This window comes from Leopardus geoffroyi, chromosome X, assembly GCF_018350155.1.
Source record: "Leopardus geoffroyi isolate Oge1 chromosome X, O.geoffroyi_Oge1_pat1.0, whole genome shotgun sequence".
Taxonomy (NCBI): domain Eukaryota; kingdom Metazoa; phylum Chordata; class Mammalia; order Carnivora; family Felidae; genus Leopardus; species Leopardus geoffroyi.
In genome coordinates this window covers 20,226,730-20,370,908 of record NC_059343.1, presented here as the reverse complement: position 1 = coordinate 20,370,908, position 144,179 = coordinate 20,226,730, and the positions used below count along the sequence as shown (strand labels likewise).

Here is a 144,179-nt window from a genome sequence, read left to right as displayed (position 1 = left end):
AAAGGGTTAACATTAGGCAGGGAGAGATGAGGGACCTTCAGGGAGGCAGGCCGCAGCTGCAGGGGGAGGCTGAGGAAGCGGCAAGGGCAGCGGGAGTTTGGGGAAAGGAGGATGAGATCAACCTGTTCCGGACCCGCCCGGGCTGGATGCCGTGCATGGAGTCTCACGAACCCTCTGGTAATGCCCCAATAAAAAGTCAGGGACAGAATCCCTCAGCGGCTACCCCCTCAGGACCCCTCTCACTCTTGGGCACTTTGTACTTTCCCTCAAGAAACTCGCTCGCTTTGCTCACTCTCTGTTGTCCGCGAGATTCATTCTTCCACTCCGTGAGACAAGGACCAGCGTCTCCCCCACCCTCCTGTAACAAAAGGGGCAACGGAAGGCAAAGAAGTCCATAAAATACATGGTAAAACTAAATTATGATCGCTTATGAAAGTGATGGTCTTTAACACCAAACCGTAACTAAATTCAAGATACATCAGCATGGAAGTCCTAGGAGAGTGAGGAAGGGGTGGAGTTGAGGGCAGTAAAAGCTTCTAAGGGTCTAATTGTGTCCAGGTCAGTCATACAGAAGCAAAGTGGCCTTTAGCCGACTATGTCTCACACTTGGATATGTACATGAATCACCAGGGCCCTTTGTTAAAGAGCATTTTCTCTTTTTTCCTTATATGTTTGTTTGTTTGTTTTAATTTAGAAAGACGGAATCCCAGGCAGGCTCCGCACTGTCAGCGCAGAACCTGATGCGGAGCTCAAACCCATGAACCCCGAGATCATGACCTGAGCTGAAGTCGGGTCACTTAACTGACTGAGCCACCCGGGCGTCCCTAAAGAGCGTTTTCTGATTCAGCAGGGCTCAGGTAGGCCTGGGATTCTGCATTTAAAACATACTGCACAGACCACATTTTGAGCAGCAAGTCTTTAGGCTGTATTGTGGTTAAGGATTGTGCTGACTCAGGGCGAATAAATAGCTAACCTTCCCTCGTTCTGTTTCAAAAATGTAAAAATGATAAACACAGTGTTTCAGAAAGTATTCCGGGACACGATTTGTAAAAATCACAGACCAGAAGCGAAGTGGAAACCCACAGCTGTTTAAGTGTGGGCCCTTAGAGACCAGGAAGGACCTGACCCAGGCAGTAAAGTCTGGAATTTCAACTCCAGCCAAGGAATAAGGAACCGCCGCATCCTCTCCCCCCACCCACAGTAGGGGAACAGATGCACTGAGCTCATGGTCCACCAGCCCTATCTGCAGGCTTACCAAATTCCACGTGTCTGCTTCGGAGCAGAATTCGAAACAAACTGTACACATTGTGTGAGCTCCTGGTTTGGAACTGTGATACATGCCTGCAGGGCAAAAGCCCTGAGCCCCTGGTTTCTGTCCTCAAGACACTGGGCTGAAGCAATCTTAAAACCACTTTTCAGGGACACTGAGTGGGAAAGAAAACAAAACCAAAAAAAGCCTCCATAAAGATGAACGTTCACAAAAATTTTTACAGGGGCACCTGGGTGACTCAGTCAGTTAAGTGTCTGACTTCGGCTCAGGTCATGATCTTGTGGTTCATAGGTTCGACCCCCATGTCGGGCTCTGTGCTGACAGCTCAGAGCCTGGAGCCTGCTTCGGATTCTGTGTCTCCCTCTCTCTCTGCCCCTACCCTGCTCATTCTCTCTCTCTCTCTCTCTCTGTCTCTCTTCTCTCTCTCTCCCCCTCAAGATAAACATTAAATTTTTTAATTTTTTACAAAGGCCACAATGAAACCCAGCACTGCAAAAGGAGGCCACATGTAAGAAGAGTCACATAAAATAAAGTAGAAATAATAGAACAATCTGGAAAGGATTTGAAAATGTGTATTTAAAATCAACAAAAGCAGGAGGTTATGAATCAAGAACAGATGAAAATCTTGAAAATTAAAAAACAAACACTGACACCATTTTTGGATGGTAGATTAGCCGAAGTCCAGTGAGGAAAAGAAAAATCTCTCTAGATACTTCCAACAGGGGGAACTTGATACAAGGAGTGTATCACACAGGTAATAGAGGAACTGAGAAGCTGAGAGGGGACAGTGAGGCATCCCAGAGATCAAAATCAGCAAGAGGCTGCTACCACGCCTGCGGCTGAAGGGACAGCAGAGAAGGCTGTGCTGTCAGAACCCAGCATTTAGAGCCACGTGACAGGAACTAGAACCATAGCAGGAGCTGCCACAGTGGAAGGTGCAGCTTTCTGACAGAAGACGGAGGCACAGAGGAGACACAGTCCCTTCTGGAGACACTGCCCAACACCCAAACAGGAGGGAAATTCCTCTCCCCGGAGGCATCTGCCAATACCTCCCATTGGCCAAACCTGCCCAGAAGGGATCATGGGATACATAGGTCCCTGCAATATGGAACAGGACAGAGTAGGGTGGGGAATGAATCAGAGAAAAACCGACAAATGACCAACGTAATGAGATCAACAGGAATGGGCGCAAAAAGGGGATTGGTCATTCAGAAGACAGGGCTGAGGAAATCACTCAGAGGTGGCGCAGTAATAAAAAGATTTAAAATATGAAAAAGTAATTTTCATGGAGGGGGATAGATTGAGAGGCACCAAAACCTATTTAATGGAAGTTCCAGAGAGTGAAACTAGAAAGAATCAGGAAGTAGCAATATTTAAGGAGGTAATGTCTGAGAATTTTCCAGAACTGCAGAAAGACAGCCCCTAGATTGAAAAAGCTATTTCCAGGGAAGATCAGCTATATTAATGATACCATGAATCCCCATGAAAATAACTAAAGCTATGGGTAAAAATTTTTAAATCTTAACAGTGTTAAAGAAGACTAATAAAAAAGCAAGCAAATACCAGGCCAAAATTCAAGAGAAACCAGGAGCCTGTAGAAAGAAACAGAATTTCAAAGCACAGACTTACTTTTACCCCCAAGGGATTTGCTAATAAGGAACACTTGTGCTTCAATTTTAGCCGCTTAATGGGAAAATTTGGACATAAAACAACACCAGGGCCGGCCGAAGGTAGAGAAAGTAACAGGAGGCCTTTCCCATGTTAAGCTGGGACCCCATTGGCTTGGAGATATTTAAGAGCAGAGAAAAAAAAAAAACCTTCCCTGTGAGGTTGTGACCATGAACTTGCAGCTCAGGTTCACACTGCCTGAGTGGTTCTGGGAATTTAAAGCTATGTACCTGATTTAAAGCAGTTGCAGATTGGGGCTAAGCCAAGAAGAAAAAGCAAATGCAAAACTTTATTTTTTTAAGAAAAGCAACTTCATCCTAGGCTTCAGTGAATCTCCAACAAAATAATTTTTCAAGTACAATAAACCAGCATCAAGTAAAAAATAACCAAACATATAAGAGAACGAGTCACCATGAGTGGGAACCAGATAAAACAACAGAGTGCAGAATCAAACTTAGCAAAACGTCAGACAGAGATTAATTGGAAAAAAAGTCCTTACTGCATTTAAAGAAATAAAATACATGATTAAAAATATCTGCAAGAAGAAAAAAACTATAAAAAGTGATCCTTACTGGTTTCTAGTGCTATTCTCCAATAAAAGGCATCAGGGCTCCTTGGAGAAACGATTGTTTCTAGAACTGGAGCAGGAAAAATACACAGTGAGCCCAGAGCACCTTGAACTGCCAGAAAATAAGGAAGTGCTCAAGAAACGAAACGTTAAGAGTATCTCAAAGGAGCACAGGAGACAACCCGAAGGAGCCACTAACAGCCAGAGCTGGGACAATTGGGGCAAGAGAAACAAAATACAAAAAGTAGTATTGCATTATAAACTAAAGTTATATTCACAAAATAAATATCTATGAGTCCATAATGATACAAACAAAGAAAAAGTAATGGGGGAGAATAGACAAATCACAGAATTCCAAACAGTTTATGTAGATACTCCCCCTCAAGGAGGTGAAGCTTAACTTTCTACCTCCTCCTTGTGGGCTCTGCTTTGAGCCTTGCTTCCACAAAGGACAGCATCGAAAGGAAGGAAAGGAACTTAACAGTGGAGCAATCTGGCAGGTGCTACCTCAGCCAGGTGACCAAGGTCAACATGGCCAGAGAAATTGCGGAAACATATATTAACTACAAAGAAGAAACAGACAGTGGACTTTGCAACAAAAAGAACAGAGGCCAGGAGAAAATAAAGAGATAATTTCAGTGAGCTGAAAGAAAATAACAGCCAACCGAACAATCCATACTCAGTGAAAAAATATCCTTCAAGCATAAATGTGAAAGAAGAGAAGCAGAACCAGAGCAATCCGGACAATGAAGTTTTTAGAGAGAGACACAGACACAGAATCCGAAGCAGGCTCCAGGCTCTGAGCTGTCAGCACAGAGCCCGATGCAGGGCTTGAACCCACAAACCACGAGATCATGACCTGAGTCAAAGCCGGCTGCTCTACCGACTGAGCCACCCAGGTGCCTCAAAAGAGAAGATTTAAAACTCTGGCAACAAAATTCGGAAGTGTAAAGAGGGGTGCCTAGGTGGCTCAGTCAGTTAAGCGTCTGACTCTTGATTGCAGCCCAGGTGATGATCTCACGGTTTGTGGGATCGGGCCCCACATTGGACTTCGAGCTGACAGCGCAGAGCCTGCTTGGGATTCTCTCTCTCCTTCTCTCTCTGCCTCTCTCTCTTTCTCTCTAAATAAATAAATAAACTTTTAAAAAAGTGTAAATAGAATCAAATGGGAATCCAGAACAAAAAAAATACAGTAATTGAAATTAATAACTTGAGTGATGGGTTTAACAGCATTATTATACGCAGCTAAAGAGAATTGATGAACTGTAAGATAAGCCAGGAGAAAAAATATCCGTGACAAAGTAGAAGGGGAAAAAAGGAAAATATAGAAAACAGTGTAAGAGACATATAGGTTATGATGAAAAGACCTAACAAAAGGGTCGTAGAAGCCCCAGAAAGAACAAAGAGGCAAAAGGGGACAGAAACAATATTTGAAAAGACACTAGCTGGCAATTTTCCAAAACTAATGAAACATACAAGCCATACATTCACGAAGCGCTGTTAATCTGAAGAGGGATAAATACAAAGAAAACCATACATAGGCACATCATACTCAAACTGCTGAAAACAAAAGCCAAAAAAAAAAAAAATCTTAAAACACGCAAAAAAAGACAAGTACCTTCAAAGGAGCAATTATGACACTGACAAATAATTTTTAACACAACAAGCGAGAGGAAAATGAAATGATATCTTCACAGTGTTGAGGGTCATTAGCTGCCCGTCCCGAATCATGTATTCAGTGAAAATACCCTTCGAAAATGATGGTGAAAAAAATATATTTTCAGACAAGAGACTGATGGAAATCCTCACCAGTAGAATTTCCTTAAAGGAAATAGTAAAGAGTGTCATCCAAGCTGAAGCAAAATGATGCCAGATGGAAATTCGGATTTGCAGGAAGGAATGAAGTACAAGTAAAAGTGTAAATATGTGGGCAGTTCGAATATTGACTGTTCAATACGATAACAATAATTGCGGGGAGGCTTAGCATACACAACTGCAATGGCATACGGGTCAGGGGCGGGGGTATAAATGGAATGTTCGAGGTCCTTGCATGGTCCCGGAAGTAGGCAAAAATACCGTTTAACATTAGATCTTATTCAATCAAAGACACCTGTTTAATCTCTATTACAACTACCGCCCAGCAATCGTACTCCTGGGGATAGGCCCCAAAGAGATGTGTAGACACGTGCACCACAGGAGAAGGTTAAGAATGCTCACAGTAGCAGTATTTGAGACAGCCCCAGATGTTGATGGAGAAAGGATCAATAAATTGAGGTCTATTCATCCAGGGGAACAAAACAGAACGAGGGAGGGAGTTCCAGAGAGACTCTAACTGGAGGAGCTTGACAATCTTTCCCGGCATAGCCACCGGAATGAATGAATTGATTTGCTTCACTCCGTTTAGGATTAAAGGATTAAAAGTTCCAGGAGAATGAGTCAGCCTCACATACTTTACACAACACGCTGACACTTTGGCTCTACTGCAGTCATTAGAGGAAGAATCTGGCAGATGGAGCCTTCAGGGGCCTCTTTAGTTTCTGTAGCAGGAGTTCTGCCAGATCCTCAAGTTATCATTCCACCGAAGATGGTGCACACCTAGGGAATTGCCCAGAAGTAACCGTCCTTGCTGTTAGAGGAAGGGATGGATCGCTGCGGGCTGGTACCCCCTCCCCTCACAAAACAATCCATCCTTTCGGTCGCTCATTATTCATATAACCCATCTGCCCCTAGAGACGCTTCCCAAAATGCTGGGGTCTAAAATAATGTGATTTTCTCCCTTACAACATAGAACGCGCTCACTCTTCCCAAAGAGAGGCACACCGAAGTCTCCTCGGTTTCTGTATCCAGCTGCAAGAGAAAGATCTCTGGATCAAATCTGCTCCTCTTCTAATTCCACCACAGTTCTATGTTGAGAAAGGAGTGAGTCACAGATATGAGGAATTCTTTAAAATTCATAAATATACATATTTGGCAAGGAAGAAACTTTGAGGATCAGAAATGGTCTTGTTTTTGCAACTAGTTCTGTGGTTTCCCTCCTCCACCATGCAACCCTAATTCTTCCTGCCTTGCTGGCATGAGATGTCCCAAACTTGAATTTCTCAGAGTCTATGCCCCTGTCAGTCCTGCCGGGTCAGGTGTCCAGTAGTCTCGCCCAGGGGGGCCCGAGTTCCATCTGTCCCCTGCCCTACCCCCATAGCAACCTATTTTATATGAATCAGAGGCGGTGGATTAAGCCAATATCATAAGCCCCTTGTTTTGCCTTCTCACAGCAATATCGGGAAGAGGCAAGAAGTTTCTGCACCAGATAAGCCCGGAGGCTCTCTAGATTAACATCCCAGCTGAAACCAGTCGCTCTTCCTCCCCACAAGGGGAGAGGATGCGCGTGATCTCAATTTCTCACAGGCTCTCCCAGTGCTATCAGCAACGGGCAGCTGATGTTCTCAGAACTGATATGCGACCCCCCTGGGTAGCTGGCATCCAACTTCAAATCCACACCCTCCTCACCTCCCCCAACCTCCCTCCCACACAACTGTTCTCCTAGAAGCCCTGTAAAAAAAAGGGGGGGAAACCTGCCAATAAATATACAAAAGGATTTTCAACCTCGCCGATAACCAAGGGAATGCAAACTAAAACAACAAGAAGTCATTTTTCACCCATCAGAAGGGAAGATATGACATTTGGGCAAAGTTTAGGGCAAAGAGGCACTTTCATTACCGCAGCAAGTCTAACTTGGCACAGCCATTTTGTCGAGGAATATGGTGGTGTCACTAAGTCTAAACATGCACGTATTATATGATTCAGCATCTGCCCTTTTAAGTATCTGCTCTAGAAAACACACTCTGGAAGAGATAGACAGGAGATGTTCACCTTGGCATTGTGTATAAAAGTGAAAATCTGGAAACAACCTAAAGGTCATCAGTACAAGGTAAATAAAATGTGGTCTTTTCATCACATAGCTAAGAATGAACTAGATGCCCAAGTATCAACAGGGATTGCAGAACTGGCTGAGATGGTTGAGAAAAAAAAAAAAAAAAAAAGCAAGGAGGAGTGAAAAAAGTGAACGATACCGATAGGAGTGTATCATTTTTGCAAAAACAGGCACATGCGTGTTTATGCATATACTTTTTAAGTTCTGGAAAGATTCACTCCAGATTCATAATAAAGAGTGGAGAGGTGGGGAACAGAGGGACTTAGATCAGGTTGTTTTCAAAGGTGACTTAATCTTTATTTATAACATACTTATTTTCATCAGGAGAATGGGTTCATGTTTTATTCTTACAAGTGAAAATTAATAATAAAAATAACGCATGTTACTCTGGAAAGTCTACTTACCTTAAAATGCTCACTCGCTTGGTGTATGATGAAGACCCGCCTTTGGTGACATCTTTTATGCAGGACCATAGACCAAGGGGCCCTAGAAGCTTCCAGGAGTACTCCCTTGGAGATACAAGGTCTAACAGGCAAACCAGGCAGGCACAGCAGAATGTCTCCATGAGTTTTAAGCCAAATTTAAACAGGAAGCTTCTAAAGCTTTTGAAAATCCACCAAAATTAGTGAGCTAACAGTGGCCCTTAAATGACTTATCGACTGCTGCATAAGAAATTATCCCAAAACATCATGGCTCAAAACGACACTTATTACTACACAGTTTTTGTGGGTCAGGAACCAGGGACTCTCACAGTGCTGCAATCAAGGTGTTGACCGGGGCTGCAGTCTCATCTGAAGGCTCCGTGGAGGGAGGCTCCACTTCCAAACTTGTTCAGGCAGTTTGTTGGCAGGACTGTGTTCTTCACAAGCTGTTGGATTGAGAATCTTGGTTTCAGTGAAGGCCTGAGTTTCTGATTGGTTGTTGGCCAGAGACTGCCCTCAGTTCCTTGACATATGGACCTCTCCGTGGTGTCGATCACAACATGGCAGCTGGCTTCATCAGAAAAAGCAAGCAAGACACATCAGACAGAGAGAGAGAGTTGTGACCAAGACAGAGGTCATAGTCTTTTGTGGCCCAATCTTAAAAGGGACAACTCATTGCTTTTGTCATATTCTATTCATTAGAAGCAAGTGACTGGAGTGGCATACTCAAGGAGAGACAAGCATCATTAGGATCCAGATCAGAAGCTGCTACCATCACCACATGGGAATTCTGTGTTGTGTTTATGCTGTGTTATAATGGGGCCAATAAGGGGGAAGGGGGTGCCCCAAGCATGGAGGAAATATTAGTATCCAAGAGTCCTGAAAGAGAATTCCCAGTGTTCGAGAGAATATTAGTAAATCCAGTAGATGGCACCCTTCACTATGAGCTGGTACATACTCCCTTGAGAACAGCATCTTCTGACACAGCCTACCCTGGAAATAAAGAGATTTAAGCATCCAACTAAATATTCTTATTAATAGGGATTATGATATATACCTATTGATGACCAATTTTCAAAGAAAAATAATACAATTCTGCTACATTTCAAATTGATTTCTATGATTATCTTTTTAAAATTCTGTTGCAGATTTTGGCATGTATGGTGACAAATTCTATCATAATGACATGTAAATTTTTTGTGTGTAAGCCAGGATCTGACTACTACTAAGTGAGCAGTCTTTTTAAACTACAAGTACCTCAGTTCGGCATCACAACTGATAAATTCAACATCATGTGGCCGTTTGTGCCTAACAAAATATTGTACTTCAGAAAAATGGCCATACCATCAATTAACTTTTAAGCCTTTCTTCACATGGTTAAAGTCTCCGGGTAATTATAAACATTAAGGGTCATCCAGCAGTGATTTTCAATCTATAGTATGTGACTTACTAGTGCATCAGAAGGGACATTCCCATAGGGGCTGAGCAGTCTTCTCGGTGGTTAATTTGACAACTACATGTGGAGTGCTCTCTCTCTCTCTCTCTCTCTCTCTCTCTCTCTCTCTCTCTCATACCATGTTCTCCAGGAGCTCGTGCTGAGCAGCGAACAGCAACAACGTGTACTCTCTGCATAAAACTCCCCCGGTAAGCCAGCGAGCCCCAGCAGAGACGCAGGCAGCCAAGCTTCCCCCACTCTGCTCCAGCCCTATAACCCTTGAAACAAACTTCGTATCAGACCAAGCATCACAGCCACACGAGCAGGAATTCTCAAACACAAACACAAACATGCAAAACTCAGAGAACGTTTGAGGGAATCCATTGCCATGAAGGACAGGCACCAAGCTCACCCAACACAAGAAACACTAGAGTTGCCTCTCGTATTTATGGCGGGATGGTTATGTGTGTGTGTGTGTGTGCGTGCGTGTGTGTCTTCTTCCCACTCCACTTTGAGGAGTCTGAAACATCTCAAAGCTGAAATAATAGGAGGAGGCTTTTTTTAAAAATGTAATTAAAAGCTGAGAAGGAGTCACAAGCTCTTTCAGCATATTTAGGCTCAAGATATACACCGACAGGAAGTTGTCCTCCACAGAAATGTCTGATTGGTTTGTAACTATCTCTCCCGAGGGTCACCTCACCCCCATGAACTCTTCCGCTGTCCATGTCCACCCGCAGGACCTGAAACTTTCTCCTCCTCCCTCCAGGAGGGGAACTGGGTGGGGTACAGTATAACTGGCGGCCAATAATAGACTAATAAAAAGATCAAGGCATGTGGGAAGGAAGCGAAGATGTTGAAATGGTTCAAGGAAGTCGCTCTCTACTAGCGAAGAAGCGGACGCAGGCCCACAAGATGGGTGAACGGATGAGGACAAGCCACCAAGTTCTTCTTTAGACTCCATACGGCCTGGATTGTGAGGTGAAGAGTTCATTGTGTGTGTCTGGTTGGCTGAGGTGTGGGTATGCTGCATCTCTTCTCTCTCAGTCACTTACCAAGCCTTGCTTTCTCCTAAGGAAAAGACGAAGAGAGGAAAAGGTCGTGCATGGGGTCGTTATTGACCATCCCATCCCTTCCCCAACAAAGCAAAAGTCCTTAAGCCCAGACCGCATTTTGAGGCACTCTAAGCCATCTTGGTGTTTCAAGGTGTGATATTCAGCTGGACTTCAGATTAAAACTTTTGTGTTAAACAAGAAAACATTTCCACCATAAATGTCAGACTATAGAAACAATGATGTTAAAGAACGGGAGTTGCCCGGACGCAAACTGCAATAGCTCTGACATTCACCCCAGATAGCCCAAAAAGTGGGGGTGGGGGATGGAAATTGTGAGACAAAGCGGCAAATGTGGGGGAGAACAGGCTGTTGGAACTGCGTATATTAGAGAGAAATCAAACATACGCAGCATTTGGTAAGTCTACCAAATTGAGCAAGTCTGAAGCCATAAATCAGGCGGCACTTCAAACATAACCTCCACAGATGAAGAAAGAGAAGTTGTTCCTGGGTGGAGACAGAGGTCTTGTGACCAACACGGGCCCCCCCCTAAGCTCCACCAGTGCCACTAGCCCCCTGGGACGTGGGAGCCTCTGTGAGGCTGGTGATAAATGGACGCTTTAAAGCCACTGATGTAGAACACTTGCCACCAGGAACAGGAGCAATTGGTGAGGCGGATTTCTTAAGGTACCAGATCGGAAGACTTTGATCTGTGATTAGAGATGCCAATGAAATGGGACAAGAGCAGAAGCCACAAGAGCAGAGGGACTATGAAGTGATTCCCATGTTAGGGTCGTTCACGGCCTCCAGGTCACCAAACTGGGTTTTTGTTTGTTTTGGAGGGAACAGGAGAATGGACGACGGCTGCAATCCATAGGCCCAATTGATTAGCACAAGTTGGTGAGAAGGGGGACAGGCACCGCCTGCTCCTCCAGACCCCCTACAGCAGGGACCTCCTGGGAGAGAAGACAGCAAGGCTGGAAGGGCCAGAAGCACCAAGAGCAGAGCTTCTCACCCTTGGCTGCACGTTGAGTCACCTAGGGAGCTTTCAGAAAATACCAGTACCTTGACTCCTCCTCAGAGATGCACATCCTACCGGCCTGGGCTGAGTCCTGTGCCGAGAAACTTTTTCAGAGGATCCCAGGGAAGTCTAATGTGCAGCTAGAGTTGAGAACTTCGGACCCAGATTAAAAGCCTGTAATCCTAACGTATAGTCGAGATGTATTCAGCCAGCTTCAGCTTCAGCTTCATCTTCAGAATTCTCACCACGGGTGAAGCTAATCTGAGGAAGGGGAAAAGGTCATCATATCTGTTCTCCAAAAGCAAGATTAAATGACCAAGCTCCCACTGATCCAAGGGACGGAAGCGATCCAAAATACAAAAGCGGACCTGAGATCAGTAAGATCCCCAGGGTTTAGACAAAGCAGGATCCGAAGTCTGAGTAGGGCCCCCTCCCAAAAGTTCAGCTGGGAGATTCCACAGACTGATTTGACTTCAGTTGAACAGGATGAATCACGAAGGGACTGGCAGTGAGTTTTTAGCCACCCATACCCCAGCATTCGGGAAACCCAGACACAGGTAGATGAAATCTGAAGTGCCACCTCCAAACATCGGGAGGATCTACATGGCCTGGGTTTCTTTCAAGTTGTTAGGGAAGACCACCAGCAGCGAGCGGCCCGCAAACATAAAGATACCTCCTTGGAGAACGTCTTCTCGTTTTCACACAATATAGGGCAGAAACGGCGGGATGTGCTGCGCTCTGGCTCTAAAGTACGGGCGAAGAAATCACGACGAACTTGGGGTGAGGGGGTGGCTCAGTCGGTTGAGTGTCCGACTTCGGCTCATATGATTTCTCAGTCCGTGGGTTCGAGCCCCGTGTCCGGCTCTGTGCTGACAGCTCAGAGCCTGGAGCCTGCTTTGGATTCTGTGTCTCCCTCTTGCTCTCTGCCCCTCCCTAGCTTGTGCTCTCTCTCTCTCTCTCCCTCTCTCTCTCTCTTTCTCTCTCTCTCTCAGAAATAATAAACGAGGAAACTTAGAAAGAAAGAAAGAAAGAAAGAAAGAAAGAAAGAAAGAAAGAAAGAAAGAAAGAAATCATGATGAACTCAGTCAAGCTCAGCATGGCCTGGCCCCCACAAGGCCAAAAAAGGAGTTAAAGTCACGTGAGCAGCAGAAGGATGGAGACTGAACTGGAGAAGTAGTCTTTGGATGCCACTCTCAAATACTGGGATTCTCTCTGCAGAAACTTGCAAATACTTCCTCGGGAAAAGCGCTAACAGGGACAACAATTGTATAGAATAAGCACACACGGTCCTCCCTCACTGTGTTCAGTTTCTAAGGAGAAAGAGTCTTTTTCACGTTGCAGCTCTTGGGTTTTCCTTTGTTGCGGAGAATCCACAGGTAATGCACATAGAGATTTTTAAAAATATAAAGAACATAGAGATTCCAAGTTGGAAGAAGAGCAATGCGTTGGGGTGGGGGGGGGGGCGGGATAAGAAGCTTTGTGGACTAGATATTTGAGGGGATTTGAGAGGGTTGGAAGAGATTTTCAGAGATCTCTTACTAGCAGTGTAAAGTTTATTGGGGAAGCAGCAGTAGGGAGGAGGAATATTTAAGATGTTAGGTAGGCATTAAAAACGCATTTCCTCTTTGGTTTTTCTCAAGAGACCAAGTAAAGCTGTAACTTACTCATCATGAATGTTGGCTGCTGACCTAGATTTCTTTGGATAGATTCCTTGCAATAAATGGATCACATAAAGTCCTGCAAATTAAAATTATTAAGAGTAGATGTAGCACACAGAAAGTGACCTAGAATTAATTAGTAATACCAGGAGAAAGATTAGAGAGGCTATCACATTCGTAAAACAAGAATTGGCTCTTCAGAAATAAACGAGTTAAAGATTGGAAAACAAAAAATTGAATATCAAAAAACACTCTAGCTGAAGAACATGTTTTTCTGAGTGACATTCTCAGAACACAGTACAAAAGGGGGAACAAAAGAGGTAAAAATGTGAAAGAAAAGTTAAGAGAACAAGGACAAATTTAGAAGAATCAGCTCTGATCTAATGCAAATTCCAGAATAGCCAAAGGGAATAGAAGGGAGAATATAGTAAAAGAACGGAGATAAAAATCCCCCAGATGTGAAAAAGAGACATGAGCTTTCATATTTAAAAAGCCAATCAAATGCCAAGTAAGATAATTTTTAAAATATTTATCTGGGTCTACTATGATGAAATATCAGAACACCAAGAATAAAGAAAAAAATCCTTTAAATTCCCAAAGAGGAAAAACATATTGCCTTCAAAAGAATTGCAATAGCATTCTTGTCAGATTCTCATCACTGCTTCTAAATACTGTAAGAAAGGAAATGATATAGCTTCAACTACCAAGAGTGAGAACAGAATAGACATACTCAGACAGGCAAGGACTCAAAGTTTACTTTCCCAACCCCCTTTTTTAGGAATTTAGATGAAGTGTTCCAGCGCATGACTGTATAAGCCTAGAAAGAGAAAGACACAATGTTAAAGAAACAGTAAATATAATCAGGAAAACAAGTAGAAATAATTCAAGGATAGCAGCTGCACAAATAGACCTGGAGACAAATCAAGCCAATTGAAACAGGGGAAGGAGGATCCCAGAGAAAAAAATTTCCGAATAAACCCAACCTTCCAAATGCTGAATTAAAATAAAGAGCTCAAAAACGGCAGTGCAATGGTAAAATGGTGGCAGAGGAACATCAACGATAAACTGAGAATTAACACTAAACTAGAAATTATGTTTATAGAATGGAATGTGAATTTCAAACACCTTGATGAAGTACAATAAAGTAACTCATAAAACATGGAATGTACATTTTCTATTTCTGGTGATTGTAGATTAATTTTGTTGCATACAAACTCTTTCACAAAGTACAAGCAGAAACACCAGGTTAGATATTTTTCAAAATCTGTTTGAAGGTATCAGAGCCAATGCAGTGAGGACTTGAGAGCCAAGATAAAAGAGATGAGAAACATACAAAGATGAGACCAACATTCGCTGCTGACTTCTTTTCCCTTCGAGGCCTTTACTGATTCTAAAAAAGCAGCTGAAAGGCTGAGAAGCTTAGCAAAAGCAATGACTCATAGACTGAGGAACTGAGCGCTGCTTCCAATAGTCTCAAAGGGATAGGGGGGAAATTAAAGAGTTTAGGGTCCACTAAGGAAAAGGGACACTGATAAACACTCCATGTTTTCAGCTGAAATCTCTGAAGGGCCATATATTAGGAATAAGAATGAATCAGAAATGAAAAAGCCCTCAAAAAGACTTACTCCCAGCTTCAAATCAGTTTAATCCCTGATTATATTAAGGAGAATTGCCTCTCTTTCAGCTTCCAGCCTGAAGCTAAAATAAAACTATCCTGTAAGAAAATAACTCTACAGTGAATCAAATTATCCCTCTCTTTTTTTTATATACACAATGCCAAACATTCCATCAACAATTATTAGAAGGATTCTGGCCAAGATGGAGTCAGGGGATTGAATGTGCCTTCCTATCTGAAACAACCAAAAGATGGGGGGGAAAAAAAAAAAGGAAAAACTAGGTTACAAGACGCTGGACTTTAGGCAACAAATGACAGTGTTGGGGAGAACTGAGAAACAAGGTGATGGCTAGAACTGCCCCACGTTACTCCCTTGAGTTTCGAGCTCCCAGTGCAGGAAAGGAGAATTCAGGCACAGCCTGGCAACCTCCCCGCGTTGAAGAGACAGAGCTGGAAATCCAGGGAGATCCACATGGCGAGAATCTGCAGGAATGAGTTTCAGAGAGGAAACAACTGAAAACACCGAGAACTCCAGCTATCTACAGAGAGAGCCCCCTTGAGTATTCAGCAGAGTGCTAATCAGCACAAGCATGTTAGCAAGCTGCCCAAAGCCAGGGAAAAAGCTAAATGAAGAGGGACAGTACTTAAGCTTACACAAGGCCAACAACACTGCGTGTTCCCACCAACCAGACTGCGCAACCTCAAAATTCACAGGAAATTTGGCAGAGTACTCAGAAGAATCTTAGGTCAGTTGTGGAGATAATTAACCCTAGACTAAACACTGTTCTGGTCCTGTCTAACAAATCTTAAAAGCAATACCTGAGAGGATCAAATTGTTTCCAAGTGACTTAACTGTGTCACAGAATAAAACTCAAGAATGTTTATAGGAATACAGAATTACCCGGCATTCAACAAGGTAAAATTCACAATGGCTGGTGTCCAATTAAGGAATTACTAGGCATGCAAAGAGACAGGAAAATACAACCCAAAATGAGAGCGGGGGTGGGGAGGATAAATTAACCAAACCAACCCAAAATGACACAGATGTAAGAATTAGTAGACATTAAAAGACTTATAACAGTATTTCATATGATCAGAAAGTTAAGACATGGAAGATATATATTTTTTAAAAGACCCAAATCAGCCTTCAAGAGATGAAAACTACGACGTCTGAGAGGAGCTTACACTGGATAAGATTAATAACAGATTAATAATAGCCAAAAAATTTCCAAATATAATGAAAACTATAAATTCACAGATCCAAGAAGCTCAATGACTCCCAGGCACGAAAAAAAACCCATGAAGAAAACCATTACAAGGCACATCATAATCACAGTGCTCAAAACCAGTGATAAAGAGAAAATCTTAAAAGCAGCCAGATAATTAAAACACATGTCACACAGCATATTTCTCTTTGGAACAATGCAAGGAAGAAGACAGTGAAGAAACATCTTTAGTGTATTAAAAGAATAAAAGTCCACCTAGAATTCTATGCCAAGTGGAAATTTTCAAAAATTAAGGGAAATAAAGACTTTTTCAAACTTACAAAAGCTGAAAGAAGTCATCACACAGTAGGGAAAGGAGAGTCTGTCCATAAATGATGTTGGGAAAACTGAATCTCAAAGAGATACCTGCACTCCCACATTCGCTGCAGCGCTATTCACAATAGTCAAGATATGGAAACAATCTAAGTGCCTGTAATGAATTAATGGATAAAGAAATTGTGGCGCATGCACACACACACACACACACACACACACACACACACACACACTGGAACATTATTCAGCCTTAAAAAAAAAAAAAAAAAAAAAAGGAAATCCTGCCATTTGCAACAACACGGATGAACCTGGAGGACATTAAGCTAAGTGAAATAAACCAGACACAGAAAAACAAATACTGCATGATCTCACCTACATGTGCGATCTAAAAAAGTTGAACTCATAAAAGCAGAGTAGAATGGCGGTTGTCAGGGCCTGAGGTTTGGTAAAGGAAATAGGAAGATTTTGGTCATAGGATACAAAGTTTCAGTTATGCAGGATGAATAAGTTCTGAAGATTTAATGTACAACATAATGACTATAATCAATAATACTGTATTGGGGTACTGAGCCTGAGTGGCTCAGTCAGTTAAGCATCCCACTGTTGACCTCCGCTCAGGTCTTGATCTCAGGGTTGTAGTTCAAGCCCCACATTGGGCTCCACACCAAACATGGAGCCTACTTAAAAAAAAAATACTGTCATCGAACACTTGAACTTTACTAAGAGAGTAGATCCTAAGTGTTTTCACCACACGCACACACACAAAGGTAACTGTGTGAAGTGATGGATATGTTAATTAGCTTGATTGTGGTAATCATTTCACAATGTCCATGTAGACCAAAACATTACAGTTTCAACCTTAAATATGTACAATCTTTATTTGTCAGTTACACCTCAATAAAGCTGGGGGTGGGGAACAAAGGGAACAAAGAACAGATGGGACAAACAGAAAACTAGCAAAAGATACAGACTTAAACCTAAACATCTCAATATGCACATTGAATGTAAATGGTCTAAACACCCCAATGAAAAGGAAGAGATTGTCAATTGAGATTACCAACAAGACCCAACTATACGTTGCCTATAAGAAAGGGAGCTTAAGATATACCAGTCTTATAGTAATAAGAAAGCTGGAGTGGCTATATTAATTTCAAACAAAGCCTATTTCAGAACAAAGACCATTATGAAGAACAAAGAAGAGCATTTAATAATGATAAAGGGGTGAGTTAATCAAAATGGCATGCAAGTCCTAAACATTTCTGCATCTAATAACAGAACTCCATAATACATGAAGCAAAAACTAATAGAACTGCAAGGAGAAAAAGACAAATCCACAAATGTGGTCAGAGATTTCAATACCCCTCTCAATAATTTATAGAAGTAGGAAAATCAGGAAGGATATGGAAAACTTGAATAAAACTACCAACCACCTAGACCTAATTAATTGACATTTACAGAACACTCCTCCAACAACAGCAGAACACACACTCTTTTCAAATATTTGGTAATTAAATAACACACTCCTATATGACTCATGGGTCAATAAAGAAATCACTGAGGGGGGCACCACTGAGGGTGGCTCAGTTGGTTAAATGTCCAACTTCTGCTCAGGTCATGATCTCATGGCTTGTGGGTTCGGGCCCTGCATCGGGATCTGTGTTGACAGCTCCGAGCCTGGAGCCTGCTTTGAGTCCTGTGTCTCCCTCTCTCTCTGTCCCTCCCTGGCTCATGCTTTGTCTCTCTCTCAAGAATAAATAAACATTTAAAATAATAATAATAATAATAATAATAATAATAATAATAATAATAAAATCAATGGGGTGCCTGGGGACTCGGTCAACTGAGTGTTCGACTCTTGATTTCAGCTCTGGTCATGATTCCAGTGTCATGGGATCGAGCCTTACATCGAGCTGCTGGCTGAGTGTGGAGTCTGCTTAAGATTCTCCCCCTACTCTCTTCTTCTGCCCCTCTCCCCCAAGGTCTCTTTCTAAAAAATAAATAAATAAACGAGGGAATTAGAAAGTAAACTGAGCTATCTGAAAAAGGAAACACAGCATTTCAAAATTTGTAAGATGACACTAAAATAGTATTAAGAGAAGAAATGTTCAGGACTAAATGCCCAAATTAGAAAAGAAGTAGGACTCAAATAAATGACTTTATTTTCCACCTTCAGAAACTAGAAAAAGGGGGGCACCTGGCTGGCTCAGTCGGTAGAGCATACGACTCCTGATCTCAGGGTTGTAAGTTGGAGTCCCACTTCGGATGCAGAGATTACTTAAAAAAAAATTGTTTTAATATCAAAAAAAGAAACTAAAAATAGAAGAGAAAATTAAACCCAAATTAATGAGAAGAAAGATGATACACAGATCAGAGCAGAAATTAATGAAGTAGAAAAAAACCAAGAAAATAAACGAAACCAAATGCTGGTCTTCGGAGAATTTTAATAAATCTGATAAACCACTAGCCAGACTGATCAAGGGAAAGAAAAAGAAATCATCACAAGATACGGAAACCACAAGCCAACATCTGCCATGAACAGAGATACAAAAATTCTCACCATCCCTCAAACCAACTTCTCCTCCCCACGTCTCTGCCATTGTTCATGCATCACCATTCAAGTCATCCCCAAATCCCGTTTTCTACTTCTCTTTTGCTCTGCTCCCATATGCAATCAGTCAACTTGTCTTCAATTTTCCTTGCCCACTCAGTGGTTTCCAGGCTGCCCCTCTTTCCCTTCTACCATCCCTGCTGTGGCTCAGGTCCTTCCTATCTCACAGCTGGGCTCTTGCAGTAGCCCTCGAACGGCATCCGCATCCGAATCCAGTCCGTCCAGGACACCTGTACACTGCTACAAACCAGCTCGACCTTCCGCGAGCACCATTTTTGTCACCACCTTGAACTAAGTGCCTTATGTCAACAAGCACTAACCACAGTGTATTGTACATCATCAGCACTCAAACATTATTTCCTGAATGAAACGAACAACGAGTTCCTCGGGGCACGGACCGTGCTGTTGTTTACCACTGGATACTCATGATCCAGCACAGCGTACGATAGCAGCACTCAATCAGTGTTTCAGTGAGCGAATAAACCAAAGGTTGCCACTGACCTACTCAAAGCTTTTCCAGGGCTCCCTCTCCCTATGGAATCAATGCTGAAACTGCTTAGTCTGGCATTCAATACACTTTATAAAATATTTCTGTGTTAGCCAAGGCTCTTTATGTTTTGAGAGATTAAAAATACAATTCTAAAGAATTTGCGCATGAGAAAGGGAACTTACTGGGGCACCCGGGTGGTTCAGTCAGTTAAGCGTCCAACTTCGGCTCAGGTCACCATCTCCCGGTTCATGAGTTCAAGCCCCGCATCGGGCTCTCTGATGTCAGCACAGAGCCCGCTCCAGATCCTCTGTCCCCCTCTCTCTTTGCCCCTTCCCTGTTCGTGCTCGTGCGCGCGCTCTCTCTCCTGCTCTCTCAAAAATAAACATATTTTTTAAAAGTTGGTTTATTGGCTTGTGTAACTAGGAAGTCTAAATATCAAGAACAGGATCAGCGGAGCCGCTGGGTTCACAGTGGGCTATGGCATCCCAAGATGTCTGAGGCAAGATCTTGGGGGAAAGTCTGCACAAAGTTAAGTGGAGGCTGAAGAGACAGAGATGATGGGGAGCAGCGGGGGAGTGACTGATAGGTGCTTGAGGCAAATCCTGGAGTCTGCAGTCCTGGGTCATTTGTGTGAACAGAGCAGGTCCACTTAAAGCAGCTTCGGTGGGTAATCCGCTGGTGGGTGTGAAGGACGAAAGGCCAGGACTGCTCGACCTGGGGGTGCGGGTGGAGCGAGGTGCTCAATGATGCCACACGGGGGGTACAGTTAGTCAGGAACTTCTACCCGGTAAGAAAGACATTTTCACCTGAGAATACATACCCGTCTCCCCCCCAAGTGAAAATTATTTCCTTCCTGTCAAAGAAGAATATCAGGGTTGCTGATGGCCCTGGATAACTTCCACACTCATATGCCTAAAATCAGGCACCCGCACCAGAGGATTGCTCCCTGTGCCTTTCACTGCTCCGATTTCCTAGCTGTTGGCTTTTGTCAATAACGTGGGGTTCCCCAAATTTCAGAGAAGAGCTGATGGAAGTCAGTCATATATATACATATGTATATATACATATATTTGGAAATGTACATGTCCCCAGGACCCAAAGCTAGACTCTGGGATTAGAAAACCAAGGCAATGAGGTTAACTGTAAACACTCCGGGAGTTTCTTCATAAACACGACGGGGTACTGCAGTTCAAAAGAAAATTCTTTATAAATAAACATCACACCTTGTACAAAAATTAACTCAAAACGGATCATAAATCTAAATTGAAATTGTAAAACCATAAACAAAATAGGAGAAAAATCGTCTTGACCTAGGGTTAGACAGAGTTCTTAGGTATGATAGAAAAAGCATAATCTATAAAAAGAAAAAACCTTGAAATATTGGACTTTAAAAAATTTTAAACTTCTGATCTGCGAAAGATGATGTTAATACAATCAAAAGATAAGCCACAGACCAGAAGAAAATATCTGAAAGTCACATGCCCAACAAAGGCCTGATACCCAGAATACATAAAGAAACTCCACAGTAAGAAAACAACAATTCCATTAAAAGTGGACAAAATGCATTAATTGATGCTAAAAGAAAGATACATGGAGAGTAGACATATTGTAAAATTCCATTTCTTTGAAATGACCAGAAGAGCAAATCTGTAGAGACGGAAAGTAGATTAGTGGTTGCCAGAGGCTGGGGGAGGCGGGGGGTAGAGGAAGCCATGAGGATGAGATTTCTTTTGGAGAGATAAAATACTCTAAACTTACATCATGGTGATGGTTGCACAACCCTTTGATGACACCGAAAGTATTGAATTGTATACTTTTTTGAGAGAGAGAGAGCACAAGCGAGCGAGGGGCAGAGAGAGAGGGAGAGAGAGAGAGAGAGGGAAGCGGGGCTCACCCGATGTGGGGCTCAAACTCACAATCCATAAGATCATGACCTGAGCAGAAGTCAGAGGATTAACCCACTGAGTCACCCAAGTGCCCTGAATTATATACTTTAAATGGGTGGATTTTATGGTATGTGAATTATATTTCAATAAAGATGTTTTTAGAAAAATGTAGTATATTTGCAGAAAAAGACAAATGACAAGGACAGACAACAAAACAGAGAAATAGACCCGCATACGTAGGAATATCGTATTCTACATATTTGCCAGCTTTGCAAGTCAGGGAGCAGAGTATTGGTTTTTTGATGGGGTTCAACTTGTACCAGTTGGAAACAAACAAACAAACAAACAAACACCCTTAAACTGGATGCCTAACGCATACATATCCTAAAACCAACTGTGGATTAAAGGCTCGAGTAAGGAAAGTCAAACCATAGAGCTTTTAGAAGATAACATGAGAGAATATCTTCTTCATAGTAGGGAAGGGAGGTCCTTCCTAAGACATAGAAAGCACTAATCATAATGAAAATACCTGTTTTATTACTTTATTTTTTTTAAGATTTTATTTTTAAGTCATCTCTACACCTAACATTGGGGCCCTAACTCACAACCCCGAAATCAAGAGTCTCACGCCCCACCAACTGAGCCGGCCAGATGCCCCTCAATTTTACTACTTTAAAAAATCGGGGGTGCCTGGGTGACTCAGTCGGCTGAGCATCCAACTCTTGATTTCAGCTCGGATCATGGTCTCATGGTTCATTTGTTCAAGCCCCACATCAGGCTCTGCGCTGACAGTGCAGAGCCTACTCGGGATTCTCTCTCTCTCTCTCTCTCTCTCTCTCTCTCTCTCAAAATAAATAAATAAACCTAAAAAAGTGTTTTAAATGAAGAACTGTTCTTCAAAAACACAATAGAAAGAGGTGAATGGCAAGCCACAGATCAAGAGAAAATATTTGCAGGGATTGTTAAATATCAAGGACTAATACTAAGAATGTATAAAGGACGTTTGTGAATCAACAAGGAAAAGACAAACAATCTAACAGAAAATGGACAAAAAAACCTCACCCTATACAGGCACGTCACAAAAGAGGAACCACAAATAATTAATAAACATGTGAGAAGATACTCAGTATTATTCATTAGGAATATGCTAATTAAAGCCTCAATGAAATTTTTTTTTTGACACGCACAAAATTGGCAAAACTAAAGTCTGAAAGTATCATGCTTTGGTGAGAATGCATAGCAATGAGAATTCTCATATAATGCTGCACATCTTTGCCAAAACAGTGTTTTCAGATTTTGCTGGTGGGAGTGTAAATTGGTCCATTTGGAAACAAAGCTTGGCATTGCATGTTAAATTTGAATAAGGTGAGATAAGATAATTGGGGACAATGGCAATGTCTGCTCTCATAATGCTCTAATTATTTTCTTTAATTATTTTTATTTTTTTTTTTTGGAGAGAGTCTGAGTGGGTGAGAGGGGCAGAGGGAGAGAGAGAATCTTTTTTTTTAAGTTTATTTTTTATTTTTTTTTTCAACGTTTATTTATTTTTTTTGGGGGGGGACAGAGAGAGACAGAGCATGAACGGGGGAGGCGCAGAGAGAGAGGGAGACACAGAATTGGAAACAGGCTCCAGGCTCTGAGCCATCAGCCCAGAGCCTGATGCGGGGCTCGAACTCACGGACCGCGAGATCGTGACCTGGCTGAAGTCGGACGCTTAACCGACTGCGCCACCCAGGCACCCCTTTATTTATTTTTTAGAGAGAGAGAGAGAGAGTATGCAAACAGGGGAGGGACAGAGAGAGGGAGAGTGAGAATCCCAAGCAGAACCCGACGCAGGGGTTCCAACCCACGGACCATGAGATCATGACCTGAGCCAAAATCAAGAGTCAGATGCTTAAATGAATGAGCCACGCAGGCACGCTGAGAGAGATTTTTTTTTTTAATTTTATTTTTTATTTTTTAAAATTTACATCCGAATTAGTTAGCATATAGTGCAACAATGATTTCAGGAGTAGATTCCTTAATGCCCCTGACCCATTGAGCCCATCCCCCCTCCCACACCGCCTCCAGCAACCCTCAGTTTGTTATCCGTATTTATGAGTCTCTTCTGTTGTGTCCCCCTCCCTGTTTTTATATTATTTTTGTTTCCCTTCCCTTATGTTCATCTGTTTTGTCTCCTAAAGTCCTCCTATGAGTGAAGTCATATGATTTTTGTCTTTCTCTGGCTGACTCATTTCACTCAGCATAATACCCTCCAGTTCCATCCACGTAGTTGCAAATGGCAAGATTTCATTCTTTTTGATTGCTGAGTAATACTCCATTGTATACATATACCACATCTTCTTTATCCATTCATCCATCAGTGGACATCTGGGCTCTTTCCACACTTTGGCTATTGTGGATAGTGCTGCTCTAAACATGGGGGTGCATGTGTCCCTTCGAAACAGCACACCTGAATCCCGTGTATAAATGCCTAGTAGTGCCATTGCTGGGTCGTAGGGTAGTTCTATTTTTAGTTTTTGGAGGAAGCTCCATACTGTTTTCCAGAGTGGCTGCACCAGCTTGCATTCCCAGAGATTTTTTAAAAATTTTTGTTTTAAGTTTATATCTTGAGAGAGAGAGGGCAAGGGGAGCAGAGAGAGAGGGGAGAGGGAGAATCCCACTGTCAGCTCAAAGCGTGATGCAGGGCTCCAAATGACAAACCGTGAGATCATGACGTGAGCCCAAATCAAAAGCCAGACGCTTAACCGACTGAGCCCCCCAGGTGCCCCAGGAAGGACATAGAATCTTAAGCAGGCTCCATACCCAGCTCCGAGCCCAACAAGGGGCTGGATCCCATGACCCTGGGATCATGACCTGAGCCAAAATCAAGAGTCAGAGGCTCAACTGGCTGAGCCACCCAGGCGCCCCAATAATGCTCCCCTTCTTGCTAGCTTAACAAGACTTAGAGCATTCCAGGAAGGAAAGATATGGGGAACGCTTATCCAGCACTAACTATATGCTAAGCATTAAGTTAAGACCTTTTCACATGCTTCTTTGAAGTTGAGGCAAAAGGGGTGTCCAGAATGCTGTCATTCTATGACATGAAACTTCTGGCTGAAGTTCCTTCTACTAAAGAGAAATATCTCAGCAGCACTCTTACTCCATCAGGACAAGCTACACATTTACAAAGATTACCATTCTCTGGCTTCTTTCTTCAAGAGACATTGGTTTCAAACATTTCATTTTTTCAGTACAATCACGATCACACACTAGGGTATGAGAATAAAGGGATTTTTCTCGTCGGTGCCATTTTATGATGATGAGACAAATCCAGGAGATCTTATTTGTGAATCACAGGAATGCCCAAAGAAGCAAGATGCCAATCAGAGAAGTAATAAATACAAACATAAGAAAATTTCCTTCAGCTGAATAGGGACTTGAGTCATCCTGAAGACAGGGCTCAACAAATAAACTCCAGACACGGTTAGGACACATGTGCGCACGCACACGCAAACGACAGATCCCGGTGAACCTTCTGAATTCCAAAGATAAAGAAAAAAATCATATACCCTTCAGGCAACAAAGGAACAGGCAACATATAAACAACAACAACAACAACAACAACAACAACAACAACAACTACACTAGCATCAGACTTCTCCGAACACTGAAGGTGGAAAAGAGTGAAACATCTATGAACTCTCAGAGAAAAGGGACCGTGACCCAAAGTTCTAACCTCTCAACTGAGATATCATTTGTTAAGGCAAAGGAGGTATTTGGGGGTAGTCAAGGCCTCAGAAAGAATATATACCCACACAGCAGACATGAGGGAGCAAACATGAAGTATACATCAATCCAATTACAATTTATTCAGCACAGAGATGTCACATGGGGAAAGATAAAATGACTAAGAAACAGCAGTAACAATAAATCCTGTGGTGTATTGTACACTTACATCTAAGTAGATTATGAGAACATGACTGAGATTTGTAATGTAAGAGATTAAAAAAAAAAGATTGTTGACATAGAAAATACATCAGATAAAACAGAATTCAAGATCGAATATGTTAAAGAGGACACAAATGATGTTCTGTAAAAGGCACAGTCACGAAGATTACATGTATGTAACAAAAATCTATATAGACACCAAATACATAAAGCAAAACTTGAAATACAAGGAAACTGCATAAAACACCCTTATGGGGGTTGATTTTAATATTTTTTGAAACTTAAAAAATTAAGTAGTCAAAAATTACCAAGGATATAGAGGATTTGAAAATACAATCAACAAGCCCAATTTTACTTATAGATTTATACCAGATATGGAAAAGTAAACAGTATACTAATACAAAACCTATTATACCTCACCCAAAAAGAAAACTTGAAACATTCGCCCAAAATGTAGAGGTTATACACACCATAGTTTGAACCCAAACCAATAAGACTAGAGCTCAACTCTAAAGAAATTAATAAAAACTTTTGCTATTTAGAAGTTAAACACTATTGGGGCGCCTGGGTGGCTCAGTCGGTTAAGCGGCCGACTTCGGCTCAGGTCATGATCTTGCAGTCCGTGAGTTCGAGCCCCGCGTCGGGCTCTGTGCTGACAGCTCAGAGCCTGGAGCCTGTTTCAGATTCGGTGTCTCCCTCTCTCTGACCCTCCCCTATTCATGCTCTGTCTCTCCCTCTCTCAAAAATAAATAAAACGTTAAAAAAAAAAAAAGAAGAAAGAAAGAAGTTAAACACTATTGTAAAGAGGAAACCAAAACTGACGTATAGAGCTGTCTTGAAAAGTATGAAAAAGAACAATTAATATGCAATGGGACACAGCTAAAGCCATATACCAAATAAAATGCACAGCTTACAAGAAGTTCATTTAATAAGCAGTGAAAATAAGTGAAATACGAAACATGAGACATTTTAACTAGATAACAAAATAAACTGGAAGAAAACAGGAAAAGAAAACTAACAACAATGCAAGAGGAGATTAAATAGAAAACCAAAACATACAAGGAAAAAACAAAATTAAGAGCCCTTTCTTTGATAATATCTGTAAACAGCTAAAACTCTGAAAACCTGTTTATTTTTTTATTTAAAAAAAAAATTTTTTTTAACGTTTATTTATTTTTGGGACAGAGAGAGACAGAGCATGAACGGGGGAGGGGCAGAGAGAGGGGGAGACACAGAATCGGAAACAGGCTCCAGGCTCTGAGCCATCAGCCCAGAGCCTGACGCGGGGCTCGAACTCACGGACCGCAAGATTGTGACCTGGCTGAAGTCGGACGCTTAACCGACTGCGCCGCCCAGGCGCCCCTGAAAACTTGTTTAAAGAAACAGAGAGAAAGGGTGCCCGGCCGGCTGTGTCAGTGGAGCGTGTGACTCTTGGTCTCAGGGTTGTGAGTACGAGCTCCACATCGGGTATAAAGATTACTTAAAAATAAAGTCTTAAAAAAAATAGAGAAAACAAAATATACAACATTCGGGGTGCAAAAGGAGATAAAACCAGAAGTGCAAGAGAATAAAATAATTATGAGAGAATATTGTGTATGTCTTTAGGATAATAAATTGAAAATCTAGAAGACTAGTTCTCAACCTTGGCTGCACACTGTAATCGCCTGACGAGCTTAGAAAATTCCTGATGCCTGAGCCTCACTCCCAGAGATTCTAATTTAGTCGGTCTGGGGTGTGGCCTGGGCCTGGGGGAGACAAAGCTGTGCCAAGCGTTTCTGATGTTCGACCCAAATCTAGAACCACTAAGTCTTTACAGGGCTTGGGCCATGTGGTCCGTGAACCAGCAGCATCAGCACCTCCAGAGACCTTGTAAGAAATGCGGAATCCCAGCCCCCACCCCCCAGACCTACAGAATCAGGATGAGCATTTTCATGACATCTCCCAGGTAATGTATATGCACGTTAATATATGAGATGTACTGATCTAGAGAAAATGGAAAATTTCCAAGGGAAATATAGATACTAACATTTATTTAAGAAGAAAAGCTGGGGCGCCTGGGTGGCGCAGTCGGTTAAGCATCCGACTTCAGCCAGGTCACGATCTCGCGGTCCGTGAGTTCGAGCCCCGCGTCGGGCTCTGGGCTGATGGCTCAGAGCCTGGAGCCTGTTTCCGATTCTGTGTCTCCCTCTCTCTCTGCCCCTCCCCCGTTCATGCTCTGTCTCTCTCTGTCCCAAAAATAAATAAACGTTGAAAAAAAAAATGTAAAAAAGAAGAAAAGCTGATGGATTAATTAGTCAATTAACTAATGTAGAAGAGATCAGAAAAGTAAAGACCTGCCATTTATAATAAGGCATCAGACTCAAATGCTTTCACAATTGAGTTCTATCTAATCCTTAACAATCAGATAATGCCTCCCGTTTTTAAACCATTCATAACTATAGCGAAGTTTCCAAGTTCATCTCATGCAGCTAGTATTACATTCACATTCAAACCTGATGCAGTAGTACAAAACAAGAAAATTAAGAACACAATTATGAACACAGATACAAAAATTCTAAATAACATATTACCCAATTTAAGCAACACTCTATTTACAGAACAATAAAAATTGCCTAAATTTTTTGTAAAAAAATTTACAAAAAAATAAAAATAATAGGGTACTTTTATCCTAGAAATTCGAGCATGGTTTAACTTTAAAAAATCTATCAGTGTAACCCAGTATACTTTATGACATTAACAAATACAAAATGAAAATCAAGTAACTATGTCAATAGGCGGTTAAAAGGCACGTGATAGTATTAGCAGTTCCTAATAAAATCTCTAAGTAGAAGAATAATGGAAAGAAATTATCTAGCCTTGGTAAATGCTACTTTCCAAAACCGACATTATACTAAGTGGTTCAATACTCAAGTATGGCCATCCAAAGGAGCAATACAGAAATGACTGCTATACTATATATTATTCAGCATTGTTTTAGAAGTTCTAGCTATGATAAGACACAAAAAGGAAATAATTGACATCTTTTTGTGGTGACTACACGCACAGAAATTCAAGAGGCTACTAAAGTGCAATTGGAATTGGGATGATACTATGGTGGATTCGCTGGGTACATAAAAGTATATAGGGGCGCCCAGGTGGCTCAGTCAGTTGGGCATCCGACTTTGGCTCAGGTCATGATCTCACGGTTTGTGAGTTCGAGCCCCGCATTGTGCTCTGTGCTGACAGCTCAGAGCCTGGAGCCTGCTTCGGATTCTGTGTCTCCCTCTCTCTCTCTGCCCCTTCCCCACTCACACTCTGTCTCTCTCTGTTTCAAAAATAAATAAACGTTAAATTTTTTTTTTAATTTATAAAAACCAATAGTTTTTCTCTATACACTAGCAGCGTCTAGGTAGCCAAAAAATTATAATGTACTCATGACAAATATGACCTGTATGAAGAAAGCAGTAGTACTTTATTAAAGAAGGCAAAGCAGGGGCGCCTGGGTGGCGCAGTCGGTTAAGCGTCCGACTTCAGCCAGGTCACGATCTCGCGGTCCGTGAGTTCGAGCCCCGCGTCAGGCTCTGGGCTGATGGCTCAGAGCCTGGAGCCTGTTTCCGATTCTGTGTCTCCCTCTCTCTCTGCCCCTCCCCCGTTCATGCTCTGTCTCTCTCTGTCCCAAAAATAAATAAACGTTGAAAAAAAAAAAAAAAAGAAGGCAAAGCAAAACCAGAATAAATGGAGGGACATGGATGTGAAGACAGTATGATACAAACATTAGGCTCAATTTAATATTAAAAATTCATGCAATTTGGAGCAAAAAACCCCAATTCAATAGGTCTTCTAAGGGAAGCTAGGTAAAATGATCTCAGTGTTCCTTTGGAAGAATAAATGTCGACAGAACAATGAAAAAGAAAAGGACTTGCCTTTTGATATTAGAGCTCAGCATAGAGTGCTGTGAGTAAAACAACACGCCAATGGTACAAGAATAACAAATAGATGAATAAAACAGAACACACTTCATAAATAAATCCAAGGTTATACATGAACTTGGTACATACAATGTCATTTCAGTTCATCGGGGTCAAGGATGACCTACTATAATAATTCGCTCTCTAACCAAGAGAAAAGGGAAACTAGGCCCCTTACCAAATAACATATACCAAAATAACTTTAACTGTAGAGAAGTCCAAACAAAATTAAAACATCACAAGAAAATCTAGGTGTGTGTTTGTAGAACCTTGGGGTAGAAAAGAACTTTTTAAGTAGGACAAGAAACCCTAGGAATCATAAAAGGGGGAAAATAAATATATCTGATTACACAAATATTACAGAGAGCAGGATAAGCCATAGACTGAAAAATTGTGCAGCAAGTGTATCAAAAAGCTAACAGGCCCCATGTTCAAAGGACTAAGTAGGAAATGGGGCACAGCACTTGAACAGGTGATTCATAAAACTCAAAGGGCTATTAGCCATGTGAAAGTTTTAGCTCCACCAGGAAATCAGGTCAAGGCTTACTGAAACAAGGATGGCATCTAGGCAGAGAGATTATTTTTGTATCCATGATACTGGCCCAAACAGCCAGTGTTTGTGAGACTGAGGCGAGCGGCTACAGCCTGGAAAACCTGAACATCCAGCAAGGATTTCTTTAGCATTTGCTACATGCCATGTTGTTCTAGGTGAACAACAATGAACAAAACAGACAAAAGTCCCTGCACTCCTGGAATTTACATTCTAACCAAAAATAATTTGCCGATATCTAGTAACATTTTCAGGGGTGCCTGGGTGGCTCAGTCGGTTAAGCATCCGACTCTTAATTTGGGCCCAGGTCATGATCTCACGGTTCGTGAGTTCAAGCCCCAGCGTCGGGCTCTGCGCTCACAGTGCAGAGCCTGCTTGGGATTCTCTCTCTCACTCTCTCTCTCTCTCTCTCTCTCTCTCTCTCTGTGCACCTCCCCCCTCACAATAAATAAATAAACTTAAAAAAAGAGCACATACCCTCTCACTTAGTAATCACATCATGGGGGAATCCACCCTACAGATATTGAAACACAAGTATGTAAGGATTATATGTACAAGGACAATTATTCCAGCATTCTTGTAGTGGCAGAAAACTGGAAACAACCTAAATGTCCATTAAAGGGGAATGGTTGGGGCGCCTGGGTGGCGCAGTCGGTTAAGCGTCCGACTTCAGCCAGGTCACGATCTCGCGGTCCGTGAGTTCGAGCCCCGCGTCGGACTCTGGGCTGATGGCTCAGAGCCTGGAGCCTGTTTCCGATTCTGTGTCTCCCTCTCTCTCTGCCCCTCCCCCGTTCATGCTCTGTCTCTCTCTGTCCCAAAAATAAATAAACGTTGAAAAAAAAAAAAAAAAAAAGGGGAATGGTTGACCAAATTATGGTGGGTTCGATCTCTGGAGAGTTATTCAGCTATTAAAGAGAATGAGACAGAGTTCAGTCCAGTGTCCCAGAGAGATGGACATGATATGTTAAGTGACATGCAAAGATATGCAATCTGACTTTGGTCAAAGTGTGAAATCTCTGCTTCACCTGCTCTCCCAGCTTCCTTATACTCCCTTTATGTTATCCATCTTTATACGGGTTTGTATGAGCATAGAGGGAAGACACAGTCTGTTAACTATGACTACCAAAAGGAAATGGTTTGCAGAAAGCGTGAGGGTGAGCTCAAGGTTGTCTATAAAGACACATACTCATTTTGTATTGTATAACACTTGTGACAGTAACAGGTATTTTGCAACTGGAAAACCCAGTAAAATTAAAACTCAGTACAGATATTCTTTAAAAGACAGTATGTTCATCTAGATATGTCTCTTGAGGGAAGGGAAACAAAGCAAAAATAAACTGGTGGGACTTCATCAAGACTAAAAGCTTCTGCAGAGTGAAGAAAACAATCAACAAAACTAAAAGGCAACCTACTGAATGGAAGATATTTGCAAATGACCTATCTGATAAAGGGTTAGTATCCACAATATATAAAGAACTTGTAACACTCAACACCCAAAAAACAAAAAATCCAATTTAACAATGGGTAGAAGAGGGGCACCTGGGTGGCTCAGTTGGCTAAGCGTCCGACTTCAGCTCAGGTCACGATCTCACGGTTTACAATGTTCGAGCCCTGCATTGGGCTCTGTGCTAACAGTTCACAGCCTGGAGCCTGCTTCAGATTCTGTCTCCCTCTCTTTCTTCCCCTCCCCTACTCATGCTCTTTCTCTCTCAAAAGTAAATAAACATTAAAAAAAAACTTTTTGCAAAATGGGTAGAAGGCATAAACACACATTTTTTCAAAGAAGACATACAGACGGCTAACAGACACATGAAAAGATGCTCAATATCAATTATCATTAGGGAAATACAAATCGAAACTACAATAAGATATCACCTCACACCTGTCAGAATGGCTAAAATTAACAACACCAGAAACAACAGGTATTGGCGAGGATGCGGAGAAAAGGGGAACCCTCTTGCACTGTTGGTGGGAAGGCAACCTGGTGTAGCCACTCTGGAAAACAGTATGGAGGTTCCTCATAAAAGTTAAAGCTAGAACTACCCTATGATCCAGCAATTGCACTACTAAGTATTTATCCAAAGGATACAAAAAACACTAATTCAAAGGGATACATGCATCCCTATATTTATAGCAGCACTATTTTTTTTTTATTTTTTTCAATATATGAAATTTATTGTCAAATTGGTTTCCATACAACACCCAGTGCTCATCCCAAAAAGTGCCCTCCTCAATACCCATCACCCACCCTCCCCTCCCTCCCACCCCCCATCAACCCTCAGTTTGTTCTCAGCTTTTAAGAGTCTCTTATGCTTTGGCTCTCTCCCACTCTAACCTCTTTTTTTTTTTTTTTCCTTCCCCTCCTCCATGGGTTTCTGTTAAGTTTCTCAGGATCCACATAAGAGTGAAACCATATGGTATCTGTCTTTCTCTGTATGGCTTATTTCACTTAGCATCACACTCTCCAGTTCCATCCACGTTGCTACAAAGGGCCATATTTCATTCTTTCTCGTTGCCACGTAGTACTCCATTGTGTATATAAACCACGATTTCTTTATCCATTCATCAGTTGATGGACATTTAGGCTCTTTCCATAATTTGGTATAGCAGCATTATTTACAATGGCCAAGATGGAAGCAACCCAAGGGTCCATCAATTGATGAATGCATAAAGAAGATGTGATACGCACACACACACACCGGAATATTATGCAGCCATAAAAAGGATGAAATCTTGCCATTTGCAATGGCATGGACGGAGCTAGAGAGTATAACGCTAAGTGAAATAAGTCAAAGGAAGACAAATACCATATGATTTCACTCAGGTGGAATTTAAGAAACAAGACAAATACGCAAAGAGAAAAAAATAAGAGACAAATCAAGAAATAGACTATTACGGAGAACAAACTGATGGTTACTAGAGGGTGTGTGTGTGGGGGGGGATTGGTAAAGTAGGGGATGGGGATTAAGGAGGGCACTGTCATGATGAGCATCGGGAGTTGTATGGAAGCGGTGAATCACTATATCGTACACCTGAAACTAATCTAACACTGTATGTTAACTAACTGGAATTAAAATTAAAACTTTTTAAAAAGCAAAAAAGATAGTATGTTCTAGGTAATGGGATTGAAAAAGGAAGGTGTTTTACTTTCTTCTCAGTACCATACCGAATTTTCCATATTGTCTTCATAAACAATGTGCACTAAAAATTTTTTAAAGACAACCAATAGATATGGAAATAGTTGATGTTTGAAATGAAAATTCCTGAACACAGAATCGATGCTGCGGTAACGAGACAGATAAAGGATTCCCATGTACAAAGACTGGAAGAGAACAAAGATGAACCCCTTCAACAGAGCAAGTGGCATCGTGGGTGATCGTTTTTCTAAATTTTGTGACAACATGTAATAAAAATAACTTGTGAGGTTATCATCTTTGAATAAGCAAACTTGCCCTTGAAAAGTTAGTTTTCGGAGGAAAAACTAAAGCATACTGGCCTAGAAGAAACAGGAACTAAATCTTTAAGTCTGTCACAACAACCACCCGAAGAGGGGGCAAATAAAAGTTTACTGGGGAAAAACAACAAATATTTAAGGCTAAAGGCGAGAACCTCACGTTCCGCTAGTGGGCTAACGCCAGGAGGCAACCCAGAGCTGGACTAACCCTTCCTATTTTATGAAGATGACACGAGGGGACTTCTCTGCCTTCTGTGAGTCCTGGCCTAGGAGAGCTGGCAGGCGGGGAGGGGTTGCTGCAGCCATTCTGTCCCACTTGCTCCATTTCTCTGGTGGGAGACCAAGCAGTCTCAAGAGCTCCGAGTGACTTCGGGTGACTGGCTGCATCATTCGAAGCCTAAACTGAGGGGAACGAGATTTGGCCTCTGTGTCCCTGATTCGATTTTACTAGAAGTCACACATTGAACCGGTGTTATATGTCACTTCCCAATGTGGTTCGAACCCAAAGAGGAGAATGGGTGTAATCAGAGCCCCCCAAACCCCAAGACACGACTGCAACAGCTCTCCTTATCTCAAAGAAGCTCGGACAAAAGGAAATGGCTTCTGAACGTAAAGCCAAACACAACCATAAAGGAGAAGCAGAAACTCGCCTCTCTTGAGAAGCATAACAGGGGTGCAGTTAGCTATTCTGTTTTCATCAATGAGTTTAGGTACTTCTGCGGTCATTCACATGACGGGAACAATAAAGGCCACCGAAAACCCCTAAGCCGGTTTTCCGCAGCCAAGTATCATAGCGGCTTTACGGTATCAGCAGGTCACAATGCCATATCCTTCGTGTCCACCAGTATCAGCAATACAAGTAACACGAGAGACCGTGGGAATAGGAAAAAAAAAAAATAAACGAAAATAATTCCTGAGGTTGACCTCAAACTTGGTCATCAAGAAAATGATTTAAAAGTCAGGGTAGGTGCAGATGTGATAGTGGTATCTCATCGATGCTAGAAATGCTGAATGGAAGGGGTCACATCACTTGCAGTCTGAAGTGTTGGGGACTTATTAACTTTGTGATTTAAGCCTCCCCATCTGTGTGTGTGTGTGTGTGCCTTGTCTATAGCCAAGACTCCACTAGGGTAACTTAAAACAAAATAGGAATTTATTTACAACAGCAAAGATGTCAAAAATAACAGAAACGATATATAACAAATCCAAGAATTATTTTATGAAAAAGGCAAACAATATATACACGAGATAAAATAAAATTCAAAAGGGCAAACTTAATTTTGACCTCATCAAAACAGCTGCAGAATGTGGCAAAGTGGTTTTTCAGGTTTGAATTGCTTAAGTAATGTTGGGCCAATTAAACACACACACTTTTCAGCTTTTCTCTCTTACTTGCTGAGTCTTCTTCCTCTGAATCCTATGGACCTTTGAGGACTGTAACGTAGGGGAGGCCGTACAAGATTTACAAGTATAGGCTGTTTACAGGGGTACTGAAAAAGGTATGCCGTCTGGCGGGCTCACACTTTTTAAAAAAAGGTAAACCAAAGGTATAAGCGAAGTCCCATTTCACCCTCCCTACTTATTTCTGGGGTTGTGTGAGAGAGAGATCGTCTTGCCTACCACACAAAATGTTGCACCAGTAATCCTTCCAGCTCAAGTACTCTAAAATGTTTTCCCCAACTTGAACGTGCATCAGAATCACTCAGAGGGCACAGTAAGACACAGATCACTGGGTCTCGAGCTCCGTTTCCCGATTCAGTGGGTGTGGTGCGCGGCTGAGAATTTTTATCCTTAACCAAGTCCCAAGTGATTATGATGCTGTCAGTGCTGCCAGACCACACTTCAAAAACCACTGCTCTAAAATATCACCCCTTTAGGATTTTGACCAGTCACGCTTTTCCCAGAGAACAGAGCAGTACATTATGCGACCGCTTGGGATCAGACTGGTAAGATGTTGTCTACCAGGCATTCTATTACAACTAAGTTTTTCACACGCCACGGTTTTGCGTGACTTACGGATCGGGACAGTGACACCATGTTCTCTTGACCATTTATCTCAAGTTCTAATTATTTACTATTTCAACTATTAGGCAAACACTTGTACCTACAATAGTTGAAGATCTGAAGGATCTCGTCTCTAAAAAGAAAGATGGCTTGCGACGCCTGGGTGGCTGTCGGTCGGTTAAGCGTCCGACTACAGGTCAGGTCACGATCTCACGGCTCATGGGCTCTGTGCTGACAACTCGGAGCCTGCAGCCCGCTTCGGATTCTGTGTCTCCTCTCTCTGCTCCTCCCCTGCTCGTGCTCTGTCTCTCTCTCAAAAATAAACATTAAAAAAATTAAAATAAATAAAATAAAAAATAAAAATCAAAGACGGCTCAAATCCATCTGTTACTCTCTTTGAACTCCTGGTAGCTTTTACCTAACATCTGATTTTCACATGACAGTGGCCGTTCTGTAGTACCTTAGCGTCTACTAACTAAAGCACTCCAAACTTGGCACAAAGGTGTCACTCGAGAGCAGGGCTTCTCTGCTGTGGAGGTGAGGACAACACCCAGGGATTAAATGTGCTGTGGGTTGATGCTGCAATGAACTTTAAGTGCTCTCAAAAACAACTTTATGCAGGGCAAATTCACATCAGGGGAACCGGAGAATGCTAATAAAACAAATCCCTTATGAAGATAAAAGAAAAAAAAAAAAAGAACTTCAAGGACATGCTCATCAAAGGACTCACCAATCACCTCTTAAGTTCTCTGCTATATGACTTGCAAATTCGCAGGGCTCAACTAGTATGAGTATTTGCACTGAGTCACAAAATTCAAAGCAATCAAGCATTTTGCATTCCACTGTTACGTAAAAGGAATTAAGAAATGGGGAAATGAAAATAATCCACTGCTTTTGATGTTTATTAGGTTTACAAAAACTGTACATTTTTTTCCTTAAGAAAAAGCATTAACTTAGTACTGGTATCAAATAGACTAAACATCCATTAACAGGAAAATATTCTGATTTTTATTTTTGCACGTTATTCTCAAGTACACAATTACAATAATGTCACACATCCCTATATGATTTTCTTTTTATGTATTTTACTTTTTTTACAAAGTGTACAGAGGGAGGGACATACAATATTTAATAGGATATTTCTACAGAACAATAACTTATATTATGTCCTTGTAAAAATCTGTACCTCTTTAAAACATTTAACTGAAACATCCATTTTTTTTTAGCTTTGCTAATCAAAATTGTTTTAAGAATTAAAACTAGGTTGTAACTAATGTCAGTACATAACAGTGACTACAAGTTCATTTTCTCTTTATACAGACAAACACATCTTATCATATTCACTTGACCAAACCCTTAAATACCTTTTAAAGGTTTCAATATTGTGCTTTAGAAAGAAAATAGCTGTGTATGATTCCAGACTATGTAAGAGAAATATAAAGTGTGTACAGTGTTGTGTTCTTTATCTTTCAGTTTATTTAAAAAAATATAGTTAAATGACCAATTCTTTATATTTTCTGTACTAATTTTACAGCATGTTTTAAAGTTAATAACTTTCCACTTTCACTTAAGTGTTTTCTTTTACATGACTTCTGGGAAAAAGAAATTAAGGGAGATTTTAAAGGTTCTCACAAAAAAACAGACAGAGCTTTCAAGAATAGTACTGCAGGGCAATGAATCACACAATTGTAAGTTATGCTTAAAAAAAAAAAAAAAAAAAAAAAAGAATGTTTATGGGGCCAAGAGAGCACAGGAGCTCCCGCTGGGATAGGCCCATGCCTTGGCTTTAACTGGCATTCAGGCTGGAGTTCATACCAGCCTAAAGCACTTGATTTCCAAGTGGATAAAATCAATCTAGCACTTCAGAGGCTTGCCAAACACCAAATATTTAGATTTCTAACCCTATAAATAGAATTCTTGAATACAAGTATCAATGGCAAAGAGAAAGATGAAAGGTTAAACCCGAACAGCACAAAGGGGAAGGAGCACCATCATGAAGTGGCAAGGCAGCTATCAGGTGGGAAGAAAAGTCCTTACTAAATCTCCTACAACGTGCCGGATACTCACATGCTGACATCCCATCTAAAGGACCCCAAAAACTGCTCTCCATTTTCCAAGATCCATCTTCGCATGATCCAATTCTAAGTAACTGACTTCAGTGTATGCGTTTCTGAACTGATTCAGAACTGTTTAAAAAATACCAACTCTCAAAGAAAAACAAAACCGTGAAAGACTTGGGGATGTTCCAAATAAGGCCTCAGATTTTCCTCATGCACTTAAACACACCTTTATCTTCTAACCAAAGCCAATTTGAGTGTTCAGGTTTTTAAAGTTTGCTAACTGTAACTAAGACATAACAGAGCAGGCTGGACCTGCCAAGCGGAAGTCATCATTAGCACCCCATCTCTGGGACACGGAGCTGTGGCTTCCTTAATCCCCCTTCACTGGGTGACAGACACAGAGTTCCCTCAAGAGTTTCTCTGAGAGAACGGAGGGAGTTCTGCCTGGATGCTCATTAGCTTTTCAGAAAAATATAAAGGCATGGAGCTGAAGTTGTATGAAAACATTCTATCTAGAAACATCGTAACGTCTATTTTTCAATTACCAAAGATATTTAAAAGAAAATACCTTTAACTCTTTAAAAATACTAGTGTCCTTATTTTCCTTCTAATTCTTCACCTGAGTAGTCTCTCTGAAGAGCATGATTTACAAAATGCTCTCTCATGCATCCCTGCATCTTTCGTGTTATTGTAAATTTAATACTTTTCATTATAGATCTTAAACAACTACTACTGGGGTTGTGTGTATAAATATGTAAAATAAGCAATACACACAGATACATGTTCTCTATATATGTGCATATATATAATTCAGGGTACATTTACATATATAAAGTCGCAAAAGATCCTACGAGCCACGAATTACCTCAAGGAGATTCCAAAATGCAGTCCTCGATAATCTCATTTGTAACACACAACCATTCCGAGACAAAGCAGCACAGACGGAATAATCAAAATACAACATGACCAAGCAAAAGTTGTCAAGGAAGTTTTCTAGAAGTCTGCTATGCTGACAAAAGATGTAAATACACCAAAGAAAGCCCCCCCCCACCCCCCCTCCCTGCAAAAAGTACAGCTTGTCTGCTCAACGAAATGAAAAGTAAAGACGAACCCAGCCACTGTTCTTTCCTCAGCGATGCCCGGGTGGCAAAAGCTCAAATGGAAACTTTCACTGTCATGTGGTCTGAGAAGAGCAAGCAAGACAAGTCAAGGACTTCCATGTTAGGATAATTAGACCTGACTGTAAAATCTCCCGTTTATGTTAGTAGATGTCTCTGACAATTTTATTGTGAGAAATTCACGGGGAAAAAAAAAAATGAGTCAACACGAATACTTTCAGAGTTACCAATCTAAAGTTACCTTAACTTTAAGTTAAATGGTCTTAGAAGAGTACCATCAAGGTAAGCAAGGTAAATATTTAAATAAATATAAAACTTGTAAGATAGAAAAATCCAGTATAGCATCAAGGATTACTTTATTAAAAGCAACTTATTTGTTGCTGCTTTCCCCCATTTATTAAACAAACTGAATAGAATTCAGAACACACTATTAAACAAAATGTAAAAAAAAAAAACAAAACAAAAAACAAAAAACAAAAAACAACAACAAAACTCAACTAGAAGCAATAATTCTATTTGTACACAGCATAAATCAATATACAGTATTGTATGTGAACGAGACTGACTGGCTTTAAAATGAGATTTCTGCTTCAAGGCCAACATCTCCATAAATGTCTGTAGAAGGACTATCAGGGCAGGCCAACCTCCTTATGATGTCGCATTATGTGCTGGTTCTTTTCTGAAGGTCGTCGGAACCCCTTCTTGCAGTACTCACAACGGTGAGGATAGTCTTTCGTATGAATGGAGATAACGTGCCGTTTAAAGCCCGAGGCGTCTGTAGTGCTATACTCACAGTACTCACACTGGTACACTTTCCTGCCACTGTGTGTCTTCATATGCTTTTTAAGCTCGTTCTGTTGCCTAAATCCCTTTCTACATCTCTTACACCGAAACGGAAGATCTTTTGTGTGAACTGAGAGAATATGGCGACTTAGAACAAACGGATCTGCAATCTTAAAGTCACAATGTCTACACTGGTGCATTTTTTTACCCTTGTGGGCAGCCACGTGTTTCTTGAGTTCAGAAGGCCTGTGAAAGCCTTTATCACACATGTCACACTTGTGGGGGTAGTCCTTCGTATGGACTGAAATTATGTGTCGTTTCAAGTCGCTCGAGTTCGAACTCTTGTGGTCACAGTGCAAACACTGGTGTGTTTTGCTTTCTTGGTGGATAAGAGCATGTTGCTGCACCTCTTTGGTATCTGAGAAAGTCAGAAGACAGATGTCACACTTGAATGGCATCTCTTTACTATGCTTAGTTTTTACATGCGTTTTCAAGTTAGAAGAGTCTGCAGACCTATACTCGCAGTACTGGCACTGGTACGGCTTCTCCCCAGTATGGATTCGCATGTGCTTCTTGAGCTCTGACGGGTGACGAAAACCTTTACCGCACTCCACACAAATATGAGGAAAGTTCTTGCTGTGGACCGCCAAAAGGTGGCGATTCAATAAGCCTTGTTCAGCTGTCTCGTATTCACAGAATTTACACTTGTGCATTTTGTTGGCTCCTTTCTCCTTATGCACCATTTTGTGAGTAAACAAAGCCCCAGCGTGAGAGAAATGCTTCCCACACTCATCGCATTCGATGGCCTTCTCGGCCTTGCTGGTCAGCTTGTGGCTCTCTAGGTGGTTGTGTAAACTTATCTTCTTGTTGGTAGTGTAATCACAGTCAGTACAGCGGTACTTCTTCTTGGTAAGGTGTTCGGGATGGTTTTTCATGTGCCTTTTCAAAAAACCTCTGGACTTAAATTTTTTCCCGCAAATCATGCAGGGATAGACAGTCAAGGGATGTCCATCAGGGCCAATAATTATTGCTAAGAAAGGAAAAGAAAGGAACATGAGTGATCAAACCAAGTTCTGTTTTGGTTTCTTCAAGCATTCAAAGTGTGCGTTCTGAACATCATTAAGCAAGTGTTCCTACGTTAAGCTATTTGCTACTTAACATTCCTTCTGCCAGTTTTCAATGTAAGAGAGAGAGCAACCTGGTCATAAAGAGAACCCTGGTCTGAAAACTTCATTCAGGCTGACTGTACCAACCTCAGTCCCTCCAGTTTGAAAAATCAATCAATAAATATGTGACTCCTACCAACTAACGATTGAAGCTATATCACTCGGAAGAAAATTATTTTGAAAAATAAAGTGTCGTAATCACAATTCCTGCTTTGCCGATTCCAAAAAACGTAATTTTGTGTCAACTTACAGTAGAGCTTAAACCCACCTATGAGAAATTTCATATGCAAATTGCCATACACAAATAGACAGGAATAGGTCACATGAACTCGAGTACCCGTCCTCCTGCTCTATAAAGTATGCCTACTTTATGCTAACGGAATCAGATTCTTTGTAGTCATTGAGTTTTTAAAAGAGTTAATGCCTGCGACATATTTGAGGGATTTCTTCTCATTTCCACATAAAAATCACCCACGTTTTGAATTTTTTTCCCATCCGTGTTCGATCCATTCCTTGTTTCTTTTTATCCCAGGAAATCATTCATGAATATCACTGAATTCTTAAAATTATATTTTCAAATTCAGTACACAGAAGCTACAATGTGGTCTAGCAGCTAGAATGCCATCACAACACCTCCGTGGACACACGCTAGGGTTTCATCTGAGAGCTCGCAAAGCACGCTGCGCTGTGGAACTCATGTGCCCTCACCTGTTTGGTACTGCCTGGAATCAGGTCTTCTCCTTTTCTTTGGTTTTTGTTTAGCCAGTCTGCCGAGCCCAGCAGACTCATCTATGTGCAAGAGGGCACTTGCAGTGCCATTCCGGGTTTCAATTCCATCAGAATTATTACCTAACAATGCGCATTAAAAAACAAAATTATACAGTATTATAAATTATAAAAAAATTAGGGATTCTTTATTAACTATAACAATGAAAAGTAAGCCATGATACTCATGAATGACAGAGAGTCCCCATTCTAGGTAATGGGTTGTATGACCACGTTCATTATAGTGAGACGGTAGGAAATGCCTAGCTTCCAGATCTAAAAAACACAGGTCAGCATTGTGCCCCATGGACGCCCCTGTCGTCTCCCCAAATTGCAAAGTCATGGGCCAGATACAATCAAGAGGAAAAGTGTCGGCTGGAAAGCCTGTGCACTTCTTGCAGTACTCCCTTCTACGTAATAAACACATGAAGGAAATTCCTGTTAGAAATAAAGACAAAAAGTAGACTTTATAATCTTCCTCTACTTGTGTTCAAATCAAATAACCCTTACAGGGCACTGGTATTTCGTATTTCGGAACCCTAGGACAACAGGCACCGTTTCCAGGCATGGAGTCATGTTCACGAGCCAACGGCGTCCAAGGAGCTGCTGAGCGACTTACCGTAAGCTGCCGCCCACGCTATTGGCATGAAGGTCTTGATTTCGTTGTCGTCCATCTGCTGCTCGTGCACGGCGGCGGCCGCCGCGGCAGCAGCGTCCTCCTCTCCCACGATCACTTCCATATAAACTTCATCAGCGATTTCAGCAACATCTGAATAGGAAGTGATATAAACCTTTGTGACCGTGTTTACAGAGACGGCAGGGGAGACGTCTGTACTCAGATTCGGTGAAGAGGCAGGTAGAAAGGCCCAAACGTTACACACCTAGAACACAGCTTCCACACAGTCGTGAGCAGTCAACAGATACTTGCTGAATGAACCCTCCTCCACTCCTTGGCTTTCACCCTAACCCATTTTTAAAGCAACATTCGAAGCGTACGTAGAGTCGCGGATACTGCCCCTGGGATACGGCAGCATAATAATCTGTACAGTAACGCTACTCGTTTCCTTCAAATTCTGACCAGATTTAAAGAGGGCGCTACAGAAACATAAAATTTTTCTCCCACAAAAAGGGCACCTACTTACTTAAATCTTCGTCTTCTTGCTGAGAGTCGTTGACAGTCATATAAACCATCTTTTCCCTTGGCACACGAATACTGCTATTCTGATCAAGTAATTCAACTCCGTGGTCATTCTCAGGTTCACTCTCCACAATGTCTACGGTGCCACCTATCAGGGAAGACGACAGCTCCAAGAATTTATCTGAAAACTTCATTTCCATCCGGGTGACTTACTACATTTTACCGACTTTTCTCCCCCTACATGGAAATCCTTGCTTAAAAGTTATCTTCCGAATAGGTTTCAAAGGTTCTCAATCCAGACCACCCACAAGTCATCGGGTTGAAGCGGCTGATCAGGATGCAGGTTATGCTGAAACTTTCCTCTTACCTAAGTCATCCTCTCCAGGGTCGGCTTTAAAAATGTACACCTTGATGACTTCAGGGCAAGTGCCATCCACTTTACAAGGATCGATTTCCGACTCTGCATCCATGGTCATTCCAGAGGAACCATCGTGTTCTATTTTGCCAGCATCATCCACTGAAAACGCAGGGAATGCATTACAAATAACAATAGCAGATACTTAAATAAAACGTTACCGTTTTTAAAAGTCTTTTTTACGAATACAATCTCTAACATGAGTCATATGAAACTGGATAATTTTCCCTAGACAAGTAGACACGCAGGCACGGTGGGAAATGTGGCTGTCTGCTAAGCCAAAGCTGGGGTCACGGAGGGCCTTGTGCAACCAGGCAGAGGAGCTCAGAGACTTGACAGTGGTAGGCCAGAGGTTTCTCAATCGAGTCAGATGTCAGTATCTCTTAGGGAACTTAAAAACACAGGCCCCAGCCCAGCGGCACTACAGAATCAGAATCTAGGGGTGAAGCCAGGTATGTGGGCAGATTTAGAGATTCTGATCAGAGACTTTTAAGCAGAGCAGCGACAAGGGCACAGCACCATTTTTGCTACACCGCGCTGGCCTTTAGAAAAGTGGATGCAAAGGGATCAAGACAAAGCAAGGATACCACTTGTGAGTCTATAGCAATAAGGCAGGCAAAGGATGACGAGGCCTCGAATCAGGACAGAAGCAGATGGGGAAGAGGGCTGGACATGAGCCCCGTCTCAGGACTGAAACGGCGGAACTTAAGACCCAAAACTGAACATGACAGAGGAGCCAAGGATAACTATGGGGTTTCTGATTGAGGTGACTGAGTGACTGGAGGAGGAAACGTCAAGAAGGACCTCTCTTCCTGCATGATTAATTAATTTAAGGTCCGAGAGGTAACATCCCTAAAAGCTCTCAGAGCTGGTGTCTGCCCCTATCCTTTTACATTCCCAGCACCCTTTGCTTGTTTCTCGCAGAGTATGCAGTTCACTGTATTCACTATCAGGGATCTTCCCCCGTTCCTCCGACTGACAGAGCAGAACCTGCCATTTCATTATTCAGTCTTTCAGGACCGAGTCTGGCGATGGTGGATGCTCAGAATACTGATGAACCAATGATTCAGTCGACGAGATGTGTGAGGTCAGTTGCTGAATATTGGGAGTCTGAAAGGCTGAAGGCTGACACAGATTTGGAGCCACCAAGTCCGTGTCAACTAGCCCTGAGATCACACGCTGAGGACCTGCAGTGTGAGCGGAGAGGGCCAAGGATATCCTGAGGAACATCACGGTTTAAGGGAGGGACCAGAAGAGTTCACAAAGGAATCTGAGAAGGGAAAGCCGGAGAGGTTGGTGGAAGATCACCAAGGAAGTAGGGAGTTATAAATTCCAAGAAGCCTAGTGAGGCCCATGGCAATAACGCAGCGTGCGCACGACTGAAGGAGGAAGGTCTGCAGTGACCACAGCAACCTGGAAGTCACTCCTGCTCCTGGTGAAAAACAGTGTAGTGAAGGCTAGATGGGGTCAGATTAAAGTGGAAGGTGTGCATTTCTTCAAGACGTCTCATTCTAAAACGGAGAACAAAGGGGCACTAACTAGGATGGGTTGCAGGGTCAAGGACTTTTCTGTTTAATTAATAAAAATACCCGAGCATATTCAGTCTGTGGGAGCAAGTACAACAAGAAGCTGAAGCCAGAGGACATGGTAAAACTTCTGGATCAAGATCTTAGAGGAAAAAGGGAAGATGAAACTGGAGGCAAAGATGAAGAAATTTCCCTTAGACTGGGGGAGCAATGTGTTATCCTCTTGAAACTCGAGGTGGTAAACATGGATGCAAACAGTACGTTTGGGGGAAGGTACGTTAAGAGGGAAGGTTGTAGTGTCGGAAGCTGGAGGGGCTCAAGGCTGATGGCTCCACCTGTGGATTTGCAACTGCAGGCAAGGGCTGCAGTTATCAGTGAGAAGATGGCAGACTGGGCGAAGAGCTTAGTAAGTTTGAGAAAATGAGCTGATGCGGGACAAGCTTCACAATATGAAGGTTCAAAGAGATCAGCTGGTTAAGCTCTTCGTGGTTTAAAAAAATAAAGAGGGGCACCTGGGTGCCTCAGTCGGTTAAACATCTGACTCTTGATTTTGGCTCAGGTCATGATCTCACCGTCCTGTGATGGAACCCCGAGCAGGGCTCTGCACTGGGCATGGGGCCTGCTTAGGATCCTCTCTCTCTGCCCACCACTCTCTAAAAACAACAACAAAAACAAAAACAAAAAACAGCAACAAAAAAACCCCAAAACCAAAACCACAAAAACAAAGAAAGGTTCCCCGAACTCTGCACATAACTACCTAAATTCCAGTATCTTGACTATGCTTTATAAAAATGGTTTGTAGGGAGAAAGATTTGGCATTAAGTCCTTATTTCTGGCCTGATATGTATTTACCCTTTTTCAAAGCTAAATATTTTTATGACATACCCAGCTGACTGAGCCAAGGCTATTTTCTTAAAGGGAGCTTTGGAATTTCAAACTGAGGTAGCATTAGAAGGATGAAGATCTCACCAAACTCATAGGAGAGCCCTGAGTAAATCTGTTACATCTTCAGAGAAATCATCTCTGAACCCTTTGATGCTGTTAACGAAGCTTGCCCTTCGTGTGTCAAAACTGATTTTAACAGGTACTGGAAAATCAAATGTCCTTGTGTTTACAAAAAACAAGGTCAGGCTAGCTGTTTTGTACAGGTTAGCTTGTTGGTATTCACAAGATAAGATGTTTGATGACTGAGAAATCTAATCATTTTGGAACTTGCAAAATGTCATGTATTTAATTTACCTATAATCCGGAGTAAAAGACCTTTCTGTTTGCTTTCATAAATGTGTGGGAAAACACATTTGAAATATACAGGCTCACCTGAGCCAAGCAAAGCTATTCTATTATCAAACAAAAGCAGAATTCACCTTCAGATTTTCACCTTGAGAATCTATCCCACTAACTGAACTTAGGAAATTATTCTGAATATGAAATATTACAGAAGTGATTTGTTAAAAAAAAAAAAAAAAAAAAAAAGGCCCACCTCGATGGTTCTGTTAACTACTCAAACTTTCCCTGTGATTTTAGAGCTACCATTAAAAATGCATTTCTAAAACCAGACAAAGGTGCCTTTGATAAAACTGAGTCATCATACGTATGATTTCTGCCTAAGTGCCTTCTTCTAATGTGGTAATGAAGGACTAGAGCTTTGGTACTAGGCCAAAAGAGAAGAGCGTAATTTCTGGAAATTAAGACTACTTCTAATAATAACTACCATTGGCATGACATTTTGCTATTTCCTCATCATTTGTATATACTGTTATTTTGATTCTTACCTTTTCCAGATAGAGAAAAAAAGACTCGGAGATGGCACGTGACTTGCCCAAAGTCACTGAACTAATGAGTGAGCGATGAGAGAAGAGGCGCCTATCTTTAGAACCCAGACCTTCATTTTCATCTTCTGATTCTTTTAAGACATGTATGTTTACTGTATAAAATTTAGAATTACAACAAAACGAAACGCCAATAGTCCCACCAACCAGTTCCCATCACTGTGTTAGTAAATTTTCTTGGCAGTTTTTCTAGTTTTGTTAAAGCAAAATTGGCATCACAGTTTCCTCAAGCCTTACATAAGAATAATCTTTACATCTCATCCGACATTTTAAACTTCAAAACTGAGAAACATGTGACTTATCGACAATCTCATTAGTAACAACAAAACTATAGCAAAATGTAGGCAGTATTTTATACTGCCTCAAAGGAGCGTCAGTAAAATCTCTCAGAGACCGAAAATCGAGGATGTTTATGTGCAATGTTAATACATAGTATGGTGTCTAAAAACACAGTTCGTTAAGATTTCAGAAACCCAGTACTTTCTGGAAAAGAAAAATTACTGGGGTGGGCGGGGGAGTACACTACTTCAAGTCAACTGTTAAACGAATGTTCATCTAATTAAAAAAAAATCCCCCAAACTAAACTAATAAACAATCTACATAGCAAGGAAGGACGGTGGTTGTGACGGAGAACGGGAACATTTATGGACCCTGGACCTCATGGCGAGCATGATGATAAGCCCTTAAAATGTCCCATTTACTCCTCACAAAAACCTTACGAAATAGGTAATATTGCTTTGTCATTCTCACCTAAGTTTCTAGACAAATTTCACTACAATATTTGCCAAAATAGAAAAACTTGTGATACTGGATTGCAGCGGAATTGCATTTTGTACAAATGAACATAAGAAAAAAAGATCTCTTCACCATTTGATCTCTCTCTTCCTATGTTTCCTACCAAAACCCCCTAGACACAGCCCTTAGTCAGCTTCCCTAAAATGAAGATCCAGTCCCCTTACTCTCTAGCCTACAATGGTACCCCATTTCCTACCAAATAACTTACAAACTGCACAGTCTAGCCACTGACCTCTGAGCAAAGCAGAGTGCCTTCTGCCTTCAGTCTCATCTCCCCCAGGAGCCCCGAGACAACCTCAAGTGCCCTGAACTTAGACAATACGTTATTTTTCTATTTCCATTCCTTTATGCTTCTTGTTCTTTGCTATATATATAATTTCTTGTAGAAATTATACAGCTTACTATTTAAGAAAAGTATTTTTAAAATACAAAAGGAAATAGGGGCATCTAGCTGGCTCAGTTGGAAGAGCATGTGACTCTTGATCTTGGGGATCTGAGTTCAAGCCCCACGCTGGGTGTAGAGATTACTTAAAAATACAACCTTAAAAGGAAATAAAAATGTGACCAAATCCCACCACCTAGTGGGGCACCTGGGTGGATCACGTCAGTTAAGTGCCCTACTCTTGATCTCAGCTCAGGTCTTCATCTCAGGGTAGTAAGGTTGGGCTCTGAGCTGGGTGTGAGCCTACTTAAAAAAAAAAAATCCTACCACCTAGAATTATCAATTTACAGATTATTCTTTACACATTTCCCTATGCATATTTATAAATAAAAGGAAGAGCGAACGGATATTTTAATGAAAATTGGACACTGTAATATGCCCTTTTTTATTAAATTTTGGAGAGAGCGCACACACGACCAAGTGGAGGAGAGGGGCGGGGGGGGGGAGAGGGGGGGAGAGAGAGAGAGAGAGAGAGAGAGAGAGAGAGAGAATATCCCCAGCAGGCTCCATGCTCAGAGCAGACCCCCACAAGGGGCTCAATCTCACGACCCTGGGATCATGACCTCAGTCGAAATCAAGAGTCGGAGGTTCAAGGGACTGAGCCACCCAGGCGCCCTTTTAACATAGCATTTTTAAATAAAAATTATTACAATTTACTTGAAATCAACACCAAGACAAATCTAATTCCATGGTCTATCCATTCCCTTGCTCTCCCATCCCTTGCCCTACCCCTTCCTTTCATTTCATCATAGTGGCTTGGCAGAACCACAATCTAGCCTAATTGCAATTTTCCTCTACGCCTCTCCACCAGCACCTATGCAGCTAAATCTGACCGGAAACACACATGCACTCTCCCATGCATGCACGCACGCTGGTTTCACTTTAAATTCATGACCCTGAACCTGAAGCGAACCTCTCCTGCTACCTTCCCTCCTGTTTTCTAAGTCTGTCTCCTCAAATCTCTAATTTCACCTTCCCATTCTTGCTCTCAGTTGATCTTCTTATTTCTCCAATTCTTGTTATTCCATATCCTCTAAACTCACTTCAGTCGGGACCATGACTTGACCAGAAGTGTTCATCAAGGTCACCCGTTCTCTGCATTCATTTGACTCTACTTCACTTTCCTCACTTGGCTTCTAGGACACAAGCTCTCTGGTTTCCTCCTCCTTCACTTGGCCATACCTCCTCAATCCTTTTCAGGGGCTTCCTCTTGGCCTCTTAATGTCGTAAACCTCAGGACTCAGTCTTGGGTCTTGGTTTATTTACAATCACTCCTTTGGCAAGGTCACTGTTTTATAGCTTAAATTTCACCTATATGCCAACAACTCCCAATTTTGCATCTCCACTCTAGTCCGATCTCCCAAACTCAGATTTGTACGTGTCAAGTCTCTGCTCAAATGTCACCTTCTTAGCAAACCCTGGCCACATTTGCAACCCCAAATCCTCCTTATACTCTTTTCTCCTCCCAACAAGGTATCACTTATACCATATCACTTATTTATGTCAGTGTACCTCTGCTAGAATATAATCTCCAGGAGGGGAAGGCACGGACATCTGTTTCGTTCACTGATGTATCCCAAGTGCCTACAATACAGTCTGACATACAGTACAGATACAACATTCATTTCTTAAATATATGAATGCTGATCTTCGAGTAAATGTTTCGTCATTATACGAGTTCTTAACCTTCTAAAGATAATGTACTACAAAAACATTTAGAGTCATATTTTGCTTATAATACATGAATCAATTTTAAAGCCAGTATCTGCTGTCATCCTACTATGAAAGATGTGGAAATTAACACACTGACATACCTCCACTTCCCAAATATTTTATAGTTTGGTACTAAGTGAATGCCAATACTCACTACCAATCCTTTTATCAGTTTCTCCATTCTACGGTTCTAGTGACTGACCCTTCAGTTTGCTAGATTCATTACCAAATAGGGTGGGCTGTCAAGAAGGGCTAATGGATACTACAGTTCCTGAGTTCTTGAATACATGAAAATGTCAGTCCGTGGCCTTTACTTGAAGAACAAATTGGCTGGCTATAAAATTCTTAAGTTACATTTTCTCAGAACTTTGTAGAGTTGTTCCACTGTCGTCACACACTGAGTACTTCTGTGTGGATGTCATTATACTCTTTATCCTTAAAGTTCACTAAACGTCACTACTATGACTTGCTAGTTTTATCATTCTGTTAATTTCTTGAAACAAGAAAGATCTGATCTTTATTTTAGGAAAATTCGCTAAAAGATTCTAATCTTTATGTTAGGAAAATTTCTTCCATTGTAAATATTTTTGTATTTCACTGGTTGTTCCCTTCTTTCAGAATTTCACTTGTTTGGCTCCTTTACCTGTCTCCCGTATCTAGCCATCTTCTCCACATTTTTGTATCCTTTTTTTCCTTAACCATTTCATTATTGTGATTTCCTAAAGCTGGGTCCTCTGCCCATGCTTATTTACTGAGATATATTTATTCTTATAGTTGCTTCTATGGTGGCTTTTATCTTGATCATATTTTTATTTTTCTCTTTAACTTCTTTCTGATTAGTTTACTTTCTATCTGCCTCATACTGTCTTGTAATATATTCTTTGAACTTCTGCATCACTTCTTTGACTTTTAAAAAAGAGAACATGTTTTTTGCAATTTCATTCAGCCTATACAGACCAGTGCTAACCAATAAAACGTTCTGCGATGATGGAAATGTTCTACATCTATATGTGCACTAGCCACATGTGATTATTGAACACTTGAAATGTGGTTGGTGCAACTTAGGAACTGTATACTTAATTTTATTTAATTTTCACTTAATTAAACTTAATGAGCCACATGTGGCTAATGACTACCATATTGGAACACACAGGTTCAGACAGATGTTGGGATATACACTTTCTGTGTTTGAAATTTCAGAGATTCTTCTTGCAATATATTAAATAGAAGTATTTCAGAGAGCTGAAGAACATGAATCTTTAGATTCAAAGGGCTCACCAGGCATGAAAACATAATGCATGAAAAAGACCTACACCAAACTAAGCACAACTGTATGGTATTTCATACCAGTAGGGATAAAGAGAAGGTCTTTAAAGCTTTCAGAAGAAAAAGAAACACCTACAAAAGAATTAGAGTCAAAATGGCATCAGGCTCCTAAACTGTAACACTGGATGCTAGGTGACAGTGAAACATGGCATCACACGTTCTCAGGGAAAATTCTTTTTAACCTAGAAGTCTGTACCTAACCAAATGATCAATCAAGTATAAGGTAGAATAAAACTTTTTTTAGTATACAATCTATACTCCTTAAGAAGTTATTTCAATATGTGGTCTATTACAATAAGGGAGTAAGTCAAGAACAAAGGTGGCATGGGGATCCAGAAAACAGTGGATTAATCTCAGGAAATGAGAAGGACATTTTCAGAAAAATGTCTGCATGACATTAAGCCTAGAAAGCAACTACTTCAGAATGGAGCTGAACGAGAAAAAGCTTTGAGAGGAAAATCACTGGGAGAAGGAAGACTCAAAGAAAAAAAACCTAAGAGGATGGAGAAGTAGGTCAAACTTAAGGATATATTTCTTGGAAGGCACAAACAATTCAGAAGGAAATCCCATGCTAGAGGACAGAATCAGTCTCTAAGACAGTCTAATTAAGTTTGAAACCTATAAACCTATGGACCAGTACCCACAGGGAAGACAAGGATTCAGTCACAAAATCCCAGCCTTCCAGAACTAGAAGCTACCTGTAAATCTTGGAACAGGTTAATGTGAAAGAAAAATAAAGACAAATTCACTTCCTAAATAATTTACTTCAAGGGACAGACAGTCTGAATACACAAATCTTTTCCCAAGTTTTAACAGGATCCCCAGGCGTGAATGTTAGGATTAACATCAAGGAGGCAGATCGGGCCTTTTAAGAAGAGCTGCAGTCAGTATTGCTGTGGAAGAAAGAAGGAATTTGGTTCTCTGAATCAAAAGCCTGTTCTAACTTACTCTGACAAGTCCAACAGTCTTACTACTTAATCACTTCAATTGTTAAACCTCTAAACCCAAAATCCAATCAAAAGAAAAAATTACAGAATAAAAGCTTGATACTATTCAACGAGTCCTAAGACTGCCTGTGTGGGCGGGTAGCTACTTAATTGGTAAAGATATCACAGATGGGCAGTTCCTCTTAAAAGGATACTTGAGCTCATAAGCAACTGTTAGGTCCCAGACACTGTGGTGAGTGGTGTCCCTCTCTTTTATCATGAGATCAATCACAACAGCCTGATGACAGGTGTTTTGTCCACCTTACGGACGGGAAACCAGAGCCCCTAAAAAACTAAGTAACTTGCAGGAAGCATTCTGCTGAGTAAGCAAATGTTCTTGTAGGTAAATACACTTAGAAGTTCACTTTTGGACCTCCCTTTCTTAGCTTCCTCCTCAGGAACCCTTTCCGGGGTTAAAATCCCATCTTATTTTTGTTACATAGCCTATAAAAGATTTCAGAGAATTAGTTATAATCTGATCTCCTTTTTAATTCTTGAAACTTTCCTGGACAGGTTCAAAGGTTTAATGAAATTAGCCTTAATCTGTAGAAAGGGAATTAAAGGATCAGAGCCATTCAAGCGCCCGTCTTAAGTCACAGTGATCTCTAGCATGGTGTTGGAGATAGAACTAATGGAAAATATTTGCCAAAGTGCACTACTAAAATGGCACTAACTAAACCTAGTTAACCAAGAACTGGCTTCTTAATTCCATAAATTCAGGGGGAAAAGAAAGGAATGACTATTACAATCCCACCCTGTGCCTGCCTTTGCCCAGGAATTCCCTGATGAGACAACAGGAAGGTCTTAAGTAAAGCCAGTCCTGAGTGAGTCCTGCCAGCCTGGTTGATGCCACCAACGGGAGAGACTCTGTGTGGACGACAATGACCAGAGTTACTGACAGGCAGGCTCCATGCTGGGTGCCTGGTACATGGGATCTCTGATCAGCCCACAGGTCAGGTAGTAGGACTGCCATCTTACAAATAAAAAAAACCAAGGCCAAAGAGAAGTCCGTAATTTGCTCAAATTCCTACAGCTAGCGAGCAGCAGCAGGGCTGGCGTCCGTATGGAAGGATGGCTGGCTCTAAGCTGCAGGCACTGATTCCACTGCTTCTGAAGCACTGAAGAGCTTCTCGAAGAGCCTCAAACGAAAGGCACGTTCTCTCTCTCCCTCTCTCCGCCTCTCTCTCTTCCCTTCCCAACCCCCATCATCCCACAAAGTAACCACAGATCTGTTCAAAGGGCAAGCTATTGGACAATTTTGTCTAGGCTGCAAGCAGATAAACAATAAAAAGGAGTCAGGAGGCCAATCTGAAGCTCCAATTGCTTCTAAGGCTTTCAAGATACAGACTTTTCACCCAATGTGATTTTTGGTGGGGAGAGGGGAAGACAATATATTTGCCTTACTTGAGGGCTTTACAACTGATACAAATCTAACTGACATCCAGACTGAACAATGAACTGAAAACTCTCTAATTCCTTAATCTTGGTGATTTCTAAGTTTCAGAGTACCCACAGTAAAGACTATAGTTTTAGATGGATTAATAGCAATCTTTTTTTAATTTTATCAAAACAAGCTTAAAGCTTATTCAATATGTCTTTTTTTTTTAAGAAACATTTTTTTTTAATTTTTTTTTTTAACGTTTATTTATTTTTGAGACAGAGAGAGACAGAGCATGAATGGGGGAGGGTCAGAGAGAGGGAGACACAGAATCTGAAACAGGCTCCAGGCTCTGAGCTGTCAGCACAGAGCCCGACGCGGGGCTCGAACTCACGGACCGTGAGATCACGACCTGAGCCGAAGTCGGCCGCTTAACCGACTGAGCCACCCAGGCACCCCTCAATATGTCTTCTTTAAATAAAACTTTTCTCACATTTCAGAAACATTCCCAGGAGGGTATGTATTTTTAAAATTCTAAAATTTTATTCTGTGGCTTACCAAATGGTTTGAGAAACAAAAAAATGACAGAGTGCATATATAAAAATAATGGTAAGATACATAAACATCCAACCATCAGCCCACAGAACAAAGGAATAAACGACTATTTTACCGTCTCCTATGCTAATAGCCCTGAGAATCAGTAAATAAACCATAGATTGCACTAATTCTCAGAGTTTGTGCCTTACGGAAGTTTGGATTTATTTCTTCATTCATCCCCGTAATTACTTTTTACTGGAAGTCTACCACGACCAAAAGTTGTACTTAAGTAGGAGCTAACATCAGACCAACTGGTCAAAACACCTAAACTAGGAGGCCAGGGGCACCAAGGGGACATCGATATGTAGCAGCTGGACAGATCTCCAACATGTCCACACATGCTCCTCCTCTGGTAATTGTTTTGCAATCTGCCTAGCTGCACAAGCCAGAAACCAGAGAGGGAGCTTCGAACACTCCCTCTTCCTCAGGCCTAAATTTAATCCAAATTCTACTCCCTAAATATGTCATGAACCAGTTTCTGCCAAAATCTACTGAGAGAACCTTATTTCAAAGTATTGTCACTGGTTTCTTACCTGAACTACTATAATCTCCCGTGGTGCAGTTTTTGTTTCTGATTTTACTCCTGTCTGCTTGCTCTCAACAATGCCAAGAGGATGATCTTTCTAAACAATCCACCTAACCACGTTGTTATTAATCTGCTTACAACCTTTTAACAGCTCCCCACATCAAAAAGGTAAAGTAGGCTTCTTAGTGCATTCAAAGGCCTTTATTTTGGGCCCTGCCTATTTTGCCAATCTTATTTCTCACCATTTCCTACACTCTCTTTGCCAAAGTTGTCATTTGCACTCCAAAGAGTCTCTGAACACTCCAAGATCTTTCACATCTCCTTGCCTTTAAATATGCCCTCCTCCCTCCTCTGTGACATCCCTCCCTCCTTGGTCACCCGTTCATCCTTCAAACTGAGTTCACCTCAAATTATTTTTTAAAGATGTGATCATGACATTGTTTCATTTGCTTAAAAAACCCTTGTCTTTCACATACATATACTGAAATACCTATGAATGGAATGGCGTGTGGAATTTGCTTCAGAACAAGATGGGAGGGAAGGAAATGCATAGGATTGGAGATGAAATATGTTGACTTATGTCTTCAACCAAGCTTTCACAGAACTTTGGTTATACACCATTATTATGGTTTATTATTATAAATAATGCTTTCATAGGGATGCCTGGGTGGCTCAGTCGGTTGAGCGGCTGACTTCAGCTCAGGTCATGATCTCGTGGTTCATGGGTTCGAGCCCCACGTCAGGCTCTGTGCTGACAGCTCAGGGCCTGGAGCCTGCTTCGAATTCTGTGTCTTCCTCTCTCTCTGCCACCACCCGCCCCCCCCGCCCCTGCCCCTAGCACTCTAACATGAATAAACGTTTAAAAAAATAAACAATGCTTTCATAGCATGTAGCTCACTCATCTACCAAAAATTCCCCCACTATCTTCTTCCCTTAGTGCTTCCAAAATATTTTGTACCTTCAGTTGTGCATCTTTTCACAATCAACAGTAATGATCTGTTTCTGTTTGTCTTCCCTCCAGGACTGGACTCTAAATAGCCAGAGGCTTTCACTGCTTATCTCTAACAGCTACCAAGGTTCCTAGCTTATCGTGGCTGGTCAATAAATGTTTTTGAATGAATGAAGGCACGAGGAAAGTAAACATGGACAAAAGTAAAAATAATAGCTTATGTATTATGTATGATTCCTTTTCCTCATTTAAACAAAGTTGAAAGAAAAATAACATTTAGGTAGAAAACCAATGGAAGAGGGTTTGGAGGCTGTCTGCATGGTTTCTGCCATGAGTTAACTAAGAAACTGAGCCCCCTTGGGGCTCCTGAGTGGCTCAGTTGGTTGAGCGTCCAACTTCAGCTCAGGTCATGATCTCGCGGTTTGTGGGTTCGAGCCTCACGTTGGGCTCTGTGCTGACGGCTCAGAGCCTGGAGCTTGCTTCAGATTCTGTGTCTCCCTCCCTCCCTGCCCCTGTCCCCCACTCACACTCTGTCTCTCTCTCCTTCAAAAATAAATAAACATTTAAAAACAATTTTTAATATAAAAAAAAGAAACTGAGCCTCCTAAATTATTGCTGAAATTGGGTATTCAATAATAAATTTTAACAATCACTGAATTCTGTTTGCCTCTTCCATCCACCAGTAAGCACTATTTAAGCCAAACGCTACTGCTCTGTAGTAATAGCTTTATATACAGACATATATAAATACACACACATACAAACATGAAGGAAGGCAGTATGAGAGTGAAGGGCAGATAGACACTTTGAATAAAACACACTTGATTTCAAATCCTCCACCTAATGCCAGCTGGATGTGTAACTTTGGTCAAGTTACTGGAACTGTTCCTATTACCCAATCTGTAAAAAACAGTGATAACACCAACATTACAAGGCTGTGTAAAGAAAATAATATATACTAAGTACTGACACACAAATACTACCTATTGAAGGTTTACTATCACCTATTTTTATTGTTACCAACTTGTTAACAAATCTCCAACTAAATAATCTCTCTTGAACTAAAAAAGCTTAAATTAAAAAATATTTTTTTAAGTTGTCCAAATTGGCTTCATAACAATCAAACCACAAATACAGTCATAAATATTTTCCCCCTGAAAAGTGAGCTTTATTAACAACAAACCTCACCAAATGAACTTAATTCCATCTTGTGACAGAAATGCAAATTGACTCCAGGGTCATTAGAAAATAGGTGTGATGGGCTTGAAAGCATTTTGCACATATTAGCACCTGAGCTCTTTCCTTGCAATACTAATCCAAATGCACATCATTACACATATGCCACCAGACCAAAAGAGTTTAATAAGCATTAGTTAAGAACTAACCAATCTAATGACGTATTAACATTCAGCGTTTATACAAGCAGTTGCATATTGTAGAAAATAGTATTCTGAATACAACTTTATCTTAGTGAAAACATCTTTGGCCTTGAGAACATAAAAACAACTAAACTGGAGAGAACACAGCTTTATATATTACTACTCCACACTCATTGTCATAAAATACTTTTATTAAAGTTATGGTCTGCATAAGGTAAAATTTCCAATTTTATAATCAACATGTTAAAAACGATGACATACTTTCATGTAACCAAACTAGTTTAAAGGGTTCTAGGCTTAAATTATTTGCTCGAGTTTTCTTAGTTTAGCTATTTTTAAACTGCTTAAAATAACTGAAAGCATGCATTTTATTAAAATGTATACGAGAAAAGAAGCATCATATAGGTTTACGTTAGAAAATAAACTCTCCGGCCAACCGTCCGGTTTTTGGCAGGAAGGATCCCATGCTCCAGAGGCGTATTAGTTGTTTCCTTTGAAGTTACTATAAAAGACAGACAGACCCAAGTACCCTTGTTTTCCAAAGGAACACATAATGTCGCCATCACTTATTAATTTTGTTACACCTTTTATGACCGAATTAAGCATTTCTGCCTGAGCTTTAAAATTTAGACTTTAATATTTAGGGTAGTAAATTGTGCAAATTCACTACCCACTCTGACAACATGGAACTAACATAAGGGTAAACATACAGATCAGGGAAACAGAGTTAAGAGTCCAAAAATTAATCCCTCACATTTACAATTATTTTTCAATAAGAGGGCCGGAAACATTCCATGGGGAAAGAACGGTCTTTTCAGCAAATGGTGCTGGGACAACTGAATATCCATATGCCAAAGAATGAAGTTAGCTCCTTATCTACCTCACACCATCAACCAAAATAAACTCAAAATGGACCTAAGGCCTAAAGATAAGAACCAAAGCTATAAAACTTTCTTAAAAGGAGACACAGGTGTAAATCTTCATAACCTTGGATTAGGCAACAGTTTCTTAAATATGACACCAAAAGCTTAAGCAACAAATAATATATATAATCAGACTTCATCAAAATTTAAGACTTTTGTTCATCCAAGGACACTATCGAGAAAGTGGAAGCTATTGGCAGAATGGGAGAAAACATTTGTAAATGACAGATCTTACAAGAGATTTGTATCTAGAATATATAAGAATTCTTTCAACTCAATAGTAAAAAGGCAACTCAATTTAAAAATGGGCAAGGCATCAGGGCACCTGGGTGGCTCCGTTAAGTGTCTGACTTCGGCTCAGGTCATGATCTCACGGTTCCTGAGTTCGGGCTCCGCGTCAGGCTCTGTGCTGACAGCTCGGGGCCTGGAGCCTGCTTCAGATTCTGTGTCTCCATCTCTCTGCCCCTCCCTGGCTCATGCTCTCTCTCTCTCAAAAATAAATAAACATTAAAAAACATTTTTTTTTAAATGGGCAAGGTAGACATTTCTCCAAAGAACACGTACAAATGGCTAATAAGACCATGAAAAACCGCTCGACATCATTAGCCATCAGGGAAATGTAAATCAAAACTACAACAGGATACTGCTTCACATCCACAATGATGGCTATGATTTTTAAAAAAAAAAAAAAAGACACTATTAACAAGTGCTACAAAGGGTATGGAGACACTGGAACCCTCATACACTGCTGGTGGAAAAAAAAAGTGCAGCCACTTTGGAAAACAGTCTGGCAGTTCCCTAAAAGGTTAAACATAAGAGTTACCATATGATCCAGGAATTCCACTCATACACACACACACACACACACACACACACACACACACACCCAAGAGAAATGAAAACATATGTCCACAAAAGTTTGCATGCAAATGTTAATATTACAGATAAAACAGCAGAAAAAGTAGAAACTTACAAATGGACTAAAACTTACACCCAGACAATGGAGTATTCTTCAGTTATAAGAAGGAATGAAGCACTGACACGTGCCACAACATGAACGTTGGAAACATTATGCTAAGTGAAAGAAACCAGTCTCAAAGACGATGCATTATAGGATTCCATTTACATGAAATATCCATAATATGCAAAGCTATCCAGGCAGAAAGGAGATGAGGGGTTGCATAGATTTGGGAGAGACAGGGAGAAAGGGTTGGTGGGAATGATAGCTAAAGGGTATGGAGTTTCTCCTTGGGTAACAAAAATTTTTTTAAATTAGATGATGGCTGCACAAGTTAGTGAATACACTAACAACCACTGAAGTGCACTTTAAATGGGTGAAACTGTATGACATGTGTTACATGATGTTATATGTGTTAAAGCTGTTACCAAAGTTTATTTTAACACATATGTTGAATCCAGGATTAGAAAAGAATACCTAGCTCCTGGTCATCTTCTACCTAACTGTTCTAATTAAAAGACATGGGATATGTCAACAAGACCTAAAGAATGACTTCTTGTTGATCACGTTAATGTAAGAGGCACCCAGAGAATATTTTGCTTCCTGCAGCTGTTGTAAGACAGTGCCTGACTCATGATCACCAGATCTTCTCCAACTTTCCCTATTGTACAAACTGATGTTTAACAAAATAGCATCTTGACTATGCAGCTGCAAAGTGAAACTCTGGGAGGCTGAAGACCACTGCAAAGAAATAAGGGATGTCTGGCAGCTGTCTTGGATTAAAGGAGAACTGAAAACCAATTTGGTTAACAAGTCGATGACTCAACATTCCATCTCTCAGAGACCCAGAAAACTCAGTACCACTATATCTAACCTAACCAGAACCAAGTAAGAACCACTAGCTTTCAGGAGGGAAGAAATATTATTAACACCTTAGATATGGCATGGTACCCACAGACCTTCAGCTATAGTCTTTATATATTCAACAAATATTTATTTCATACCTATCTGCGTTGGGTTTAATGGAGAAGATACATAAATGGCCAAGATGCAGTGGATAGTTATTGTACTCAGGAAACAGATCATAAAATTTAAAAGCCATCTTAACATCTAGACTGCAAAGACGAGATAAAGAGGTCATCCTGGCCTCAAAGGCAGCTCTACTGTGACAAAGCACATTTATGTCTATATACGCTATTATGACAATGTAAATAATGAGAATTGCTACTTCATCATCATTTTATTTTTTATTTATTTGTTTTATTTATTTTGAGACAGAGAACGAGCACACAAGCAGGGGAGGGGCAGAGAGAGAGACAGAGAGAGAGAGAGAGAGAGAGAGAGAGAATCCCAAGCAGGCCCCACACTGTCATTGCAGAGCCTGACGCGAGGCTCAATTCCACGAACAATGAGATCATGACTTTAGCTGAAATCAACAGACGCTTAACCGACTGAGCCACCCAGGTGTCCCCATCATCATTTTAAATGAGACCTTCAGAGCCAAGAAATCTGCCAAGATGGAAACTAAAGACTTTATAAAGCTGTTTATTAAGCTCTTAGATCCAATGACTTACTGGAATTTTTGAAGAGTATTTAGTTTCTGGTCATGTTCTCTGACCCATAAAGTGATGAATAAATATCACAGCAATTCATAGATACTACCATCTCTCACCATGTTATGAAAAGCATTAAAGTGGACTGCTAAAAATGGCATCTGTGCATTCTCTATCATGGAGAAAATCAGGCCATAGTTCCTCTATACGCTTACCACAAAGCTCTTGTCAATCGTAAACTTCTGAAATCAATTTAGGTTTTAAGAGAAAATGCAGCACTGGGAGGCAGAAACAAGAGAAATGCTAATTAATTCTAAAGCATCCAATTGGTTTGATTCTGAAGCCAATAGTAAATTACATTTTTAACACGACCACACTTTGAAGGGAAAAGAGACGATGGTGTGGAAGGGAGGAAAAATGAGTCAAGAAGTGCCTGCGTAATAGAGAAGACAAAAGACACAAGCAAAAACAAAAACAAAGATGTCACCATCTCTAAATCCAATTTAAAAGCAATCAAACCATTTCATTATAGTAAAATAAGGAGATTAGGTAACGTGTGTGTGTGTGTGTTCTTTGTACTCTTTGAGCTTGGATGTGACATTCTATTTTAAAAGGAAAACAATAAATTATCACTATGTTCTTAAAATACATATTTATATACATATATAAAATATACAAAAATACACAACAATAGCAGTTTGTGTCCATCCTTAAGAAACCCAGGGCCTAAAAGAAAGAGAACTGTAAGGTTTTTAATGAAAATTTTACAAGTCTGGACTCCGTAATACAATGTAAGAATCTAGTATACTATGTCAATCATTACTAAAGCAACTCCTGTTTTTTTGTTTGGTTTGGTGTTATGACATTCTTGGAGGGATGAACTTCCTAGAAGAGCAATGAAGGCAAGAGACAGTGACAGAATGCAGCTAAAGGTCATACCATCGCTATGCATTTCACTCCTGAGAAAACGAGTTTAAGTTCAAAGAGAAGTCAAGGAGAAAACCAAGAGGGCTTTTCTCCTGAATCTTTCATCTGGTCCTCTTCCCCTCGTCAAGCACGATGAACCCAACTCCTTACTTTCTCCAGCCTTGCCTCCGGGTTGCCTGGTCTTGCAGAAGAAAATCTGGCAGTGATATTTAAAAATGGCATTTTCATCCTAAATGCTGCATCTTACATACAAACTTCAGACTCCCAACCTCAGCGGGCCCCTCAAGGCAGCGAGGCAATCTATCCTTTGAGTTCTTAAACTTCCCGCCCTGGTCCCTCCCTGGAAGACTAAGGTTTTTCAACCCTTCGTCTCTCTTCTTCAGCTTTCCACCCAACCTCTGCAGGTCCTTCCGTATCAGCAGGTAAATTTGCTACACAAAGAAAATAGCTCCCAACATTCGTTTTTTTTAAACATGCTATTTATTTAAAGGTTTTATTTTTAAGTAATGTCTACACCCAACGTGGGGCTTGAACTCACAACCCGAAGATCAAGAGTAGCAAGCTCCACCAACTGAGCCAGTCAGGTGCTCTGCTCCCAACATTCTAAAGCTTCTTTTACTGCCTCTGTCTCAGAGAAGGGGCCTCACCGAACAGCCCTCCACTGCTGCCCTGGACCTCATTCCCTTCCCCTTCTCTGGAACTGCTCCATCTGGTAGCCCTTCCCTTATCTTGAGTCTCTCTGTCCAACGGTTTGTGTCCTGCACCTGTAAGCCTATAAATATATGCTCAACACACTTTCACCATCCAGCCAAACATCAAAAGCTGTACTCCTGCCTCTTTTGTCCGTTCACCGACCAAAATGGCCATTTATAGAAACTGCTTCACCTACTTCACTTCCACCAACTTCTCAATCCATTACAGCTCATCTCTTCCATCTCCACACCACTGGCCCATGCTTTATTGAAACTACTGTAATTAAGATACCAATGAATCTCCAAACTTCTCAATGAAACAGCTCCTCTCTCTCTTCTCAGCGACTGACACTTCCAGGAATTCTTTTCATCTTTAACAGTGTTAAAAACACTCTCTAAAGATTTTCCTCCTCCTTCTCTTCCCAAAACCTCCGGATTTTCATGGCCTCTTCTCTATCTACTTCTTAAATACCCAAAGGATCCATATTCGACACTCTTACTCTACAAGCACTCTCTGAGGAGGGCGCCTGGGTGGCTGAGTCAGTTGGATGTCTGACTCTGGATTTTGGTTCTGGTCATGATCTCGCAGTTTGTGGGATCGAGCCCCCCATCGGGCTGTGCACTGACAGTGCAGGGCTGCTTGGAATTCTCTCCCTCCTCTATCTCTGCCCCTCCCCTGCACATGTGCACACGCACTCTCTCTCAAAATAAACGTTTAAAAAAAAAAAAAAAAAAAAAGCACTCTGTGAGGAACCACCACCCATTTCCACATATATCTATATGCCGTTATCCCAAATATCTTCCTGTAGCCACAAACTCTCTCAAAAGCACCAAGTTCATATCATCAACTGCCTAGGAGAAACATCCACCAGATTGTCCCCAGCAAGCAACTCAAACTTCTAACAGGTCCTAAATCATGATCTTCCCACCAAATCTCCTCCTGCTTTCAGGTAATAGTATGACCAGGTACCCAATTCCCCAAGGTAGAAACCTTAGGGTCGTCCATGAATTCTCTTCCTCCCTCAGATCCCCACCCCTATTTCGTCACCAAACTTCTCTCGTTTCATTTACTTCCTAAACTCTCTTGAATCCAGTTCCCTCTTTCTGTCTCCATTCCTACGAAGGTACTTAGGATCTTCTTATCTCATAAACGAACCATTTCAACTACTCTCTACCGCTAGTCTCTCCCTCACCATATTCTTATTCTGTATAACTACCAAAATTATCTTGCTGAAATAAATTCAAACTTCAAACAGGCCACCATATTTTTCCCTGTCAGACTGGCAAAAACTAAAACAGAAAATAATACCCTGTGCTGGTCATTTGTTTAGGGAAATGGACATTCTCATAAACTTGGTGGGGGAGTTATTATTAGGCAAACTATTGAGATACTATCACCAGACTTATAAATGTGTATACCCTTTGATCTCGCAATTCTATTTCTAGAAATTTGTTCTATCAAATTAACCAGAAAGTACACAAAGATATGTCTCCCTCTCACTCATGCCCTTCTTCACCTGGTAAAACTAGAGCTCATCCACGAGTTCAAAGGTCAGCAATTCCCTCTTGTGTCCACAGCAACTTAGTCACACCTCTGCATCACAGTGTAACCTATCTTTCTCTCCTGTAGTAAACTGTAAGCTAAGAACAATGGTTTTAGGTGTTTCTTTATCACCTATCCATATCTGCACTACTTACAACCACGTCTAACACACGGTAAGGGGCCCCAATGCACATGTGTTGAATGAAGGCATTTTCTTCCTCTTCACACAAAGAAGTCGGATTTCCAAAATCTGGAACTTTTAAAAGGTATGTCCTAAAATGCTGGTGGACTCCAATATATGCTTACATTAAATTCCTGTATTATAACAGGTATTCAAGCAAAGCAAATAGTCTTGTGAATTTATATAAGCAAACAGTCTGTGAGTCTTTTTTTGTTTGAAGTTTAGTTCCTAAAGGCATGAGTATCCCCATACTGGGCCAGAACTGTGGTCTGTCCAACTGAGGATTTTCTCTCTGAAAATGGTACCAAGAAATATGTTGTAAGACATAACTATCCTTCCCGACGTTAGGTTAAAAATGTACAACTGTGTTCTAAAATACCTGCCTTTTCGTCAATAACCTACCATGAGTCCATCATACTTGAAATCATGTTTTGGAATCATTTAATGTTTCGATACTACACCAGAGCTCTCTTCCATGCTATCTGTTATATAAATAGCATTTTACATGTAAGTAGAGTAAGTACATAAGTAGCACTCTACATCCATATACAAGAATGTAAGGAGTTTGGTTACGCATGTTTTTCCAAGTTGAACTCCTTTTAAAAAGTTTCAAGAGGATTCCTAATCCTAAGAGAGGCTTCTAACAGCCCAATCCCATCCTTCATGATTTCAGAAAGTTCAGTTCTACTCCTTTTCGTCCTTGTCTTTCTAGACTGAAGAAATCTCATCTTTCTATTGTGTCCTTACAGAGAAACGACTCTTTACTCTGCACTATTTCACTTCTCTTCATTTAGAGTTATGTTACAGGATCTAAACTGAAACAACAATGTAGTTAGGTCTATGAGATTTACTTCAATTTTATAGAAGTCAAGAGAATTTCACCCCTGATGTAAATTAGGAAAGACAGCCTTCAAAATACCTTTGACAATCACTGTACCCCAAGACTTACAGGAAATCATAAGGTAGTCCTCACAGTTGCTTTTGTCATCATCTTGCTGGTCCACAGGGATCCCATTGGCATCTATGACTGCTTCAGAGCCACAATCTGCTACCAGTACTTCTTCTGAAACGACATCCGTTGTCAGAGGATCGGTGACAATTTCTGCTTCTACTACACTGTCATGAACGACATGTTCCACATGTCCAACATCAGACACATGTATGGATTCACTCGTCAAGACATGTTCTGGCATAGACATTGAGGCTGAAGTAATGTCGGAAGCCAAAACATCATCTGGGACCGTGCAATGTGCTAAAGAAACTTCTTCGGTTACATCTGAGTCCAGCACTTGCTCTGGAATGATGACCGTTTCAGAAACATCTGCTTCTTCCATGATATCGGGGCAGTGAACATCTTCTATAACAACATCCTCAATAACATCTTGGATAACAACAGAGTCTGGGTCATCAGGAACAAAGTTATGCACAGTTATGTCTGAATCCACAACATCTGAAACAAAAACAGTCTCTTGTACTTCCACAACAATTTGATCACCATCCATGTGTGTAGCATCAGCTCCTTAAAAAAAAAAAAAATTAAAACCACAAATTTCAGGTAGGTGTGCAAGTCTACCTCAAATAATGTAAATGTTATTCGATTTCTAGCAGTAAAACAGACTAGTTCCGCAGTTTTCTCAAACATTAATGTAGATTAAAGAAGAGGGAATCTATTTTTGAATCATATCAGAACAGAAATTTTTAATACATGAACTTTTATTCTCATCCCAAATCAAGTTAAGATAAGGAAATACAGAAAAACTAAGCAACCGAGCCAGTCACACACAAAAAAAATTCATGAAAGTCAAATTCTAGGCTCACTAAAGTTAAGCTCATATACACAGGTACTTAAGGGAAGATTATAAAAGTAAGTGATGTAACTTCTGGTGGCAAATACACCATTTTCCTTGATTATATGAGTTTTTCATTTCTTTTTCCTTCTTGCTCTCTTTCTCCTCAATATTTTTTCTTCTTTCCATCTCTCACAAGTATTTTTTAATCCATTTTTCCCCTTTCTCCCCCTCTGTTCTGGAATAATATCTCACCAATAACCTCTATTTATGACTATGGAAATTTAGAAATTATCCTCTGAATCTAGGATATAAAAGGAGTGGGGCATAAATGAAAAAGACGGCTAGAAGGCCACAGTGAAGAAGAAAAGACAACTGGTTAAGGAATCTCTGTGGACAGATGAAATGCACACAAGTGCAGGTGCTCTGGAGTGATGGAGGCCAAGGTCGACTGGAGTGGTGCCTGCCCCCACTTCACCAGGGTATTCCAGCTCTATCCAGCCTCCTCCTGTCCCCCCCCCCCCATACCCTAACTCCCCAGGCAGCTCCTCAGAATATAAGAAACCTTACTCTGCAGTTAAGGAATGAAGGTAGAAGGTTGAATCAATTGAAGCCCAGTGAGGTTAAATGACTTCACCAAGATCACACCGTTTGCACAGATTATGGTGCTCAATAAATATTACTCTGAATGAATGCCACAAATGGGAATCGAAAACAGATATCCTTGCCAGAAACTAACATAAGATAAAAGAAAACAAATCCAGTATCTTGGATCCTAGTGTAGGGAAAAGCAAAGTTTTATCAAAGTCTTACCTAAAACACCATTCTGTCGACTAGTGCTTCTGGATGGGACTCAGACCAGGCTGAGTCCAAGCAGCTGTCTAACTCAATGACTGTGTGTCACTGGCCAGACCCTCAAAGACACATGGCTTTGTTCAACCAACACAAATGACCGGCCAGGGCCAAAAATACCATTAAAAATGTAAGAAATCTTAAAGCCAGTTAATATCCATTTTAATCACATCTAAAAATAATAAAACAAATATGTCTGCTTTAATTTCTATAGCACTTCTACAAAATGTTCCATACTCATTTGTTTCCCATATTTTCAATATTAGCACCAGCAACAGATCACTGTAACCTCCATGTTGCAGACATGAGGATGAAAGCATTTAGTGGCAAGAAGACTGGTTACAAAATCTAAATCAGAGAACAGAGTTTGGACACTGATTTGTTTTGTGACCTTGGGCAAGTCATTTAACCTCTGACTTTTGGTTTCCTCATCAATAAAATGAGGACAGTAGTATCTGGCATGCATACCTCACAGGACTGTTGTGATGATCAAATGGGAATGTATGGGAAGTGTTCTGAAAAACTGTAATGAGAGGTTTCATTATTATTAGGACATGAAAACGGAGGCCCTGACTGATTAAGTGACTTGCTCAAAGGTAAACAAACACCCTAAGTGTTACCAACCAGGGCTAAAATGGAACAGCCCTTCAATCCACCACTTAGCCCATGACCCAGGCTTGTCTGTGGCAAGATTAAGCCAGTAGAGAGTGTACATTTTTCTCCAAAGAGCCTAGTCTCTCTTTAAAGCACATTAATTATACTTCATGTTCTAATGAAGAATTATACCTCTACATTGATCATTATCAAAGTGAAGTTACCAAATGTGAACTCAAAGACTATCCCAGGTTGTTAAGAGAAATACATATACACCTGCTGGATTTAGAGACTTAAGAAAAGTTAAAGATTTAAAATCATTAATATTTAATTTCCTGATAAAGTTAATCACTATTTCTTTAACATACTGCAATACGATCATTTCAAGTCCAATGGAAAACCGGTCAACGTTTTATTTATAAGGGTAGCTAGCTAGTGTGATATAAAACCATTTTACATTGTAAAACCTAGCAAAATCACTTTACAATGTTATATAGTTGGAATCATGGGTAATCTGAAACTGTGAATACATTTTTTTATAGTATTAGAACTTCATGAATTTATTATTCCTTACAGTTTGGAGCGTGAGGTAAGACTGTCTTCCTGAAGCAAAGGGCTCCTTTTGTCCCCTTTTGAGAGACAGGGTTGTAAAAGTAGGAAAGGGTCACAATGCGCAGGGCCTGAGGTTTATACGTTACCTGCTGGGTCATGAACGGAAAATGGAGAAATGACACAATCCACATGTTATCTTATGATGAGTGTTTTAACTGGTGGGCTAGACAAAAGAGACTAAGGGTAAGGAAAATAAAAGTTACTGCAAACTAAGAATGAGATGATGGAGCCTGTCCATGTGGCAGAAAGTAGAAAGAAGAGATGTAAGCAAGGGAGAAATAATAGGACTCAGTGCTGGGAATGGGCAAGAGATTAACTGAAGAGGACACTGACGTTTTGAGACCGCTGCTGTCAAAGACAAGAATAGGAGTGTTGGGGGGCGCCTGGGTGGCGCAGTCGGTTAAGCGTCCGACTTCAGCCAGGTCACGATCTCGCGGTCCGGGAGTTCGAGCCCCGCGTCAGGCTCTGGGCTGATGGCTCAGAGCCTGGAGCCTGTTTCCGATTCTGTGTCTCCCTCTCTGCCCCTACCCCGTTCATGCTCTGTCTCTCTCTGTCCCAAAAATGAATAAATGTTGAAAAAAAAAAAAAAAATTTTTAAAAAAAAAAAGAATAGGAGTGTTGGTTATGAGGGAACCAGGTTTTTAACGAGGGGAATAAGAATGTGCTCCCCTTAACCAACGGAGGCCAAAAAGATACAAGACAAAAAGATACGTAAGTGTGAATATCAACGTAAGAGTCTAGCAATCCGTCCACTTGATAGCCAACTCTGAATGTGGTAGTTGGAAGCGGAACAACACGAGTTATACCTGTTGCATCAAAAAACGAGTTTGGCTCTTGTGGTTGTAATTCAAGTCCATCTTCATCCATGGCCTTTGATTCTCATCAGTCACAGCTCCTAAAGCAGAAAAAAAGGAAACCAAGCATGACTTTTTTTGTATCATGTATTAAAAATTTCACTGTGATTTATTTCTGAAGCACTCGAAATTATGTGAGAGATGAACATCTATCAAAAATGTCTCTCTCTAAAACAAAAGGGAACTAACTTAACTGCTGTCCAGTGACATATGGGCATCTGTAGGACAAGGCAAGGCAGATGAACAAGTCGGCCGCGCCTAGTTTTTTTAACTGAGATACTCCTTACATACATCAAGTATATAAATCCTGATGAATTCTTACACATGCATAAACCTGTATCAACACTACACAACCCAGACCAAGATCTGGAACATTTCCAGTACCCCAACACTCTCGTCTCCTCTCAGTCCATATATACACCCCATATTCCCACAAGGGTAAAGAGGTTTATTAAAGTTCAACCAAAACACACTCTACAGCTTACTGGGGGGAAATTTCTGCACGATTTTCATACTGCTTCTCTATATTTAATGTAGTCTATCTTTCAACCAGTACATTAAACCACCGTAAATATCCAAAACGCGTAACTATAGTAATAAACAGCCTTTGGGAATTCTGCCTAACTTACATTGACCTCTCTCTTTTTTTTAAGTTTATTTATTGACTTTGCGAGACACAGAGAGAGAGACAGCATGAGTGGAGGGAGGGAAAGAGAAAGAGGGAGAGAAAGAATCCCAAGCAGCTCCACGCTATTAGCGCAGAGCCCCACTCGGGGCTTGATCTCACGAACCTCGAGATCATGACCTAAGCAGAAATCAGGACTCGGTGGCTTAACCAACTGAGCCACCCAGGCGCCCCCTACACTGACCTCCCTTAACTGACCATCCAATCTAGGTAAGTAAATTTCCACAGTGTATTTATACTCTCCTGGCCAGAGTTGACTGGCACTAGCTACAAAATGGTAAAAATAAGTTCATCTTTGAGCACCATAAAATCAAAGTCCTATCCCTGAGAATCTGAAACCATGAGCAAGGGTCAATCAGTCTTCTCCCCACTGCCATCACCCACCCTTGCTGTAACACAGGAGCTTGAGAAAGGCCATTTCCAACTACTGCTTAGACTAGTGAGATCACATTTACAAATAAAAAATGAATAGAATCCAGTGAATGCCCTGAGAAACAAAGTAGAAGGACCAAGGAGGGGAAGTTTACCAAAAGCTTTTTAGCTCCTGGTTCTAGACTTTTCCGAAGTACAGCTACAGGACCTTGTCTGCCTGGGGTTTTTGCAAGACATCCCAGTAACCTTAATGTTCCCTTTTCTACTTAAGCCCAAACCTACAACAATAAAAAACTTAACCAATTAAAGAATACGCTATCTAGCACTAATCGCTAATCAGGGATTGTGGTTTACTCATGTTCTAAGTATTACAGAAACCTCCTCCCCCACTGATTTCCTTATCTCTCTACTTTCTCTTTCTAATCTGCCTAAATGGTACTATTAGACATCTTTCTTTTACCTTTATCATTTTTCACTGATGATGTAAGTGGTGAAAGCTTCTTACTAAAATTTCAAATAACAGAAACAAGAGCCCTTTTTCTTTTTTTTATTTAAGTGTATTTATTTTAGTAATCTCTACACCCAACGTGGGGCTCAAACTCATGACCCCAAGATCAAGAGTCGCATGCTCTTCCAACGGAGCCAGCCAGATGCTCCAAGAGTCATTTTTCTAAAGCATCAGCTAGATGACGTCATTCCTTGGTTCAAAAATGTTTAATGGCTCCCTGCTGCTTCCAAATAAAGTTCACACTCTTGCCATCTTCTAAATTCCATACCTAAACAATCTTTCCCTCATTCTGTCCCCTACCTTCCCTTCAAGTACCTCGCATGCATGCGCGCGCGCGCGCGCACACACACACACACACACACACACACTTCAGCCAAACAAAAATGTCCAGTGTCCTCATAAGACCCCAACTCTACACTGAGCTCAGGGTTTCTTCTACCTAGAACACCTTTCCCCCAAATCCTTTCCCCCACAAAAAAAGAAAAAGCTGAGAGGCACCTGGGTGGGTTAAGCGTCCAGCTTCAGCTCAGGTCATGATGGCATGGTTGGTGGGTTCGAGCCCCGCATCTGGCTCCACGCTGACAGCTCAGAGCCTGGAGCCTGCCATGGATTCTGGGTCTCCCCCTCTCTCTGCCCCTCCCTCACTCGCACTCAGTCTTTCTCTGCCTCTTGAAACTAAACATTAAAAAAAGTTTTGTTTTTTTTTTTAAAGAAAAAGCTGAAAATAATCTTTCCCTCCTCTGAATTTCTCCGGCACTTTTACCATTTTTCTCTGATTTTACCTGTTTGCCATAAATAACTATTTACTTATATAGATCTTATTTTCAGACGCTAAACTTACATATAAATATTTCTTCTTTATATACCCATTAGAAACTCAAATAACATTAATGTAATAATTAATTTTCAACATATCAACTCTGAGAACCTTTCTATTCATTTTCAAGGAAGGACATGTTTCATGTTATTTATTCAAAATGCTTCAAATTAAAAAGAGCAACAGGGGCGCCTAGGTGGCTCAGTTGGTCAAGCATCCGACTTCGGCTCAGGTCACGATCTCACAGTTCGTGGGTTCGGGCCCTGTGTCCGGCTCTGTGCTGATAGCTCAGAGCCCGGAGCCTGCTTCAGATTCTGTGTCCCCCTCTCTCTCTACTCCTCCACTGCTCAGTCTCTCTCTCAAAAATAAGCAAACATTAAAAACAAATTTCTTGAAAACAACAAAACAATTTTCAACTCTGAAAAATGGAAACTTGTACATGCTTTGAAAAAGTTGTCAACTGCTCTCTCCCCATTAAAATCACCCCGGCCATAATGCTTTCTCTTCTTCCCAATTTAATAATGTAATTACCAAATGATAAACTGTAAATTAATCTTCTAAACATAACGCTATACTACTACTCGAAATTAATCCAATTAAGAGGGCAATAAACAGCATTTGTTAAGGTATTAAGGGCCCTCCTACCAATTTCCCTACATACACCCAACCCCATCAGCTCTAAGGATTCTCAAGCTGCACACGAACTCCTGTGCCGGGCATTCATCCTCCTGGGCTTTTCTCTCAGAGTCTGACAGATAATCAATCCCCCAGGTTCTGAAGTTCTCTCCTTCCTCAGTGTTTTTTCCACCTTCCCGGCCACTGGCTACTCTGCCTTCTGGCTCCTCACCGCAGCCTTGCCCAGCCCTCTGCCTTCCACTTTTATGCCACCGTCTCAACTACCATGTACACAGAGGTGAGTCCTCAAGTCCACATACTAAGGGCAGCACCTAACACTCCCACCAGACCCTCTGCGGACTATTTTCACCAGGATAGGACCCTGCTTTCTCCTGACATGACCGCTATGGCCTTTTCCTTCCTCCCTGCTTAAATTCAGTCAGGTTGTCAGACCTTCATTTCTTCTCCACAACCTCTCAGGAATCTGTGCCTGTCTTTTTATTCCCACTGTCACCACTCACTCTCAGCTTCCTATTTCCCGATTCCGCCCCCCCCCCCCAGGGGATGAAAGCCCTGCTTTGTATCAGGGCACTCCCTTGCTCAGAAAGCTTCGCACTTCCCCCATATGAAAGGTGCTCTAAAATACTAACCCTAGCTACCACAACAGACTTATGCGCTATTTATTCCCATCATTTTATATCATATCCGTTTCTCTTTAAGTTTACTTATGTTGAGAGAGAGAGAGAGAGAGAGAGAGAAAACGCACCCTTCCCCCACCAAAAGAGCTGGGGAGGGGCAGAGGGAGGAAGAGAGAATCTCAAGCAAGCTCCACACACTGTCAGAAGGGAGCCTGATGTGGTTCTCGAACCCACAAACCCGAGCTGAAGTCAAGAGCGAGAAGATCAACCAACTGAACCACCCAGGCGCCCCTCCATTTATTTTCTAACAGATACTCTGGCCCAAATGGAGGGTAATCCACTCACCTTATTTTGACTTAGGTGAGCAGTAATTGTTAAAACAGTTTTGACTGCTTCATTTTCCTTCTATTTTGTCATTACAAAAACTCCAATGAGGAAAAAACGTGTTTTTACTTCTAAGCAGAGATGACTGTCCTCCAACTATGTAACCCCTATGTGGTTAGAAGTAATTCTCTCTGACAACCAGAATGAAACCAATGTTCTTAGAACAGAACCTACTCACAAGAGTTCTCAGGACTGTGATAAAGTCTAAGAGTAGGGAACAGGCACAAATAATGTAACTGAAATTGTTCCTACCTTTGCTGCAAGAACCAAGCCCAGAGATCACTTGAATTTGGAGAATTCAAACCAGAATAGTTCAAAGAACCAAGACTAACAATTTGGAGACATACTAACATTTTGTCTGATTATCAAATGTCCTCAAAATACTTCTGGGACCCCACTCTACCTCAAGCTCAGTAAAATATTCCCTTCCCAGTTGCAGAAGTCATGATCCTAAACATGGTGTGGAAGAATTCACAATAGAAAAACATACAGTTTTAAGGGAAATCATGGGTTGAGAGAAACTCAGGAAATTCACAAAAACTTTCTTTCATTCCTTAAAATAAAACAATAAAAATACCATACCAAGTTAATAGGATAGTATAGCAAGGGTATTTATCGATCTTAAATTAGTGATAATGAATATAGGACATTTCCCTTGTGAATCTCTTGATGCCTAGACACTTTGATGATCTCCCTGGTGGGCAAGTTAAAAGGGTGCTTACATATAACTTCGCTTTTTGCAGCTAATACGCATACAGTAATTACTTTTCTGCTTTCGGCCTCCCAGAAACTCACTGCCTTTTAATTTTATGACTCAACTCTAGTCCCTCTCCCTAAGTCAAACTCAGAGAACCAGTTGTACTTACATATTGTAGATGAAATTACTCAAGCTGCAGGAAAGGCAAAAACCTGATCTGTCTCTAAAAGAATTATTATTATTATTATTATTATTATTATTAAGTAAACTCTACCCACAACGTGGGGCTCGAACTCCTGACCCTGAGTTCAAAAGTCACATGCTCTATCAACTGAGCCAGCCAGGTACCCCTAACAGAATTTTTCTTAGAGTGAAAGTGGAACTGGTGAAAATTTACATTTAAATCTTCTCTCTTAAGTTACATTTCTTTCCAATTTTTCCCCCATGTTGTTTGATGTTGGCCATTTCTTCAGATACCTAATTTTCTTCTTTTTTTTTTTTTAATATTTATTGATTTTGACAGAGTTCGTTCATGTGAGTGGGGGAGGGGCAGAGGGACAAAATCCCAAGCCGGCTCCTGTCAGTTCAGAGCCCGACACAGGGCTCGATCTTTCGAACTGAACTCTAAGATCATGACCTGAGCTAAAATCAAGAGATGGACACTTAACCAACTGAGCCACCCACGTGTCCCCGGATACCTAATTTTCACGTGTGGAATTCTATTTCACTTCTCTTACCAACTCAACCTTTAAATTTGTCTCTACGCTAGCCACTCATAAATTCATCAAGTCCTCTATTTTCACTGCTACCTCTCTAACAAGCTCTGGTGTCTTATATCCAGAACCCAACAGGCCCTTCCAATCAAAAGACTTGAACCCTTCTAAGGTGCGTCTGGCTGGCTCAGTCATAAGAGCATGCAAGTCTTGATCTCAGGGTTGTGAGGTCAAGCCCCATGTTGGGCATAAAGATTACTTGGGGGGGAAAAAAAGGCTTGAGTTTTTCTTGAACTCAAGGAATTTTCTTCTGTTGTTTCTATACTTTCTTCCATTTTCTCTGTTCATTCATATTAGAATTTCTACTGTAGGATGCAAGGACTCCTAAAACTAGCCTCCATGTTACCTTAATTTTCCTCTCATATATTCTTTGTACTACATTCTCAGAACCCCTCAACTCTTTCTTCTAAGCTAACTACCTTGATTTTCACTCTATCTACTGAATTTTACCTAAAAGGTCAGATTTTAATATCAAAATAAACTTTTTCACAGCAATCTTTTCTCTTTTAGTGGATACAGTATCTTACCAAACGTCTCTGAAGATTTAAAGTTAATTCTGTATTCTATATTAAACTGTCTCCTCTGCTGTCTCATTATTCAGTCAGTTGGATTTGGTGCCTCTCTTTCAGGCTGCTGATTTTCCTTAAAAGCATGATTCTTCTAGGTTGTCCATTCATATCTGTAGATGAAGATCTAAATCAGAGTTACATTCTGATAGCTAGGTTATATTTACCCAGCTCAAGTGAGAATCTTCGCTTGCAATGAACCTAAATTATGACCACATTTAGAGGTCTAGAGTCTAGAAGAATGAGTCCAAGGAAGACAAAGGAGCCATGCAACCAGCCAGGCTTTTTTTTTAACGGTGGGCAAGTATCTCATCTTCCTGGTACTGGAGGTCCGCCATCCCTCAGGATAGCCACAAGCTACCTAAAGCACTGTTCCTTTTTCCCCACAGGACCTACTTTGGAATTTCCTATGGACGAATTTGCAAATCAGAAAGTTGAATTTCTGGCATTCTCTCAGGAGGAAACCCACACTAGAAGACACCTATACTAATAGGTAAATGACTTAGCTTTTCATACCTTTAATTATCTGGCTGTGCCCAAGGCTTGCTCCTTCTCCTAGGACATGCCTGCTTTTGACACTGGGGGTAATGCAGAATATAATTTTTGGATGGTTCTTCCAACTTTCTGAACAAGGCCACTAAGCTCTCTAGGGTTTTGCCATGAATTGAGTCCCAAGTGCTTTATTCAACCAGAAATTTATCATATTTTGGTTTGCAAGTAACATACCTATCAGGTTCTTTTGTTTCCCTGAATTTATTTTTCTATTTCTTCCTCAATGTGATTTTGAAAGGGCAAAAAAAGTAAATTGTATGTTCTCTACTCTATCTTGAATTTAAAGTCATTATGAATTTGTATCAAATAAAACAGCATGCAAATATATAAAAACAAAAAACTATGAGACAGAAAACAAAAATCAATAGTAGTGACAAATTACAACTCTTATCGACCCCTGACAGATCAAATACTCAAAAACTAAGGAAAGAGATGTATATAATTAACAATATTAATGTAATAGCTTCATTTCACATTCCATTCCTGAAGAAGAGAATACTTTGTTTTCAAACAACCTTGCCCACCCTCTATGACAAGAAGAGGAGAAAATGCATGCTGTTGTAAACTGCAGAGCCCAGGCCTTCCGTGTCCTGTCCTACTTGGAACTTTTGTACACTTGCTCAAAATTTCAATGCCAAGGTTTTGTTTCAGATTAGTTGTTTCCATAGAATCATTTTGAGCCAATAAATTTCACAGTTTTGTTTAAAGTCTAAGAGTTTGAACTTTCAACATCTATTAAAATTTGATCCTAAAATGACAAGCCTTCTTACCACTTTATTTTTCCAAAGCCCTTATTCGTGCTCAGACTAAGAGTTGCCAAAGTACTTTCTGAACCTAGTTGCATTGATGTGCTGTCCACACTAAGCACTAGTTTTTAAATGCCTTTGCCTGTAAGACTGTAGCTTGACGTGAGGAAATGCATATACCTTCTAACTAGTTTTCCGTACGTAAAGTGGTACAGTCTCCTTAAATAAACACTGCCATTTAACACATTCAATAATTCATCAACCCATGCTCATTACACAACAATCTACTGTATGGGGTGGAAGGGGATGGGCAAAATAGGGGAAGGGAAGTAAAAGGTACAAGCTTTCAGTTATAAAATAAGTTAAGACATGAGGGGTACAATGTCCAGCATAGGGAATTCAGTCAATAATATTAAATAACTTTGTACAGTGACAGATGGTAGGTAGATTTATCTTGGTGATTACTTCAGAAGGTATATACATGTCGAGTCACTGTATTTTAATACACTGAATATATACCACATATACTGAATACACTGCAATATATGTAACACAGTAAAACTAACATAACACTGTCAATTATACTTCAATTTAAAAATAACATATAAAAACCCTTTTCTTTGGATCACTCTTCTTGATTTTGTCATGAAAAGCATTTTTAAAATAGTTTATTAACCTTTGCTGAGATTTTGAACAGGAATTCAATTCACATATTTCCTCGAATGAAGTATTCTGCCTTTAGGTGCAGGTATACTGGAGTCGAATGTGTCAAACACTTGATGTGATCAAAGGATAAGACAGTTTTCTGACATGATATGAAATGGAAATTAATTTAAACTATACTGTACATGGAATAGTTAAACTAAATAAAACGGTGGGGGGGACTTTTTTTAAAGGTTAATTTCTGTCAAATGCAGTACATGAAGAAAGGCTTGTATTATCAGAAACTGTTTCCTCCACTTTTCCTTTTTCTTGCACCTGACATTTCCCCCCACACTGGGCATTTAATACCCCTTTGAACTAACTGATCATTCCCAAAGTTGTTAACTGAGTAAGTGCTTTTCTTACCAAACTCCTTCTTAATGAGTAATGTCTCCTTATATTAGAAAATCTTTCTGATAATGCATTAGAATTTGGGTTTTTTTGGATTAAAGCAGTCTTACTTTCATTTTACTTCATTCAAGCTAACAAGGGCTTTTCTTAGTTTTCTATTAACTAGTTGTATAAATCATGCATCACCGCTTCATAGTTTTATTATTTTTTGAGAGAGAGCGAGCACGCACGTGCGCAAGCCAGGGGCAGGCAGAAAGAAAGAAAGAAAGAAAGAAAGAAAGAAAGAGAGAGAAAGAAAGAAAGAAAAGAAAAAAAAAGAAAGGAAAAGAAAGAGAGAAGGGGGGGAGGGAGGATCCCAAGCAGGTTCTGCACTGTCAGCACACAGCCCAATGTGGGGCTCAAATTCAAACTCACCAACTGTGAGATCAAGACCTAGGCCGAAACCAAGAGTCAGAAGTTTAACTAACTAAGCCACCCAGGTGCCCCTACAGCTTCATAGTTTTTAAGCTATTTTTAATAAACTATGAAACTCTTTAAAATTACAGCAACTTGACTAATATGATGGACTCTACTCTTTCCCTCACCTGAATGATCACATGCTTGTTAATTGCTTTTCCTAAATACATTACCTTGGGTCTGTGAGGTTCTGTAAACTCAGCAATGATACTAACAAATGTTCACAGTACATGTTAAACACTGGCAAGAATATAACACCAAGCTTTTCAACAACTATAACAAAAAAAATTTTTAAATTGACAGTCGCAGAATCAGGGAATACTGATCTTTTGTCAATGCAATCAATAGTATGTTTTGCACCCATAACATACTAAATCCTTTAATAATTAAAAAAAGAGAGAGGGAGAGAGACCAGGCTAGACACCACAGGCACTGGTTTGCAATACACCTACTTTTTTCTCATTTATTTTTTTTTTTACAAACCCCTGTGTTGCAGGAACACCCGCTTCTTATATGACTAAGAATGACATGCTCCACTGAGTATCAGCTCCAGGTTAAGTATCGGCAACATTAATTCCATGATCATTCTCTGGAACAAAGTTAAGGAGCCAGCTAATTTATACTCCCCACCCAAAGGAACCCAAACCTGGCTCTTTCCAGGAGTATAGGGAGATCGTAAAATACTACTAAATAATTATCTAAAGCAGGGAGTGGGGACTGAAAGCACAAACATATATCATTTGAAATGATAAAGAAAAAAAACCACAAAGAAAATGAAAATTTTCTAAGAAAATCTTCTATAATTCCATGCTACCATATTGAGGGGAAATATGTTATCGTTAATAAAGGAAAACCCAATCACCATGAAATTAAGGAGAAAAAAACTTTAATTTTTTTTTAACATTTATTTTTGAGAGACAGAGAGACACAGAGAACGAGCAGGGAAGGGGCAGAGAGGGAGACACAGAAGATGAAGCAGGCTCCAGCCTCCGAGCTGTCAACACAGAGGCAATGTGGGGCTTGAACCCACGAACCGTGAGATCGTGACCTGAGCTGAAGTCAGACGTTTAACCGACTGAGCCACCCAAGTGCCCCTAGGAAAAAAAAATTTTTAATTTTTTTTTTAAGTTTATTTATTTATTTTGACAGAGAAAGAGCACAAGCAGGGGAGGGGCAGAGAGAAGGAGAGATAGGATCCCAAGCAGGCTCTGCACCATCAGCGCAGAGCCCGACGTGGGGCTCAAACCCACGAACTGTGAAATCATGACCTGGGCCGAGATCAAGAGTTGGACGCTTAACCGACTGAGCCACCCAGGCACCATCCCCCCCAAAGAATTTTTTAATAAAGGAGAGTTGTCTCTTACCCTTTCAAAAAGCTCTAGGTTTTCCCCAAAGCTATCTGAGCTATGCCAGGACAGAGGAGAAAAGCTTTCTTGATTCCTTTTACAAAATTTTACCATTTTTAAAACCCCTAACAAAAATAATGTAATCAAACTACAAATTTGATTAATTATGAATCCCAAGTGAAGTGTTTGTAAATGTGATCCATCTTGTAAAAAATATGTATGCGCTCACTCATGCACATGCACCTTGACAAAGCATGGTTAGTCTAGAATTCAAAGACAGAGCCAAATAATGGCCTGAATTAACAAGTTAAAAAAGGAAAAACCTAATTTTCTCAACAGATGCCAAAAAGTTGAAATTCAACAACCATTTCTGTTGTTGTTATTTTGTTTTTGGTAGTATTCTCTCCAGGTTTCGACAGGGTAGAAATAATTTTAAACAATGAGTTAGGATGCCTCCTTTTTTGTCCCTTTTTAATTTCCCATACTCTGAGAACATCTATTTTTTTTATTTACGGCTATTCAAATTGGAATAGAAAAACATTTTAACAGTTAAAAAATACAATAGGAATGAAATACAAATACATGCTACAACATGGATGATCCCTGGAAAGAATATGCTAAGTCAAAGAGGCCAAACACAAAAAAAACACATAATAAATGTCAAGAATAGGCAAATACATAAAAATGGAAAGTAGATTAGTGGTTGTCAGGGGTGGGGGGTGGGGGTAGTGATTGCTAATGGACACAAGGTTTCTTTTGGGGGTGATAAAACGTCCTAAAATTAGTGGTGATGATTTCACACCTTTGAATTTAATAAAAACCACCCAACTGTACATTTTTAAAGGGTGAATCTTATAACAATTTTATAAATTATAAACAACAAAGGAGTATATGCAAATCTTAAACTAGTTCATGTTACAACATGTGTTTTTGGATAAGAGAATGATGTATCAATTTATACAAAAAGGCATGGATTAAAACTAAGGTAAAACACTAAAAGTATTTCTTCTAAAGTCAATTAAGACAAGGATACCCATTATCACTCTTATTAAGATTATATGGGAACTTATAACCAATATGATTAGGTAAGATAATAAAATGCAAAATATAATTATTATTTGAAAGAATTAGACTTATTTATACATGATCTATCTAGGAAATCCAAAAGAATCAACTGAAAAATTACTATCAGTATGATTTCATAAACTGTGCTGGTACAAAATTAATATACTTGAAGACAAAAGCTTTCCTACATAACACATTTAAATCCCATTGATAAAAATACTTGAAAACTCTAAGTGGGGTTAAAAAACACAAATAGGGGCGCCTGGGTGGCTCAGTCTGTTAAGCGTCTGACTCTTGGTTTCCTCTCAGGTCATGATCTTGTGGCTCATGGCTTCGAGCCCGACAGCAGGCTCTGCACTGACAGTGCGAAGCCTGCTTAGGATTCTCTCCCTCTCGCTTTCTGCCCCTCCCCCACTCACACTCACTCTCTCAAAAAAAATAAAGAAGATGTTTCCATTTAAAAAAACACAGATGGGGTGCCTGGGTGGCTCAGTCAGTTAAGTGTCCGACTTCGGCTCAGGTCATGATCTCGCAGTTTGTGAGTTTGAGCCCCGTGTCGGGCTCTGTGCTGACAGCTCAGAGCCTGGAGCCTGCTTCAGATTCTGTGTCTCCCTCTCTCTCCTTTCCTCCCCCACTCACACTCTGTCTCTCTCTCTCAAAAATAAACATTAAAAATTAAAAAAAAATAAAATAAAATAAAATAAAAAATAAAGTAAAAAACACAGATATATAAAGAAACCAATCTTGCTCTTCAAATCCACAACTACATTGTCAGCTAATCTTTGACAAAACAGGAAAGGATATCCAATGGGAAAAAGATAGTCTTTTCAACAAATGGTGTTGAGAAAACTGGACAGCAACATGCAGAAGAATGAAACAGGACCACTTTCTTACGCCAAACCCAAAAAGAAATGCAAAATAGATACAAGACCTAAATGTGAGACCTGAAATCACAAAAATCCTAAAGGACAACACAGGCAGTAGTACCTCTTTGACATGGGCCACAGCAACTTCTTTCTAGATATGTCTTCTGAGGCAAGAGAAACAAAAGCAAAATTAAACTGTAGAGACTTCATCAAAATAAAAAGTTCTACATGGCAAAGGAAACAACCAGCAAAGCTAAAAGGCAACCCATGGAATGGGAGAAGATATCTGCAAGTGACATACCTAATAAAGGATTAGTATCCATAATATATAAAAAACTTATACAACTCAACACCCAAAAAACAAATAACCCAATTTAAAAATGAGTAGAAGACATGAAGACACTTTTCCAAAGATGACCCACGGATAGCCAACAGACCCATGAAAAGATGCTCAACATCATTCATCACCAGGAAAATGCAAATCAACACCACAATGAGACAGCACCTCACACCTGTCAGAATGGCTAAAATCAATAACACAAGAAACAACAGGTACTGGTGACGACGTGGAGAAAGGAGAACACTCTTGCACTGTTGGTGGGAATGCAAACTGGTATAGCCACTCTGGAAAACAGTATGGAGGTTCCTCAAAAAGTTAAAAACAGAACTACCCTATGATCCAGCAATCACATTCATGAGTACTTACCCGAATACGAAAATACTAATTCAAAGGGATACATGTATTCCCATGTTTACAGCAGCATTATCTACAATAACCAAATTATGCAAACAGCTCAAGTGTCCACTGACTGATGAATAAAGAAGATGTTGTGAATATATATACAAGGGAATATTACTAAGTCATAAAAAAGAATGAAATCTTGACATTCACAATGACATGAACAGAGCTAGAGAGTATATGCTGAGCAAAATAAGTCAGAGAAAGACAAATACCATATGATTTCATTCATATTTAAGAATTTAAGAAATGAAACAAATGGGGGGGGTGGTGAGGCAAACAAGAAACAGACTCTTAACTATTCGACCAAACTAATGATTACCAAAGAGAAGGTGGGTGCAGGGGTGGGTTAAATAGGTGATGGGGATTAAGAAGCACACTTGTTGTGATAAGCACTAGGTGTTGTATGGAAAATTACTGTATTATACACCTGAAATACTATATTCTATTATTTAACCAACTGGAATTTAAATAAAAACTTTTAAAAAATCTTGCTTTTCAGTATGATGAGTCAATAGTATCAATTTTCCCTTAATTAACCTCTACATTCAATCCAAATCCCAATACACTGTTGTTGTAAATCAGGTGACCTTATATATGTAGGTCTACTTTCAGACTATTCTATTCCACTGATCAATCTAGCTTTGTGCCCACTGTTTTAATCACTATAACTTTATAATAAACTTTGATATATAGTAGGGTATGTCTTCCAACTTTTTATTCAAGATTGTCTTTGCTATCCCTGGCTCTTAACATTTCCATATAAATTTGAGAACTGGTATATCCAAAAAAAAAAAAAAGTCCTGTTGGTATTTTGATTGGAATTCCATCAAATCTCTATATATCATAACTGATGTCTTTATATAATATTGACACTTCTCATCCATAAACTCTGTTATTTCCCATTATTTTAATTCTTCATTAAGTTCTTAGTAAGGCATTTTACTAAAGATCTTAGTAAAATTTTTATTTATTTATTTTTATAGTATTATTTATTTACTTTTGAGACAAAGAGAGAACACGAACAGGGGAGAGGCAGAGAGATACAGCAAGACAGAGAATCCCAACCAGGAGATTGACAGCACAGAGCCCAATGTGGGGCTCAAACTCACAAACCGTGAGATCACAACCTGAGCCGAAACCAAGAGTCAGACGCTTAACAGACTGAGCCACCCAGGTAGCCCAGTATGTTTTTATTTAAATTCCAGTTAACATACAGTGCAGTGTTAGTTTCAGGTGCACGATACAGTGATTCAACACTTCCATACAACACATGCTACTTCACCACAAGTGCACTCCTTAATCCCCATCATCTATTTAACCCATCCCCTCAGGTAACTATCAGTTTGTTCTCTACAGTTTATAGAGTCTGTTTCTCGGTTTGCCTCTCTTTCTCTCTTTCCCCTTTGCTTATTTGTTTTGTTTCTTAAATTCCACTTATGAGTTAGATCATATGGTATCTGTCTTTGACGGACTTATTTCACTTAGCGTAACACTCTCTAGCTCCATCCATATCATTGCAAATGGCAAGATTTCATTCTCTTTTTTTACAGCTGAGTGATAGGTACTGGCTTTTAAATTTGATTTTCAAATTGTTTATTGTTAGTATAGACAATTACAATTAATTTTTGCATATCAATCAATGCTCCCCAATTATAATGCAGTAAAATCAGAAATGTCCCACGATAAAACAGGGGAAAAAAGAATCCCATAAATTTGAAAACAAAGTTCTAAAAAATTCAGTGGGCAATAAGAAAATTATGAAAATCACAATATATTTAGAACTAAATAATAAAAATTAATTCACGTCAAAATCACAGCATCTGGTTATAGTTCAGAGGGAAATTTATAGTCTTAAAGGCATATAAGAGCACAGATTAAATATTAATGAGCTAAATCTTCAACTTAAAAATTTAAAATATCAGAATAAATGCAAATAAAATAGAGTGAAAGAAATATTAATCATATTGGCAGGAAGAGCAAGGATCAATAAAAGAACTATTTGGAAAGCCTTAATAATACAATCAAGTTACTGGTAGTACTGATCAGAAAGAAAAGAAATAAATGAAATTAATATTTTAAAGTCATTAGAGAAGCCTATATTTTATACCAATATATTGGAAAATGTGTATTTTTCTGGAATATTGTTCATTTTGTATAAATAAACAAAAAAAAGAAAAGCCAAAATGACTTATCACCATGAAAGTACTACTATATTAAAAACCAAATCAGAAAAGACAAAGGTTTCACACATGAATTCTAAGTTTCAAGAAACAGTATCTCTATTAAATACAAGTGGTTTCAAAAAAATAATTCGTCTTATCAAGTTAGCATAACCTTGTTATCAAAACAAAACAAAGACTACATCAAAAAAGACAGGTACATGGCAATGACAAAGGGATGCCAATATCCAGGGAATCCAAAGACAGTTTAAAATAGGAAATCTATTAATGCAATTTATCACACCGATAGATGCGGCAAAAGCACTAAAAAAATCAACTCCTGTTCGTGACGAAAACTCTGAAATGATAAGAAGATAAACTAATAAATAATAACTAGCCCGTCCAAAAACAAATCAATATGGTATGGTATTTGATGATAAAATATTAGAAGCACTCCATTAAAGTACCTAGACAAGGATGCCTGCTACCAATGCTTCCATTCAACACTGTGCTAAAGGCATCAGTCAATGCAGTTCCAAGAAAAATAAAAAAAGAGACACGAGGCAGAAAAGTCATGGAAAAGAAGAAACAAAACCTTCATTATTCACATACAACTACTTAGAAAATGTAAAAGAATTAGAAACTATTATTACTCACACATTTCAGTGAATCTAAAGATACTACCAACAAGAAGCTGCATCCTTGTTTTACATACAAAAAAAAAACAAAACCCTGACAAACTGATGCCATACTTTGTTATTTAGAATGTTCAATTTAGATTGAGGCCATTCTTTTAGACTTAGACGTATTTTGTCAGATCCTGCACATACATAGAAAAGTAGAAGCAAAAAGAAATTGGTAGGGTATTCCTAAAACTTCACATTCAGGGTCCTACCATGGATTGCTCTTCTACTCAAAGCCAGTCAGTCTTTCTCAACATATACTGCCCTCTGTCAAAAAAGCGTTGGTGGTACAGCACTTCTTAAAATGCTCCATTATTATCTATAGGATATTCTTTCCAGTCAGACATCCACTTCGCAATTTATTCTGCCTTCAGTTGTACTGTCTGGCATGAAATAACACCGCAGGGTACACGCTCATTTAAGTGGGGACAAAATGAAGAGTCCTGACCAAGTATGTGCACGTGTAGGCAATAATAACTGCATCGGACGACTGTTTGAACAACAGTGTTTATATGGTGATCTACGTCTACTAAAAACCTATTTTGATTTCAGAAATGCTAAAATGTAGAGGGGAAAAGGGTATCTCATAATCTATAAAACATAGTAAGAGAGAAGATCAGCAAGGTTACATGATCAATACATTTAAGTCTGCAGTGTTCGCTATGCATTAGCAGTAACTAAATAAAAATATTAATTAGTAACAAAATCCTATTCACAATAAGAACTGTGTAGTATCTAGCAAAAAAAAAAAAAAAAATCAAAAGTTGTGCAAGAGTTTTATGAAAATCACCAGACCATGCTCAGGTTCAAATCATCCCATTTCCACTACTTAGCATATATGTATCTATATATTTACTCTATAAATTTGATGGAACTACAAAAATCCAATAGTTTTTCACAGACATTGACAAACGGACCCAAAAATAAACAAAGGAAAGAGCTTTAAAATTTCTGAAGAAAAAGAACCTATTATAAAGAAAAAAAAGATTTAGTTATAAAGCTATCATTATTAAATCAGAGTGGTAGAGTCAAACAGACCAATGAAATCAGAAGAGACCAACAAAAAACGGATGTGTCTACATGAGACTACAATAAATCTCAGGAGTTTCATTACGAATCAGGGGGCAGAAAGGTTCAACGAATCCATATTAAAAAGATAAAATTAGATTCCTACATCACACAATAGAGAAAAAAAATTCCAGAAGAATTAATGACCTAAATCTGAAAAGCACAGCATGGGTATGACTTTAGGGTAAGGGAACAATTTCTTACAGATACAAAAAACATAAGCCATAAACGAAAAAAAACCTGAGAAGACTACCTTCACCTTAGGAAGTCCTATACAAACAAGCTAAAAAAAAAAAAGCCACAGACTAGGAAATGGTATTTTCAGGATGTATAATTACAAATCATTAGTATTCAAAGTATAAAAAGACTATCCATCAACCAATGAGAAAAAGGAAACAATCCAATAGAAAAATGGACCAAAGATACGCACAAGCAAGTCACAGAATATTCAAATGCCCAATAAATATGGGGGGCAAAAACCTCAGCCTCAATAGTAATCTAAGAAATGCAAAATGAAAACAGCAACGAGACACAATTTATACTCAACAGATTGGAAAAACTTGCAAAGGCTAATCTTTTGGCAGTAGTCTGGAGAAATACAGGCTCACACGCAGCTGGTGGGAGTGTCAGATGGAACACAATTTGATGATTAGGCAATTCCCAGTAAAGTTGACAAACGCACACTTTTGAATGTAGCAATTCTACATCTATAATCTCCAGAGAGAAGAACCCTGTATAAGGATGTTCACAGCAGCAATGTTTGAAACTGTACAAAACTACAAACATAAAGGCCCCTCCGTAAGAATAGATAAATAAAGCACAGTGTATTTATACATTGAAATATATGAACCAGACTGGAAGCTTTCAAACTTCTTGGTCTCAGGACCCTTTCTACACTCTTAAAAAACGAGGACCCCAAAGAGGTTTTCTTTATGTGGGTTCTATCTATAGATATTTACATTAGAGATTAAATCTTAAACATTTAAAAAATATTTTTGAATTCATAAAAAATAAGCCAACGGTATATAAACATAACATTTAAAAATAGCTGTTTTTCAAAACAAAAAAATTAGCGAAGAGTAGCATTATTTTACATTTCTGCAAAGCTCTTTAAAATAGGCTTAATAGAGAACAGCTGGATTCCCATAACTGCTTCTGTGTTCAACCTATTATGACATCATGTGTCGTGCAGCCTCTGTACAGCACTTGTGCAGTGCACACAAGAACGCAGCCAGAACAATCTCAAGGATCCCTGGGAATTCCTACAGCACACTTTGAGAACTGCTGAACTAGATCCACGTACAAAATGGATAAACCTCAAAAACGGTGTTAAGTGAAAAAAAATCCATGAAATGACACACACAGTATGATACCATTTATGTACAGTTAAAACACAAAAAGCTATACCTGATACTGGGTTTGGTACATATATATCGGGACAATCGTTACTTCCGGCAAAGAAAAGACAGGAATGGGATGGACACTCTTTAAATGGATCTGTGAGATTTTCTTTCTTCAAACAAACAAAAAAGTTATGAAGCAAATATGTAATAAAATATTTAAGATCTGTTAAATCTGAGTGACACTTGCTTTTCAGTAGTACTGAAATTTTTCACAATTTAAAATTTTTTAATATATTTTTTTAAATCCTAATGGCTGTATATCCACTCCCCAGCTAGTTTTCCTTAAAGTGTTTACACTTTAATAAATGTTACAAGATACCTGGATTTTTATTAAAAAGTTGTTTGGAAAAATAATCTGACAGGAATAAGAATAGACTGGCCATATTAACCGAACAGTTAAGGAGCGGGGGTTACCCAGCTCATGTGGCGTGCCTTAATATGTATACTCCTTGTGGTCAAGGGACACATAGACTAGACGCTTTAATACTTGAAAACTAATCAACTACAAAGTTTCCTGCACCCAATAACCGAGATAATTGTTTTTAGAGGCAATGACCATGTGCCAGGTACTGCTGGAGGAGAAGAATAAAAGAGAACCTATCTCTACATTCAGAGTTTAGGGGAAAAAATGACAAAAATATAAACACACAGTTAACATATAACAGCATTAAGTAAATTTAATGCTAAATTAAAAATGTCCACACTGCTATATGAGCTAGAGAAGAATGAGCCGGGAGAAACGACAGTGCAATTAACAAAAAGCAAGCTAGACAGCAAGACTTGTTTGAAGGACTCTGGGCTAAGAAAAAGAAAGAAACAGAAGATTTTCTATAAACAGTCTAGACATCTACAATATACCAGATAAATCTGGTTTCAGCCATGTTGAGACAATAACATACCTGGGTAGGAGATGGTCAGTAGGCAACTGGAAATGCTAGATGAGAAACACGGTAAAGAACACTGAAAACAGGGGCGAAGATTCAAGAAAAAGGACAGAGGATCGACCTTGAGGGAAATCCCAAAACAGAACACAGAGAGAGCACAGACAGAGAATTTCTGAAACAAAGAACACTTTTATTTGATACACCCGATGACATGCTGTGTAAGTTTCTCGATTTCGGAAATAGTGGATTTAGGAATAAGTGCGATGAATAGAAATAAAAGCAATGGCGAAAGGAACAAGAAGACAAGCGAGGTTTTTTAACATGAGCAAACCTAGGAATGTTTCTAAGGAGAGGGAAAGGCACCAGCAGAGTTAGAGGGCAATGATGCAAGCGAGCAGCAGAATCACGGACAGAGCCCCGAGGACAGGCCTGAAGGAGGCCAATTCTTCCTGCAGCGAAAGAACGCGAGGAAAGCCTAGGTAGAGACAAGAGGAAGAGCATGCAGTGGAAAGGAAGGAAACTCAGATGCTTAGATCAGATTGTTGTCTATCTTTCTGGTTTAAGTCAGAGATTAGATAATCTCTGCAGAGGCTGAGGGGTTTCAGGACGAGTTGAAGAGTTTAAGAATAAAAAAGAAAGTCTTGAATCGCCAGTGTGCACAAACACAAATAACACAAGTCGTCAGTGACAATTACGATCCCAGATGGGGTTAAAGAGGAAGCATTTACAAAGAGCAATGTTGACAAAATTTTTTTTTGTAATGCTCTGCGGGCACGTTTTTAAAAAAGGAACCTTGCACCTATCTGAAATATACACATAAATTAAAGACTAACACCTCATTTACCCAAAATGGTTGGGTAATAAGGTATTACACCAGTTTTCCAGATCATCAAGGTCTACCCTTTTAGGCAAAAACATTTAACAGTTTCCAATAGAAATCGCTCTGAACTACGTTATTATCTGTCTTCTTAACCATGCAACTTGAATCTCCTTAATCTTAACCATCCACTCATGCTGTCCTGGAACACCTACTGCTGCTGTACTGTGTGCGCAGCTACACAATTTTCTCTTTTTTAGAGCTCTTCCACGTCTTTCCCAGCTGTCCAGACATAAAGCAACTGATTCTTCTTCTAAGTTTATGTTTATCCTTACCACCTCAACAACCGCAGCCCACTTGCTTAGCAACTTGCTTCTTGTCGGCCTCCTACAACGCACTGTTTCTCCAACTTTTCTAAACCATGGCCCCTTATGATAAACACGAGAATCTTCAGTTCCCTCCCGTCCTCTCACAGAGCATCACTGCTATGACCTCTTGCAGTCCAGGAAAAACGAAAAACTGAAATAACTTTCTAGTGAATACTTATGCTACCTACAGATTTATATCATAAAATTCTAGGAAACACATTCCGCACGTGTGCATCTAGGACAGTCAGATATTAATCAAAACATGAGAAGGCTTGGCTTAGCAAACAGTCCAAGTCCCATATCCAACAAAAGGGTAGTTACTCTCACCAAGGGGAAGAACAGGGGTTGCAAAAGGCCATCTGAAGGCTGCTGCCTTTTTAGTAATCGTTCCTCTAACCTAACTTTTCAAACCGACTTCTTAAAAAAATTACCATGAGAATACTTACAGGTTCATTGCTTACCTTCGTCAAGAAACCCAGAGCACTAGTGCTGCAATTCTCAACCCCGGTATGTGAAAAGTTAGAAACCTCTCACTCTTGTTTACTACAGAAATTGTAACTCAGAGCGAGAAGTTATTTGGAGCGAGAAGTGAGGACAGAAAAGAGGAGCAGCTGTTCAGTACAAACGGATCAGTTAAAAAGTAGCAAAACTGGCTGGCTTAACTTCTGAAGTCCTGATAATCATTCAGGCAGTGAGAACAATGATCCACTTGCTACTCTCATTATTTCCCAACCTGGAAAACTTTTCCTAGTCCAGTGGAGCCGCTAAGTGAACACAAAGCCCAGCTCAGGTGTGTCACCACCCTACCTGAGGGCTTTCCTGCCTCCCCTGTCATATAAGCCCCTCCACCTGGCAAGCAAGTCCTTCCACCTTTTCTAGCCGGGATTCCCACCCCCCCCCCCACCTTCACCATCTACTCCTGCCAAAACATCCCCCCTCCCCAAATTCTTGCTCTTTTGCGAAGAAACTTCACCCTTGAAATGCCCTTTCCCCACCCCCACCTGTGCCTAACAAAGTCCTACCCAACCTTAAGTAACCTCAAAACGTCACCTACTTGAGGAACCCTTTCCTCATGCTCCAAACGGAAACCCTGCCTTCCTCTGGAACCCCAGTAATCGGTTGTACCTTTTACGCCAGCACTTCAGTGCATTTCACCTCGTCCCATCCGCCTCTGAACAACCACCGTCTGCATTACAAGAACCTTTCTAATCTTTCTTATCACTCAGCAGCACAGCGCATCACTAACACTGGGTTCTGAGTTTACGGGGGAGTTGTGCAGTATGCAATCAAACGCCCTTTAAGGGACGAGATGCCACTTAAAATTTTTCAAATTAAATAACACACAGGACAAGCACATGAACGATACTGCATCAAGAAAATGTTAAAAACCTGTGTCCTTCTCGCTCCTCAAAAAAAGTTCACACCAACACATCACTAATTGCTTAGACGCCCCCTGTGAAGAAAGTTGTTTTCAAATAAGCAAGTTGCAAAGACTCTTTAAGAAAGTTATTCCTCCGTTTTCGTGCTGTGCAATTTACACTTTTCCCCCTACTGGATAAAACAGCTGTGAGAACTCATTTCCTATCAAATTTTATCTTTATTTCTTTATTCAGATACTCGAGAAAACATTTGAGCGTTGGAAAACAACCGCATTGAGGGCACCATGACAGCCACGTATGACATGGAGTGAAAATAAAATGTCGTGGAGTTCCATTTGCCGTAGTGAGCCCAGATGCCTGGGCTGCCACCCGTCCCGACGGCCCCCCGGGTGGCTACATGAGGAGAAAGGCGCGGGGCCAGGAACGCTGAGGGACGAGATGGCCGCCTGCGGCAGCTCAGTTAAAATGCAGCGGAAGCAGCAACCAGTCACGGGGCTGCGGCAGGCAGGGCAGCAAGGTGGCGCTGCCGCCGAGCGCCTAGAGCCTGAGCGCCCATCATGGCGGCAAGGGCAATGGCCGCTGTGGGGAGCGAGCACGCCCCCTCCGCGCGCACACGCTGCCGTGCCGGGCCTCGGGGGCCCGTCACCGGAGCCGCCGCCGCCGCCGCCGCCGCCCGCTCTCCGACCCCCCCTCACGGGCTGTAGCGGAATTTTCTCTTCAGACGCCGCCTTCAAGATGGCGGCTCCCCCTCCCGACAACCCCCTCAATCGTCCCCTGCAGCAGGCGCCGAGCCGCCGCCATCTTGTCCCCCGTCCCTCCCCCCCTCGCCGATATTTACATAGCGAAAATCGGCCCGGCCGGCCTGCGGCCTTCACCTCACGCCTGCAGCCTTCGCCTCCTTGCCAGGCCTCGCCCCCGCGCGGTGCCCCCGGCAGGCCGCGGCGCCGACCCGACGCCCCTCCGCCGCCTCCCGGGCCACCGGGCGACCCTCCCCCAACCTCCGCCCGTTCACGGAGCGCGCCTCCGCCGCCGCTCGGGGCAGCCGGGCTCCTCCCCGGGCCTAACTGCGGCCTCCTCGGGGCCTGCTCGGCGCCACGCGCCGCACCGCCCGGCCTAGCGCGGAAGGGCGCCTCGCGGGCCGCCGACCAGGCCGGGACCAGGCCGCTGCGCGCGCGCTAGGCCCCACGGCCGCGGCGGCGCCCGGAACTCACCGGACGGGCGTGCGGGCGGTCGGCGACGGTGGCGGGTGCTGCAGGCCGGCCTTTCTCTGGAGCACTGGGCCGGGCTCCGGCTGGTGGGGCGGGCGGAGGGAGGGAGGAGGGGCCGAGCTCGGAGCTGACAAAAAGCGGCCCAGCTCCCCGGCACGGGCCCGCCGTCAGCACGTCACGTCACCGCCCGGGAGAGAGACCCAGGAAAATGCGGAAGGGTAGATAGGCCCCCTCCTCCGCCCGGTGTGTCCCCCTGGCGCCCCGGGTCGGCGCCGCTCACGCTCCGCGACCGGGGAGCCCAGTGGCCTCGCTGCGGCGGGGTCTCCGGCGGCCGGAGTCTCCGTGACAGCGCCCCCCTTCTTTCCACCTCCTCCGCGCTCCCGCCCGCCGCCGCTACACACGCGCCGCTGCCGCCGCCTCGGCCGTAAAGCCTGCGCGGGGCCGCGGTCCGCCGACCCCGCCGAGAGGCAGGCGGCCCGCACCCGACCCGGCCTGGCCGCCCCCCCACCATATCCCGCGGGCCTCGGCCGCCCCCCGGGCCGTCCCCGGGGACCTACCGCCTCTCCGCGCCCGTCTTGGCCGAGGCGCCTGCTCGAGTTGTTTGCAGGCCCTCAGACCCCCGCCCGCAGTAAATGTGTTTTCTTCATCCCTGTGGCTGGAGAAGATAAATTTAGCAACCCCCGCCGTCCCCTGCCTTCGCTTAAAAAAAAAAAAAAAAAAAAAAAAAAAAAAAAAAAACTCTTTGAAATAAAATGAAAATAGGCTTGCCAGTCTAAATGGGTGTGTGGGCACGAGGAGGGGGAGAAGGGTTATCTCCAGCTACTACCAAGCCGTCTATTTTTTTTTTTTAAACAAGCATTCAGTCAAAGGACCTAGCTGGTTTTATTAGTTTGCGGAAAAAAGGATGAGGAAAAGGGTTACCTTTTGAAACTGGTTTCGCACATTGCAATGAACAGGGATTTTTAATGTATATTTTCTATATATCTGTATTTCAGAGTTTGGGAGCCTATGAAATATAAGTCTTGTGTAATTGTTTCATAAATAATGAGTTTTCCACAGCCTTAATATAGACAGGTAGTAGAATTGGGTATGAATATTTTTTACAAACTACTTAAACAAGCGCTTAAAGTTTAAAAAGATTTAGGAGAAAAAGAAAACTATATATTTGATTAAACAAGGGTTTATCAACTCCAAGAATGTCTATTTTGTGTTTTCATTAGTTTAAATTTTTATGCTCTTTCCATTCTGAACTTGGGACCCAAACTATGTTTACAAGTTACTAGTTAAACGTTAAACAGTGTAATCCTTACGTTAATCCAGAATGTGACATGTTTTCTTCAGTTCACTAAATGTTCGACAAAGAGATTTTTAAACAGTAAAGAACACAAAAGTTATCAAATAAATAGCATATTGGTGTGAAGTCTCTTTAAATACAGAGGCCATGTATTTTAGGTTCCTGTCATAACTTTCTAAAACTCCCACAATGCAAGTTGTCCATTCCCTCAGACATTTTACCATTATAAAATCCTTTCAAGAAGAAAAAACAAAGGTATAATAACAATAAATCTCTTGAGAACGTACTGGAAGGCAATTTTCCTCTCCAGGCTTTACCTTTGGTTTTTCTGAAGAGATAAAATATCCTTTCAAAAATGGTGAATGACAGCGTGTCTTCACCATTTATAGAAAATTGCATTAGGTTGTGATACAGACTGTATTCACAGAAAGGTAAATAAAACTAATATTTTTTCAAGTAAAAAATGAGAAATATCTGTACACACTAATACGATTTCAAAAAAGGGTTGATATCCAGTGTTTAAGTACTTTCCAAGGAAGTCCATTAAATGCTATGGTATGTCAAGAATGGGGTCTCATCATCGTGAGAACAGCAGCATGAACACAAAAATCTAATGTCAGCATTCTTGTTAGTTCTTCCATAATCACCATCAAATACTTCTAAGAACACCAGTATAAAGCACTTCAGAAAAGAGTATCAAGGAGGGTAAATAAAAAAAGAGGTTTCCTCCATTTAAAAGTCCAGAAGTAGTTTAGGTCTTCAGACTTTTCAAGAGCCCTTTCAAACATAAGACACTGTTAACTTTGATGGGAAACCAGGAAAGACTGCCCTAGTTCTATTAATTATAGTAGATAAAACTTTACTGCAGTACAACAAATATTCTGTAGATGATTGTACAGATGAGCTCAACTCTTTTTGAGTTGTCAAAAAAGGGAAAGTAATTTGTGCTTCAAATCCATTTATGGAAGGCCATAAAGATGTGTATGATAAAAATCATTTTCCTAGAAATACACTCAATATAAAACACTCATGATAAAGTGAAGGAGCAAAGAAGGTATAAGCAGCAGAGATCAGAAATTGTTCAATGTTACTATAACATATAAAATATAGTTTGTGGAAATGTTCACAAAAAGACCTGCAGGACACCTAAGATCACTGAAAGCATTTGGTAATCAAGCAGTGAGTGGTGAAGGACTTGACACCTTGCACTTGAATGACAGCCTATCTTGCACTGATACTTTTGTTCAATGTTTTGGTATTTGGGACCTATAGAATTCTGGGCACAGGGAGTAAAAATACGTGGTGCTTGCCCTGGGGGAACTGCAAACAAGGAAGCTGTGTGTGGCAGAATAAAAACATTCTTAAGTGCTTTCATTTTCTCACTTAAATAAACACACAATAGAGGGAAATTTTATTTAGGTAGATGGAGAGCAGAATATTTCAAAGGCATATGCTGTGAATACAGAATAGATGGTTTCAATGCAGTCACATGGATTTTGGTTATGTGCTACAATTTATTTGTTCCTTCAGAGCTGTTAATGTATATCAGATAGTTAAAAGCATCTACTCAAGGTTTTGACAGTGTTTTAATAACTTAACTAAAATCCCTGACATGTTTATAGGTCCTGGAGCCAAAAATAATACAAGGCCTTTCAATCACTTTTCCCAGGAAAGATTAGTCGAAAAGAAGCCATTAAAAAAAGAAGAACAAGAAGAAGAAAAGCTGTTGATTTTCACTCCACATCACTGACTGATAGAAATCCAAAAGGGAAACAATAAATTATTGGCTTAGAAAATAGAGACCTTCTTGAATAAAGTTGTAGTAACTCGTTATTTTATATCCCAAAGGTTGAAAAATATTTACTTTCCCCTAGAGAGGCCCTGGTTTTATTGAACCAAGCATGCCCTATAAAAATGAACCATTTATCTGATACTTGATACTTAAGTCATACTTATCTTAACATGAGCAAGTTGCATCACGTTGGAATTCAGCTGGCTATAATTAATGTCAAGTAAGAATTTTTAATCTGAGCCTTTAAGCCACACACCCTCTCCAAGGGAAATAATTTTAAAATAAACAGTGACTGACAATTAGGTGATTTTCAAACAGTATCTTTTTCACACAAGTCATTAGTTGAATAAGACATTGTTTAATTACTGAAAGTCACCAATAGCCAAATTCTCATGGATTATAAATCACAGAACACTGCAAACAAATTAGCTCCACTACAAAGGTGAAAATCAATATGTGAGGCCCAGAAACAATGACCCGTCTGGTGCCCAGACTGGAGCCTCGATACACAATTTTCCACTAAAGGAACCAAGGTTTCTGGGAGAAATGATTCCTGGGCTGAATCAGAAAAGTACAAAGTGAACCAGGAATATCTCCTCATAACAGAAAGCAAGGAAAGAAAATGTCAGAGTTTACTAGGGGTGTGTCAAAAGGTCTCGGGGGGCCAATTTAAAGAGGCTCTAGTTAGCTAAAGATGAAAATACTTGAATGTCAAAATAATAACTGCTATAGGGGCACCTGGGTGGCTCAGTTGGTTAAGCATCCAAATCTTGGTTTCGGCTCAGGCCATGATCTCATGGTTTGTGAGTTCCAGCCCCATGTCGGGCTTTGTGCTGACAGTGCAGAGCCTGCTTAGGATTCTCTTTCTCTCTCTCTCTCTCTCTGCCTTTCTCTCTCTCTCTCTCTCTCTCTCAAAATAAATAAACTTTAAAAATTAAAAAAAAAAAAAAGAATAACTGCTATGGAATGAAGCACATCAAGTATGTTTGTGAGTTTATAATCAGACTTTAAAAATGATCAATTGCACAGCTTTGTGAATGTACTAGAAACTAGTGAACTATACAATTTAAAAGATTGAATTATATACCATGTGTATTATATTTTGAATTTTTAAAAATAATCACCTTTGGAGAGTGGTAGAGAACCAACTCATTGTTTTGCAAAAGTAAAGGGAAAGATGAAGCACTTATCCTAGATGAACTTTCCTCAGGCTAAACAAATAGATGATAAAGGGAATTTTCTTTTAATAATTCTGCTAATATATGAAAAAGACTTGATGGAATTAAAATGTCACCATTTTGCAACCCCTAATGAATTAATGGATCTAGGCAATGACCATCAATGGCTGCTAACCAGAGTGACAACTAGACATATGCCTCATGACGAAAGTACACAAAGCCAGCACCTAAAAAAATCATACCTGAACCTGATCAACTCTTCAGTTCTAGTGGCCAATTTATAGGTAATACAGGGAACAGAGAAACATATCGATGAAACCTCAGGGATGCAATCAACAAAATTCAGATGGTGAGAAACACTAGAGGACCTGCTTTCTTCAACAAATAAATTATAGCAAAAAATTTAAGAGGAGACCAGTAATAGATAATAAAAGACTCAAAAGAAATTATTAATGGGGGCATCTGGGTGGCTCAGTCGGTAAAGCGTCCGACTTCCGCTCGGGTCATGATCCGGTTTGTGAGTTCGAGTCTCGCGGCAGGCTCTGTGCTGACAGCTCAGAGCCTGAAGCCTACTTCAGATTCTGTGTCTCCCCGCTCTCTGCCCCTCCCATGCTCACGCTGTGTCCGTCTCTGTCTCGCAATAATAAATAAATGTTAAAAAAAATTTTTTTAATAAAAAAAAATTATTAATGAAATGTACTGTATGAACTTTATTTCAATCTTGATTCAAACAAACGAGTGTAAAAAAATGATGAGACAATTAGAGAAATGTGAACACTGGATTATTGTCAATGTGAACTGGATATATACTGATATAAACAAATTACATTAGGTGTAATGATGATGTGATTATATCTTCAAAAGGGTCCTTACCTTTTAGAGATAAATTATCAAAATATTTACAGATAATATGATATGCTACTGAGGAAAGACCTATATTCTGAAAACTATAAAACACTGATAAAAGAAACTGAAGATGTCACAAACAAATGGAAAGATATATTGTCCTTATGGACTGGCAGAATTAATACTGTTCAAAAGTCCATACTACCCAAAGCAATGGGTAGTATGGGATTCAATGCAAGCTCTATCAAAATACCAAAGTATTCTTCATGGAACTAGAACAAATAATCCTAAAATTCGTATAAAACTACAAAAGATTCTGAATAGCCAAAGCAATTTTGAGAAAGAAGAACAAAGCTTCAAGTATCACAATCTCTGACTTTAAACTATACCACAAAGCTACAGTAATCAAAATCAAAACAGTACAGTACTGGCACAAAAAAAAAAAAAAAAGACACATAGATCAGTGGAACAGGAGAGAGAGCCCACAAATAAACCCATTCTTATAAGATCAATTAACCTACGACAAACGAGGCAAGCATATAAAATGAGGAAAAGAAAATCTCTTCAATAAACGGTGCTGGGGAAAATGAATAGCTACATGCAAAAGAATGAACTGGACCATATTTTTATGCCATACACAAAAATAAACTCAAAACAGACCAAAGACTGGGGCGCCTGGGTAGCTCAGTTGGTTGAGCATCCGACTTTGGCTCAGGTCACGAACTCGTGGTTCATGAGTTCAAGCCCCACGTCAGGCTCTGTGCTGACAGCTCAGAGGCCTGGAGCCTGCTTCGGATTCTGTGTCTCCCTCTCTCTCTCTGCCCTTCCACTGCTCATGCTCTCTCTCTCCCTCCCTCAAAAAATAAACATTAAAAAAAATTTTTTTTAATGGACCAAAGACCTAAACATGAGACCTAAAATGATAAAACTCCTAAAAGAAAATATAGGCAAAAATCTCTTTCACATCAGCCTTCTCAAAATATTTATAGATATGTCTCCTGAGGCAAGGGAAGCAAAAGCAAAAATAAACTATTGGGACTACAACAAAATAAGATTTTGCACAGCAAAGAAAACCTTCAACAAAATAAAAAGGAACAGAATGAATGGGAGAAAATATTTGATATTTGATATATCTGATAAAGAGTTAATATCAAAATATATAAAGAACTTATACAACTTAACACCAAAAAACAAACAAACAAAAAGCAACCAAACAATGTGATTTAAAAAGGGGCAGAGAAACTGAGCACACATTTTTCCAAAGAAGACATACAGATGGCCAGCAGCCGCATGAAAAGATGCTTCACATCACTAATCATCAGAGGAAGCAAATTAAAACACAATGAGATACCTTATATCTGTCAGAATGGCTAGTATCAAAAAGACAAGAAACGACAAATATTGGTGAGGATGTGGAGAGAAGGGAACCCTTTTGTGCCCTATTGGTGGGAATGTGAATTAGTGCAACCACTGTGGCAAACAGTATGGAGGTTTCCCCAAAAATTAAAAATAGAAATACCATATGATCCAGTAATTCTACTTCTGGGTATTTACCAAAAGAAAACAAAGACACTAATTGGCAAAGATATATGCACCTCTATATTTATTGCAGCATTATCTTCTTTAATTTTTAAAAAACATTTCCTTTATTAAAAAAAAATTTTAATGTTTATTTTTGAGAGAGAGAGAGAGAGAGAGAGACCACAAGCATGCATGAGCAGGGGAGGGGAGGGGCAGAGAGGGAGGGAGACAGAGGATCAGAAGTGAGCTCTGCTCTGATAGCACAGAGCCCAACACAGGGCTCAAACCCACGAACCCTGAGATCATGACCTGAGCCACAGTCAGACGCTTAACTGACTGAGCCAACAGGCGCCCCTATTTATTTTTTTAAGTAAGTTCTGTGCTCAACATGGGACTTGAACTCACGACCCCAAGATCAAGAGTCGCATGTTCCACCGACTGAGTCAGCCAGGCGTCCCTGCAACATTATTTATAATAGTCAAGAGATGGACTCAACCTAAGTGTCAATTGATAGATCAAAGGATGAAGAAGATGTGGGAATGGAATGGAATATTACGCAGCCATAAAAAAAGAATGAGAGCTTACCACTGCAGCAACAAGGATGGACCTAGAGGCTATTGTGTTAAGTGAAATAAGTCAGACAGAGAAAAATAAACACTGTATGATTTCATTTATATGTGGAATCTAAAAAACAAAACAAATGAATAAATAAGCAATCAGAAAACAGAAAGAGACTCATAAACAACAGAGAACAAACTAGTAGTTGCCAGAGAGGAGGCGGGTGGGGGCAAGGGTGTGATAGGTGAAGGAGATTAAGAGGTAAAACTTCCAGTTATAAAATAAGTCACAAAAATGAAAAGTACAGCATAGGGAATATAGTCAATAATCCTGTAATAACGTGGAAAGGTAACAGATGGTGATTACACTTACTGTGGTGAGCATTTGATAATGTACAAACTTGTTGAATCACTATGTTGTACACCTAAAACTAATGTAATATTGTGTGCAAATTGTACTTCGATAAAATGATATGCATTATTCTCTTTGTGTATATACTTGAAATTTTCTGTAGCGAGTCAAAAAAAATATGGGGTGCCTGGGTGCCTCGGTTGGATAAGCATCCGACTTCGGCTCAGGTCATGATCTCACGGTTCGTGAGTTCGAGCCCCGCTTCGGGCTCTGTGCTGACAGCTCAGACCCTGGAGCCTGCTTCAGATTCTGTGTCTCCCTCTCTCTCTGCCCCTCCCCTGCTCGAGCTCTGCCTCTATCTCAAAAATAAAATAAAGATTTAAAATTAATCGATTAATTAAAAAAAATAAACATACAAAGAAAAAATTACCTTCACATTTCAAAGAATCTTTGGAGCAGGGCAAGTATTACAGATATTTGTTGCTTCCCTTGTTGCTTTTCTGTGGACCTTATAACAGCACTTATTTTTAAAAACCATCAGCATAATTAAACAATGAAATCAACTAAACCACATATGATTAAGAAAACAGCCCTGGTTTTCAAACTTGCAAGCAGTATCTTGCTAAAGATGTAGGCTGCTGGCTCTCAATTCCTAGAAATTCTAATTTTTAGTAGGTACGGTATAGGGCTGAGGAATCTGCAGTTTAACCAGGAGCCTGGGTGATACATAGACAATTGGGCCACACACCAATATACTTTAAGAAACATTAGTACCTCTGGTAAATGCCTCTTTGCCCACATTTATAAGAGTTTTTCTTGGATTATAAAGAAGTAAAATTGCTGAATATGGCACCTTTTCAATATTACTATCCAAAATGAATGTACTAATACATATTGCTTCCAGTAGAAGGAGAGAATTCCCAATTCCCCGTTTCTTAGCCAACTCTTGATGTGCTCATACTTTCTAGTTTTTGCCAAGAACATAACTACCTTACAGAATGATCTTTCAGCTAGCAACATTTGCTAAAGCAGCTCTTGAAAAATCTGCCACGTTTTGAACAAAGACTCCTTTTCAATGACATAATGACTTTTCACCCCAAAATTCGTTAACTAAATATGCTAAAACAAGTGATAATTCAACATTACAGTTTAAGGCAAAAATATTCTCACCAATTACAAGACATAAGAATTCCTCAGCAGAGAATCTCATATGGAACAAATTTGAATTGTGCTCTATGTTTACATGAACCACAAATGTTTTTTGCTTGTTTTTGAACACAGGCATCAAGCAAATAGAAACAAACATCCCAAATTGAGAACAAAACAGGAAGAAGCAGCTGGCAGAAATGTGGAAAGTTTCGTAACTCTTGAAAAGGTGAGGGGAGCCGAGGACACGGCAGGAATGTGACGGAGTAAAATTAAGGTTCCAATGAAGTGTGAATTGTGCACGTAAGACTCAGGCGATGGGCAACGGAGTCCCCAGTTTATGGTCATGAAACTTCACATGAAAATGCAGTAAGAAGTAGTCAGAGCCTGCCATGATCTGGTCCGGTGAGGAGTTGGGAGGTTTTCCCCGTAAAGAAAGACCCCGTGAGTAGCCAGAAAACAAACGGATTATGAATAAAAGGGTTACCGAGTCTCGTGCTCTGGAGCACAGCCTCTGCAACTTTAAGGCGCACACAACCCCCACCCCGCACCCCCCCCCCAGCCCCCACCACCGGGGGCGTCGTGAACGTGCTGTTCCGCCGCAGCGGGGCCAGGACCTCCCCGAGGCTCTGCATTTCCAGCAAGCCCCTGGGCCGGGCCTCTGGGCTGAGCAGCGGGGGTTCCTGGGATCGCCCGCGCGCGGTCGGTGGCTCCTCGCGCTGACCGCTCAAGTGTGTCGCTGAGAAGTCGTGTGCCGCTGCCAGAAGGACAGTGGGCGGGCGAGGGGCAGAAACCCATTCCCTAAGCGGCCGGGCCGGGGGCGGCCGGTGCCTCGTAGGCCCTTCCAGGGCCTCAGGGCCCAGGAGGCTGGGAGGAAGCCCTCCGGAGATCACTACCGGCACCCACGTCCCCGCCCCCGGGAACTCAACGTTCGGAGGTGGGGAGAGATGGTAGAGACGGGGAACACAGACCATCGCCCACAGACAGGTGCTCACCGCTCCTAGCCAAGAGACGCAGTAACGAAAGCTCGCAGTAACGAAAGCTCGTCGGGGAACCAAGGTTTTCCTAAGCTTGGGGAAGATCTCTCTCTCTCTCTGTGCAGACTGAAAGAGCTCCCCGCACTTCGGGGAAAATCACCTACCCACGCACAGACACAGTTGGCAACAATCTGTAACCACAACTTGGAACTACAAAAAGCCCCACAACCACTGAGGCGGGAGGAAACCGTCGTTCGCTGAGGGCTCAGCCCGTGTTCTGCACGCTACTCGCGGCTCTACTGAATTCTCTCCCCTAAACCTCACGGCTTCCAACCAAGCCGCGCGCGGTGCCCGCCTTGACGTCGACTGGCCTCGGGAACCCTGAGCGAGTCTGGCGGGAGCCCTGAGCGCTCCAGCCGCCTCCGCTGTCCTCCAGCCCTTGCCGGAGCAGACGGGCGCCTCTGGGCTCCCCGCGGCCCAGTCACCCTGGACGAGAATGTGTCTTCCGGTCTCGCCGCGGAACCGCTCGGTCGGTTGTCTCTCTGCCGCGTGCGTGCCCTCGGGTCGGTGGCGGAGGCCGAGAGGCCGGAGTGAGATGACTGGCCAGAGGCTGAGGCCGCTACGGTTATGAAGCCCTGGCAGAACGAAAAGGTCGGAGTGAGGGAAAACGAGCCGATGGAAGGGAGGAAGGATGGCTTGGCCAGCAAGTGCAAAGGGCCCAAGGCGGGGAGGCCTAGGACTTGCCCCGCTTTACACACGATGCGGGCAAGGACTGCAGAGGTCAAGTAACTTGCCCGGAGTCACGCATCCAGAGCTCTCCACCGCTAGGCTAGAAGGCAACAAAGTCAGTTTGATGTCAGGCTTCTCTGCAACATCAGTCTTCAGAAGAAAATGGACCAACAGCTAGGGTTTTTAAAAAAAATTTTTTTTTTTCAACGTTTATTTATTTTTGGGACAGAGAGAGACAGAGCATGAACGGGGGAGGGGCAGAGAGAGAGGGAGACACAGAATCGGAAACAGGCTCCAGGCTCTGAGCCATCAGCCCAGAGCCCGACGCGGGGCTCGAACCCACGGACCGCGAGATCGTGACCTGGCTGAAGTCGGACGCTAACCGACTGCACCACCCAGGCGCCCCAAGGGTTTTTAGAGAACAGGGTAATACCGGAGGATTCCTACGCGCGGCCAAATGGTCTTTCGCAGTAATGGCTGGCAAATACTAAGCACACGCTGGCAGGCACTCTTCTAAGTTTTAAGAGGGCCTCTGCACTACTACACCTGACCTACCAGAGGGGATGATGACACATGTTGCAAGAGGGTAACTAGGTAGGGATAGTGGCCCATACCCTTCTTACCGTTCTTCTCTGGATATGGAACCTCTGCCCTGTGAGCAAGCTGGAGCAGGAGTGATCAGGTCCCAGGACTACGGCCAGCGGCGCATGCAATAGAACTTCTGTCCCACAGTGGAGGCTGGACAGGGGATGGAATCTCTCTAATTCTCCTTAAACCTACCTGGATATATAGGTTCTGCAACACCGTTGGAGGTGATGAGAGATGCTGATGGCCCGCCTTTCCTGGAGGGAAACCGTAGTCCTAGATTGGGAGCTGGGAGGAAATGGAGCCCCATCTTTTTGGCTGCATCTTACAAAAGTAGACATTCCATCACATTGATCTGGGAAGTAGGAAACAGTTTGTGGCACAAATGTCACAGACTCCCAATTAAGTAACAAGTTCATTGCTGAAGTTTTACTAGTAGTAGATTTTCTTGGATAAATGTTTCTCTATTTGCCATATGTGCTTAGGACAATTCCAGAGACTTTAAATGGTTGAGTTTTTTAAACAATTTTCACCAGTTAAATGGTTGTTTCACTGGGGAAAGTGTCCACCAACCTCACCTCCCCGTTGTGGAAGTCTGGACCTCAATCAGGTTTTTTTTAAGGTGCAAAATAAGTTTATTTGATAGTATTATATAAACTCATGAGTCAAACACATTCCATGTGTGTCAATCCACTGCCGTTTTTAAATTTTATTTAAATTTTATTTTTTTAATATTTTAATGTTTCTTTATTTTTGAGAGAGAGAGAGAGAGAGAGAGGAGAGATGGAGTGTGATCAGGGGAGAAGGAGACAGAGAGGGAGACACAGAATCTGAAGCAGGCTCTAGGCTCTGAGCTGTCAGCACAGAGCCTGACACAGGGCTTGAACTCATGAACTGCAAGGTCATGACTTGAGCTGAAGTGAGATGCTTAACCAACTGAGCCACCCAGGTGCCCTTATTTTTATTAGAGAGAGAGAGAAAGAGAGAGAGAGAGAGAGCAAGCAGGGGAGAGGGGCAGAGGGAAAGAGAGAGAGAGAGATACAGAGAATTTTAAGCAGCTCTAAGCTCAGCGCAGAGCCTGACATGAGGCTCAATCCCACGACCCTGGGATCATGACCTGAGCTAAAATCAAAAGTTGGATGCTTGGGGCACCTAGGTGGCTCAGTTGGTTGAAAGTCCGACTTCAGCTCAGGTCATGATCTCGCAGTTTGTGAGTTTGAGCCCCACATCGGGCTCACTGCTGTCAGCCTGTCGGCGCTGAGCCTGCTTCAGATCTTCTGTCCCCCATCTATCTGCCCCTCCCCTGCTTGTGCTCTCCCCCCAAATAAATGAATATTTAAAAAAAAGAGTTGGATGCTCAACCAACTGAGCCACCCCGATGGCCCCCCCCCACTGCAATTACTTTTATTGATGCTCAAATTATCCTATGACTAGGGGGAACTTCTTTATTTTTTTTTTAATTTTTTTTTCTATTTTTTTTCAATATATGAAGTTTATTGTCAAATTGGTTTCCATACAACACCCAGTGCTCATCCCAAAAGGTGCCCTCCTCAATACCCATCACCCACCCTCCCCTCCCTCCCACCCCCCATCAGCCCTCAGTTTGTTCTCAGTTTTTAAGAGTCTCTTATGCTTTGGCTCTCTTCCACTCTAACCTCTTTTTTTTTTTCCTTCCCCTCCCCCATGGGTTTCTGTTAAGTTTCTCAGGATCCACATAAGAGTGAAACCATATGGTATCTGTCTTTCTCTGTATGGCTTATTTCACTTAGCATCACACTCTCCAGTTCCATCCATGTTGCTACAAAGGGCCATATTTCATTCCTTCTCATTGCCACGTAGTACTCCATTGTGTGTATAAACCACAATTTCTTTATCCATTCATCAGTTGATGGACATTTAGGCTCTTTCCATAATTTGGCTATTGTTGAAAGTGCTGCTATAAACATTGGGGTACAAGTGCCCCTATGCATCAGCACTCCTGTATCCCTCGGGTAAATTCCTAGCAGTGCTATTGCTGGGTTATAGGGTAGATCTATTTTTAATTTTTTGAGGAACCTCCGCACTGTTTTCCAGAGTGGCTGCACCAATTTGCATTCCCACCAACAGTGCAAGAGGGTTCAGGGGGAACTTCTTTAAGTTGGCTCCTGAGTCCTTTTGATATGACCCTGACAGTTGTTGACAGCTTTCTTACTGTCAAAATACTGTGTACTTTCTGTTCACTTTGGCAGTACAAATACTAAAATTGGAATGATACAGAGATAAACATGGCCCCTGTGCAATGATGACACACAAATTCATGAAGCATTCCATATTTTTTTTTATTTTTTTAACGTTTATTTATTTTTGAGACAGAGAGACAGAGCATGAACAGGGGAGGGGCAGAGAGAGAGAGAGAGAGAGACACAGAATCTGAAACAGGCTCCAGGCTCTGAGCTGTCAGCACAGAGCCCGACGCGGGGCTCGAACCCACAGACCGTGAGATCATGACCTGAGCCCGCAGTCGGACGCCCAACCAACCAAGCCACCCAGGCGCCCCAAGCATTCCATATTTTTACAAACCATGATTTCAGTCATAAGTCGAACTTAAAAAACAAAACAAATGAACAAAGAAAAAAAGAGACAAGCCAAAACATGGACTTTTAACTATAGAGAACAAATTGATGGTTACTAGAGGGGAGGTGGCTGAGGGGATGGGTTAAATAGGTGAAGGGGATTAAGAATACACTTATTTTGAGAGCACCTGGGTGCCCCAGTCAGTTAAGCATCCAGCTCTGGATTTCGGCTGCGATCATGATCTCACTGAGCATCAGGCTCCGTGCTGGGTGTGGAGCCTGCTTGGGACTCTCCCTCTCTCCCCTTCTCCCTCTCTCTCTCTCTCTCTCTCTCCCTCCCTCCCTCTGCTGCTCCCCAGCTCATGCACATGCTCACTCATGCACACACTCTTTCTCTCTCACGCACAAAAAAAGAGTACACTTATTTTGGTGAGCACTGAGTAATGTACAGAATTGTTGCATCACTATATTGTACACTTGAAACTAATATAACTGTATGTTAACTATACTGGAATTAAAATACAGTTCATACATACAGTTCAAAATACATACATACATACATACATACATACTGTGTACATTACCCACAGAATGCTTTTGAAAAACTGAAAAGTCACACTTACCATTATCAAAAGGAGTATATATGGCTTCCAAAGAAATGAAGAAGATAAAAGCAAACACTCAAAAGGGAAAAAGAAATTTAAAATTCATAAAAAAATTTTTAAATAAGGAAACATTAAAAATAGCATAAATATATGACATTTATAATAAAAAATGTATTAGTGATCATGATAAATATAATAGAATCTACTCCCCTATTAAAAATTAAAATTCAGGGGCGCCTGGGTGGCTCAGTCAGTTAAGCATCCGACTTTGGGTCAGGTCATGATCTGACAGTTCATGAGTTCAAGCTTCACATCAGGCTCTGTGCTGACAGCTTGGAGCCTGGAGCCTGCTTCGGATTCTGTGTCTCCCTCTCTCTCTGCCCCTCCCCCACTTGCACTCTGTCTCACTCTGAGTCTCAAAAGTAAATAAAATGTTTAAAAAATATTTTTTAATTAAGATTCATAGGGGTGGTTGGCAACTCAGTCAGTAGAGCATGTGACTGTTGATCTTGGGGTTGTAAGTTTGAGTCTCATGTTGGGTGTAGAGATTATTTAAAAGTAAAATCTTGGGGCACCTGGGTGGCTCAGTCGGTTAGGCATACAACTTCAGCTCAGGTCATGATCTTGCGGTACATGGGTTGGAGCCCCATGTCAGACTCTATGCTGACAGCTCAGAGCCTGGGGGCTGCTTCAGATTCTGTGTCTCCCTCTCTCTCTGCCCCTCCCCTGCTCTCATTCTGTCTCTCTCTCAAAAAATAAATAATAAACATTAAAAACAATTTTAAGTAAAATCTTAAAAAAAAAGATAAAAATAAATAAAAATTAGGATTCACAAATTGGATTAAGAATTCTATTTTATGTTATTTAAATGAAACACAAAATGAAACAAAAATAGTAATGTAAAGGAAGGGGAAATATATAAAAGAAATGCAAATTTAGAGGAATCAAAGATGTACTTACATTAGTACAATTTGACATTAAAAAAATGACCTTGAGGAGCGCATTGGTGGCTCAGCTGGTTAAGTGTCCAACTCTTGATTTAGGCTCAGGTCATGATCTCGCAGTTCATGAGTCTGAGCCTCACACCGAGCGCTGCGCTGCCAGTGTGGAGCCTGCTTGGGATTCTGTCTCCTCTCTCTCTGCCCCTCTCCTGCTCATGCTCTCCTTCTCTCTCTAAAATAAATAAACTTAAAAAAATAAATAAAATAAAATGACACTGAAATTTATAAAGCCAAAATATGAAGAAGGATAGAGACTCACTTAACAATATGATTAATAAGTCTCATTTTAATAGATTCCTGGAGAGAAACATGTATCGAATAGTAGATGATATACCGTTTTTGTTTCCTAGTGCCCATGCAGCATGCGTAAAAACTTGAATATATAGCTGTACTAACGGTGGCATGTAAGCAGAGTTCAATTGCTAAAGAAGATTCACAGGACCCAAAGTGACAAGGCTTACAAATGTAAAAAGTTTATTACAGGGGAAGGACATGTTACAGCAAGAGCACAGAAGTCAGACTATACATCCCAGCATATGGCTCACAGCAGGGCCTGGTGAGGCCAGGTGCAGTCTCCTATGGTCTTCTTGTGGTCCTACCAAACTGCATTCATCTCATATCTTCCCTGCCCCAACCCTAGAATCAGCCATTTCTTTAAGGAGCCCTGAATTCTTTTATTGGAGAATGGTATTTAGAAACAAAGATCTGGGGGCTAGGTGTGCTCATTGCTGCTGGCGTGTCACTGATTCCAGACCACTGCAGAAGCCAGAGCCAGAGCCAGAAAATGTATCTAAATATACTACCTTATGTATACATACATATCTATATTTCTGTATATTATCTACCAACTATAGTACATTTATGTACAGCTCTTTTTATTGTTGGTCTTCCATTCCCTGGTCAAAACACCATTTTTTCTTTTTTTTTTTTTAATTGAAGTATAATTGACATACAACATTATATCAGTTACAGGTGTACAACATAATGATTTGATATTTGTATATACTGCAAAATGATCCACAATAAATCCAGTTAACATCTGCCACACTACACACATTTCTTGTGATGAGAACTTTAAAGACTTCCTCTCAGTTATGTTCAAGTATGCAATATGGTATTACTAACTCTAGTCACCATGCTGTACATTACATCCCCATGATTTCTGTATTTCATAACTGGAAAAGTTTGCACATTTTGACTCCTTTCACCCATTTTGCCCACACCTCACCCCTCTCCTCTGGTGGCCACCAATCTATTCTCTGTGTCCATAAACTTAAAAACAATTTTTCCAAGTTATTTAACTTTCCCACCTGCCTTCTTCAGTGAAGTTATGCCATCCATTTTTTTGTTTTGTTTTTTAATTTACTTATTTTTTAATTTACATCCAAGTTAGCTAGCATATAGTGCAACAATGTTTTCAGGAGTAGATTCCTTAATGCCCCTGATCCATTTAGCCCAGCCCCCCTCCCACAACCCCTCCAGTAACCCTCAGTTTGTTCTCCATATTTAAGAGTCTCTTTTGTTTTGTCCCCCTCCCTGTTTTTATATTTTTGCTTCCCTTCCCTTATGTTCATCTGTTTTGTCTCTTAAAGTCCTCATATGAGTGAAGCCATATGATTTTTGTCTTTCTCTGACTAATTTCGCTTAGCATAATACCTTCCAGTTCCATCCACGTAGTTGCGAATGGTAAGATTGCATTCTTTTTGATTGCCGAGTAATATTCCATTGTATATATATACCACATCTTCTTTATCCATGCATCCGTCGATAGACACTTGGGCTCTTGCCATACTTTGGCTATTGTTGATAGTGCTGCTCTAAACATGGGTGTGCATGTGCCCCTTCAAAACAGCACACCTGTATCCCTCGGATAAATACCTAGTAGTGCCATTGCTGGGTGGTAGGGTAGTTCTATTTTTATTTTTTTAAGGAACCTCCACACTGTTTTCCAGAGTGGCTGCACCAGTTTGCATTCCCACCAGCAAAAGAGATCCTCTTTATCCGCATCCTCGCCAACATCTGTTGTCGCCTGAGTTGTTAATTTAGCCAGTTGTATCTCATTGTGGTTATGATTTGTATTTCCCTGATGTTGAGTGATGTTGAGCATTTTTTCATGTGTCGGTTAGCCATCTGGATGTCTTCTTTGGAGAAGTGTCTATTCATGTCTTTTGCCCATTTCTTCACTGGATTATTTGTTTTTTGGATGCGGAGCTTGATAAGTTCTTTATAGATTTTGGATACGAACCCTTTATCTGATATGTCATTTGCAAATATCTTCTCCCATTCCATCAGTTGCCTTTTAGTTTTGCTGATTGTTTCCTTCACCGTGCAGAAGCTTTTTATTTTGGTGAGGTCCCAATAGTTCATTTTTGCTTTTGTTTCCCTTGCCTCTGGAGTTGTGTTGAGTGAGAAGTTGCTGTGGCCGAGGTCAAAGAGGTTTTTGCCGGCTTTCTCCCCGAGGATTTCGATGGCTTCCTGTCTTACTTTTAGGTCTTTCATCCATTTTGACTTTATTTTTGTGTATGGTGTAAGACAGTGGTCCAGGTTTATTTTTCTGCATGTTGCTGTCCAGTTTTCCGAGCACCACTTGCTGAAAATACTGTCTTTATTCCATTGGATACTCTTTCCTGCTTTGTCGAAGATTAGTTGGCCGTACGTTTGTGGGTCCATTTCTGGGTTCTCTATTCTGGTCCATTGATCTGAGTGTCTGTTTTTGTGCCAGTACCATATTGTCTTGATGATTACGGCTTTGTAATACAGCTTGAAGTCTGGTATGCCATCCACTTTTAATACAATCAGATTATTTTGTCAGACTCTGCATTCCATCCTAGGATCACTGACAGTCAGAATGGTTTTTGAAAATTTGCAAACAGTAAAGTTCATTCTTGGTGATGTAACATTCTATGTGTTTTTTTTTTTAGTTTTCATTTATTCATTATTTTTTTATTTATTTATTTTGAGAGAGAGAGAGAGAGGAGGAAGGGTCAGTGATAGAGGGAGAGAGAGAGAGAGAGAGAGAGAGAGAGAAAGGGAGAGAGAGAGAATCCCAAGCAGGCTCCGTGCTATCAGAGCAGAGCCCAGTGTGGGGCTTGACCTCATGAACTGTGAGATCGTGACCTGAGTGGAAATCAAGAGTCAGACACTTAACCCACTGAGTCAGCCAGGCGCCCCCATTCTATGGGTTTGTGACAACTGTAGAGTCATAGATCCTCCACCATGCTTGTACGACCCGTTACATACTCAGTCCTTCCCTCTTCCACAAGCCCTGTCAATGACTGCTCTGCTTTCCATACTGCGGTAGACTGAATAATGACCTGAAAAAATACCCCAGCCCTAATCTCTGCAACCCACGAATGTTACACCACATGGCAAAAGGGCCTTTACAGATGTGATTAAGTTAAGAATTCCGTGAGGGGGATATTATCCAGGTGAGTCCTAAATGTAATCACAAAGGTCCTTAAAAGAGAGCAGCAAGACTGACAAAGGAGTTAGGAGGAGACGTGAGAAAGGAGGCAAGGCGGCGGCGTGATGTGAGGAAGGAGTCGCAAGCTAAGTCATACAGGCAGCCGCCAGAAGCCAGAAAAGTCATGGAAGCGAATCCTCTCTTAGATCCTCCAGAAGGAGCCAGTCCTACAACACCTTGACCTTAGCCTAGTGAAACTGATTTTTGAGTTCTGGCTTCGAGAACTGTAAGCGAATAAACTTGTGTTGTTGTAAGCCACCAAGTCTGTGGTAATTTTTACAGCGGCAATAGGAAACTAATACATCTCCCTCTAGTTCTGCCTTTTCCACAATGTCTTATGAATGGCATTATACAATACTTGTGGATCTTAGAATCTGGCTTCCTACCCTTGGCAAAATGCATTTACAATTCATCCGTGTTTATGTTACATATATTTTACCACTAGGAAAAAAGATTCACTCATGTGGTTGAGTGAATCAATAGATCTTTCCTTCTTATCACAGCCTAGCATCCCATTGTATGCATGGACCAGTTTATCCATTCACCTGTTAAAGGACATCTGGTAGTTTCTGATGAATAAAGCTGCTACAAGCATTTGCATACAAGTTTTTGTGTGCACATAAATTTTCCATTAACTTGGCTATTAAAGAAAACTCATAGGTATGCATAGCTTTCAGGACGTGGGGTTGCAATATAAATATCATTACCAGGGAAACACATTATTAAGTAATACAAACAGAAAGAATTACAGGCTTTTTAAGGCCAAAGTTTCGTTCACAGAACAAGCCGTAAGTTCTGAGTTCCAGAGGTGTTACAAGACTCCTTCATTAGTAATAACATTTTCAAGGACATATCAAGAAACCAGAAAATCTTATCCTGTTGCTGGGATTTCTTACACCAGCAGCTAGGACAGCCTGTGGTTTTCGAGACCAAATGCTGAAATTCCATTATTTCGAACTGAAAGAAATAAAGACAGACCTAGGAAGTTTAAAACTCACTACAGAAAGGAAAAGGGCAAAATAGAATTATAAACAATTGGAATATTAGCATGGAATGTTATCCATCCTACAGTGTGAATAGCAAAAACCGACAATATCTGAATTTCTGGTTGATTATATTGGCAATCCATTCACCCCTAGTCCTTAGCACTGTCGCCACGAAACTTTTTCAATTAATTTTATGAAGTCATTAAAACTTACTCGTTTTTTCCAACAGATGTGCAGTGACACCTCTGTCAGTGGACTTCTGCCAAACATAAAAGTAGCAAAATTTTTCCCTAAGGGACCAAAGCTACAGAAGAATAATTGCAAGTCGTAGCCCTCAATGCAAAATCAGGTACAAGTCACATACTAGCCAAAAGGCTTATAAAACTAACTGCAAAGTGCATAATAAGTATTAGTTGGGGGTTGAGATTTTTCTCCTATTTACAAGCGAACAAATTAGCCTGTTACCATTTCCTGGATGCCAGCAGCATGGTAAGCAGTATGAGCCTCATTAGCTTATTTGTGTGGGTTCCCCACTCCCCAGATCCCACAGGGGCCAGGCAGAGGAGCCCAGATAGACCCACTGTGTACATACTGTTAGTACTTTGGCATTGCAGCTGAGGAAAACTGGCCTTCGGGAGCTCACATCTTTTACAGCAAGCCCATTATTTGTTCAGAAGGAGATATCACCTCCTCCCTCAAGGCAGTTCCCTACAAAGGAAGCCCTGAGAAGCGGCTCCTGCAAGAGGGTCTGAGTCTCGCATTCCAGGCATGTAAAATGAGCACAAGCAGTGACGCTCTGGGCTGTGACAGATAGTAGATAGTACGTCGCAAAAATAGTGTGCCCAGAGAGAAAGGGCTGTGTATCCTTCCACTGGAAGTGGACAATAGGAGGTACGAGCAAAGTTTTGCTCCTAGGAAGAGTTTCCTTCACCCCTGTCTTTCAGGGGCTAGAATGCACCCACTTTTCAGCTGGTGCCAGCAAATGTGTGTAAACCGGGCCTGTGCTTTACCTGATAACCAGTCATAGAGAACTCTCTGGAAAGTCCTAAATGTGGGTTAAGGGAGAAGTAAATCAGGAGCAAGCGCCATGAGAGTTTAAAACACTTCTTCATGCAGTTTGCTTGTGCCTCCTGACCAGCTTGGACTCAATTGTGTTTATATAGCGCTACCATTTTCTTTATTTTTATTTTTTTTAATGTTTATTTTTGAGAAAGAGACAAGAGTGCAAGTGGGAGAGGGGCAGAGAGAGAGAGGGAGACACAGAATCCAAAGCAGGCTCCGGGCTCTGAGCTCTCAGCACAGAGCCTGATGCGAACTCACAAACCGCGCGATCATGACCTGAGCCCAAGTCGGACACGTAACTGACTGAGCCACCCAGGCGCCCCTAGCGCTACCATTTTCTAATGGAATACTGTTGTCACATCCAATTTTATGTTTCCATGGATCAGATGACACTCACTTTCTGATGGTCATTACAAGAGGCACACCTCACTCTCCTTTCACCTTCCAGATTTCCTGCCCATGCTTTCCATTGAGTGAACCTACCCAGAAGCTGGAGGGCAAGGAAACCTATTGACACGGTCCCTTCCTACGGCACAGAGCAGGTAGAGAGGGTGGAGTGAATCTGGAAGGGAAAATGTAAGGTACCTAGCACAGCCCATAAATGGCATTGATGTCACTGGCGTGATTTTCTAAAACATTAAGCCATTCTTGGTAAAGCTCCAAACAAAACAACAGACACTCCTTTCAATTTACACAGTAGTTCCATTCCTGGAAAATTCCAGGGTATAAAACCATGCAAAAAATACTTCGAGTTATGCTCACTTCAGCAGCAATATACTAAACTTGAGAAGACAGGCATGGCCCCTGCACTAGAATGACATGCAGGTTTGTAAAAGCCTTCCATATTTTTAAAAACACATTTCAGAAAGAGAAAAAAGTATGTTGAGTTTACATGTAAAATGAGATCAGGTTTAGGTTCAGATAATGACAAATAAGTTTTTCATATACACGAATGTCTAGGGGGACATTTGAAAATTATGTAAGATGTAGGAAAATTCATCCTTGTAAGAAAGTCACATGCACTGAATGACATATGACATTCTTGGCTTCTGTCCAACTAACCAACAGAAGATCCCAGCCAGGGGATTCGTGTGAGTCACTGCAACAACCAAAGGAGCCCCACGTGTTTTCAAAGTAGACCCTTGTGTGGTACTGCCCCTAGTAAGACCCACTCTCCTAAGGTGAAACATTCATCCTGGCAGAATTTGAGTTTGATTCTTCATCCACTTAGCATCTGGAGGCAACACTCAATGGAAGAAATTACTTCTCAAATTATGGATTCTTGCTCAATCCAACATACACAAGTCTCTGATCCAAACTTGTGGGTCAGTTACCAAACACTTACTGCCATTTCTGGTGATGTATAATTGTGAATTTGAATTTTCTGATTTAGTATAAATACAAAGTAAGAAGATAACGGAATGTGAAGCTCAAACTTCACATGGAGCCAGATAGAAGTTTATAAATAACCACGTTTCGTGTCATTTGATATCAAACTATAACATTTTTCTACTTTTTTCTTAGTTTATTTTGAAAGAGAGAGAGAGAGAGACAGACAGAGACAGAGAGAACACAAGCGGGCCGGGGGGGGGGGAGGGTGGGCAGAGAGAGAGAGAATCCCAAGCAGGCTCTGTGCCATCAGCACAGAGCCATTTGCGTGACTTGATCTCATGAATTGTGAGATCATGACCTGAGCTGAAACCAAGGGTCAGACTGACTGAGCCACCCAGGCGCCCCACATTTTTCTACTTTTAACTAATATATTTTAAGTAATACATCCACATTATATAAAAATACAAAAATATATAGGGGCACCTGATCTCATGGTTCATGACACGAGCCCAGTGTCGGGTTCTTTGCTGATGGTATGGAGCCTGCTTGGGATTTTCTCTCTCACTCTCTCTCTCTCTCTCTCTCTGTGTCCCCCCCCCCCCACCACAGGAATTCATGTGAATGCTCTCTTTCTCTCTCTCTCTCTCAGAATAAATAAACTTAAAAAAATACAAAATATATAAACAAAAATTAAAAATAAAAACATCACATTCTGTGGTAGACAGAATAATAGCCCCCCTCAAAGATGTCCATGACCTAATCCCCGGAAACTGTGAATGTTATGGTAAAAGAGACTTTGCAGCTGTGACTAAGTTAAGGATCTTGAGATGGGCAGATTGTCCTGGATTATCCAAGTGGGCCCAATGTAACCACGAGTGTCCTTATAAAAGGGAAGCAGGAGGGTCAGAGGACAGAGAAGGTGACGTGATAATAAGAGCATATATTGGAGTGATGCAACCAGAACCAAGGAATGCAAGCAGCCTCAAGAAACAGAAAGATGTAAGCAATGGATTCATTCCTAGAGCTTCCAAAAGGAACCAGCCCTGCAGACACCTTGGTTTTAGTCTCATAAGCCTCTTTATACTTCTGACCTCCAAAACTGTATAAGAAGAAATTTGTGTTCGTTTAGGCACTAGCTTTGTGGTAATTTGTTACAACAACAATGGGAAACTCATAAACGTTCACCACCCCCACCCCCCACCTTGTTAGCACCTTGGTACCTGGACTACTTCCAGATCTTTTCCTGTACCATTATATGTGTGCGTGTATGTGTGTGTGTGTACTTCTCACAAAATCGGATCACAGTCGGGTCACATGCTATTTTATAACTCACTTTGTAAATTTTTTATAATGTTTTACTTATTTTTGAGAGAGAGAGAGAGAGAGAGAGACAGAGCACAAGTGGGGAAGGGGTAGAGAGACAGGGAGACACAGAATCTGAAAAGGCTGCAGGCTCTGAGCTGTCAGCACAGAGCCCGACGCAGGGCTCAAACCCACAAAACGTGAGATCATGACCTGAGTGGAAGTCGGATGCTTAACCCACTGAGTCACCCAGGCGCCCCATAGTACTTCATGGTTTAAAACTAATTTTTTTGTGTCAAGGTTTCTCTAATAAATTTTGGAATGGCGGTCAATTAACAGAAGTTTAGGCAAAATTACCATACGAATTATTTGTTTCTTACTAACAATGTTTATTTACCCAAACAAGGCACATCTATGCTTTTAGAATGTTTTTTGAAAACAATGCAGTTTGATTCTTCATATTTTTTAAATGTTTATTTATTTATGAGAAAGAGAAGGCGGTGAGCCTGTGCGCACACGTATGAGCAGTGGAGGGACAGAGAGAAAGAGACACAGAGAATTCGAAGCAGTTCTGAGCTGTCAGCACAGAGCCCAAGGTGGGGCTCAAACTCACAAACCGCGAGATCATGACCTGAGCCAAAGTCGGAAGCTTAACCGACTGAGCCACCCAGGTGCCCCTGATTATTCATATTTTCAAGAAACGTGTGAAATAGAATTCAAAGTCCAAGCTCTGGACAACCACTTATGATGAACAAATATGTCCCTAATCTAAGCCAATCACTCTCGTCTTTAATATCTGGTAACATATATTTAATTTTTAAAATTATACAAGTAAATCTGTGTTTCTTTTATTTCTGGTAAAAAGTTAAATGCTGTTAAATGTCCACTGGAAGTAATGTTATGAATATTGATAAAAGAAAAAGTACTCAAGTTCATTTTGGTTTTGGGGGATTTTTTTTTTTTGGATTTGTTTTGTTTTGTTGTTTGTTTTTGAGAGAGAGAGAGTGCAAGTGGGGGAGAGGGGCAAAGAGAGGGAGAATTCCAAGCAGGCTCCACGCTGAGTGTGGCTCGATCCCACAAACCTGGTGGGATCACGACCTGAGCCAAAATCAAGAGTCAGATGCTCAACCAACTGAGCCATCCAGGCACCGCACTCAGATTTATTTTGAATACTTGTCTATTACTTTTAGGTTTAGCATAAGATGTTGTAGAACAAATAATTCAGCCTGACAAAAGCCATTTCCCAAAAGTACTACTTCCAGTCATAATTTCTCTATTGAATGAGACTTGACAGTAAATATTGTGAACTTTCTCACAACCACTCTGCACATGAATCAGTAAGTATAACTATAATGTATCTTCTAGAAGGTAGCAGGGCTGGCCTTACAGAGGAAGGGCTTGAGGAATAATGGGTAGGTTCTTTGACCAAAAATATCATACCCACTAAAAAAGAAATTAAGTTATTTAAGCCAAAGACTTTTCTGGTACAGCTTCACATGTTCTTTAAAACTCTGTTCTGGGGTACCTGGGTGGCTCAGTCGGTTAAGCGTCCGACTTCAGCTCAGGTCGCGATCTCGCGGTCCGTGAGTTCGAGCCCCGCGTCGGGCTCTGGGCTGATGGCTCAGAGCCTGGAGCCTGCTTCCCATTCTGTGTCTCCCTCTCTCTCTGCCGCTCCCCCGTTCATGCTCTGTCTCTCTCTCAAAAATAAATAAACGTTAAAAAAAAAATTAAAAAAAAAAACAAAAACTCTGTTCTATGTCATGAAACTTTTTTCTGTATTAGTAATGCACTGAAGAGGCTGAAGGAATCTTGAAAAATGGGACTGGGTTTTATTTATTTTTCTGTCCTTGGGTCTAGTACAAAACCTGGCACATTTTTTTTTAACTTTTTTCTTTTTTTTTTAAGTTTATTCATTTTTGAGAGAGAGAGAAAGAGTGCACATGTGAGCAGGGGAGGGACAGAGAGAGGGAGAGAGAGAATCCCAAGCAGGCTCTGGGCCACTAGCACAGAGCCTGATGCGGAGCTCAAACCCACAAACCGTGAGATCATGATCTGAGCTGAGATCAACAGTCAGACACTTAAGTGACTGAGCCACACAGGCACACTATAACACTTGGTCGAGACCCAACACAGAGGCAGCAGTTTGAAAAGCACGTGGGTTACACGTGAAAGTGATTTGTTGACTAACTTTAGGGCATGTGCTGGAGGGGCAAAGATCTTTAGGAGCTTAGTTTTTTTGGCAGGCACCATTTATCTTATCCTCCTTCAGCCTAGCTAGCCAGATGCTTGTGGGGGTCAGTTCTGACAGTCTCTACCTACCTTGCTAGCACCTATTACCCCACTCTGGCATTCACCTATAGACCTGCCATGGCAGGTGCCTCTCCAAAGCAACTCCTACCCCACCATACCTGGTGGGCAGCTTCAGTTGGGACTGGCTTCCCCCCAAAGCAACTACCTCCCCGCTACACCTGGCAGGCAGCCCCAGTGGTATTGCATCCCTCCAAAGTGACTCCTGCCCCAGGAAGTGAGAGGTGGGGAGCCAGCCCTGTCTGCCAGTGCAACCATAGCAGGTGTGGCCTGGTTCTGGAAACCAGGGGAGACTGCACTACTCGGCACCACAGGATACCTTCCAAATAAGGCCACTACTTTCAAGAAAAGGAGATGTAGTGGATCTACTTAATACATAGAAATAAACACAGAGAGTCAGACAAAATGAGGAGACAGAGAATATGTTCCCAACAAAAGAACAAGACAAAATCTCAGAAACAGAACAAAACAAAATGGAGATAAGCAATCTACCTGATAAAGAGTTCCAAGTAATGGTCATAAAGATACTCGCTGGACTTGACAGAAGACTGACAACTTCAACAAAGAGACAGAAAATATAAAACAGAACCAACCAAAGCTGAAGGATACAATAACTGAAATGAAAAATACACTACGAGGAATCAACAGCTTATTAGAGTATGCAGAGGAACAAATCAGTGATCTGGAAGACAAGGTAATGGAGAGCATCCAAGCTGAATAGCAAAAAGAAAAAGTAATTTCTAAACATCATGAGAAATGAAGGGATCTCTACAACACCATCGGTTGTACTAACATTCACATTATACGGGCCCCAGAAGAAGAAGACAGAGAAAGGGGCATAAAACTTATATGAAGAAACAATAGCTGAAAACTTCCCTAACCTGGGAAACAAATCAGACATCCAGGTCCACAAAGCACAGAAAACCCCAAACAAGATGAACCCAAGGAGGTCCACACCAAGACACATAATAATTAAAATATCAAAAATTAAAGATAAAGAATTTCAAAAGCAGCAAGGGAAAAGCAAATAGTTATATAAGAAAAACCCTATAGGGTTATCAGCTGATTTTTCAGCAAAAAATTTTCAGGCTAAGAGGGAGGGGCATGATATATTCAAAGTCCTAAAAGGAAAAAAACATACAACCAGCATGGTTATCATTCAGAATTGAAGGAAAGATAGAGTTTCCTAGATAAACAAAAGTTAAAGGAGTTTATCACCACTAAACTGGCCTTATAAGAAATGTTAGGAAAACAGTATGGAGGTTCCTCAAAAAACTAAAAATAGAACTATCCTACGACCCAGCAATGGCACTACTAGGCATTTATCCACGGGATACAGGTGTGCTGATTCGAAGGGACACATGCACCCCCATGTTTTAGCAGCACTATCCACAATAGCCAAAGTATGGAAAGAGCCCAAGGGTCCATCAATGGATGAATGGATAAAGAAGATGTGGTATATATGTATACAATGGAGTATTACTCGGCAATCAAAAAGAATGAAATCTTGCCATTTGCAACTACGTGGATGGAACTGGAGGGTATTATGCTGAGTGAAATTAGTCAGAGCAAGACAAAAATCATATGACTTCACTCATGGGAGGACTTTAAGAGACAAAACAGATGAACATAAGGGAAGGGAAACAAAAATAATATAAAAACAGAGAGGGGGACAAAACAGAAGAGACTCATAAATATGGAGAACAAACTGAGGGTTGTTGGAGGGGTTATGGGAGGGGGGATGGGCTAAATGGGTAAGGGGCATTAAGGAATCTACTCCTGAAATCATTGTTTCACTATATGCTAACTAATTTGGATGTAAATTTTAAAAAAGTCAAAAGAAAATTAAAAAAAAAAAGAAACGTTAAAGCAGAAGAGTCCATAACTAGAAGTGACAGACTGATAAAAGAACAAATTTAACTGGTAAAAGCAAATATATAGTAAAGGTAGTAGATCAACCAGTTATAAAGCTAATATAAAGGTTAAAATACAAAAGAACTACGATCAATTCTATCTACAAAAATTAGTTAAGAGATACACAAAATATAAAGATATAAAATATGACATCATATACTTAAAGCATGGAGGGGAGAGTAAAAGTGTAGTGCTTTTAGAATGTGTTCAAACTTAAACAGCCATTCACTGAATAAAGACTGCTATATACATAGGATGTTATATATGAGCCTCATAGTAACCACAAATCAAAAACCTGTAATAGGTACACAAAACATAAAGAGAAAGGAATCCAAGTATAACACTAAAGAAAGTCACATAATCATAAGGGAAGTGAACAAGAGAAGAAGAAAAAAAAATAGAGAAGAACTACAAAACAACCAGAAACAATTAACAAAGGGCAGTAAGTATAAACCTACCAATAATGACTTTTAAATGTCAATGGACTAAATGCTGCAGTCAAAAGACAGAGGATGATTGAATGGACAAAAACAACAGCAACAACAACAAACAAGACCCATCTATATACTGACTAAAAGAACCTCACTTCAGACCTAAAGAGACACACAGACTGAAAATGAAGGGATGGAAAAAAATATTCCAAGCAAGTTGAAGCAAAAAAAAAAAAAAAAAAAAAAAAAAGGCTGGGGTAGTGATACTTAAATCAGGCAAGACAGACATTAAAACAGACTGTAACAAGAGACAAAGAAGAGCACTACATAATGATAAAGGGATCAATCCAACAAGAGGATATAACAATTATAAATATCTAAGTACCAACATAGGACCACCTATATACATAAAGCAAATATCAACAGACACAAAGGGAGAAACTGAGGGTAATATAATAATAGTGGGGACTTTAACACCCCACTTACACCAATGGATACATCATCAGGGAGAAAATCAATAATGAAACTGTGGCTTTGCATGACACATTAGACCAGATGGACTTAACAGATATATACAGAATATTCCATCCAAAAACAACAGAATCCATGTTCTTTTCAAGTGCACATGGAACATTTTCCAGGATAGATCACATGTTAGGCCATAAAACAAGTTTAAATAAATTTAAGAAAATTGAAATCATATCAAGCATTTTTTTCAACTACAACGCTATGAAACTAGAAATCAATTACAAGAAGAAAACTGGAAAAAACACAAACACATGGAGGCTAAACAACATGGTGTTAAACAACCAATGGGTCAATGAAGAAATAAAAAAATATCTGGAGACAAGTGAAAATAAAAACACAATGGTCCAAAATCTTTGGGACATAGCAAAAGCCATTCTAAGAGAGAAGTTTATAGCCATAAAGGCCTACCTCAAGAAATAAGAAAAATCTCAAATAAACAATCTAACTTTACACTTAAGGGATCTAGAAAAAGAACAAACAAAACCCAAAGTTAGTAGAAGGAAGAAAATAATAAAGATCAGAGTGAAAATAAATGAAATAGGGGCACTGGGTGGCTCAGTTGGTTAGGCATCTGACTTTGGGTCAGGTCATGATTTCATGGTTCATGGGTTCGAGCCTCATGACAGGCTCTGTGCTGACAGCTCAGAACGTGGTGCCTGCTTCAGATGCTTTGTCTCCCTTTCTCTCTGCCCCTCCCCTGCTCACACCCTGTCTCTCAAAAATAAATAAAAGTTAAAAAAAAGAAATAAAATGAAATAGAAAACAATTGTTTAAAAAACAATAGAAAAGATCCATGAAATTGACACCTGGTTCTTTGAAAAGATAAACAAAATAGATAAACCATCAGCCAAACTCCTCAAGAAAAAAGATATAGGGCTAAATAAATAAAATCAGAAAAGAAAGAGAAGTTACAACTGATTCCATAGAAATACAAAGGATTATAGCAGACTACTATGAAAAAGTATATGCTAACAAATTGAACAGCCTAGAAGAAAGGGATGAATCTCTACAAACATACAATCTTCCAAGACTGAATCAGGAAGACATAGAAAATCTGAACAGACTGATTACTAGTAACAAAATTGAACCAATAATCAGAAAACTCCCAACAAATAAAAGTTCAGGACCAGATGGATTCACAGGTTAATTCTACCAAATATTTAAAGAAGAGTTAATACCTATCCTTCTCAAAATTTCTAAAAACAGAAGGAGGAGGAATGCTTCCAAATTCATTCTATGAGGCCACCATTACCCTGATAGCCAAACCAGACAAAGACAATACAAAAAAGAAAAAGAAAAAGAAAAATATAGATGAATATGTCTAATAAACATAGATGCAAATATTCTCAACAAATTATTAGCAAACCAAATTCAACAATACATTAAAGGAATCATTCACTATGATCAAGTGGAGTTTATTCCAGGATGCAAGGATGGCTCAATATCCACAAATCAATCAACCTGATACACCACATTAACAAAATGAAGTATAAAAATCATATTATCATCACAATAGATGAAGAAAAAGCATTTGACAAAATGGAACATCCATTCATGATAAAAACTCTCAACAAAGTAGGTTTAGAAGGAACATGCCTAAACAAAATAAAGGCCATATATGACAAACTCACAGCTAACATCATACTCAATGATGAAAAGCAAAAAGCTTTACTTCTAAAATCAGGAAGAAGACAAGGCTGCCCACTGTCCTCACTTTGATTTAACAGAGTACTAGAAATCCTAGCCACAGAAATCAGACAAGAAAAAGAAAAGAAAGGCATCCAAAATGGTAAAGAAGTAAAACTATCACTATTTGAAAATGACACAATACTATCTATAGAAAACCCTAAAGACTCCACTAAAAAAAAAATACGAGAACTAATTAAATGAATTCAGTGGAGGTGCAGGATACAAAATTAACATACAGAAATCTGTTGCAGGGGTGCCTGGGTGGTTCAGTTGATTGAGCATCTGACTCTTAATTTTGGCTCAGGTCATGATCCCAGGGTTGTGGGATCGAGCCGTCTGCTGGGCTCCATGCTGAGTGTGGAGCCTGCTTAAGATTCTCTGTCTCTCCCTCTACCCCCCTCCCCCACTCTCTATCTCAAAAAAAAGAAAGAAAGAAATTTGTTGCATTTCTATACACTGATAACAAACTAGAAGAAGAGAAATTAAGAAAACAATTCCATTTACAATTGCATCAAAAAGAATAAAATACCTAGGAATGAAGTTAACCAAAGAGGTGAAAGATTTGTACAGTGAAAGCTGTAAGATACTAATGAAAGAAATTGAAGATGACAAAAATGGAAAGATAAACCATGCTGATGGATTAGAAGAATTAATACTGTTAAAATGTCCATATTACCCAAAGCAATCTACAAACTGAAGGCAATCCCTACCAAAATACCATAGTATTTTTCATAGAACTAGAACAAATAATCCTAAAATTTGTATGAAACCACAAAAGACTGTGGATAGCCAAAGAAATCTTGGGAAAGAAGAACAAAGCTGGAAGTATCACAATCTCAGGATCAAACTATACTACAAAGCTATAGTAATCAAAATGGTATGGGCACTGGCACAAAAACAGACACATAGATCAATAGAACAGGAGAGCCCAGAAATAAACCCATACTTACAAGGTTAATTAATTTGCAACAAAGGAGGCAAACATAAAATGGGGAAAAGACAATCTTTAATAAATGATGTAGAAAACTGTACAGCTATGTGCAAAAGAATAAAACTGGGCCACTCTTTTACACCATACACAAAAATAAACTCAAAACGGATTAAAGACCTAAATGTGGGCTCTGAAACCACAAAAACTCTTAAAAGGCAGTAAACTCTTGTGTATCAGCCTTAGCAATACTTTTCTGAATCTGTCTCTGCAAGCAAGGGGAATAAAAACAAAAATAAGGAGTGCCTGGGTGGCTCAGTCAGTTTAGTGTTCGACTTCAGCTCAGTTCATGATCTCACAGTTTGGGGGTTCAAGCCCCACATTGGGCCTCTGTGCTGTCAGTCCAGAGCCTGGAGCCTGCTCTTAATTCTGTGTCTTCCCTCTCTTTCTGCCCCTTCCCCTCTCGCACTCTCTCTTTCAAAAATAAACATTAAAAAAAAAAAAAGGAAAAATAAACCACTGTGACTACATCAAACCAAAAAACTTTTTTTTAATGTTTATTTATTTTTGAGACAATGCGAGAGACAGAGTGCAAACGGCAGAGGAGCAGACAGAGGGAGACACAGAATCCGAAGCAGGCTCCAGGCTCCTAGCCGTCAGCACAGAGCCCGACACAAGGCTCGAACTCACGAACCGCGAGATCATGACATGAGCTGAAGTCGGGCATTCAACCGACTGAGCCACCCAGGTGCCCCCAAACTAAAAAACTTTTTAAAAAGGATTTTAAAACACTTTTTAAAGTAATATCTACACTCAACATGGGGCTCAAACTAACCACACCAGGATCAAGACTTGCATGCTTGGGGCACCTGGGTGGCTCAGTTGGTTGAGCACCCAACTGTTGATTTTAGTTCAGGTCATGATCTTGTAGTTGTGAGATTGAGCCCTGTGTTGGGCTCCACACTGAGCATGGAGCCTGCTTAAGATCTCCTGTCTCCCTTTGCTCCTGTACCCTACTCACACATACTCTCCCTCTCTCTTAAAAAACAAACAAAAAAAAAAGAGTTGCATGCTGTACTGACTGAGCCAGCCAGGCACTCCAAACTAAAAAACTTTGGCACAGTGAATGAAACCATGAACAAAATGAAAAGGCAACCAACTGAATGGGAGAAGATATTTATAAATGATGTATCTGATAAGGGGTTAATATCCAAAATATATAAAGAACTTTAATACCAAAAACACAAAAAATGGGCAGAACACATGGATAGATACTTTCCCAAAGAAGACATACAGAGAGCCAACAAACACATGAAAAGATGCTCAACATCACCAATCATCAGGGAAAGGCAAATCAAAACCAAAATGAAATATCACCTCACGCCACTCAGAATGGCTAGAATCAAAAAGAAAAGAAATAATAAGTGTTGTGAAAACGTGGAGAAAAGGAACTTCCGTCCACTCTTGGTGGGAATGTAAATTGGTGCAACCACTGTGACAAACAGTGTGGAGTTTCCTTAAAAAATTAAAAACAGAAATACCAGGGGCACCTGGGTGGCTCAGTCGGTTAAGCGTCCGACTTTGGCTCAGGTCATGATCTCACGGTCCGTTAGTTCGAGCTCTGCGTCAGGCTCTGTGCTGACAGCTCAGGGCCTGGAGCCTGCTTTGGATTCTGTGTCTCCCTCTTCCTCTGCCCCTTCCCCACTCGCAGTCTGTCTCTCCCTCTCTCTCAAAAATAAATAAAAACATAAAAAAAAAAAAAAAAGAAATAGAAATACCATACAATTCAGTAATTCCACTTCTGGGTGTTTACGCAAAGAAAACACTAACAAAGAAAATGTACCCTTGTGTTTATTGCAGCATTATTTATAATAGCCAAGATATGGAAGCAACTTTAGTGTCCATCAATAGATGAATAAAGAAGATGTAGTATATATATGCGATGGAATATTACCTAGCCATAAAAGGGAATGAAAGCTTACCATTCACCACAACATGGATGACCTAGAAGGTATTATGCTAAGTGAAGCCAGTCAGACAGAAAGACAAATAGTATGACTTCACCTATATCTGAAATCTAAAAACCAAAACGAATGAACAAACAAAACCAAAAACAGCTTCATAAATACAAACTGTTGATTGCCAAACGGGAGGGGGTGGGAGGATGAAATAGTGAAGGGGATTAAGAGGCACAAACTTCTAATTATCAAATAAATAAGTCATGGAGATGAAAAGTATATCATGGGAAATACGGTCAATAATAGTGTAATAACAGTATGGCAACAGATGGCAACTATACTTATTGTGGTGAGCATTGCATAATGTATGTAATTGTCAAATCAGGATGTTGTACACTTGAAACATTTATATAATACTGTATGTCAACTGTACTTCTATTAAAAATAAAAAATAATAGTGATAATAATTTTTTAAGTTTATTTATTTATTTTGAGAGACAGAGAACCAGTGGGGAAGGGGCAGAGAGAGAGGGAGACAGAGGATTTGTAGCAGGCTCTGCACTGACAGCAGCGAGCCTGATGTGAGATCATGACCATGAGACGCTTAACCAACTGAGCCACCCAGGCACGCCAGTAATTATTTTTAAAACTTCAATGCAATAGATATTAATGGGCTATAAACCCAGAATGAGGATTATGTGGACTGTAGGTACAACTCCTATTTAAATTTTGGACTCCATCTCACTTTATCTATAAAAAGGGGAGCACTCTACACGCCAGATCTCACAATCTAGCCAGCCTTTGGCCAAACAGCAACCTCAGTCAAAATAGACTCTGAAGTAACAGGGACAATACTGCCCTCTAGGGAACATTTTGGAAGCTTGTGGGTACTTTTTTGGACACAACTTGAGTGAAACCTGCAAAACATCAATGATAAAGGGATTCTTAAAAGCCACAAGAGAAAAAAGGCATTATCACTAAGAAATGAAAATTAGACTGTCACCATACTTTAAACCACTTAACAACTGATACCAGAAGACAGTGGAATAATATTTTCAATTTTTTTTAACGTTTATTTATTTTTGGGACAGAGAGAGATAGAGCATTAACAGGGGAGGGTCAGAGAGAGAGGGAGACACAGAATCTGAAACAGGCTCCAGGTTCTGAGCTGTCAGCACGGAGCCCGACGCGGGGCTCGAACTCACGGACCGCGAGATCACGACCTGAGCCGAAGTTGGACGCTTAACCGACTGTGCCACCCAGTCGCCCCTGGAATAATATTTCCAAAGAGAAATTATTAGCAACATAGGATTTTATACTTAGGTTAAATTATCATTCTACAGTAAAAACAAAATAGAGACATTTACAGAAAGAGAAGTAGTTTACCACTCACAGACTCTCACTAAAAGAAATACAGTGTTTAAAAATTTTTAATTCCAGTATAATTAACATACACTGTTATATTAGTTTCAGGTGTACAAATAGTGATTCAACAATTCTGTGCATTACTCAGAGTTCATCTTAAGTGTACTCTTAATCCCCTTCACCTATTTCACCCATTCCCCCCCCCCCCTTCCCTCTGGTAACCATCAGTTTGTTCTCTATAGTTAAGAGACTGCTTTTTGGTTTCTTTTTTTCTTGGTTTGTCTTGTTTCTTAAATTCTACATATGAATGAAATCATATAGTATTTGTCTTTCTCTGACTGACCTATTTTGCAAGCATTATACTCTATAGAAAAGAAATGTAATTATCAAGAAAGATAGCACTCCTATTTCCCAGCCTCGGTGAAAGAGTTGAAGCCTAACTTTGATAAGCACCAATTAGCAAGTACAGCTGGCCTAATCACATAGACCAACCTCCCCCACTAATGTCCAGCACTTTTCACTAGCTCACCTCAATGCCTACACTTTAGAGGTGAGTTCAATCTCTCTCCCTCATTGCAATAGTTTTGAATAGTCTTTCTTGCCTTTTTAACTCATCCGGTGCAATTTTTCTTTTACAAAAATCTTGATAAATGTTGCTGTTAGAACGAGTATATTTGAAGAAGGCAAATGTTCTACAAATTATGCAGCTGTAGTTTATGCTAATATTGGAGAATCTCCCTCCCTCCATTTAGGGCAATGTAGAACAATGGCACCATGCAATAATTAGCAACTCCTATAGCCTCAAGTTGGGAACTCCCTAAAGGCTTGACCAGGGATCTGGCTAGAATTTATACTTCTGACCTCAAAAAATGAACTAAAAAAGGGGGAAAATGTATATAACTGGGGCAAGTGGAGAGCAAATTCTGCAAAGGAATTTGTGTCTGTAAATGGAAACTGTTTCAAAAGTTGGTTTCTTCCAGAAACTCAAACTTCTTTCTTGCTATTGGCATCAATACTAACAACCTGTATTCTAATCACATCTTTCATGTATGTGGTAAAAAGCTAGTCTCCAATCCTATCTTGGCTTCCCACATATCTCAGGGTCCAATCTTAATCTTCCTCTCTCTTACATTAGAAACCCTCAAAAACATTTCTCCTAGGGATGCCTGGGTGGCTAAATCAGTTAACCATCTGACTCTTGATTTTGGCTCAAGTCATGATCTCACGGTTCGTGGGTTCGAGCCCGGTATCAGGCTATGTGCTGACAGCACAGAGCCTGCTTGGGATTCTCTCTCTCCCTCTCTCTCTCTCTGCCCTTCTCTCACTCACATGTGCGCTCTCTCTCTCTCTCTCTCAAAAATACATAAACTTAAAAAAAAACATTTCTCCTATCAAATAGGAATGGACACAAGCAAAGATAGTGTTGTCTTGTTCACAGTACCTAGCAAATGAAACAGATTTAATGAACATTAACTGAACAAATGAATGAATTCCAAAGTTGAATATTTTCAAAAAATGTTAAAAAATCAAAGAAATACTGTGGATGTACTGGTTTCTGGTGCCAGCTAAGATCAAGTAAGACCACTACGGTCTCTTCTCTCCAACTTATAACAACTAAAGTCTCTGGAAAAAAAACACAACAAGCAGTTATCTCAGAATCTGAAAAGTGTGTAAAAGCAGGTGGATTGGGAAGGGAAGTAAAAATGTGATGTGACTTGTCCAGGGGTGAGTTACCCATACATTTGTATCTACTTTCTCTCCTAATATTGATCAGGGAAATCTCCAGCAGAGTTGCTATAGGAAACACAAGGAGAAAAACTCCAAGGAACCCCATATTTCTGGTCAGAGGAATGAAAAAATAGGCCCCTGAAAGCTGGAAAGTGTCACAAAGAAGAGAGAGCTGGAGAAAAGGATCCTTTAATTCTATGTATGAACCAGTATACATCCCCGGCTCACCTCTGAGCTCAGTACGCATGGGATAGACCCAAAGCAATATAGCAAAGACTCTGAGAACTGAACTATGATATAAAACACCACTCAAACTAACCCCTAAGTAGACCAGATGTAGGATAAGCCCAAAGTATCAGAGCAAAGGCTTTGAAAACTGAACTGACATTTCAGTAGGTTCCAACTACACAGTGAGCTAGAATTTGTAGTTAGAACCTAACCAGGTTGATTGCCTGCTTTAAAAAGAAATCACATCCACTGGAGGACTTTATAACACGACCCAGATTCTTGCAACATAAGATTCAAAATATCCAGTATACAATCCAAAATTACTTGACATACAAAGAATCAAGAAAAAGTAATTCCCAAGGGAAAAGACATTCAACAGATGGCCAAACTCAAGATGACTCAGCTACTGAAATTTACAGAGTTCAAGGCTGTTATAATTATGCCCTGTGAGGTAAACACACCCTTTAAATAAATGAGAAAAGATAGTTGTCAGCAGAGTAAAAAGAAACTACAAAAAAATAACCAAGTGGAAATTTTAGAGGATAAAATGACAGTATATTAAATAAAAAATTCACTAGATGAAGTCAAGAGCAGAAGTATATATGTGATGTGTGTGTATAATATACACAAAATCATCATTTTATATGATATATAGCTATATATACCAGGATTATGTGGACTGCAGGCACAATTCTTACTTTAAAATTTTGGAATCCATGTCATTTTGTCTTTAAAGAGGAGACTAGCCTAACCTTAAAGATCATGAGAGGCTGGAGATCTACAGCCCAGATCTCACTACCCAGCCACTCTCTGGCCAAACAGCAACCTTAATGAAGAGATGACAATAGTCTCTGAAGTGCTATGGGTGTAAAAGAAACAACACCGCCCTCTAGGGAGCATTTTGGAAGTTTGTGTGTGCCTCTTGGGGACAAAGACTTTTGGGGACACATTAGAGAGAAACTGCAAAATACCAGTGATAAAGAGAATATATATACAGAGAGAGAGAGAGAGAGAGAGAGAGAAAATGGGAGAGATTCTAAAGATTTGCATAATGTGATTGTAGGGGTTGGAAAATTCAAAATCCTTCTCAGGGCAGGCCAGCAGCCTGGAAACCCAGGGAAAAATTGATTGTTGCAGTCTTGAGTCCAAAGGTAATTAGGAAGCAGACTTCTTTCTTCCTTAGGGCAGGTCAATCTTTTTTCTTAAGCCCTATGACTGACTCAACAAGGCACAACCACATTATGGAGGATAATCTGCTTTACTCAAAGTCTACTAATTTAAATGTTAATCACATCTAAAAAATACCTTCACAGCAATATATAGACCAGTGTTTGACCAAACAGTAGGTATCATAATTTAGCCAAGTTGACACATAAAATTAACCATCACAGGGGCACCTGGGCGGTTCAGTCAGTTAGGCATAGGACTCTTCATCTCAGCTCAGGTCATGATCTCATGGTTCGTGGGATCAAGCCCCGCGTCAGGCTCTGTGATGATGGTGCAGAGCCTGTTTGAGATTCTCTCTCTCCCTCTCTCTGCCTTTCCCCCACTTGCTCTCTCTCTCAAAATAAATAAATAGACATTAAAAAAAAATTTACCATCACAGATGACAGGGAAAAGAGATTGTGAGCTTGAAGATAGGTCAAGAGAAATTATTCAATCTAAAAGAAAAGAAAGAAGAGTGAACAAATTTAACAGAACCTCAGGCCTGAGAAAAACTATCAAAGAATCAACCATTTGCACCACTGGAGTCCCAGGACAGCAGAAAGAAATTAGTACAGAAAAAAAATATTTGAAGAAATAATGGCTGAAATTTTCCAAAATTTGGAGAAGGATATGTCTATATAGTTAAGATCAGCAAACCAATAACAAGATAAACTCACCAATAAGAAAAATTTGTTCATTCTTCTCAGTTACATATAAAGCAATAATTAAAAATAACCAGATATAAGTGACAGTCTCAACAAATTTCAAAAAAAATCAATAATAACAACAGACCTTACTCTCTGATAGAAAAGAAGAATAAAAAGATGTTTTTAAAAGATAAATGTTCAGTCATTTATACTTCAGTAAAGCTGAAAAAATGTGTAGAACAATAAAATGCTACTAATGACTTATGAGTTTAAGAGCAAATCATGATTTTGTAAAGGATTCTTAGATAGGATACCAAAAGCACCAGCAACAAAAGAAAACAGACATATTGGACTTCATCAAAATGAAAAACTCCTGTGCTTCAAAGGACATCATCAAGAAAATGCACAGGCAGAAAAAAAAGAAAATGCACAGAAAACCCAAAGAATGGGATTTGCCAAACACAAGTCTGATAAGGGATGTGTATTTAGAACATATAAAGAATTCTTACAACACAATAATAGAAAGACAACCCAATATTAAAAATGAGTCAAGGATCTGAATAGACATTTCTCCAAAGAAGAGGTACAAATAGCCAATAAGCACATTAAAAAACGTTCAACACCATTAACCAACAGGGAAATGCATATCAAAACGATAATGAGATACCACTTCACACACACTTGGATGGCTAAAATCAAAAAGTCATAATAAGCAACAGGAACTGTCATTACTGGTGAAAATGCAAAATGTACAGCCGCTTTGGAAGACAGTTTGGCAGTTTCATAAAAAACTAAACGTATTTTCTTACCATATGATCCAGCAATCACCGTCCTTAGTATTTACTCAAATGAATTGAAAACTCACGTCCACAGAAAAATCTGCACACGGATGATGTTTGTAACAGCTTTATTCAAAACTTCCAGAATTGGAAACAATCAAGCTGTTTTTTCAGTTAAACAAACAGTGATACATTCATACAATGAGATATTATTCAGTGATAAAAAGAAATGAGTTATCAAGCCAGAAAGATATTGAGGAACTTTAAATGCATATTGCTGAGTGAAAGAAGCCCACCTGAAAAAGCTACATATTGTATGATTCCAACTATATGACATTCTGGAAAAGGCAAAACAATGGAGACAGTGAAAAGAACAGTGGTGGCCAGGGGTTTAAGGGGAAGGAGAAAGGGAGCTATGAGTAGCTAAAGCAAGGGGACTTGGGGGGCAGTGAAACTATCTTGTACGATAGTGTAATGGTGAATATATGTAATTATACAATTATCAAAACCCAGAGAACGTACAACACAAGGAGTGAATCCTAATATAAATCATGAACTTTAGTTAAAAAAAAAAACTGTTGTAAACAATGTCAAGTAAAAAAGAATATAGCCAAAGGAGAAAATAATAATAACAACAGGTGTTGGTGTGATGTGGAGAAACAGGAACCCTAACATATGGGAATTAAAATGATGCAGCCACTTTGAAACACAGTCTGGCAGTTCTTCAAATGATTAAATATAAAGTCACCATCCAAACCCAGTAATTCTCCTCCTAGGTGTATACTGAAGAGAAATGAAAACAGATGTCCACACAAAAACTTGCACACAAATGTTTACAGCAGTATTATTCATAATAACCAAAAGGTAGAAACCCAAATGCCCATGATTGGACAAATGAACAAACAAAATGTGGTATATCCATACAATATAATATTATTCAGCAATGAAGAGGAATGGAATACTAATAGATGCTACAACATGGATGAACCTTGAGAACACCATGCTAAATAAAAGAAGCCAAGTATAAAATGCCACATATCGTATGGTTCAATATATACTAAATGTCTAAAATAGCCAAATCCATAGAGAGAAAGTAGATTAATTGTTGCCAGGGGCTGGGATTGGAAATAACTGCCTAATGGGTACAGATGGGGGTTTCAGGTTTTGGAATTAGATAGGGGTGATGGTTCCACAACATTGTGAATATACTAAAACCCACTGAATCATGTACTTTATTTTTTTTAAGTTTATTTATTTATTTTGAGAAAGAGCACAAGCAGGAGAGGGCCAGAGGGAGGGAGGGGAGAGAGAGAGAATCCCAAGTTGGGCTCTGCACTGACAGGGTGGAACCCGACATGGGGCTGGATGTGGGGCTCCAACCCACCATGAACTGAACCTGAGCCAAAATTAAGAGTTGGACACTTAACCAACTGCACCACCCAGGCACCCCTGAATCATGTGTTTTAAATGGGGGAGTTTAATAATATGCGAATTCTATCTCAATAAAAAATAACACCCTGAGTTTTAAGAAACAGGATGGATCCAGCAGCTGCTCCTGGAAAAAGGGATTGTTTTTTTTTTTTTTAAGTTGCAAAAAGAAAAATAGGAAAGGCTGAAAATAAATGAGTTATATACTCATTTCAGGACCCTAGGGTGAAAAAGGTAAACCCAAAAGAAGTAGAAAGACAGGTGTAAAAATGGAAGAGTAGAAATTAGTGATAGAAAACAAAACAAAACAGGAATCGACGAAACCAAATGTTGTTCTCTGAAAAAACTACCAAAACAGAAAAAAATCCAGTAAGTCTGATCTCCAGAAACATAAGGAGAAAAAAGACAGTGAGAAAGAGAGAAAAAGAGAGGGAGGGAGAACAATATTAGGAACAGAAAAGGAAATATAATAAACAATAAGGGCAGAAATTTTTAGTAACATATGAGAATACTACGAACAACTTTATTCCAGTACAGATGAAAACTAAGAACACATGGAAAGATTTTGAGAGAAATATAAATTACCAAAATAGAAACTGATAATCAAATGTTGCTCCTGATAAAAAAAAAAAACAAAAAAACAAAAAAAAAAAAAACATTATGCCCATGGTCTTACTAAAAAGCTTTACCAAATCTTCCAAAAAAAAGATAATCTCTCTATATTAAACAATATATCTCAAGAAACAGAAGTATAAAAGTTACTCAGCCCATTTTATGACCTAATATAAACTTCATAACAAACTCACAAAACAGTAAAAGAAAGTAACATTTCAGATCAATCTCACTTATTAATATGCATGCAAATCTTCTAAATAACAACCCTAAGCAGTGTATTAAAATAAATAATGTGACATAATCAAGTAGAACTTTTGAAAAATGCATCAGGATGAGTTCAACATTAGAAAATCTAGTAATATAATATTTTATAAAGGAAAAAAATATAATCATCACACAAGATACAGAAAAGACAATACACATTTATTCATTATTTAAAACAAAACAAAAATAAAACTCCTAAGATAATTAGAACTAAAGGGAAACTTCCCTAACCTTGAAAAAAATATCCATTAAGAAAAAAAAAGCCAACTACACAGAGGCAACACTTTCAAGGAAGGTGGAAGGCAAATTATGTCCCCAAAAAGTAACTATAAAGTTGACAAAAACAATCATTTCAATGTTCTAGAAATCCACGGAGGCGGGGAAAGGGAGGATGGGAGAGAGAAGGAGAACACAAACTACCACTATCAGGAATGAAACAGGAAATATCACTAGAGACCCTGTAGACATAGAAAGGATAATAAGGGAACACTGCAAACACATGAAAACTCGACAACTAAGATGAAATGCACCACTTACTCAAAAAACACAAACTACCACAATGCACCCAATGTGAAATACATAATTTGAATAGCCCTATAGCTCTTAAGGTGATTGAATTTTTAATCTCAAAAAAAAAAAAAAAAAAAAACCCAAAAAGAAATCTCCAGGTCCAGATGGCTTTCACTTTTAAAGAAGAATGAACAACAATTATATACAAACTTTCCCAGAAAACAGAGAGGGAACACTTCTCAATTCATTTTGAAGCTAACATTTCCCTGACCAAAACCACAGAGACAATACAAAAAATGAAAACTACAGCCAATTTCCCTCATCAATGCAGATGTAAGATCCTTAATAAAAATCAGCAGTATATAAAAAGAATTATATGGGTTCTAGGATCCAGAATATATATTTGAAAAAAATTCTACAACTCAATAACAAAAAGGCAAACGATCTACTTTAAAAATGAACAAAGGACTTACATAGACCTTTCTCCAAAGAAGATATATGCATGGCCAACAAACACATGAAGAGATGCTCAACATCATTAATCATTAGGGACTTGTAAACCAAAACTACAATGAGATTCCACTTTATACCCACTTGGATGGCCATAATAACAACAGCAACAAAAGGTAAAATGTAAGTATTGATGAGGATATGAAGAAACTGGACCCCTCATACATTCCTGGTGGGAATGTAAAACGGCAGAGCCACTTTGGAAAAGAGTTTGGCAGTTCCTCAAAAAGTTAAAACACTGAATTACCATTTGACCCACCAATTCCACTTCTAGGTATATACCCAAAAGAATTGAAAACGAGTGTTTAAACCAAAACCTGTTTGTTCATAACACCACTATTCACAATAGCCAAAAGATGGAAACAACCCAAATGTCCACCGACAGATGAATGCATAAACAAAATATGGCATATTATTCAGTCACAGAAAGAAGTACTGACAACTGCTATGACATGGATGAACCTTGAAAACATTATTCTAAGTGAAAGAAACCAGACACAAAAGGCCACATATTGTATAATTCCATTTATATGAAATATGCAGAATTGGCAAATCCAAAGAAACAAAAAGCAGATTAGTGGTTGACAGGAGCTGAGGGAAATGGGAATGTGGAATGATTGCTTAATGAGTATGAGGTTTCCTTTTGGGGTGATGAAAACGTTCTGATGATGGTTGCACAACACTGTGAATGCACTTAATGACAATTAATTGTACATTTTCAAAAGGCTAAAATGGTAAATTATATGCTATGTGTGTTTTACCACAATAATTTTTAAAAACATTTTTTAATATTTATTTAATTTTGAGAGAGACAGAGCAGGAGTTGGGGAGGGGCAGAGAGAGAGAGGGAGACACAGAACCTGAAGTAAGCTCCAGGCTCTGAGATGTCAGCACAGAGTCCGACATGGGGCTTGAACCCATGATGTGCAAGATCATGACCTGAGCCAAAGTAGGACGTTCAACCAACTGAGCCACCCAGGCGCCCCCACAATTTAAAAAAAAAAAAAAATCATACACCATCACCAAATGAGGTTTATTCTCTGGATACAAACCTAGGTCAACATTCAAAACTCACATCTACAAGCTAAAGAAGAAAAAAAAATCACATAATCATATCAATTGATTCAGATAAAGCATTTGACAAAATTCAACACCCATTCCCAATAAAATTTCTCCGAAAAATAGGGGTAAAAGTTTACTTCAGCTTGATTTTTAGCATCTACCAAAAAAACCTTACAGCCAACGTTATACTTTTTGATGAAAGACTACTTTCCTCCTAAAAACAGGAATAAGGCAAGGATGCTTGCTCTCATCACCTTACTCAACATAGTGTTGGAAGTCATAGCCAATGCAAAAAGGAAAAAAGGAAATTAAAGGCCTCTTGATTGGAAAAATAAAATAGAACTGCCTTTATTTGTGAATGAAATGAATGTGTACGTAAAAAATCTATGAAAGAACTCCTAGAACCAATAAGTGAGTTCAGCAAGATTGCAGGATACAAGATAAACATATAAAATCAACTGTATGAACACAAGGACACAAAATTTTAAAATACAATACCATTTACAATCAGTCAAAAAAATGAAATATTTAAGTGTAAATCTAATAAAACATGGATAGGACTTGTAGGCTGAAAACCACAAAATAATGATTAAAGAAATACAAGAATTTCTAAATAAATAAAGAGATATTCTGTGTTCATTAACTGGAAGACTCACCATAAAAACATATCAAGCTCCTCCAATTCATACACAGGTTTAATGAAATTTCTATCAAATCATAGCAATACTGTTTTACAGATATAGAGAAGCTTATCGTAAAATTTATATGGAAAGAAAAAGGAACTAGATTAGCTAAATGAATTTTGGAAAAAAAAAAGAATAAGGTGGAAGGAATCACTTTACCTGATTTCATGATTTATTATATAGCTACAGTAATCCAGATTATGTGATAGTTGCAGAGAAAACTATTTAGATCAATGAACAGATGAGAGAACTCAGAAGCAGACCCACAATAAATATGCCCAACTGACTTTTGACAAAGGTGTAAAAAGTAATTCAATGGAGGAAGGAAAGCCCTTTTGTCAAATAGTGCTGGATCAATTGAACATTCATAGGCCAAAAAATGGATCCCAACCTAAACCTCACAATTTATACAAAAATCAACTCAAAATCGATTGTGGACTTAAATGTAAAACATAAACTATAAAATTTTTAGAAGGAAACCAGGAGAAAATCGTCAGGATAAAGAGCCAGGTGAAGCATTCTTTTTTTTTTTTTTCAGGCGAAGTATTTTTAGACTTAACACCAAAAGCACCATTCAGGGAAAAATGGGTAAGTTGGACTTCACCAAAATATAAACTTCATCTAGGTGAAAGACCTTATTTGGAAGATGAAAAGTCAAGCTAGAGACTGGGAGAAAATATCTGTAAATCACATTGATCTGAGAAAGGATTAGTATCTCTAAACTCAACTGTAAAAAAGCAAATAATCCATTACAACATAAGGAGAAGATATGAACAAACATTTCACCAAAGAGGATATACAGATAGCAAACAAGCCCATGGACAGATGTTTAGGTATCATTAACCATTACAGATACAAATTAAAACCACAATGAGGTATCACTATACATCTATCAGCATGGCTAAAATAAAAAATAGTGACAACATCAAATACTGGTGAGGATATGGAAAAACTGGATACCACTTGCTGGTAAGAATGTAAAATTAGTATAGCCATTCTGGAAAATAGTTTGGCAGTTTCTTGAAAAACTAAACATGTAATGACCACACTACTCAGCATTTGTACTCTTAGGCATTTATTCTGAAAAACTAAAAACTTAAGTTCACACAAAGACCCGTACATGAATGTTTACAGCAACTTTAATTGTAATAAGTGATAACCGGAAACAACCCAAATGTCCTTCAATGGGTAAATGGTTAAACGAACTATGGTACATCCATACCAAGGAATACTATTTAGTAATAAAAAAGAATGAACTATTGAGCTACTGTTACACACAACTTGGATGAATCTCCAGAGAATTACACTGAGTAAAAAAAAAAAAACAAAAAAAAAAACAAAAAAAAAAACTAACCCCACAAAGTATGATTCTGTTTATATAACATTCTTGAAATGACAAAATTATGGAAATGGAGAGCAGGTTAGTGGTTTCCAGGGGTTAAGGACTGAGGGGAAGGTGGGGGTGAGGGGAACAGGAGGAACCAGGTGTAGCCAAATGAGGGCAACACAAGGGATCCCTGGTGATGGACAAGTCCTGTATCTTGACTGTATCAATGTCAGTATATTGGTTGTGACACGCTACTATAGTTTTTAAGATGTTACCACCAGGGGACACTGTGTAAAGGGTACATGGGATTTCTCTGTGTCATTTCTTAGAATAGCATGTGAATTCACAATGATCTCATAATAAGAAGTGTAATTTTAAAAACAGGATGGGATACAGAGAAAATGGTGCTTAGAGGGAAATTTGTAGCTTTAAATATCTATGTAAGAAAAGAAGATATAAAATAAATAACCTACCCTTCTACTTTAAGAAACTAAAAAAGAAAAGCAAACTGTATCCAAGGAAAGTAAAGGAAATAATAAATATTAGAGCTGAAACCAATGGAACAGAAAACAGAAAAACAATGGAGAAAATCAAAGAAACTAAAACTTGGTTCTTTGAAAAGATCAATAAAACTAACAAGCCTTTAGCTAGATTGACCACACACACAAAAAAGAAGATACAAATAGCCAAAATCAGGAATGAACAAAAAGACATTACTACCCACTCTACAGATATTAAAAGAATTAAAAGGGATTATGTGAATAATTTTATGCCCATACATTAGACACCTTAGATGAAATGGAAAAATTCCTGAAAAGACACAAATAATAAAAATCAGCCCAATAAGCAACAGAAAATCTGAATATATCTATAACAAGAAATTGAACTAGTAATTTAAAATCTTCCCCAAAAGAACAACTCAGGTACAGGTGGCTTCATTGGTAAACTGGTAAATTCTATCAAATACTTAAAGAAATATTACCAAACCTTCACAAACTCTTTCAGAAAATAAAGGAAGATAGAACACTGCCCAATTAATTCTATGAGACTAGTATTACCTCATACCAATACCAGACAAAGCCAACACAAGAAAACTAAAAATCAATATTCTTCATTAACAAAAACACAGGAATCTTTAACAAAGTATAAACCAACTAAATTAAAAAATATATTAAAAAGGATCATACACTATGATTTATCTTGGGAATACAAGGTTGATGTGACATCCAAAAATCAATTAATGTAATATACTGTGTTTACATAGAATAAATAAAAAACCCATGCTCATCTCAATAGATACAGAAAAAAATGTTTCACAAAATTCAACACCCACCCATGATAAAAACTCTCAACAAACAAGGAACCAAAGGGAACTTCCTCAACCTAAAAATCCCAGGGTTAACACACTTCATAGTCGATAGACTGAATAGTTTCTCTCTTAAAATTAAGAACAAAACAAAGATGTCTGCTACTGCCACTTATAATCAACATTATTTTCGAGGTTTTATTCAGTACAATAAATAATGAAAAAGTTAAAGGCAACCAAATTGGAAAGGAAGGTGTAAAACTGTCTTTATTTGCAGGTGACACGATCTTATATAGAAACAATCCCAAGGAATACACACACAAAAAAAAATGACTAGAAGCAATAAACGAGTTTATCAAGGCCACAGGACATAAAAGCAATACATGAAAATCAACTATATTTTTACATGTGAACCAAAAATCCAAAAATGAAATTAAGAAAACAATTCTATTCACAATAGCATCGAAAATAACTAGTTAGGAATAAATTTAACAAAAGAAGTACAAGGCGTGTACACTGAAAACTAACAAAACATTACTGAAAGAAATTAGAGAAAATATAAATAAATGGAGGGACATTACATATTTATGAATTGGAAGAATCAATATTGTCAAGATAGTAATTCCCTCCAAACTAGATCTATAAATTTAATGCAATCCCTATCAAAATTTCAGTAGGCTTTTTTGGAGAAATTGACAAGCTGAACCTAAAACTTCTGTGGAAATTCAAAGGACTTAGAATAGTCAAAAAAATTTTGGGGGAAAAAAACAAAGTTGGGGGATTTGTATTATCCAACTTAAAAACTTACTATAAAGCCACAGTAATCTAAACAGTGTGGCATATAGATCAATAGGAAAGAATTCATGAAATTAACCTTCACACCTATGTCAATTTATTTTTGATAAAAGTGCCAAGACAATCCAGTGGAGAAAGGGTAGTCTTTTCAACAAATGGTTAGGCCTTTACCTACACTATTAAAAAATTAACTCAAAAAATACAACTTACTACTCCCCCCAAACAAATAATCCAGTTCAAAAATGGGCAGAAAACATGAAAAGACATTTCTTCAAAGAAGACATACAGATGGTCAACAGACACATGAAAAGATGCTCAACATCATTCATCAGTAGGGAAATGCAAACCTAAAGCACAATAAGACATCACCTAACATCTGTCAGAATGGTTAAAATCAAAAACACAAGAAACAACAAGTGTTGATGAACATGTGGAGAAAAAGGAGCGCTCTTGCACTGTATGTGGAAATGCAAACTGGTGCAGCCACTGTGGAAAAGAGTATGGAGCTTCCTCAAAAAGTTAAAAATAGAATTACTCCACAATCCAGTAATTGCACTACAAGGTAGTTACCCAATAAATACAAAAACACCAATTTAAACGGATACATGCACCCTTATGCTTATTGTACCATTATTTACAATAGTCAAATTATGGAAGCAGCCCAAGTGTCCATCCACAGATGAATGGATAAAGAAGATGCGGTGGGCTAGGTGGGGCCATGATGGTGGAGAAGCATGGAAATTTTTTGCTTCGCTCATCCCTGAAATGCAGCTAGATCAACACCAAACCATCTTGCACACCTAGAAAACTGATCTGAGGATTAGCACAACAATATGCATAACTTGAACCAAAGACCTTGGCAGGTACATGGCGTGGAGAGTTGAACTGGGAGCGAGAAGCCATGGAGGGGAGGGAGCTGTTTTTGCTTGTGGAGAGAGGACAGAGACGGGGGAGAGTATAGGAAAAGCACTCCTTCCTGAAAGCAGCTGGAGAGAAAGAGAAAGAGTGGAAACACCTATAAGGGAATTAACAAGAAAGGGAGAGAGAAGAGGGTTTGGATACCATTAACATGTTATGAACAGAGGAGCACAGAGTCTGAAACTCTGCAGCTCAATACCTGGCAGAGCTCTAGTGGGAAGGGTGAATCCCCAGAAGCAGACATTGAGGTCCAACGGGTCCTCAGGCCACATGGGGAGAGGTGGTTTCCCTGCTAGGAGGACATTTGGTAGAGGCTGTGCAGCCTCCGCACAGGCAAAGGTCCCAGCAGACCCCAGAGAATAGCCACATTTGCTGGTGTTGGAACAAGGACGTTAAGGGGCAGTGAATCCTGGCGCCAGATGTGTGTTGTGATTTACCATAATCCTTGAAACACTGCTGCTACACCATTGTGTGAACTTTTTCTGGAATGGGCTGGCATCCAGCAGCAGTCTCTGGGCATCGGCAGCAGCACGGTCTCCCAAACATTCCTGGGGGCGGGTCAGCACCGGCCATTGCTTGGCAAGACTCTCCCCCAGAGGGTTTGGCCAGGTCAAAGCCATAGGGCCCTCAGAAATGAGGGGTTTGGAAACACAGCCCCATCTGAGCCTGGCAGGCTGACAGCTTGGTCGCAAATGGTGTAAAAGTGGGGAGTGGATGGAAGCCGGAGACAAAGGAGGGGTGCCTGATTGCCAGTCAGCAAGAGCTCAGAGTTCTGATACTAGAGACTGGATAGCTGGGTGAAGCCATTTTCACTTCTCCCACACATGCACATACACGCACGTGCCACAACGATCCACCCCAGTAAGCTAAGCAGTGCCATCTAGTGGAGAACAGAGCTGTTACACCAAGACCAGTACAACTGCACCAACCATGCTCTAGAGTCCCTTCATCTGCTTAGTTTGCGGACTATAAAGTTCTTCATAGTTTGACTTCCAGGACAAAGTGGATGTAATTTCAATCATATTTCATTCAATTTGCTGGCCCATTTATTCAGTTTTTCTTTCTTTTTCTTTTCTTATTCTTGAATACAGAAAGAGAAAAAAATTATTTTCTTTTCCGTTTTTATAAAGATTTTTCTTTAATTTTTTCTACCATATTTTTACTTTTTTTGTAAATTTTTAAAATTCTATTTCACTTACATCATTTCATTTTATTCTATTTTATTGTATTAATTTTTTTTAATTTTCAAACATTTTCCTTTTTTTCTTTTCTTTCCCTTTTTTCTCTAGTCTATCAAGCTTATTTCAACAACCAGAGCAAAACACGCCTAAGATCTATTATCTTTTATTTTATTTTTTTGTGTTAATTTTTAAATTTTTATTTTATTAATTCTTTTTCTTCCTCCAAAATGATGAAGGAAATCACCCCAAAAGAAAGAACAGGAAGAAATGACAGCCAGGGACTTAATCAACACAGATATAAGCAAGATGTCTGAACCAGAATTTAGAATCACAATAATAAGAATAGTAGCTGGGATTGAAAAAAAAGAATCCCTTTTGCAGAGATAAAAGAAGTAAAATCTAGTCAGGACAAAATTAAAAATGTTATAACTGAGATGCAATCTTGAATGAATGCCATGGTGGCAAGGGCGAATGAAGTAGAGCAGTGAATAAGCAATATAGAAGACAAACTTATGGAGAATAATGAAGCAGAAAAAAAAGAGGGACACTAAAGCAAAAGACCACGATATAAGAATTAGAGAAGTCAGTGACTCATTAAAAAGGAATAATATCCGAATCACAGGGGTCCCAGAAGATGAAGAGAGAAAGGGGAAGAAGGTTTATGTGAACAAATCATAGCGGAAAACTTTCCTAAGCTGGGAAAAGACACTGACATCAAAATCCAGGAAGCACAGAACTCCCATTAGATTCAACAAAAACTGACCATGAACAAGGCATATCACAATCAAATTCACAAAATACTCAGGCAAAGAGAGAATCATGAAAGCAGCAAGGGAAAAAAAAGTCCTGAACCAGCAAGGAAAGACAGATCAGGTTCACAGCAGACCTATCCACAGAAACTTGGCAGGCCAGAAAGGAGTGGCAGGATATATTCAATGTGCTGAATTGGAAAAATATGCAGCCAACAATTCTTTATCCAGCAAGAAGGAGAGATCAAAAGTGTCTCAGACAAACCAAAACTAAAGGAGTTTGTGACCACTAAACCAGCCCTGCAAGAAATTTTAAGGGGGACTCTTTGAGGGGAGAAAAGAAGAAACAAAATAAAACAAGACCACCAAAAGCAACAAAGACTAGAAAGGACCAGAGAACACCACCAGAAACTCCAACTCTACAGGCAACACAATGGCAACAGATTCATACTTTTCAGTACTCACTCTAAATGTCAATGGACTAAATGTTCCAATCAAAAGACACAGAGTAGGGGCGCCTGGGTGGCTCAGTCGGTTGAACATCCAACTTCAGCTCAGGTCATGATCTCACGGTTCGTGAGTTTGAGCCCCGCATCAGGCTCTGTGCTGACAGCCCAGAGCCTGGAGCCTACTTCCGATTCTGTGTCTCCCTCTCTCTCTGTCCCTCTCCCCTTCACGCTCTGTCTCTTTCTCTCAAAATAAACATTTAAAAAAAAAAAAAGACACAGGGTAACAGAATGAATAAGAACACAAGATCCATCCATATGCTGTTTACAAAAGAACCATTTTAGACCTAAAGACACCTTCAGATTGAAAGTAAGGGGATGGAGAACCATCTATCATGCTAATGGTTGCCAAAAGAAAGTCGGAGAAGCCATACTTATACCAGACAATCTAGATTTTAAAATAGGGACTGTAACAAGAGATGAAGAAGGGCATTATATCATAATTAAGGGGTCTCTCCACCGAGAAGATCTAACAATTGTAAATATTTATGCCCCAAACGTGATAACACCCAAATATGTAAATCAATTAATCACAAACATACAGAAACTCATTGATAATAATACCATAATAGTAAGGGACTTCAACACCCCAATTTTGGCAATGGACAGATCATCTAAACAGAAAATCAACAAGGAAACACTGACTTTGAACGACACACTGAACCAGATGAACTTAACAGATATATTCAGAACATTTCATCCTAAAGCAGAAAACACATTCTTCTCGAGTACACACAGAACATTCTCCAGAATAGATCACATACTGGGACACATATCAGCCCTCAATACGTACAAAAATTGAGACCATACTGTGCATATTTTCGGGTCACAATGCTATGAAACTCGAAGTCAACCACAAGAAAAAAATTTGGAAAGACAACAAATACTTGGAGACTAAAGAATATCCTACTAAAGAATGAATGTACTAAGAAGTTAAAGAGGAAATTAAAAAGTACATGGAAGCCAATGAAAATGATAACACCACAGCCCAAAACCTCTGGGATGCAGCAAAGGTGGTCATAAGAGGGTAGTATATAGCAATTCATGCCTTCCTAAAGAAGGAAGAAAGGTCTCAGATACACAACCTAACCTTATGCCTTAAACAGCTGGAAAGAGAACAGCAAACAAAACCCAAAACCAGCAGAAGATGGGAAATAATAAAGATTAGAGCAGAAATCAATTCTATTGAAATAAAAAAAAAAACTAGAACAGATCAATGAAAGCAGGAGCTGGTTCTTTGAAAGAATTAACAAAACTGATAAACCCCTTAGCCAGTTCGATCAAAAAGAAAAAGGAAAGGACCCAAATAAATAAAATCAAGAATGAAAGAGGAAAGATCACAACCAACACAGCAGAAATAAAAACAATAATAAGAGAATATTATGAGCAAATAGATGCCAATAAATTGGGCAATCTGGAAGAAATGGACAAATTCCTAGAAACATACACACTACCAAAACTGAAACAAGAAGAAATAGAAAATTTGAACAGAGCTATAACCAGTAAAGAAATCAAATTAGTAGTAAAAAATCTCCCAACAAACAAGAGTCCAGGGTCGGATGGCTTTCCAGGGGAATTCTATCAAACATTTAAAGAAGAGTTAACACCTATGCTTTTGAAGCTGTTCAAAAAAAATAGAGATGGGAGGAAAACTTCCAAACTCATTCTATGAAGCCAGCACTACTTTGATTCCAAAAGCAGACAAAGACCCCACTAAAAAGGAGAACTACAGACCCATTTCCCTGATGAACATGGATGCAAAAAATCCTCAACAAACAAGGTACTAGCCAACTGGATCCAACAATACATTAAAAGAATTATTCACCACAACCGAGTGGGATTTTTACCTGGGATGCAGGGCTGGTTCAATATCCACAAAACAATCATTGTGATAATTACATCAATAAAAGAAAGGACAAGAACCACATGATTCTCTCAATAGATGCAGAGAAAGCATTTGACAAAATACAGCATCCTTTCTTGATAAAAAACCTCAAGAAAGTAGGGATAGAATGATCATACCTCAAGATCATGAAAGCCATATATGAAAGAAAGACTTACTGCTAAGATCAACCTCAATGGGGAAAAACTGAGAGCTTTCCCACTAAGGTCACACACATGACAGGTAGAAACATGACTACCAAACAAGAAGGAAGTCAAACTTTCACTCTTCACAGATGACATGATACTTATATGGAAAACCCAAAAGATTACACCAAAAAAACTGCTAGAACTGATCCATGAATTCAGCAAAGTCGCAGGATATAAAATCAATGTACAGAAATCGGTTGCATTTCTATACACCAATAATGAAGTAACAGAAAGAGAAATCAAGAAATCGATCCCATTTACAATTGCATCAAAAACCATAAAATGCCTAGGAATAAATCTAACCAGAGAGGTGAAAAATCTATACACTGAAAACTATAGAAAGCTTACAAAAGCAATTGAAGAAGACACAAGAAAATGGAAAAACATTCCATGCTCATGGATTGGAAGAATATTGTTAAAATGTCGATACTACCCAAAGCAATCTACATATTCAATGCAATCCCCATCCAAATAACACCAGGATTTTTCACAGAGATAGAAAAAAAAAATCCTAAAATTTGTATAGAACCAGAAAAAACCCTGAATAGCCAAAGCAATCCTGAAAAAGAAAAACCAAAGCTGGAGGCATCACAATCCCAGAATTCAAGATGTATTACAAAGCTGTAATCATCAAGACAGTTTGGCACTGGCACAAAAACAGACACTTAAATCAATGAAACAGAATAGAAAACCCAGAAATGGACCCACAAACGTATGGCCAACTAATCTTTTGACAAAGCAGGAAAGAATATCCAATGGAATAAAGACAGTCTCTTCAGCAAGCGGTGCTGAGAAAACTGGACAGCAACATGCAGAAAAGTGAACCCGGACCACTTTCTTACACAATACACAAAAATAAACTCAAAATGGATGAAAGGCCTAAACATAAGACAGGAAGCCATCAAAAAATCCTAGGGAAGAAAACAGGCAACAACTTCTTTGACCTTGGCCACAGCAACTTCTTACTCAATAGTCTCTGGAGGCA

The 144,179-nt window shown here is 40.0% G+C and overlaps 3 protein-coding genes, 1 non-coding gene and 1 pseudogene across 8 annotated transcripts; 3 read left to right on the top strand and 2 right to left on the bottom strand.

Moving 5' to 3' along the window:
- Positions 1-35,925: 35,925 nt before the first annotated feature.
- On the bottom strand, positions 35,926-90,959 carry ZFX (zinc finger protein X-linked). Of its 5 annotated transcripts, none has more exons than XM_045472958.1 (8): positions 90,819-90,959; positions 67,364-67,452; positions 63,662-64,231; positions 42,442-42,591; positions 42,079-42,222; positions 41,556-41,705; positions 40,880-41,020; positions 35,926-40,035 (listed from the first exon to the last, which is right to left on the bottom strand). In XM_045472958.1, exons 2-8 carry the CDS (start codon positions 67,422-67,424, stop codon positions 38,852-38,854), a joined length of 2,400 nt encoding a protein of 799 aa, XP_045328914.1. In that variant the 5' UTR covers positions 67,425-67,452; positions 90,819-90,959; the 3' UTR covers positions 35,926-38,851. The 5 variants fall into 5 exon arrangements, with proteins under 5 accessions (XP_045328914.1, XP_045328913.1, XP_045328915.1 ...); XM_045472957.1 differs by lacking the exon at positions 90,819-90,959 and adding an exon at positions 90,265-90,740; XM_045472959.1 differs by lacking the exon at positions 90,819-90,959 and adding an exon at positions 73,428-73,579.
- LOC123595222 (formin-like protein 5) lies at positions 89,372-90,232 on the top strand. Its single transcript, XM_045472626.1, has one exon. The coding sequence runs from the start codon at positions 89,372-89,374 to the stop codon at positions 90,230-90,232; it is 861 nt and encodes a 286-aa protein (XP_045328582.1).
- On the bottom strand, positions 90,261-99,921 carry LOC123595221 (basic salivary proline-rich protein 3-like). The gene is made up of 3 exons (XM_045472625.1): positions 99,435-99,921; positions 90,542-90,835; positions 90,261-90,388 (listed from the first exon to the last, which is right to left on the bottom strand). Exons 1-3 carry the CDS (start codon positions 99,919-99,921, stop codon positions 90,261-90,263), a joined length of 909 nt encoding a protein of 302 aa, XP_045328581.1.
- A 3,531-nt stretch (positions 99,922-103,452) lies between these two features.
- On the top strand, positions 103,453-103,554 carry LOC123595498. The gene has a single exon (XR_006711200.1). It is a non-coding gene; the product is annotated as a U6 spliceosomal RNA (small nuclear RNA).
- Positions 103,555-111,662: 8,108 nt separating this feature from the next.
- On the top strand, positions 111,663-111,757 carry LOC123595534 (annotated as a pseudogene).
- Positions 111,758-144,179: the final 32,422 nt, after the last annotated feature.

Excerpts from the sequence above, each read along its gene's own strand:
- ZFX (XM_045472958.1), bottom strand. The coding sequence starts at position 67,424 with ATGGATGAAGATGGACTTGAATTACAACCACAAGAGCCAAACTCGTTT. Across the intron at positions 42,223-42,441 it reads CCCTGGAGAGGATGACTTAG|GTGGCACCGTAGACATTGTG; the intron begins GTAAGAGGAAAG and ends CTTCCCTGATAG. Across the intron at positions 40,036-40,879 it reads TTCCAGGCAGTACCAAACAG|CAATAATTATTGGCCCTGAT; the intron begins GTGAGGGCACAT and ends TTCCTTTCTTAG.
- LOC123595222 (XM_045472626.1), top strand. The coding sequence starts at position 89,372 with ATGTCGTGGAGTTCCATTTGCCGTAGTGAGCCCAGATGCCTGGGCTGC.
- LOC123595221 (XM_045472625.1), bottom strand. The coding sequence starts at position 99,921 with ATGGTCTGTGTTCCCCGTCTCTACCATCTCTCCCCACCTCCGAACGTT. Across the intron at positions 90,836-99,434 it reads GCTCCAGAGCACGAGACTCG|ACGGGCGCGGAGAGGCGGTA; the intron begins GTAACCCTTTTA and ends GCCTCGGCCAAG. Across the intron at positions 90,389-90,541 it reads GGGCTCCCCGGTCGCGGAGC|CTCCGAGCTCGGCCCCTCCT; the intron begins GTGAGCGGCGCC and ends GCTTTTTGTCAG.